Raw genomic sequence first — 139,359 nt, forward strand, 5'->3', positions numbered from 1 at the left:
AAGTCTGTTCTGTATTTCTGTGTCTCTTTTTCTGTTTTGCATATAGGGTTATCGTTATCACCTTTCTAAATTCCATATATATGTGTTAGTATGCTGTAATGTTCTTTATCTTTCTGGCTTACTTCACTCTGTATAATGGGCTCCAGCTTCATCCATCTCATTAGGACTGGTTCAAATGAATTCTTTTTAATGGCTGAGTAATATTCCATGGTGTATATGTACCACAGCTTCCCCATCCATCCATCCGCTGATGGGCATCTAGGTTGCTTCCATGTCCTGGCTATTATAAACAGTGCTGCGATGAACATTGGGGTGCACGTGTCTCTTTCAGATCTGGTTTCCTCAATGTGTATGCCCAGAAGTGGGATTGCTGGGTCATATGGCAGTTCTATTTTCAGTTTTTTAAGAAATCTCCACACTGTTTTCCATAGCGGCTGTACTAGTTTGCATTCCCACCAACAGTGTAAGAGGGTTCCCTTTTCTCCACACCCTCTCCAGCATTTATTGCTTGTAGACTTTTGGATAGCAGCCATTCTGACTGGCGTGTAATGGTACCTCATTGTGGTTTTGATTTGCATTTCTCTAATAATAACCCAGTGTCTTTTTAAAACTGTTTTTTTACTCCTGCCCTGACCTGATTTCTCACTTGCTTCCAGAACTTCTGCTCCAATCCATCCTATGTAAAACACCTATAGGAACCTTCCCAGAACACTGACTTAACAGGTACAGTATGAATGGGAATCTCTTAACTGGAGACACAGACTTCTTGGAGTGGAATTGGAGCCGGTCCAGAGTTTGGCTCTTCCTAGCTCTCTCTTCCATGTTCCTACAGGAACGCCCTACTTGAGTCAAACGTCTGTTACTGCATGCCCCAAACACGGTCTGCTCCCTCCACACCACTGTCTGCTGTTTTCTTAGCCTATTTTCCCATTCTTTAAGGCCTAGCTCGAGTGCCATCTCCCCACTGGGAGAACCATCTCCCATTTCACTTATCCCCAATTTCCCAAAATAAACTGTCTGTATTTTAGCATTTATGGTTCCTGCTTTTTTACTTAAAAATGCTTTATCCACTCCAGCACCACTATCATCAAACTGAAGGCAAAGACTTTGAACTTAGTTTTCATTAACACCTCACACAGTAGGTATTCATTAAGCACTGATTAACTGCAGTAATGACAGGACTTTAGAGAAGGCTGAAGTCATCAAGAGATGGTTTGTGGGGAAGGAGATGCCGGGATGGGTTTCAAAGCATGTAAAGGAGCACAGGGGAACAGGGCTTTCAGGAAAGGAGAGGAAGGTGTGTTGGTGGGACAAGAACATGCAGCTGACCGAAGCAAGGAAGAATACAAGGAAGTCACAGAGAGGCAGAGGGGAGCAGCAGTGCGATGACTTGACTAAGCAGAAGGTTCTTCTGGGAGCAGAACTGGGCTGGGGGGGAGACCTGAGACCTGTCCAAAATGTCACTCTATGTAACAGGAAAGGGTCAAAGGCTAGTCTCAGCTCTAGTCTCTACAGATACCCTCCCTCTCCCCCATCACCATCTCCACTCTCCCTCAAAAACAGGTCTAAACTCTAAACCTAGCCTATTAGACTCAGCTGAGGTCATTTAAATTTCTCGAAGGCCCCATTAACATCTGTAAATGGAACCAATTCCAGAGTATTTACATACAGTTGGGTGGCAATACTTTGGCCACCTCATACAAAGAGTTGACTCATTGGAAAAGACCCTGATGCTGGAAGGGATTGGGGGCAGGAGGAGAAGAGGAGGACAGAGGATGAGATGGTTGGATGGCATCACCGACTTGATTGGCATGAGTTGGCGTGAACTCGGGAGTTGGTGATGGACAGGGAGGCCTGGCGTGCTGCGATTCATGGGGTCGCAAAAAGTCGGACACGACTGAGCGACTGAACTGAACTGAACTGGGCGGCTCTGGGCAAGTGAAGCGATTAGAGCCAAGGTGTCCTCTTTTGTGACAGTGACACCAGCACCTACTTTGCTAGGATTCTTGATAAATGAACGTCTTTGGAGCACTCTGAGCTCCTGGGAGAACAGTTCCACATACACAGAAGGCTTTGTGACGTGCCTGCAACTGCACACCTTGCAAATGTAACCTACGTTCAACCACCTGAACAGGGTTTCCTATGAAGGGGAGTCAGGCCGTTGGAGGAAGTCGGCATCACCCCTCAAGAGGCTGCAGGCTCTAGTGAATAACTGACAGTGCACAAGGCAGCGTCTCGGCTCCAGCCTGTCTTATCACCCTGCGCAATTTGTCTTCACTTAAACAGGCCTCCGGGGGCCTCCTCTAGCCCATACTTCGTAAACTCAACGTACTAACCCTTCGGCCAAATGCAACCTGCTAAGGTTATCCTGTATTTCCTCAACAGCAATATGAGTGAGCAATCACAGCAATAGGCCGCTGTAACTACAGTATCAGGCTGCGTCTCTCAGCTTTGCTGAGTAGTTTACCAACTAATGACTCGTTAAGACATGCGGGGGGTGGGGAGAAGGGTCCCCCAACAGAGCTTTCATTATGCTTCGGCTACTGCAGGGAAAAGTACACTTTTTCCCCCTCTCTCTCTGGATTATTTTTCACTTCAAACATTCAGCCTGCGCGAAGCAGTCACTTCTGGAATACACGGTCAAAATTCTGAAGCTATGTGAGTATGCTCAGCACCACCCACCGCTCCCGGAATTCAGCCCCAATTCGGAGCTTTCCCCTTCGTCGGAAGAGCGCAGGGGTCCCGGAGTCAAGGCCTTGCGCGGCCCCACCCCAGTCTCCCCAGAGCGCCGATGCATGTCAGCCTGAAGCACTTGGCTGTCACTTTCCCTGAGCCCGCGAGGCCCGAACTCACCGCGCAGAGCGCGGGAGCGAGAGGAGACGCCGCGGCTCAGAGAGCACGGGCCGGGCGGCCCCACTGAGGAAGGGGCGCGATCCCGGGGCGCTCGCGGCGCGGGCGAGGCTTGGCGCGGGCTGCCGGGCGGCGCCACCGCACGGCCGGGGGAGGGGACCGAGGGCTGGGGAGAAGGGCGGCTCGAGCGCGAACAGACTCTGCCGCGGATACTCACTCAGCCAGGACTCCAAACTCTCCCCTTCCGCCTCCGCCATATTGCAGCCGCCCGGGCCGGCCCAGCGGCCTCAAACCTCGCGAGAACCTGAGAGAGACGAGTCGGGGCGGGGCCTGCATATAGGGACCTGAGAAGACCGAGTGCCGCCGCCTAGGATCTTGCCAGGCTGCGACGGATAATGCGAGGGCGAGCGTTTCCTTTTTGACTATCCGCCTTAGACCTCGGAGTGATAGACTCTTCAGACCCAGATTAACAGGGTGATGCGCAGATCTAGAACCCTGTAGCTCCTTTCCCCTGTTTTCAGTCACTCGCTCAGGCACGCCGAGGGCGGTCTCCGTGGGGTCCTGCTGGCAGCCAAGATGGCTGCCCCCACGGTGAAGGTTGCGCGAGGGTGGTCGGGCTTGGCTCTCGGCGTGCGGAGGGCTGTCCTGCGGCTTCCAGGGTGAGAGGGTGGCGGGCAGCTGGGAGGCCTCTTGGGTCTTCACGGAGAGACCTTCTGGGAAGGAAAGAGGGGTGCCACAGGCAAGCCTCGCGGGGACCTGGAGAGAGCCTGGGGGGCCGGGGTAACTGAGTACAATCCTCTTTAACCCGCTGCGTGAGTTTGGGTCAATCTGAAAGCTTAGTAGTTGTTCCCTGCCTGAGAAATTCTCACTTGGATCTGAAAGTGTGATCTTTTTAAAGAACTCAGAACTGGGGTTTCCTTTGCTGGGAGGTGGGGGGAGAGGTGCATAGGCGGATTGTCTATCCTGACGTTCAGGAGCCTGTCCTTACTGTTGGCACTTGAGCAGCAGACCTTCCTGGCCTCTTTAGGGGAGGTCCTCCTACCTTTTGGGACAAGAGCCAGAATTACTGCAGCTCAGCTTTGTCTGGCGGTCTGCCCGCTGCTCGCTTGGCGGCGGTTTGGCATACATGCCTATTGTTAAGTCAAGCCTTTTCACTTGAGTCAGCTTTTGCCCTCCTCTTCCTCTCCCCCACTCCCCCCCGCCGCCAGGCTAACCCAAGTGAGGTGGAGCCGCTATGGCCCTGAGTACCAGGATCCTCAGATTGACAAGGAATATTACCGCAAGCCCTTGGCCCAGCTGACTGAGGAGGAGACGTATGAGCGGGAGCTCAGGAAGACTCAGGTTATCAAAGCTGCCCCAGCCACGAAAACAAGCTCCGTATTTGAAGACCCAGTGATCAGGTTAGCAGAAAACAAACTTTTGTTCCACAGAGTGGGACTATACGGGGGAAGGTGGAAGGATCTACAGTAAGGATTCTGTGACAGCCTTGGGAACCTAAACATCTTTTTCTTCTTAAAGTAAATTCACCAACATGATGATGAAAGGAGGAAACAAAGTACTGGCCAGATCCCTCATGACACAGGTAAACAGTACCTCTCTCTGTCATCTTCGTTTTCCCCGTAGTTTTGTGTTTGGCTCTTTCATCTTAACGTAAAAAAGAATGGATTCTGTACCTGTCATTAAAATGAGTTTCTCTGTACTTATGTGTGGGAGTAGAGGCTTTAAGAAGTCCTACAGGAGTCAACCACTGCCATCCCCCAGCCCCACATTACAAATCTTAGCTCATTTTTCTGTCCTAGTCCAGGGTTTTTGTTTCAGAAGTACTAAGGGAATAGCTGGGTAGCTATAGAAGAACAGGATGATGGGAGTAAAGGGCAGGGTCCTAGCCCAGCTGGGTGAACCCTTTAGGGACTCTGGGGCATCTTCTTCCACTGTATCCCTTTGCAGACCCTGGAAGCTGTGAAAAGGAAGCAGTTTGAGAAGTACCATGCTGCTTCTGCAGAGGAACAGGCAACCATCGAACGCAACCCTTACACCATCTTCCATCAAGCACTGAAAAACTGTGAGCCTGTGATTGGGCTGGTACCCATCCTCAAGGGGGGCCATTTCTACCAGGTGAGTGGTCAGGGTGGGAAAGCAGGGCTGCTCATATGTGAAATGGTGGGGGTAGAGTGGGGGTACTTAGAGTTGGGCCAAGATTGATAGCTTTCTTGGGACTGCAGAGTGCCAAGGTCTTCTCATCTCAGTCCCATGGAATAAAGATTACAGGCAGAAGATGGAAGAGAGCCAAAAAAGTATATAAATGACCTCTTTAGCAGGCTCACAGTACTTCCCCCATTGCCCCTCCTGTCCAGCATTCTGTGTTCCAAACTATAAGTTTCTGATGGTGAGGAACTATGTTTATACCTCATCTTTATACATCAGTGTCTAACATAGTGTTTGACTGATGCTTCATCACGGTTTAACTGAACTAGGTGAAGTGAAGTGTTAGTTGCTCAGTTATGTCCGACTCTTTGCCACCCCATGGACTGGGGCTTGCCAGGCTCTTCTGTCCATGGGATTCTCCAGCCAAGCTTGTTGGAGCGGGTTGCCATTTCCTTCTCCAGATCTTCCTGACCCAGGGATCGAACTCGGGTCTGCTGCATTGCAGGCAGAGTCTTTACCATGTGAGCCGCCAGGGAAGCTAGCATTTAATCATAGTTCATTGTCATAAGTGGTTGTTCTTTCCTTTCTTTTTTTTTAAATATATATTTGTTTTGTCTTTCCTTTTTCAGTGTAAACCTCATAAGGGTAGAGACTTTCTTGATGCCTGTGTCCCTAGGGTCTGGCGAGGGACCTGTTTCTAGACGCTCATGATCTGTGTTGGCTAAGTCATGCCAGCTGACAGGGCTTTTCCCAGCGGTGCTTTTATCAACTTGGCTGAACTCCCTTTAGAGGTGAAAGAGGCCAGTGCTAAGGAGTGTTTGTTTGATGAATGCCTGTGTCTGCTGCACTGAGGTCAGCCAGGGGAGAGAGGAGCGCAGAGAGGAGCAGTCAGGTCCTCCTCCTCAGCAGCCTTGCCAGGGCTGGCCCTGAGTGGACGTGTGGCTACTTATCAGAGCTCTGGCAGGAGGGAGGCTGTAGTCCCAGCAAGTTCTCAGACTAACTTGCCCTGTCCCACCTTGCCCAGGTCCCCGTGCCGCTGGCTGACCGGCGTCGCCGCTTCCTGGCCATGAAGTGGATGATAGCTGAGTGCAGGGAGAAGAAGCCCCGGCGGATGCTGATGCCGGAGAAGCTGTCTCAGGAGCTGCTGGAGGCTTTCCACAGCCGGGGCCCTGTGATCAAGAGAAAGCACGACATGCACAAGATGGCCGAGGCCAACCGTGCGCTGGCCCACTACCGCTGGTGGTAGAGTGTGGGCGGGGGGTCCGGGAAGACGGCAGCACGCTCTGCAGAACGCCCGTGGGTTAAGGGCCGGCGGACCTCCTGACAAGGACAAAGCCGCATGTCCGTTGCCTGTTAGTCGTTTCTCTGGGGGCTGGAACTCGCTCTCCCTGTGCCATCTTCTTGGAAAGAGGGGGCATATCAAGTTGGATTTCCTCCTAAGAAACCTAGGGCTCACCCAGCCTTCTCTTCCTTCAGCTTGGGGTGGACCTTTGGGTGATATGAAAAGAAGCAGTTTTAGTATCAGAAAGAGTTTATTAGAAAATTCTCATCCTGAGCTGGTGTAACACATGATATGGTATTACGATTCATTAAAAGCAACTGGAGGAAATACGCTTGGTTCTAAAGTGGTCCTTGTACAGAATGTATAAAAAGCAGTTTCTGGTGTGACTCTGCCTGTCCCCTTTGATATCCCTAAGTGTCCCCACCAATGGCTCTGGGCACCCATTTTACAGATGGGGAAACTGAGGCACCAAGATAGCTATTGCACCGATGGTTCCACAGGGCAGTGCTTGTCAGGAGTTGCCCAGGTCAGAGGTGAGGAGACAGAAAGGCTGGTGGGGCTGCAGGGCAGGTGTGCTTCTGTCTTCCCCAATCCTGGAATCGGAGGGAAGGTGCTCAGGGCAGGACTGCTGCATTAAGTGGGAAACATCTTGGGTGCTCTTGAAAGTCTGTAAGGGAAGAAGTCTTTGGCAGAGGTGAAGACTCCACTGCCAGGTTGGATGGCGGGCAGAAGAAAGGCCGGCGCCCCTGGGGAGGAAGCCTGGAGGCCTAGTCAGAGAGCTCGCTGTAGTAATACTTGTGGGCGGCCGGGGTGGTCTTCCAGCCGGCTGCCCGGAACTCGATGATCTCCAGCAGCAGCAGCTGGGCCAGGGAGCTGAGGCCAGCTGGGAGCAGGAAGCCATCCCGGATGAGGACAAAGAGCTCATCCATGCGCTGCCCGTTCATCTTCTCCAGCTGCTCCCCGACCCGATGCAGCTGCAGCACCAGGCAGTCCACCTGCAGGGGCAGTGGGAGGCGGCCCCGGCACGGGCCCCCCGTCACACAGAGCAGCCATTTACTGAGCACTCATGTGTGCCAGGCTCTGGGCTCGGCCTGTGCACACGTTTCCCCGCTTCATCCTCACACGACCTGGTGGGCACCGTCTCTGCCTCACATGAAAGGAGCAAGCTCAGAGACTTGCCTCAGACCTCTCACCGGGGCCAGGGTGGACACAGGCCCCGTTCCCAAATGCTTCTCAAGCCCACTTCCCCCTGCCCCCCACCCCGGGTTGGTTTCTGGGCCACCAGTATCCACAGCTGCTTTCCTACTGGGAACACAGCCTCTGAACCAGGAGGTCCTAGCTGTGCTGCGCTCTGGATAATCCCAGACCTAGCAGTCTGTCCTGTAACCCTGACGGGCCGTGAACACCCCCACCAGGTTCCTGCCCCACAAGTGAGCCTCCATGGACAGGGGCGGGCATTCTGAATTGAGCCCACCTCCGCAGTCTTTGGTGCCAGGGCCACTCACCTCCTCCTCCTTGCTCAGGCTGTCGGGCTGGGCCAGCCGGAAGAGGCAGTCGTAGACGGGGTTCACCAGGGCCATCATGGGCATGTTGTTCACCTGTGAGGGGACAGCAGGGGCCAGAGCACCGGCTTAGTGGCGCAGGAGATGAGGTGGGCCGCCTCGGCTGCATCGGGTGTGGCTGGCGGGGCCTCACCCTCAGGTAGTCAAAGATGTTGCAGATAAAGGTGACGTAGCAGACCCAGCCCTGCAGGGAGCGGGCTCGAAGCTGCTCCCGAGTCTGGTACTCCTGCTGCAGCCGGTTGAGGAGTCCACGGCGGAAGACACTCTGGCCCGCTTGCTTGCTCTCTGCCTGTGAGCCAGGGAGAGGGAAGGGCAGTCCCGGGGCCCAAGCTTCCCAGGCCAAGGCCCCTGCTGTCCGCCTCCTCTCTTGTCTCTGAGGCCAGCCCTTTGCATCTCTGCCCTGCTGGCCTCTGCCCACTTCAGAAGCACCTTCCTCAAAGCATCTCCCCTTCTCTACCAGCCCCACCCAACCTGAATGATGGCGTAGCACATGCGTCCTGCTTCCTTGCTGAACACACTGTCCTGCAGAGAATGGTCCACAATCACATTGGCCACTTTCTCCAAGTCCACGGCACCTGGATCTAGGGTAAAGACAGGTGGGGAGTCTAGAGCTGCTTAGTTATATATGCCTCCACCTGCTTCTAAAGGATTTGAGGTGTTCATTGACGTGCACTCCCATTATATACTTCCACTGCTGGGAAAGACTGAGGGCAGGAGGAGAAGGGGACGACAGGGGATGAGATGGTTGAATGCCATCACCGACTCGATGGACATGAGTTTGGGTAAACTCCGGGAGTTGGTGATGGGTAGGGAGGCCTGGCATGCTGCAGTTCGTGGGGTCGCAAAGAGTCGGACACGACTGAGCAACTGAACTGAACTGAAAAAGAGGGAATTCCCCGGAGGTCCAGCGTTTAGGACTCTGCTTCCATTGCAGGGAGCACTGGTTCGATCCCTGGTCAGGGAACTAATCCTGCAAGTCATGCAGTGCGGCCAAAAAAAAAAGAGATCAGAAAACAGGAAACATCACCCAGGAGCAGCTGCGGCCATGAGCCACCTGGCGGCCCAGTCAGAGGAAACAGGGTCATGTGACTGAGAAAGAGTCAAAGAGCGCTCAGTTTTTTTAGGACACGTCTTTTCCTGGCACTAGTTTGAAGATGGAACACTGACAACCATTTCATGGAAGAAAGTGTTCTTACAACACACACATGAACCCCTGACAAAAGCGGGCCAGGGAGGGCCTCTCTGCAGGCTTAGCTTGGCACGCTATTAGGCATTGCTAATAGTTCGCTGAGTCAAACTTCTGTCCTGAGTGCTGCGGGAGGGCCTTGGCCCAGGACAGTTAGTGGAGCTCTTCTGCCAAGCAGAACACTCCATCTTCTGTCCCAAGTCAGGCAGCTCCGCATATTTAAGAGAGGGGCTGCAGCAATGCAGAAACCAGGTCCAGGGTAAGGACTTAAGGGGCAGGAACTCACCCTCCTTTCCTGGGTACTTTAAAGACACTTTACAATCTGAGGGGTGACTATGATCTGATTCATACTTCCAAATACTAGCCTAAATGTCTTCCAGTTCCAGAATTATGTTGCCGACTCCTTTTCTCAGAAAGTGAAGGGAGAGGGTGGTACATTCCCGGGCTCAGCCCCTCTCTGGTGCTCTGGAGCTAGGCTCAGGGGGCTCCCCGTGCTCACCTTTGAGAGCTGTCTTCAGCAGCTGCTGGGTCTCTGCATCAAAACACTGGATTTTATACTCCTCTCTACCCGGCTCCCCCATGACTATCCAGCCGCAGCAGCTCTTTACTGGGGTGGGACTAAGGACAGCACCTGGGTGGGGGGAGAGGCGAATAGAGAGGTCTTAGGTGTGGAGCTCAGAGGCAGGGCTCCCAGCCCTATGGGCCCTGGATAGGGCTGGGCAGTCCATGGCATTCAGGTGTTGGCTGGGCGCCCACCAAGCTTGGCTTCTGGTGGAGACTGGGCACCAGCCAGGCACCTGCTGCTCAGTTAAAGAATCCTGAGTCTCTGGGATTACACAAGAGTAAAGAGATGAAGGGTGAATGTGTCTGCCCTCTAGTCTGCCTCAGGGTTATTCTAAGCTGATACCAAAGCTGGGGTGGGGTCCAGTGCACTGAGATGCGGGGGTGGATGCATGGATATCAGACACTTTCCACGCCTGTATAAGACGACCTAGAAGCTACTGGTCCACCACGGCTCCCGGCGAGTGAGAGGGCCGGGGCCCCAGGCTGTGGGCATCTGTCCCAGCAGGGTTCCAAGCCCCTCTCCCCATCCCTCTCTCTTATGTCAGAGTCCTCAGCCCAGAAAGCCCAGCCCCGGGCTGGGGCCGGCCAGAGGGCTGGGTGCCGCCTTGACTCCCCTTGTACCGGCCAGTTTCTCCCCGGGATGGACCGGTTAAACTGGCCTCCCAAGGGGCAGAAACCTGGCTCTGCTCTCTCACGAGGGGGGTAGTGCTGAGAGTCCTGAGCTCCATTTTGAGCCTTCTTCTTAAGGAGGGGAGAGAGGTGACGTGGCCCCCAAAGGTGGTCCCCGCTGGAGTCTCCCCTCCGGACTCGGCGCCTCCCCCCGCCTCACCCCCCCCCCCCCGGCCAAAGGAGCCGATCTTAAGGGTCTCCAGACCTTGGCAGCTTTCCTAAGTCCGGAACGCCCTTCCCGGCGGCTCAGTGGAGCCCGCCGTCCGGTGTCCCGCGAGCTGTAGGGGTGGCGAGAGAGCCGGGGACCCACCTGCCGCGCCGGCGCCGCGCCCGCGTGCCCGAAGGCCGCTCGGCCGACATCGTGCGCGCGCCCCGCGACCGCGGCGCTGCAGGCTGGGCCGCCCGCGCCTCGCCGCCGCTGAGGTCATTTCCTAGCGCTAGGGAGGGGCGGGGCCTCGGGTGGCGGGGCGGGGCCTCGGGTGGCGGGGCGGGGCCTCGGGTGGCGGGGCGGGGCCGCTCACGAGCGCCCCCTGCCGGAGCCCCGACGACGCTGCCCTCGCCAGCTGGCAGCGCCAGCTCAGAGGTTCCCGACGTGGGACGGCGTAGGACACCCGCGACCCTTGCCCCCACCGCCCCCTTCCGCTCCTCACCTCGTTCTCCCCGCACCTGTCCGGGACCACGCCGGCTCGCGGGCGCCGGGTCGGGCCTGCTCTTCGGCCTGCCTGAAGCCCTCGGTCTTGAGCGGTGGCACCCACCCCGCCCCGCCCCACGCCGGGGCTGAGGTTAAAACGGGGTCAGGAGCCGGCCCGGCCAGCGGCGTAGGAGGGGCCTGCGGAGGGCGTGGTCCGCAGCCGGGCGGCAGGCGCGGGGAGCAAGGTGGAAGGGCAGAGCAGACGGCGGGAGGGGCCGGACCTCACAGGCGGTAGGCCCGGCTCGCCGCCCCTCCGCCCCCACCCGAGGTAGAGAAAGCGAGGAAGCCGTCAGGTCTAGATCGAGTTCCACGAAGCCCCCCCCACCCCATTCCAAGTACAAACGGTGTTGGTAAAATAAATTGACAATCAATGAACCAGCCCAAGAGAAAGGGGTCCCTTTGCCCACGAAGCCCCCCCACCCCACTCCAAGTACAAACGGTGTTGGTAAAATAAATTGACAATCAATGAACCAGCCCAAGAGAAAGGGGTCCCTTTGCCAACTTTTGGTGCCCCAGGAGTTGGGAGTGACCCTGACATTGAGCTTCCCCGAGGGTTCAGACGGCAAAGAATCTGCCTGCAATGCAAGAGACCCAGGTTCATTCCCTGGGTGGGAAAAGATCCCCTGGAGAAGGAAACGGCAGCCCACTCCAGTATTCTTGCCTGGAGAATCCCATGGACAGAGGAGCCTGGCGGGCTACAGTCCACTGTCACAAAGACTCAGACATGACTGAGTAAACACATCCACATCCTGACTGATGGATGAGCAAGCACCTGGCTCAGTCCGTCTTGGTCTCGGCTTGGGGAGACGTGTGGGCTCAGCAGCCCAGACAGGGCCAGGTTGGAGGTCAGCCCTGTGCCGCAGGAAGGCATACAGGAGAGACTGGGAAAGAACTGCCTTTTCCTGTAGCTTGGGCAAGAAAGATGTGTTGATGGTGATTTCTGTATCCAGGGCTTGCTTCTCCTGCTCACAGAGCTGCCAAAGTGGTCAATGGATCAAGGAAGAGCACCTCAGCTGCCGAGAAAGAAAACCAATGAGCGGAGAGCTGAAGAGAATAAAGTTTTACTTCCATGGATATAAAAAAAATACATTCGGACAGCGGCGCCCTTGGGCAGCTGCAAGCCTTGACTGCCAGACACCCTCCAGCCACCTGTGGACCTTCACAGTCAGCAACCAAGGGCAGGGAGGCTCCAGGATTCCAGGCACCAGACCAGAGAGGACACGGTAATGGTGAGAAGGGGCCCAGGACCCCGGGAGAGCCGTGACGCCCACCCACGGCTGCTCCTAGCTCCCGCCTTCCTCAGCCATCAGTGCAAAGGCTGGAGCCAGAGTCGATGTGAGGTCAGGGAAGCAGCCCCTGTGCAGGGCTCCCCCTGCACAGCCCATCTCTAGGGCCATGCTCCCCAGCGGGTGGTTATTCTGTGATTATCTTCTCCTTTCGTACCCCTGGCTGTGTCTAGACGTGGGTTCCTGTGCCTGGCAACTGCCAGGGCACCAAGTGTGTCCGCAGCAGGCAGCCTGCTCAACCCCTTCCTGCGGGGATTGCAGAGGATGCACCCAGCGCCATGCTGGACCCAGGCGCTCATGAGAGGGCAGCTGATGTCCACTGGCCCAGCTGTAAGCTTCTACCCACTCAGGAGGGCTAACCCCGGCTCCAGCGAAAGAGGAGTGATCCTGGGAGACTGAGGCAGAGGGCTGCTGCCTTTACCCACACCCCCGCCCCGTCAGCACACCCCCACTGCCGGTGGTGCTGCTGGGATCAGCTTTCTCTTAGAGGTCCAAGGGCTGGGACCAGTCCCGCCCACGGAGAGAACAGCCTGAGCGGTGCCTTTATAGACACGGAGATCTGAGTATGGTGGAGTTTTTATATAAAGAGACCAATTCAGCTGGATTCTTCCCCTAGAACAAGCAGCAGAGCTGCCTGAGGGACACAACGGCTGAATGAAATAGAATGCAGGGAAGGCAGGGCTCCCTTCCTCCAGCTTTGGGAGGAGGGAAGGTGGAGGGGAAAAACTGCTTTCAGCTTTAATGTCTATTAAATAGGTGGTGGGAGTAAGCGTGGGGACCCTGTATGGGGCCCAGCCCAGCCTCACGCTCACCCTGCGTGCCTGCCCAGAGTCAGGAGGGCTCTCTGGGCAGCCGGGGCTCAGCAGGAGGGCAGCTGCTGCCCCCAGTGTCCGCCAGACAGATGAACATCCAGCTCCTCCCGATGGGCCTCCCGATGCTCTCCCCTGGAGAACCCTGGTGCCCTTCTGGTGGAATCCCGACGGCTCTTCGTGCCTGGGACGGCTGGCCTGGAGGGAAGGACCAGGCAGCGCCTCTCTGTGCAACAGGAGACTGTCGATCGAGTATTCTTCCAGGAGGGGAAGACTGCAAGCCACCCTTCCTGCCCTCGCGGCTAGCTGTCTGCCTTCCTCATGTGATGGAATAAGTTACAGAAGAGCTCGTACCAGAAGAACACCAAGCCGGTGGAGAGGGCAGCCTTCAGCAGGCTGGGGGACAGGCCTTTGAAGCAGCCCTGTGCGCCCTCCTCTCTCAGCACCTGCCCGGCGCAGTCCAGGAGGCCCTTGTAGCTTCGCACCTGGGGAGAGGAAGGGTACCCTGGTTGAGGAGCGAGGAGAGGATGGACACGTGGATGTGGGCTCTGTTTTTCTGTCAACACAGGGCCTGGCACATTCAAGCTCCCAGCAGATAGTTGCTGGAAGAAGGAATGAATGCCAAGAAGACGGAAGAAGTGAACCTCATTCTTTCTCTTCCAGCTGGGCTAATTCAGGCTTCGGAGAGGAGGGGCATGGAAATCAGCACCGGACAGAGCTCCTTCCTGCCGGGGAAGTTCCCACTGACGGAGGCTCTTAAGGACCCAGTGAGAGCCCTGGACCCTCTTCCCAGAGGTGCTCTGACCGTGTGCCCCATCACTCCCTGCCCTCCCTGGGCGGGCGATCTGAATCTGGTCCTTGTGAGCTCTGAGCCTGACCGGTGTCACCAGGCTGGTCACCTCCAGTTGACCACAGACGGCTGCTGTGCCTTGCTCAATCCCCAAAGCTCCAGGAACTCCGGACAAGGACGATCAAGAATCAAGTCCAAGCCAGGTGGCCTGGTGTTCAGGGCCTTCCACCATTTGCCCTCAATGTCCCTCCCGGATCTGCCTTTCATCTCCCACTGGTCCACTCACGGCGCCCCCACCTCCAGCCACACCTCTCACACTACATCTCCGCTGGGAGCAGGGCCTGCCTCCTGTGTCCTGGGCTCTCACCAGCTCTCCCTGTCCAAATTCAAACCATCTCTTCAAACCAAGTTGGTAAGTGGAAAGAGGAGGTTACAAAACCTTGTGTACGACCCCATTTTTTGTTAAAATGTCCATGTGTTTTCTTCTGCAAAGAAACAAAACGGCAATGTGGATGGACCTAGAGGGTGTTATGCTTAGTGAAATAAGTCAGAGAAAGACAAATAGTGTATGTTATCACTAATGTGTGGAATCTAAGAAAATAAACTACTGGTGACTACAGGGACATGGGGAGGGGTAGGTGAGGGGTAGGGGATTAAGAGGTACAAACCACTATAAAATAAATTACAAATAAATAAATAAAAAAAAATAAAATAAATTACATGGGACCTCCCTGGAGGTGCAGTAGTTAAGACTCCATGCTTCCACTGCAAGTGGTGCGGGTTTGATCCCTGGTTGGGGAACTGAGATTCCATGCAGAGCCAGGAAATAAAAATTAAATAAATAAGCAACATGGATATACTGGGCAGCACAGGGAAATGTGGCCATTATTTTATAATTTTAAGTGGAATATAAATTATAAAAATATTGAATCACTATGTTATACACCTGAAACTAACACAGAATTGCAAATCAAGTATACGGCAGTAAGAGGAAGAGAGAGGGGGAGAGGAAGGGAGACAGAGAAAACCTGCAGCTAAAGGTTCTGTGTGATCCTCTTGGGGTGGGTGGTCTTGGATTTACCTGTGATTTTATCTTCCTTTTTGTCTAACTTCTCTGAAGTTTTCTACAAAGAAACTGTATTACAATTTGTAAACCCACTTCTTTTTCTCTCCCTGAGTAAGGCATGCACTCTTCCCTTCCTGATTCCCATTCCACACCCTCTCGCTCCTCTGCCGTCTGTCAGGCACGTTTTTTCTTGCTGTGACATCCCAGGGTCCCAGGTTCCAGAGGGAAAGCCTTGAAATCACCCAGCCCTGCCCTCCACCGCCCCACCGCCTACCACCTTGGCCTTTCACAAAATCAGTGCCCCACAAGGAGCAGATGAAAACCTAGTATGTGAAAATCGCAGCAGATTAAGGAATGACTGTTAACATTACGAAATTACCTACAACGAGGCTTCTCTGATGGCAAACCCTTCTAGTGCATTTAAAATATAATTTAGTTGGTCAGATTTAATTCACCCCTACCCTGGGATACCTACAGCATAAAAGCAAAGAACCCCATACACCAGTATGAGCCTCCTTCTCCGTGTTCTGTGATATCTTGGAGACCTTTCTTATGTGAGTAAACTCTTGGTCCCAAAACGAACTGAACACTTTATAAGAACACAGGCCGAGTGTGCCTTCTCCTGGGTCTCTGCGTGGCGCCAGACACGCAGGGCTTTGCCTGTGGCTTCCCGTGTGCTCAGGGGTCCCCGGTGTGAGATAAAAATTCAGATTTCAGGGCAAGACAAGACAAATTTAAACATAAAAATTCTTCTCCGCTCTTCAGCCGCCCTCTCCCTGAACTGTACATCAAGTTATCTGTATTTTGTGTTGACCAGACCTTTCCTATAGGTGGGAATACCTGCCCAAGCATACAGAGCAACATTCTCCCAGCATCGACAAGGCAACTCCTTAAAGATAACATTCTTTCTTGAGCTCGTAAGGGGTCACATGACCCACTATGATGGTGCTTAGATCCGGATTATGCAAAGGGTCAATAACATTTGATGCACAGCCCTCTATCTCAAAAAAACTTCATCAAAACTGTGTCTCAACATCTAGTGGGCAGGACAGTTCTCAGAGCTTTCTGAAATGCTCTTCCCACGTTATAATCCTCAATTTTTCCAATTCTTTCTTAGATCAACTTTTTTTTTTTTTTTAAATACAGAACACTGCATGAATTTGCGTGTCATCCTTGCACAGAGGCCATACTGATCTTCTCTGGATCATTCCAATTTTAGTGCATGTGCTCCCCAAAGCGAGCGCTGATTAAATTTCCATCGACACCAGGGCCAGGTTGGGGGTGAGAAGGCTGGGGGAGCTGAAGCTGCCTGATGGGCAGGTGCCGACCCTCGTTCACACGCCCGGTGAGTGGCCAAGATCAGAGCTGTCTGTGGGGGGTACGGCTCACCTGGCCAAAGGAGGCTCGGGCCTGCTCAAACCCTCCGACCTGCAGCCGTTTCTTAAAGAGGTCCAGCGGGTACGTGAGGGTCTTGCTGATGACGCCAGCTCCGCTGCCACAAAGCAGGTTTTTGAAGTTCCCTGGACCAGAGATGTGGGATGGAGGGGGAAAAGGAGAGAAATGCAATCTAGGGTAAATTTCAAGGTTATACATTCTAATTCTGGGTCATAAAACAAAACCCTACAAGCATCCTCGATCTCAGAAGAATTTAACCCTGGAGGGAGAGAACCAGACGCGGTCCCTTTCATCAAGGATGATGGCAGACTGCAGGTTGGACGGGCTGGTGGCAGAAGGGGTGTGAGCCTGGAACACGCGTCGCCCCAGCGGGAGGCAATCGGGGCCTGCAGGCTCTGCCACGTGACCCAGGCCATGCTCGGGAAGGAACAGGATGCCCATGCCCCTCCCCGGCTCCCCCAAATGAAAACCAAACCAAGCACGTAAACAAAACCACGCTGTCTGCAAGTTGGACCTTGGACAAAAATGAAAACCATGACTGGTGGCCGGAGATAACAGTGGCTAGAGCCGAGAGAAACAAAGTAATCTGTGAGTGAACGGGTTTGTTTTGCTGGCTGCACTAGAGCAGGGGGTTCAGAGGTCTGCAGTGTCCGAGCTGCTGCAGGAAAGCCTTCCTTCCTACCTGACTCAGAAAGAGATGCTATGGCTGGGGAGTGAAGGTGGGGAGGGGAAGCGAGACCCAGATACCCTTTCCCGGAAGGGTGGTCTCACCGTTTTTCTTGCCTTCTGCTGGCAAGGCCCACTCGTAGGCACACTTCAAGGAGCTGTAGATGGAGAACTGGAACCCCGCGTAGGGGAAGATGGCGATCAAGGTGGGGTTCAAGCCTTTGTAGAAGACCAAGGGGCCTTCGCTCCTGTACATGGTCACCACAGCATCTCGCAGGGTTTTATAGACCTGGACACCACACGTGCGACGACAAACGAGGTTATTTCAGGCCAAGAAGCCAGCCCACCAGGTATATTTCCCCGAGCCTAGAAACCAGCTACCAGGGGTGTTACTTCTCCTGCCAGGATGACAAAGAAAATGCTGGACCAAAACTCCAAGGGTGGGATTGCCCAGCGGCTCCCCTTTTGGCTGTTTACACCATGGGCTTCCCAAGGAGTGCACAGAAATATGCAGGACTGCGAAAGGTGTGAAGTCCACCCTTGGATGATCCATTTTATACTTTACAGCATGCGTGCCTGCGTGCTCAGCCGCATCTGACTCTTCTGTGACCCCGTGGACTGTAGCCCACAAGGCTCCTCTGTTCATGGGATTTCCCAGGCAAGAATATGGGAGTGGGGAGCCATTTCCTTCTCCAGGGGATCTTCCTAACCCAGGGATTGAACCCAAGTCTCCTGCATTGGCAGGCGGATTTTGTACCATTGAGCCACCCGGGAAACCCGTGCATATACTTAACCCTTCTTAAACTGTCCACAGGCAATCTTTATGCATGGAGATCGCGGACAGTTTTTTTAAGTATACTTCTGTTCGACATATATTCTCTGTATTTTTTGCAGTGGTCCAGCGGGGCTGACTCTGCCCGCCTGTGGGTACCGCAAGGCACTGCACAGACCAAGGGTGACTGATGGGAAGTCTGCCCTGGGCAGGGAGGCCCTCTTCACACTTGCTCCCAGATGCTGGCAGCTATACTGAAGGCTTCCACCCTCGGAACGTGCACGCAAGGGCTGGGCCTCAGAAGAAGGCCATTTGGTATTGTTCTCTTTCCCCCCCAGGTTCTGTGTCCCCTCAGGAGGCTCTGAGCGCCCTGTCTGCTGCCGAGAGCAGTCACAGTTTCAGGGACAGGCTGAAGGACCTGAAGACCCCCGTCCCCGTCCCCCAGCTTTGTTCCCTCTAAGGAAAAGAGCCCCCACCCTGGCCCCCACCCCTCACCCGCCCATCCCTCAGGCACCCTTTTCTGACCTGGCCACTCACCCTGGGCTCACCCTGAGCTGCAAAGCGGGTGCGCAGCACGTCCACAGGATGCACCGCGAGGGTGGCCACGCAGGCGGACAGGCCGCCGCACAAGAAGTGCACGGAGAAGTCGCGGGCATCGCGCACGCTGGCCCTGTGCACCAGCTCGGTCAGCACTTCAAACGACAAAAACTGCAAGGGTGCGTGACAGCGTCATGGATAAACACCCCCGGACGCCTCCCCTCCACCCCGTGACCAGGCAGGGCCCGACCCAGGGACCAGGAGACCTCTCCTTGAGCAGGGACAGAATTCAAGAAATGTGGAAACCTGTACCCTTTCACACCCTGAACAGAGCCAAACACCCAAGGGTTAAAGAAATAGGCGAGGGGGAGTTTTTATATCAGAAAATTCTACTCAGAAACTAGACTGTGAGTTGTCCAAAGTAACAGACAAGAGTTCACGATTTTAGAATTATCTCTGACATCCCTCAGCAGCTAAGAATTGAAGGGTGTTTTTTTAAGTGGCTGAACAATGAATTGTATATTCAGCTCCTGGCATCATTCTATCATCTTGGATGCAAGTTAAAATAAACAAGCAAATAAGGGAGCAAAAAAAAAAAGGAAAGAAAGAAAACTCTACTCAGGAATTCCCTGGTGGTCCAGTGGTTAGGACTCAGTGCTCTCGCTTGCCATGGCCCTGGGTTCAATCCCTGGTTGGGGAACTAGACTCCTGCAAGCCATAAAGCGAGACCAAACAAAGAAAAACCAAAAGAAAGAAAGGAAAGAAAATTCTATCCATCACTTAGTTTCCTGACAACTGAGAAAAGATGGTCATCATCTGATTCTAGGCCGGGGACCCTTTCAGTGCAGCGAGCTGTGGCCCTAGAGCTGAAATTGCATTGGGAGAATTCCACACATTCCATATTCCATGGTGGAAGCCCCCCTTGGGTTCAGATCCTTCTCCATCCAACTCACGGAAGCTCGGGGTGCTGCGAGCACACGTCACTGTGTGAACCCACCAGCATGCGGCATCCGTGCGCTGGCTCAGGGCTAGAGCTGCAGGGCACGTGACCTGAGCGGCCCCTGTGACGTCACAGGAAGAGCAGGCAGGGACAGCTCTGTTGCTGGCCGCCTGGCTGGAAGTCCTGGCTCGGCCACTCTCCACCTAGCGACTTTGGCTGGGCTAATTACTTATGCTCTCTTGGCCTCCGTCTTCTCATCCCTAAAATGGGGTTGACGACAGAGCCTACCGAAGGGCTGCTGTGAGATGGTGGATGTGACATGCTTTGCCCAGGCCCCCAATTAGCGTGGTGCAGGGTTGGCTATTTCATCACCACCTCTGCACAACTACAGACTACACGTTGGGGGTAAACTGGCACTCAGCTGAACAAATGCGTGACTAACAGACAAGAAGCCTGGATCCTAATCCTAGCCTCGCCACCTACGGGCTGTGTGGCCTCAGGCAGCTTGCTCAACCTCTGTGAGCCACGAAACACCTGCTCCACCTACCTCACAGTGCTGCTGGGAAGTTCAAAGGAAGTACAGATATGAAAATGCTATTTTGAAAAATGAAAAGTGTTTGTACTGCCATCTGCCAAGCCCCTCTGGGCCTGGCATCAAGACAGTCTTCTGGACACAATGCTTCATGTTCTGTGAGTGCTAAGTCCCCAGGCTTGGGTGACATAGGGAAGGGGATGCTTCTGGTCCATGTCTTCAATTTGCCAGGTAGCTTCCCCACCAAGGCGAGTGGGAAGTGTGTGACCACCTCCTGTTGCCCTACCCTGGGCAGCCCGGGTGCCCGCCCCACCACCCCAGGTTCCCCCATTGTGCAACATGACCCCAGGGGCCTGGCTGCTTCCCCTGCCACCTACTTGGACAGCTCCATAGCCTATGGAGAGAAGCTGGGCTGGGATGTGCCCTTTCCAGAACGCTGTTGGGCCCTCCTCTTGCAAAATCTGTCTCCCGGCCTGCAGGATTCCGTGGTATTTTGCATTGGGGTCACTGCGAGACAGGCGCTCAATCTGAAGCTAGGTATCAAAATGGAAATGGTCAGGATGCTGGGGTTGGTGGGGGGTGGGAAGGAGGAATTTCAGAGATGGCAATAAAGCACTTCTTCTTCACAAAACTCCAAGCTCCAGGAACTGCTTTGGCAAAGAGAGTGAATTGGTTCTCTAGCCCATTACATGGATGAAACAGAGGAAAGGGTACCTGGAAGCGGATTTTGATGACGTCCAAGGGGCTGATCAGCACCCGAGTGACAAGTCCGGACACAGACCCAGCCACGGCCACCTCAAGATTGGAGATATTCCTGTCGTCTGCTTTGGGGTCATAGCCCACCATCCCTGCCTCTGGCCCATACAACGTCCATTGGCTTCAAGCTAAACGGGAGAGACAAAGAGTGAACGCTAGAGCAAGTGCTTAGGGTCCCTGCTCACACCCCAGAGCAGCCCTCCCGAAACAACCCCCCACAGCAGAGCCCACATCCCTTTTCTCTCTTTATCCTGCTTTATTCTTCTTTAGAGCAATTACGTACTGGACATTGATTCCATACATCTGTTTCTTGTCTCTCCTCCCCACTAGAATTTGAGCCACGCTTTTGCAAAAGAAAAACAGCAAGATCTACATACGCTCAGTTGGTAAAGAATCCGCCTGCAAAGCAGGAGACCTGAGTTCGATCCCTGGGTTGGGAAGATCCCCTGGAGAAGGGAAAGGCTACCCACTCCAGTATTCTGGCCTGGAAAATTCCATGGACTGTGTAGTCCATGGGGTCACAAAGAGTCGGACACGACTGAGCGATTTTCACTATACCAACATATAAAGAATAGGGGGAAAGTCTGCAAGGACACACACACACCAACAGGTTGGTGAGGTTATCTCTGGGGGGAGGGTTGGCAAGGGAAGAGGGAGGACAGATCTCCTTTTTTCTATATGGATTGAATTCATTACGCCCCTCCCTCCCCGCCTCCCAAGCCCCAGCTAAAACTAAATATAAAATAATTTCCAAAGAGACTTCAGGGCTTCCCTGGTGGCTCACTGGTAAAGAATCTGCCTGCCAATGCAGGAGACATGAGCTCGATCCCTGATCCGGGAAGACTGCACATACCGAGGAACAGCTAGGCTGGCGCACCACAATTTCTGAGCCTGTGCTCTAGAGCCTGGGAGCTGCAACTCCTGAGCCCACGTGCTGCAACGACTGAAGCCTGCAGCCCTAGAGCCCGCGCTCCACAAGAGAAGCCATGGCAGTGAGAAGCCCACACCCGGCAATGAAGAGCAGCCCCTGCTCGCTGCAAGCAGAGAAAGCCCACGTGCAGCAATAAAGACCCAGCACAGCCGAAAATTAAATATATAAACTAAAAAATTATTTTACAAAAAGGAGAGAGAGACTTCAGAATTAACCTAGTTCTTGAATACCTGGTGGCAAGGCTGGTAAAGAATCCACCTGCAATGCGGGAGACCTGGGTTTGATCCCTGGGTTGGGAAAAGCCCCTGGAGAAGGGAAAGGCTACCCACACTGAGCGACTGAGTGACTTTCGCTTTCGCTTTTGAATACTTTTAGGAACAGGAGAGTCAGGGTGCACACAGTGACCCCTTCACCCCGCTATTGTTTCTTTTTCTCCTTTCATCCTTCCTCAGCCCCAAGTCCTCACTTTTCTGAAACTACTAAAATAGCACTCCAATTCCTCCTTAAAATTAACAAGGCACACCTGTGGGGCTCGAGCGGCAATGCATTGTAAAATAATATCTTATTCAAGGTCTAATGGAGGACTTCCCCGGCAGTCCAGTGGTTAGGACTCGGCACATCCACGGGCGGGGCCCAGGTCTGATCCCTGATTGGGAGCTAAGATCCTGCAAGCCTTGCGGCGTGACGAGAAAAAAAAAAAAACAATGGTATGAAACCTCCCAACCACTGCCAGGAATGTGCCTGCCCCTTGAATAACTTTTCCCCAGACCCTCAAAGGAGACCTCGGTTTTCCCATTGAGTTATCTTTGATGCTAACTCAAGCTGCAACTCCCCAGGCACCTGTAAGGAGCAGTTTAAATGTGAAGCAGGTGACTGAGAGGCACTGTCTCTCCACAGGTTACCCAGAGACTGCTTGGGTCACACCGAACAGTGTCAGTTCCCTGCTGTCAGGGAGGGAAGGTGGCATTTCTATAAATAAGTAGCTCTGCATAGCTGGTCATAATCTTAAACCTCAGATCAAGAAGCCTGAGCTCAAATTTCTGATTTGCTCATGTACCGTGGGCAGGTTTATTTAAGCTAGGCTCAGTTTTTCTTCTGGAAAATGGGAATGATAGCGGCCCCACCTAGCGAGATTCCTGGGAGGATCACACAAGATACTATACATGATAAGCTCTGTCAAAAAGGTAAAAGTCTTATACACGTGAAAGGGCTTGCTGAATACAATTCATTAGTGGCCTTACTTTTTCTGCTTGCTCAGAATTTCCTTCTTGTACCAAAAAGCCTTGCTATTTATCTAGAGACAAAATAAACATGAAACATTATAAGCATGATATAATAAAGTATCAGAAGATGGTGGGGGGCTCCTTGGTGTGAATAAGGGCAGGTGTGCGTGTGGGGGGTGGGTGGGTGTCTGCTTTCGCCAACCCGTTTTCACTGCGGGAGCCCCTGGGGTTCAGATATGCCGGAGACCCGCGGTAAGCGCGTGTGCCCCTGAGCCCACGTGCAGAGCAGAGGGTCTCTGCAGATGTCCCCGCGTGTGGACACCGGCGTCCACATATGCTCCAGGGCGTGTGTTTTTACCCCGGGTCCAAGAAAACGCCCACGAGGCGTGCACCCGCGTGTACAGACAGGTGCCCCGGGTGTGTCCAGGGTTTCTCTTCCTGCGTCCCTGAAGATGCTTCTCAGGTCAGACACGTCACGTGTGGGTATGGTCCCCGCCCCCGCGTGAGTACCTGAGCGAGTGGTCGCCCCCAGGGAATGAGAGTGCGGGTTTCCGAGCGGACAGCGAGAGGGCGGAGGCAGAGGTCACTCACCCGGCTGACAGGGCGCGGCTCCGGTCGCTCGTCTCTCCCTCCTCGCGCAGTCTAACAGTAAAAACTTAACTGAGCTCGGCGGTAACTGACGGGCTTCCGGGCCAATCACAGCACAGCTTCCGACAGACGCTAAACCAATGGTTGTACTGGCGTCCCCCGATCAACGCCTATTGCAAGGGGACGCTGGGTAATGTAGTCCTTCGAGACCAAGGCCGGCCCCCTGTGAGGCGCAGAGCCTACTGGGAAATGTAGGCCCTTGGGGCGCGCGTGCGCAAACGTCTCCCCCGCGTCGGAGGGAGGCGGGTCCAGAAGCCGTCCTGAGCCCGTAAAGGTTGCTGCGCGGAGTGGGGCGGCTGGCTAGGGTCAGACTGCTGGCGGGCGGAAGTTTAGGGCGCGGTGAACTTGACCCGCATTCCTCAAAACTTTCTTAGTTCCAGTACCCGGATACTCTAAACTTGGAAAAGATGGCGGGAAGTTTAGCAAAAGCCTGGGGGAAAGAACAGATGAGTTTTTAAGACCAGGACGAGGACGGCAAAAATACAAAGATTTTGTTTGCCCCCTAGGGTTTATTAGGAGTGAAAGGGTTAGTCGCTCAGCTCATTATGAAAATAATATAAAGATACATAGACACAATACAGACAATGTAGAAATGAAGGGGGAAATGACTCATCCTACCACTCTCACCCAAGTAGCATCAGCATTTTGCAGGACAGTCTTTCTTCCCGATTTTCAAACGGTGTTTTTCACATTAGCGCAATAATTTTGATGCACAGTTTAAAAACATTTTTATTGCACAATGTAAAACTGTTGCAGGGAACTTCCCTGGCCGCCCAGTGGTTAAGATTCCACACGCTTCCAATGCAGGGAGCATGCGTGAACTAAGATCTGGCCCCTGGGGAGCAAGCAAGCAAATAAATTCATACATATACAAAAGTAGAGAGAACAGCCCGATGAACCATTATAGAGTCATTACTCAATTTCAACAATTAACCAACTCCTGGTCAGTCTCCTTTTCCTCTATATCTGTATCTTAAGTGGTGCTGTTACTGAATCTAATAATTAATTGATTCCCTAATACCTTCCAAAGGTTATTGATCAATGAGTCTTTTTATTATTATCATTATGAATACATATTTTATGTCTATCATTATGAACACATAGATTTGTGTCTATCAGTCTGAACATTGTATTACTGTTTGTCCTTTTTCAATCCACTGTGATTTCCAACCACAGTAATTATTATCCTAATTGATACTCATATTTTCCCATCGTTGGCCAGTGGGCGCTTATTTAAGTTGGAACCTGAATCTTTTTTTTTTTTTGGAACCTGAATCTTTTTGACATACTGACTAGTATCCTTGTTTTCTGGCATGACAAAGGGTTCTAGGGTCCCCACAATTTTCTGCACAGCTTTATTGAGGTGTAACAGACATACAGTTGACACATTTCCATAGTGAACAATTTTATGTTTTGACCTGTGGTGTACATTACCATGAGAGAGTGAACATACATCCATTGCCTTAAACATTCCTCTTGCCTCTTTACGATCCCTCCGCCTTGCGCTCTCTTCTCCCTTCCCAAGCAATCTCTGATCTGCTTTCTGTTAGTTTGAGTTTTATAGAATTCCATATAAATGGAATTACACATGACGTTCTTTTTGTCTGGCTTTCCCTCATCATAATTATCTAGAGATTCATCCATTTGTGTGTATTATTTTTTAATATTATGATTTAAAAAAAATACTTATTTATTTTTGGTTGCGCTGGGTCACTGTTGCTGCACAAGGGCTTTCCCTAGTTGTGGCAAGAGGTGGCCACTCTCAAGTTGTAGCTCGGGCTTCTCACTGCAGTGGCTTCTCTTGTTGTGGAGCACCAGCTCTAGACTTGGGGGCTCCAGTAGTTGCTACACGTGGGCTCAGTAGCTGTTTTCACGGGCTTAGTTGCCCTGCAGTAAGTGGGATCTTCTGGGACCAGGGGTGGAACCAGTGTCCCTTGCATTGTAAGGTAGAGTCTTAATCACTGTATCAGTAGGGAAGCTGTGTGTTTATTAATTGATGTCCTTTCATTGCTGAGTAGTATTCTATTGTATGGGTATACAATAATTTTTTTTTTTAATCCATTCACCTGTTGATGGACACTTGGGTTGCTTCCAGTTTTTGGTTCTTACAAATGAAGCTGCTATTGATAGGGACAGAGTAGGAGAATGATATAGTTTCGAAATCCTGCTAGGGGATAAAAGACAGAAAGGGAATTTTAAAGGAATTTGGGAGACTGTTGTAAGCTAATAACTTCTCAGGAAAAGAATCCAGTAACCTAGCAAAAAAGAAATGCAAGTAGGCGAAGAGGTTGTCTGAAGAGGCTTTGCAAATAGTTGAGGAAAGAAGAGAAGTGAAAGGCAAGGGAGAAAGGGAAAGATATACTTAACTGAATGCAGAGTTCCAGAGAATAGCTAGGAACAATAAGAAGGCCTTCTTAAATGAACAACGCAAAGAAATAGAGGAAAACAATAAAATAGTAAAGCTTAGAGATGTCTTCAAGAAAATTTGAGATATCAAGGGAACATTTCATGCAAAGATGGGCATAATAAAGGACAGAACTGGTAACGACCTAACCAAAGCAGATGAGATTAAGAAGAGATGGCACGAGTACATGAAAAATTATACAAAAAAGATCTTAATGACCCAGATAACCACGATGATGTGGTCACTCACCTGGAACCAGACATCCTGGAGTGTGAAGTCAAGTGGGCCTTAGGAAACATCACTACAAACAAAACTGGTGGAGGTGATGGAATTCCAGCTGAGCTACTTCAACTCCTAAAAGATGATGCTGTTAAAGTGCTGCACTCAATATGCCAACAAATTTGGAAAACACAGCAGTGGCTACAGGACTGGAGGGGGTCAGTTTTCATTCTAATCCCAAAGAAGAGCAATGCCAAAGAATGTTCAAACTGCTGTACAGTTGCCCTCATTTCACTTGCTAGCAAAGTTATGCTCAAAATCCTTCAAGCTAGGCTTCAGCTGTAGGTGAACTGAGAAGCACAGGCTGGGTTTAGAAAAGGCAGAAGAGTCAGAGGTCAAACTGCCAACATTCATTGGGTCATAGAGAAAGCAAGGGAATTCCAGAACATCTGCTTCTGCTTCATTGACTACGCTAAAGTCTTTAACTGTGTGGATCACAACAAACTGGAAAATTCTTAAAGAGATGGGAATACCAGACCACTTTACCTACCTCCTGAGAAATCTGTATGCAGGTGAAGAAGCAACAGTTAGAACCAGAAATGGAACAATGGATTGTTGAAAACTGGGAAAGGAGTATGTCAAGGTTGTATATTGTCACATTGCTTATTTAACTTATATGCAGAGTATATCATGCAAAATACGGGGCTCAGTGAATCACAAGCTGGACTCAAGATTGCCAGGAGAAATATCAATAACCTCAGATATGCAAATGATGCCACTCTAATGGCAGAAATTGAAGCGGAACTAAATAGTCTCTGAATAAGGGTGAAAGAGGAGAGTGAAAAAGCTGGCTTAAAACTCAACATTCAGAAAACTAAGATCATGGCGTCCGATCCCATCACTTCATGGCAAATAGAAGGGGAAAAAGTGGAAGCAGTGACATATTTTATTTCCTTGAGCTCCAAAATCACTGCAGATGGTGAGTGCAGCCATGATATTAGAAGATGTTTGCTCCTTGGAAGAAAAGTCATGACAAAGTTAGACATCATATTAAAAAGCAGAGATATAGCTTTGCCGACAAAAGTCCATATAGTCAAAGCTATTGTTTTTCCAGTAGTCATGTATGGATGTGAGAGTTGGACCATAAAGAAGGCCAAGTGCCAAGGAATTAATGCTTTTTTTTTTTCCCCCCGCCCCCGAATTAATGCTTTTGAATTGTGGTGATAGAGAAGACTTTTGACGTTCCCTTGGACTGCAAGGAGATCAAACCAGTCAATCCTAAAGGAAGTCAACCCTGAATATTCATTGGAAGGACTGATGCTGAATTTCCAATACTTTGGTCACCTGATTCGAAGAGACCCTCATGCTGAGAAAGATTGAGGACAAGAGGAGGGGGCAGCAGAGGATGAGATGGTTGGATGGCATCACTGACTCAGTGGACATGAATCTGAGCAAACTCTGGGAGATAGTGAAGGGCAGGGGAGCCTGGCGTGCTGCAGTCCATGGGGTCGCAAAGAATCAGAAATGATTTGGCAACTGAACAACAACAACAAACCTAGCAACAATCTACTCTGCCTTGAAGGAAGACCGGGCACATTGAAGCCCCAGACACACTCAAACCATAAAGTTCTGATAGTTAAAACACAACACAATCGGGACTTGCCTTGCGGTCCAGTGGCTGGGACTCCATGCTCCCGGTGCAGGGGACCTGGGTTTGACCCCTGGTCAGGGATCTAGATCCTGCATGCTGCAGCTAAGAATTCTCATGTAACTAAAGATCTGGCATGCCTCAAGGAAAATCGCGGATCCAAGTGCAACAACTAAGACCTGGTACAGCCACATAAATAAATTAAAAAAACCTAGAAACACACAAGGCAAATAGGTATGGGTTGTATATCTTGTTGCATGAAGTCAGGGAGTTAGTAGTCCTTGAAGAGTAGCACTTCTGCAGGTAGCCAAGACAGGAATAGAGGTGAAAGGGGAAAGAAAACTAGGTGAAAGAGGACATTATACCCACACCTGAGAAGATATTTTAGTACATGTTATCATGTGTGTGTGCTCAGTTGCTAAGAGTCGTAGCCCACTCTTTGCAACTCCATGGACCATATGCTAGTAGGCATATGATTTTGATAGTGCCATGACAGTCCTGATTACACCATATAGGGTTAAAGGAGGAACTAATGATGCAGGTCTTGACGTCTACGCAAAAATGAGGAAGAAGTTGGTCTTCTCTCCTCCCCACATTTTCTTTGATTATACAAACGTATCTGAGTGTATTCTGGGGGCTGTGCCCCCTTGCCTGCCGGCTTGTAGCTGTCACAAGCATTCTATGCTAATAAACTCCCTCATTGCAATTTTACCTCTCACCTCTCATCGGATTCATTCTGCACTGAGACAGAACTCTAACTTCAGGAAGTCCTCAGACCAGTTGTGTAATTTCGGTTAAAAGACAGTGGGTTCGAGTCTCCTCCTTGGTCAAGGATTGTGGATTCAAGTCCCCATCTGAGGTGTGACTGGGTTCGAGTCCCACCTGAAGGAGTGTGGTTTAACTATGCATATTCGTTTATATATTTGTATGGACAGCTGTGTTAATTTCCTTTGGGTACAGACCTAGGAGTGGAATGTCCCGACCATATGGTCAATGTATTTAACCTTTTAAGATACTGCTAAACTGCTTCCCAAAGTGGTTGTGTATTTTACTTTCCCCTAGCAGTATGACCATTCTAGTTCCTCCACATCCTTGGTAAGGTCATTTTTAAGACATTTAACCATTTTCCTAAATACAGAGTGCTGTCTCATCACTTTTTTTTAAATCTTTTGGCCACACCCCAAGGCATGTAGGATCTTAGTTCTATTTGCCCTGTCAAAGCTACTAACTTGTCCTAACTACTGGATCAGCAGGGGAGTCCGCAGAATTTCTTAATTTTAATGAAGTCCAATTTATTGATTTGTTTCCTTTTATGGATTTTTTTTTTCCTTCACCATGTGGCCTGCAGGATCTTCTCCTCCAGGGAAGGAACCCCTGCCCCCTGCACTGGAAGCGCCAGGAAAATCCTGGGTCATGTTCTCAGTATCATACTTAAGAATTCCTTGCCTGTCCTAAGGATTTGAATTTTTCTCCTGTGTTTTCCAATGGAAAATTTATAGTTTTAGGTTTTTTAGGTTTTTAAAAAATATTTATTTGTTTATATTTAGGTGTACCAGGTCCTGGTTGCAGCACGTGGGATCTCTAGTTGTGGCATGTGGGATCCAGCTCCCTGACCAGGGATTGAACCCCGGGCCCCCTGCATTGAGATCTCGGAGTCCTAGCCACTGGACCACCAGGGAAGTCCCTAGTTTTATGTTTTACATCTAGGTCTCTGACACATTTGGGGTTAATTTTGGTGTGAGGTGTAAGGGCTTCCTAGGTGGCGCTAGTGGTAAAAAATCTGCGGGCCAATGCAGGAGACGCAAAAGACGTGGGTTCGATCCCTGGGTCGGAAACATCCCCTGGAGAAAGGCATGGCAACCCACTGCAGTATTCTTGCCTGGGAAATCGCATGGACAGAGGAGCCTGGCGGGCCCCATGGAGTCGCAAAGAGTCGGGCACGACTGAGTAACTCAGCACGCATGCACGCCTCCTTCGTTTGGATATTTAATTATTCCAACACCTGGAACACTGGTTTTTGTTGAAAAGTCTATTTTTCCCCCCACTGAATTGCCTTTTGCACCTTTGCTGAAAATCAGTTGATCATAGGGACACAAAATTTTTACTTCTGCTTTTTTCCTCTCAAGGTAAGTGCTACAAGCAGTGTCCTCATGGGAATAAAATATTAAGGTGGCCCACAGTAGGCAGAGCCTGGTACAGAAATGTGACTTTGTTCTTGAAAACGTCCCCCACTATGTCCTCAGGGTCACCTTTGTCATCACTCATTCCCTCTGTCTCCTTGCTTAGAGATTCTTTATTTCCCCCATGAAAGCCCCGCGTGTGTTACATCTTCATTTTCCAGCAGTTTTGTGAACTGGCCACTAACTTCTCTCCAGATAAGCTTGTTGGCTATTGAGATCTTCGGTTCTACTTAGTTCTTCTGGATTAGAACAAGCCCACGTTAAAAAAACAAATTTTTTTTTTCATTTATCTCTGGCTGTGCTGGGTCTTCGTTGCTGTGTGTGGGCTTTCTGTAGTTGGAGCGAGCAGGAGGCTGCTCTCTAGTCTCTAGTTGCGGTGTGCAGGTTTCTCATTGTGGTCATTTCTCTTGTGGCTTCCAGGCTCTAGAGTGTGGTTTTCAGTAGTCGGGATGCACAGGCATGTGGGATCCTCCTAGACCAGGGATGAAACCTGTGTCCCCTGTATCGGTAGGTGAATTCTTTTTTTTTTTTTTGGTAGGTGAATTCTTAACCACTTAACCACCAGGGAAGTCCCAAGCCCACATTTTTTAGAATAGGTTTCCCAATGGTCATTCAACAGATAAAGCCAGCAGGACTTTTGGCTACAGGCTAATTTTAGAGTGAGTTAGATTGAGGGAACCACAGAGCACCAGAACTAAAAAGACTCAGAGCCAGGGGCCAGGGGCCGGAGGTTCTAGGTGATTCACCCAAGGTCCTCCAAGGTCAGATGGCAAATTGGTGGCCAAGTTGAGGTGAGATTAATGGCAGGTACCAGTATTCTCAGGCTTACACCCTGGTTCTAGTTTTTGCATATTGGAAATCTGGTCATTTCATTTTAAGTTTAAATATACTAAGTAAATCAAATCATGTGAAAAGAGAAACCGGAAAAGAATGGTTCCCGTCAGCTTGGGGAAGTGAATCCTTCTTTGACTTCATCATCATTTACCCAAAGTAGACTATTAAAAGTTCCTTTGGACTTCCCCTGCCTCCTCGGAGGGAGTAAACACCTCCTTGACCTTGACCAAATGGAGCTGGTATTTATCAGCTGTCTAAACCGACGATCGTTGTCATCAGAGGAGAAAGAATCTCTCACTGACTGCTGCCCAAGTGGGCTGGTCGGCCATGCCATTCGAAAGAGGCCTGAGAACCAGGAGGTGACTTGCAGTGGCTCTCTGGCAAGGCTCTTTTCTCTGGGCTGCAGTTTCTCCATCTATAAAGATTAAGAGGTTGGGAACTTCCCTGGTGGTGCAGGGGTGAAGAATCCGCCCGCCCATGCCGGGGGACGTGGGTTCAGTCCTTGGGCCAGGGAGATTCCACATGCTGCAGGGCGACTAAGCCCACGCGCCACAACGGCGGAGGCTGTGCTCTCTAGCCCGGATCCGCAACCGCTGAAACCTGCGGGCTCCAGAGCCCACGCTCTGCAACAGGAGATGCCGCCGCCGTGAGAGGCCTGCGTACCGCAACCGAAGAGTAGCCCCCACTCACCGCAACGAGGGGAAGTCCCTGCAGCAGTGAAGACCCAGAGAGGCCATAAATAAAGAAATAATTTTTTTAAAGATTCATCTCTTATTTAAGGGAAAAAAAAAGGTGAAGGGCTTAGATGACAGGGTGTTCCAAGCCTTGCTGCCTCCGCTATCTCTCCACAGGTCTAAAATCATCTGCATTTTTAATAAGCGTCTCAAGTGTTCTTAACTTCAGCTGACACAAACATTATCTGGGATGCTTAATAAAAATGCAGATTACCCTCTCCTTCAGGACATTTTGGGCTTCCCTGGTGGCTCAGCTGGTAAAGAGGCCACCTGCAATGTGGGAGACCAGGGTTCGATCCCTGGGTTGGGAAGATCCCCTGGGGAAGGGAAAGGCTCCCCACTTCAGTATTCTGGCCTGGAGAATTCCATGGACCATATAGTCCACGGGGTTGAGAAGAGTCGGACACGACCGAGCAACCTTCACTTCAGGACATTTGTTCTAATCAAGCAGATCTGCCACGTGGTCTGAGCATTTTGATCGGTGGCCCTCATTTGGAGAGAGACTGACTTGGGGATCTACTTCTTAGCTGACCATCCTAAGTAGCCCTTGTTTTTTCCTCTTTTCTGATGACTCAGAATGAGAGGAAGGGACTCTCACCCATCATTTATTTTCCCCCATTACATATTTTTTGAGGGTCTGCATGGCCAGAGCAGAGGATATAGCAATGAACAAATCAGAATTTCTTCCTTCTTGGAGCTGACTTTTTCACTTGGTGATATATATCCAAGGTTCTCCCATATCTTGACAGCTCTTTTCCTGTTAGAGCTGAATAACAGTCCACTGGATGTCTGGATGTATCACACAGCTTATTTATCCATTCATCTGTTGAAGGACATCTTGTCTGCTCCCATGTTTTAGCAAATATCAATAAAGCTGCTATAATTAAGTGTGTGTAGGTTTTTGTGTGGACATGAGTTTCCATTATCTGTTTACTTATGTACTTATTTTTTAAGCTGTTTGAGAAAATCAACTGTTGGAAGATTCTGGAAGAAGTTCTGACAGGCTTCAGGGGCCAAAGATAGAGACAACTCTAATCCAGTTCCCCTTTTCATCCTTTCAGATTCACTCAGCAAATGATTAAAACACCAGTAAACGAACCAAGAGGAAAAAAAAAAAAAGAGGAGTCACTGTCCAGTAACTTTCAAGAGCTGATTTCTTATGCATTTCAACTTTCTTCTTTTACTCTTCTCAGTAGAGCCAAAGGGCAAGAAGCTATGTGTGCGTGCTCAGTCGTGTCTGATTCTTTGCGACCCTATGCACTGTCGCTCATCAGGTTCCTCTGGCCACGGGATTTTCCAGGCAAGAATACTGAAGTGGGTTGCCATTTCCTCCTCCAGGGGATCTTCCCGGCCCAGGGAGCAAGCCTGCGTCTCCTCCACTGCAGGAAGATTCTTTACTGCTGAGCCGGCGGGGAAGCCCAGCAAGAAGCTACAGGGAGTGTCAATGTCAGTCCGAAGAGAAAGGTGTCCAAGTTTGCTGGAGGGTTTTCCAGGCTTCCAGCTGCCTGGTTCTCAGCATCTGGAGCTCTGTAACCAGATCTTCCACCTTTGTGTTTGACAGCCCTTCACTTGTCACCCACTTCTGAGCTTCACTGAGAAGGTACTTCCCGTCTGCGTGGAGCGGGTCTTCACTCACCACCACACACACACAGAGGAGGAGGCGGTGGGTGCAGCTCTCTCATGAAGGCAGGGCTGGCGGGCCCTACGCTGACCACAGACACATCTTCTTCCTCTACCGCGTCTCATCCCAGCAGACTGAGGGGGTGACTGCTTCTGGGAATCTCAAATCTGAATGTAAAGTTGACAAGAAAAAGATGAACAACCCCATAAACAAATTAGGCCGGAGATTTCAACAGACATTTCACAAAGAAAGATACAAATAGGTAGTAAGCAATCAAAGAAGCACTCAACATCATTAGTCAAAGCAAGTGCAAATTAAAACCATGAAGAGATACCACCACCCAACCAGCAGAATGGCTAAAATTAAAAAGACTGATTAGCAGAAGTGTGGAGCAACTGTGGAATTCTCAGGCATTGCCAGTAGGAGTGTAAAATGGTACAAACACGCGAAGATGGGCCCGGAAGTTTCTTATTAAACTGAACACCTTGTACCTATGACCCAACAATTTTACTTCTGGGTGTTTATTCAAGAAAAAAATGAAAACATGGTTACCATAAAATTTGCATAAAAATGTTCATTGCACCCAAAACTGTAAATAGTTTAGATGTCCATCAACAGAGCACCATACTGTGTCGTGTATCTGTCAATGTGTGAAGTAGCTTCAGACATGTCCGACTCTTTGCGACCCCATGGACAGTAGCCCGCCAGGCTCCTCTGTCCAGGGGATTCTCCAGGCAAGAATCCTGGAGTGGGTTGCTGTTTCCTCCTCCTAGGCCAACCGGAATCTCATGTCTCCTGCAATGGCAGCCGGGGTTCTTTACCACTAGCGCCACCTGGGAAGCCCAGTATATCTACACAATGGACTATTATTTGGTGACAAAAAGGAAAGACCTCGGCAAACACACCATGACATGGATTCTCAAAAACGCCCATGTCTTTTGCTGTGTTTCATCCTGTTCTAGTCCTCCAGTCCTCTTTGGGTAGAATTAGGTCACCAGGTGCTAGGAGGGGAAGAAGGTGAAGTGGTAAGATGGAAGCCACAGTAGCGACCAGAACAGTGTCTCCATATCCTTGCCGTTACTTATTATTGTCTACTTTTCTGATGCCACATGCTTGGGCATATGCAATCTTCCCTTCTTTCCCCCAGCGTCTCTCTGAAACCCTTCTTGACCCGTCTAAGTCTGTGGTCCCTCTCATCTCCTTGCCCCCTCCCCTGTCCTGGGATAGATCATTGTTCAGTATCCTCCGCAGGTCTGGACCAGAGGGCGGTGTTTGATAACTTTCTTATTCTGTCTCTGTCTCCAGCGCTTGGCACAGGTCCATGTTCAAAATGCTCAGTAGATGCTGTGAGAGCAGCAAGGGAAGAAATGAGACTCGGCGGGGCTCTGAGTGAAATGACTTCCCCTTTCCACGACTGCCTCCACCCCCGGAAGGTATTTATAGACAGGTGATGTGGGCGTGGAGGAGGATTAGACGTGTGGGAGAGTCAAACAGAGAAAGACTGTGGGGGCATCTTTGGATGCCTTTCTTTGGCTCACTTTGGGGGGAGAGACACCTGCTTCTGAGGTACCTTAAATTCTGGAGAAAAACAGATGTCAGGAAGTGTGGAGACTGGCCACCTGGTAGACAGTCCTGAACAACAGGATACAGGGTAGTATTCAGAGGCTGGGAAAGCGACGGCTCCACGATAATTGTGCTTTAAATTCATCAAAGTCCAGTGGCTTGAATTCACCAAAGTCCTGTCCAGGTCTGGTCTGGCAGCTGTCTGCACAAACTTCCCAGGGGCACGGACTCTTCCCAGTTCACCATGCCACCCTTCTAGGGTGTGGGCCTCACTGTCTGACCCAGGCCAGCAGGTGGAATTCCAGCAAGATGATGGAGGATGGATGGAAGGAGAAAGGGGTCCTGGGGAGTATGCCGGGAGCTGCCAGGGGAGACTTATTTGTACCCTATTGGTCAGAACGTAGTCACATGGCCACACCTAAATGCTAGAGTGGCGGGGACAAATGGTACTTACTCTGCATAACCGGGTATGGGCTAAAAATCGAGCATTCCTCTTGGGTAGAAGGAAGAGGGAAAAACGGCTTATAGACAGCCTCTCTGCCACTGATGGACAGAGGAAGAGAAACAGGTATTGAGTGAGACTGCTGGCATTGTGCATGGTATTTCATATATGAGTCACTTCTCCCCGAAAACTTAGGAGCAGACACTGTGTGCCCTGCCTTCCTACTGGTGAGGAAGCAAGCTCAGAGGCGTTGGGTAAGTCACCCAAAGTTACACAACTAGTAGAGTCTGAAGCTATGACTACAAACTTTGTCCCGGATTACACGTTGAGTGAAAGTCGCTCAGTCGTGTCCGACTCTTTGCCACCCCATGGACTACACAGTCCATGGAATTCTCCAGGCCAGAATACCAGAGTGGGTAGCCTATCCCTTCTCCGGTGGATCTTCTGGTCCCAGGAATCAACCGGGATCTCCTGCATTGCAGGCGGATTCTTTACCAACTGAGTTACTAGGGAAGCCCGGACTGAATGTTGGCATCCCCCCAAATCATATGCTTAAGCCCTAATCCCCAAGGCGAGGGTATTAGGAGGTGGGGCCTTTGGGCTGGAATCAGATGTAGATGAGGTCATGAGGGTGGGGTTCTCACGGTGAATTAGCATCTTGATTTCCAGAGCCTCTCTGTCTGTGTCTCACTGTCTCTCTCCCCTTGTGGGAGTCTCCATAAAGAACCGAGTCTGTGGGCACCATGATCTTGGACTCCCTGGTCTCTGGCATTTTGTTACAGCAGCCAGAGCTGACTGAGACAGGCTTCAGAGCTTTTCACTTGCTTTCTCCTGCCTCAGGAGTCTCAGAGCAGAGGGTGGAAGGAGAAGGATGTTCAACCACCTTTTTATCCTGTTGAGACCAGCTCCTCAGGCCAGGAAAGGAAGCAAGGGTTGGGAGGGAAAACAGTAACTTATAAAATAAGCATTTGGGGACTTCCCTGGTGGTTCAGTGGGTAAAGAATCTGCCTGCTAATGCAGAGGTCACAGGTTCGATCCCTGGTCCGGGAGGATTCCACATGCCATGGAACAGGTAAGCCTGTGCACCACAACCACTCGCCCTAGAGTCCACAAGCTAAAACTACTGGAGACTCTGCACCCAGAACCTGTGCTCTGAAATAACAGAAGCCGCCGCAAGCAATGAAGAGTAGCCCCTGCTCTCCACAGTTAGAGAAAGCCCACATGCAGCAATGAAGACCAATAAATACATAATATATATATATATATATAAAGAATCCCTCATTGGGTAACTCAGATCCTGTGTGCCACAGGGCACGGCCAAAAATAAAACATAAAATAAAATATTCATTTGTCTTCCCATTTTTAACTCTTAGGGTAAGGGGTGCACATGGCATGCAGGAGGGCAGTATTTTTGCTGGTCTGGTCCTCGCCAGAGCTGGAACAGGGTGACTGTTCACAAGAGGGCTGAGATTCTAAGGGCTCCAGCAAGACCCTCTGGGCGTCTGTTCCCCGTGCATCCCAGCAAAGGGGGCGGATGGGCCGGGGCAGGGCTCCTCAGGCACAAGAATCCTGCTGGAGCTTTGCAAAGATTATTTTTGTTTCTCTTCACATGGCTAATACCCACTTTCCTTCTCCCATGAGGTTCCAGAACCAGCTATTACAGTCAGTGATCTTTCTTTATATTTTTTAATTTTTAAAAGTTTATTGTGGTAAGGACACTTAGCACGAGAGTTCCCCTCTTAGACTTTTATGTGCTTAACACGTCATTGGACAACGTTTTACAGCAGAGTTCCAGGACTTCTTCATGTTGGTGACCTGAAACTTGCTGCCCATTGATCAATAACTCCTCATTTCCCCTTTCCCCAGCCCCTGGTGACCACCATTCCATTCTCTGATTCTATGAATGTGACTACTTTAGATACCTTGTACAAGTGGAATTATCCTTCTGTGACTGGCTTATTTCACTAAAGCATAATGCCCTCAGTGTTAATTCATGTTGTTGCATGTTGCAGAATTTCCTTCTTGTTAAGGCTGAATAGTATTCCCCTGTGTGTGTGTGTGTGTGTGTGAGAGAGAGAGAGAGAGAGAGAGATCTTCTTTATCCATTCATCTGTTTTTTTTTTCCTTGTATAATTTGTCTAACATTTTTTGGAGGGTTTGGTTTTTTTTGTTGTTGTTTTCAGTTGTGCTGGGTTTTCACTGCCGTGTGCAGGCTTCTCTAGCTGTGGTACGTGGGCTTAGTTGCCCTGTGGTATATGGGATCTTAGTTCTCCAACCAGGGATCGAACCCATGTCCCCTGCATTGGAACATGGATTCTTGATCACTGGACCATCAGGGAAGTGCCATCCATTCATCTGTTGGCGGACATTTGGGTTTTTCTACATCTTGGCTATTGTGAACAGTGTTGCAATAAACATCGGAATGCTAATATCCCTTTGAGATCTGGATTTCAGTTATTTGGAATAACCCGAAAGTGGGAGGGCTGGATCATCTGACTGTTCTATTTTTAATTTTTTTGACACACTGTCTTATTTTATTCAAATACCAGTCTGCTCCATGTGGTCCTGGAATACTCAAACAATAAAGCAGATAGAGTCACATGTTAAAGACTGGTCTTCAAACATCACAGTTGATGATGCCACTCTTGCCCAGGATCTTGCCAGCATAAAACCACATCCACAGCTCAGTGGCCACCAAGCCGTTCAGCTGAGCTTCCTGAACTGTGAGCTGTTTGCAGTTACCAGTTTGAGCAATATGGACAGTTTGTTCTAAGCTCTGCTCAGCTGTAGGGACCTCAGCAGGAGGTGGAGGAACCTGCTCAACTGTTTCAAAATACGGCCAGTGGGGCTTTAAGTCACAGCAGCGTCGACCAATGGCAGGGCTTCTCGGCAAGATTATGGACAAACCAGGTCATGGTTCTAGAAAGGAGAGCCCATTGGCCTGAATGGCTGGCTGAATTTTACCTGCCTGGGAGGCTATTTTTAATTTCTTGAGGAACCTATATGCTATTTTCCATAGCGGCTGCACCAATTTACCTTCCCACCAACAGTGTACAAGTTTCCTTTTCTCTGCCTTCTCATCAATACTTGTTTTTCGCCTTTTTTTTTTTTAATAGCCATCCTGACAGATGTGACATTTTGTCCCGAGAAACATAAACGCTCCCGTGGGTTAGTTTTCTCGGGCTCCCAAAGTGTTTATGGTCAGGAAGTGTTTACAAAAAGACTTATATTCTTTATTCAGGACAAAATATTTTGAATTGTGTTCACACAAGATGTTTGAGCAGATTTAAACAAATTTCATTATAGGAGTCGTAAAGCATCTCATCTAAGAGAACACCTTCAGCTCTTTTTTATGTTTTTTTTTTAACATTTATTTATTTGACTGTGCCGAGTCTTAGCTGCAGCACATGGGATCTTCCATCTTCATTTTAGCACGTGGTATCTTTAATTGTGGCTTTCAGGCTCTTACTTGTGGCATGTGGAATCTAGTTCCCCGACCAGGGATCAAACCCAGTCCCCCTACACTGGGAATGCAGAGTCTTAGCCACTGGACCACCAGGGAAGTGAAGTGAAGTAAAAGTCGCTCAGTTGTGTCTGACTCTTTGCGACCCCATGGACTATACAGTCCATGGAATTCTCCAGGCCAGAATACTGAAGTGGGTAGCCATTCCCTTCTCCAGGGGATCTTCCCAACCCAGGGATCAAACTCAGGTCTCCTGCACTGCAGGCAGATTCTTTACGAGCTGAGTCACAAGAGAAGCCCGGATGACCAGGGAAGTCCCCTGCAACTCTTAGCCTCAGTATTTGCTCCCTAAACTAATTTTGTCTGCTTGGCTTTGGTGCAGGGGGCTCTGGAAGTGGTGGAAAAGCCTTCTTGGAGCTTGCCTGCTTGAGGGGTTTAAATGGGAGATTTAAAAAACAGCGTTGTGTGTGAGATCAACTGCCAAACAACTTCAGTTCAGTTCACTTCAGTCGCTCAGTCATGTCCAACTCTTTGCAACCTCATGGACTGCAGCATGCCAGGCCTCCCTGTCTATCACCAGCTCCTGGAGTTTACTCAAACTCATCTCCATTGAGTCAGTGATGCCATCCAACCATCTCATCCTCTGTCATCCCCTTCTCCTCCCACCTTCGATCTTTCCCAGCATCAGGATCTTTTCAAATGAGCCAGTTCTTCACATCAGGTGGCCAAAGTATTGGAGTTTCAGCTTCAGCATCAGTCCTTCCAAAGAATATTCAGGACTAATTTCCTTTAGGATGGAAACTTCAAACCATCCAATAATTCAGTAGGGAAATGAGATCAACACTTGTCTAGAGAAATCGATACCTTCCCATATGTAGACAAACACACCAGTGAGATGAAAGGATGGAAAAGATGGCTGATTTAAAGTATCAGTAAGGGACTTCCCCAGTGGTCCAGTGGCTAAGACTCTGCGCTCCCAATGCAAAGGGCCTGGGTTCCATCCCTGGTCAGGGAACTAGATTCCACATGCCACAACTGAAAGATCCTATGAGCCACACCTAAGACCCTGCGCAGTCCGAGAAACATATAAATATTAAAAAAAGAAAAAGGGAGAGCCTTTCCTGTGCTCTCTCCTGCTTCCTCGTCTTTAAAAAAAAAAAAAAAATCAGTTAAACACTGGGAGTTCCCTGCTGGCCTAGTGGATAGGATTTGCTCTCATTGCAGAGGCCCGAGTTCCGTCCCTGGTCAGGGAACTAATGAGCTCCTGCAAGCCATGCAATGCAGCCAAAATAAAAACAAATAAGTTTAAAAAACAAGACAGTAAAAAAATAAAATGGGCTTTTCAGGTGGCGCTAGTGGTAAAGAGCCTACGTGCCAATGCAGGAGACATAAGAAACGCAAGTTCCATCCCTGGGTCAGGGAGATCCCCTGGAGGAGGGCATGGCAGCCCACTCCAGTATTCCTGCCTGGAGAATCCTGTGGACAGAGGAGCCTGGGGGCTACAGTCCCTAGGGTTGCACAGAGTCGAACACGACTGAAGCGACTTAGTACATGCAAAAAAAAAAAAAAAAAACCACAAAACAGATGAAATATTAATATCTGGGAATAAACAGGACAAGAAATGTACAAAACCTCCAGGAGGAAAACTTTGAAACTTTCCCAGGGGACATGAAACTGCAGAGACACGCTGTGTCCTTGGACAGGAAGGCTCAACGTCATAAAGATGTCAGTTCTTCCGAAGGCAGCTTATAAATCTAACAGGATCCAAATAAAACCACCCAGAGGCATCTTTTTTTTTTCTGGAACTAGACAAGCTGATTCTAAAGTTTATGTTAAAAATGTAAACAAGCAAGAAGAGCTGGGACAAGGCGAGCAGGGAGAGTGATGGGGGAGGAACAACCCCATCAGGGGTCCTAACCTCTGGGGAGCCTCAGGAAGCAGCACCCTGCGCCTCGCAAGGGCTGAGCAACCAGACCCTGTCACACGGAAGCTCAGCAAACAGCCTTACTCTGCTGAGGGCTATGGGGCAGCCTGGATGGGAGGGGAGCTTGGGGGAAAATGGATACATGTATATGTAATCCTGAGTCCCCTTGCTGTTCACCTAGGAGGATCACAACATTGTTAATTGGCTATACCCCGATACAAAATAAGTTTTTGGTTTTTTTAAAACGCATTCTCTCAAATCTGAGAGCTGACAATGGCTCTTTTAATAAATGCTATCTGAGCAACTGGGTAGCTATCTGGCAACCGAGATGGATCCAGGCTCTCACTGATCACAGCCTTCACATGGATCAAAGACTTAAATATTAAAAAAATTAAAATAGTGGATGAATTCCTTGGCCCTCAGTAAGAACAAGAGTTGTGGGTGGGCACAGAGCTGAGCAGGAGTGGGCAGGACCCTGAATGAATTGTCAGGTGTGGGAGCCAGCACTGAGGAGCACACTTCACCGCGTGCAATCCTCACTTTCTATCGACTTGTTTCTTGACCTGAGGCTTAGAAAGGTGACTTGTTTAAGGTTACCGACCTGGTTACTCACTCCCCAGACACAGGAGGTGACCTGTCCGAGGCCACCCCAGCATCTGGGTTCCTCACTGTGGCACCACTGCTCCCGGCTGTAGACAAGAGCCCGGGGAAGCAGGGCCCGGGGCTTGGAGGCGGCGGGTGGGGTGGTGTCACAGGACGGGTCAAGGGGCACGCCTGCGTTTGGGGTTCTGAGACGGTGCTGGGGCCAGCGTTCACTGGGCGCCGGTCAGGAAAGGTTCTCAGAGGGTGCAGGTGTGTAGGGTTGGGGGTAAGCGGACAAGCAGAGAGGAGAGACCTTGGCTTCAGATCAGAGAGAAAGGTGGATGTTGGCAAAGCCAGGGATGCTCAGAAGGGGCTCAGTGGGTCAAAGGGCTGGAGGACTGGACCAGGCTGACTGTAAAAGGCTTTGAACACCAAGGCCATCATCAGTACCAGTCCCATCATACTTACTTTTTTTCCCGGTTACCTTTACCACAGGACCGCCAGAAGTCCCCCATCACACTTTAATGGTCTGTAAGGCATCTACAGATGCGATCCCTCAGGGCAGTCTGGTGACAGGGCTTGTTTTTAAGCAGATGAATGAAGGGATCCGAGGTGAAAGGCTCTGCCCAAGGCCACACAGCCTGGAACAAAGCCCTGGGTCTCATAACTCCGAGCTCACTCTGACCTCTCAGCACACCGGTGGGTCAGGAGGCTGCACTTTGTCCTCTCAGCAACCTGGCAGCCAGGGAAGGTCTTTCGGCAGAAGGGAAAAGGCGTGCTGGGCAGTCTGGGGACCATCGGGATGGACTGGGAAAGAGACAGGATGGGGGTCGGGGGGCCTGGGGGCGGATGGCCCCGGGGGCCAGCTCCTGGAAGCAGGCCGGTCTGCCTCCTGCCTCTCCGGCCGCCACCTCCTCTCCTTTGCTGCTTCCTCATCCAGGCCTCAGGGCTTGGCTTTCCTCAGGAGAGCAGGTATGGTCTTGCCCAGGGCGGGCACTCCAGGGCCACCTCCACACCTCTGACCCAGATCCATCTCCCAAGCGAGAAGGGAACACGTTCTCTGCTCCAGCCGTCTGGTCACAGGCACCTCACACGCAACCGTCTACCCGGCCTCCCCACCGCACCCCTGCTCCGTCTCAAGCGACAGCAACCTCAGCCCCTGCTGCTCAAGAAGGATCCCCATGGTCACCCCTACCTCTCCTCTTTCTCGACCCCTCAACCCGTCCTCCCACAGGTGGCTCAGACCAACCAGCTTCTGTTGGCTCCCCCCGCGGCCCCTCCCGCTCACTAGGACCACTGCTCACCAAGGGGTGTCCTCCGTGGTCCCCGTTCTTCACTGTTCCAGCCCAAAAGGACTGTCTGCGCCCCTGCCTCAAGTCCTTCAGGGTCTGTCCTCGTCCACCCTGACACATCAATGTTCATAGCGGCATCGTTCAGGATAGCTAAACAGTGGACACAGCCTGTACGCCCATCATTGTTGCCGCTGACTCGCTAAGCTGTGCTCCACTCTTTGCGACCCCATTGACTGTAGCCCCGCCAGGCTTCTCTGTCCATGGGATTTCCCTGGCAAGAATACTGGAGTGGGTTGGCATTCCCTTTTCCAGGGGGTCTTCCCGACCCAGGGATCAGACCCTCCTCTCCTGTACAGCAGGTGAATTCTCTACCACTGAGCCCCGTGAGAAGCCACCCATCATTGTAAGAATGGATAAGACAGACGTGGTGTCTCCACACCAGAGCATGTTAATGGCTGTAAGGAATGATACACGCCACCCCAGGGATGATCCCTGGGAACACGACGCTGAGTGAAAGGAGCCCGCCACGAAAGACCAGATATTATATGATGTCACTTATGTAAAATGTCTACAACAGGTAAGTTCACAGAGACAGAAGGCAGATTAGCGGTTGCCAGGCCTGGAGGGGTTGGGGGGAAACGGCAAGGAACTGATGATAGAAACATGGTTTCTTCCGGGGATGATGAAAAAGCTCTGAAGTGGATTGCATCATCTGTGAATACCACTGAACACTGTTGAATGGTCTACTTTATTAAAGGGTTCCCTGCCCCCCTCCCCGTTTTAATTTTTGGCCACATCCTGCTCCATGTGGGATGTCAGTTCCCCCACTGGGGACCAAACCCCCAGCCCCTGCATTGGAAGCCCCCAAATGGTCTACATTAAGTGGGTGACTTGTGGGACTTCCCCAGCAGTCCACTGGTTAGGACTCCAAGCTTCCACGTCAGGGGGCGTGGGTTGGATCCCTGGTCTGGGAACTAAGACCCCACAAACTGCATGGCATGACCAAATAAATAAATAGGTGACTTCCACATAGTGAACTGAATCTCGGGAAAGCTATCCTTGGAAACACAAAAATCCCCAAACCCCAACCTTCCGGAGCTGCCCACTTCCAGCTCCTTCTAGAGCCCTGCTTCATCAGGCCCCACCTGGGGATTTGGGTGGAGGGAGGGGTCTGTAACTCCCCAGCCCTAGTCTAAGAAGCCCCCAAAGAAACACAAGTAAACTCTGTGCTATTCTGTGACAACCGGGCTTAGGGCGAACCTGGAGAATTTGCCTGTCAATTCAGGTTCGCTGGTTCACTTGTTTGGGAAAGCAAGATGTCCTACTTGAAGGTCAGCTCTCAGCGGAATCAGTGTTGAGGAAAGGCAGATACGGGTCCATGCCCTTTCTCCTTCCAACCTGCCCCCTCGAGCTGCAGGCTGCCTGGGAGGGCTGGGCAGGTGCTCTCACTGCCACCCCCTCCACAGTCACATATAAATTGAGCTTCTGTTAGAAGCCCAGGGCACTGGGTAAGAAGTGTCAGGAGGGCTGCTCAGAAGAGAACGGGGCGGAGCCCACTCATCCAGCAGAGCTTTCGGTGGAGCCTCCCTAGAGGCACTCTCTGCCCAGGAATGACAGACCCAGGGTCGGAGGAGGGGGACACAGCCACCAAGAAACTTGTGACCGGACTAGTGCAAAAGCAGTCATTTTCCTATTAATTCTGAAGCCATGAGTCAAGGGGGCAAAAAGAACCTCACAGAGCCTGCAAGTTTTCACTCCAACGGCCCCCTTTTGGATCAGCTTTGGAGACAGCTTGGGTGGACCCTGAGCCCCTTGGCCCCCGGCAGGTCAGCCGCAAGCAAGGCGGTGTGCTGGGCTCCAAGGACACAAGTGGAAACTGCTCAGGTTTGGTGTTCTGTTTTCCCTCTAAACAAGTCCTGCTTCACCTCCTGTTGCCAGTGCTGTGGGTGGCGACAGGCCCAGGGTCACCTGAAGAGCCCCACTGCGCCACCGAGACTCCTTCCACACAGCTCCTTCTGTTCGTCTGTCCTTTGTGGCGGTGGGGGGCAGGACAAGAATCAGGCCAGCCACACTTGGTCCTAAGTGCTAGGTCTGGATCGGTTTTTAAAGTGTGGCCCGTGCCTTCTGTCAGAAACATCAGGCATGCCTGCGGATGCCCTCAATGGCGGAGCTGAGGGTGGGGCCTGGCGACTCACACCAGGAACCTGCTCCCAGGGGTTCTGACCAACATGACGTGGGCATCGGTCCTCCCGGGGCTCACGAGACCCACGTGGCTCCCTAGAGTGAGGCGAGTTGGAAATAAGAACACAAGCATCCCCAGCCCCTGACAGTCTCTAGGTTTTTTACTTTAGGCAAAGCAGTATAAAAAAAGAAAAAATATACAGTGAAGAGTTCATTGTATGTTTATTATTCACAGTTAATCACTACCTACCAAATGCTATCCGCAGAGTTAAAGGATTAAGTACACAGGTCTTTTTAAACACTGATTTTCTTTTAAATATATACACACAAAACTTAGTTCTGCAAGGCTGCATGATATACACCAATTCCAAAATAAAACAATCAAATGGTCCAGGTGCAGAATGCCAGAGATTCCTCGTATTATCAGGGGAGAAGCGCGTGGAGAGTGGCGGATGCTCTGTCCGGGAGGGCAGCACCTCCTGGGCCCCAGGCGCTCCGGGCCAAGTCCGGTCCACGACCAGAGTCCAGCAGAGACGCTGACTGACCACTTCAGGAGCTGAGGGCCGCCACCAACCCCCAGCGGATCTGTCTCTGTTGTGGGGAGGGGGTGGGTGGGGAGAGGATGCTCACGCACATCACCACGAGGGACAGGAAGCCGGCAGGAGGTGGACGGACAGAGCTCTGCCACGGACTCGGCCTTCCTAGTTCCAACCTTCTTTCTGCCTGCCCCTGCGTCACAGAGACACTTCCTTTTCGGGGGGCCAGGTGGAGCAGCCACGAACACAGCCCGCTGTGAATGCAGAAATGAAAAACCACCCAGCTGCTTCCCGAATGCGGCCTGAAGCTCACCTGGGCGGGTCAGGCAGGGGACATACAGGTGAGAGCCATGAACGGATACCCCCAGCTTTCAGAGCCAGAAAGATGAAGCGAAACGCTCATTTTTCCCCCAGTGTAGAACATGGTAGAACCTGATACAGTTTAAACTCCTTGGACTTTCCTGCACTTGAAACTGGCTGGCTCCAGAGACTGGTTACTGTGGGTGTTTGGGACTAAGGAGGGGACAGATAACACCCGAGACTGCAAGGTCAAGGACCCAGCCCCACCTCCCCCCCTCAGCCAGATGCAGTCAGACGTGGGGAGGGCGGTAACCTGGTTCCACTGCGCCCCGGCTCCCTTAACCTCCAGGGGCTACAAATGTTAAAGCTGAACCTTAAGACTCTGGCTGCCCACAGGCAGGAGGACGCCCACAGCCTCCTCTCGCTTGTCTCCTCTTCTCTACCCTGTCCTCCCCTCCCTGGGGGGAAATATTTACACAGAGTAGGAGACAAACTGGCTGACCGTCTTTAACTTATTTTTAAAACAAAACAAACAAGGAAAAAAAAACACCACTCAGAAGCAACCCTCGAAATAAGGCAGAAGGCACTATGAAAGACAGCATGCTCAGGAACACCACTTGAAAGGGAAGTGGATATAGAAAAGACACAGGTCTGGGGCCTGGCTCGCAGGAAGCCTTGGGGGCACCAACCCCTCCTGTCACCCCCACTCACACCCTCCCTCCTCCAGCAGAAGCTGAAGGGCAGGGGCCGCCTGCTCCGATGAGTGTATATAAAACGCAGAACACAGGAGCGGCTGTTCTGTCTTCCCGACTAAAACAGACATTTTGCATAGAGAAAATATCAGCCCACGTGGTTTCTTTTCTTTTATTATTGGCATCAGCTAGGACTATATGTGGCAGTAAATGTCATGCACTGATGGACAGAAGAGGAAAAAGGATGAAAAAAGGACAGAGGAGGAAGAACAGGAGCAGCAGTGAAAATCTGTAATAAAAACTCTTTTCTTAATTTATAGGTAAGTTTTGGCATTGTTATATCCAACTCCCCCTCCCACCCCCCAGAGTTCCAACCAAAGTGACCGGTCACCAGGCGGCCCGGCCAGGTGTTCTGAGCTCCCTCACAGGCTGCTGATAGAGGCAGCTCGTGGGTTTAATTCTTTTGTGTGTGTTTAAAATTTTTCGCTTTCTTTAAATAATCTCTTGACTCTTAGACGTTCCGGTTCACGGGGGTGACGTAATTACGTGGGAACATGCCGGTCTGCCCGTGGCAAGCCCCTTTCCACCAGTTGGGGTCTGAGTTATCCATGACGTGGATAAAGTCTCCCCGACGGAATCCCAGCTCTCCATCCTCTTGGGGGTCAAAGTCAAAGAGGGCTTGGACATATGTCGGCTGCTGCAGAAGAAGGCAGGGAGAAAATACACATTGCACCCTTGACCGTGGCCAGGCCCCTGGAAGCGGACCAATGACGGGGAAACGAATGTGGGCCAGCCTTTTCTCATCTTCTAAAACAACCCCTCACTTCTCCTCCCCCCTCCACAAATTCTTACAGAGTTTACTCTAGGGGGCGTCGAGTAATCTTTCACCAACGAAGGAAACCACCGCAGGGTCTCCATTGCCGTGGGCAACCTCGCCCCCAGCATCCAGCCGCAGGTACTGCTTCGGGAAAGAACTGCAGAAACAGCCCCTGGAGCTTTGCTTACAATCCCAGATGAGGAAATGTTTCAGTTCCCACCACAGTGTCACTTAGGAAAAGTCCAAAGGGTAAAGCTTGTACACAACAGGCTGGTGCTAACCAGTACGTGAGGCAGAGGAATTCAGCCGTGAGTGTGGACCCCGCCCCCTTACAGCTGTGCCTTTCCTCACAGTCTACTTCCAGGCAAAGTGTGTGTGAGGGTGTGTTAAAGACCCCCACCCTAGAGACAGGGTAACTTCAGCAACACACCGCTTCACAGAAGCGGCCTCTGGGAAACGCAAAACTCTGTTTCAAATCCAAATCTTTAACATGAATTAATAATGAGCACAGAAGGCCCTGAAGTAACCCTTTAAAATAAAACACCACCCGCTTGCCTAAGGAGCTATTCTTCATTGCTAAGGGTGACCCCAAGCTCTCCTTCGAGGCTTACCTGCGGCACCTGCTCTATGTCCCGGAGAAATATCTGCTGGTTTCTGGAGACGGATGTAGATCTGTGATAATCTACCAGCTCATTCAAAGAGTTGAACTTGACCACCCAGAGGAAATACTTGCCAGCCCCATCTCGGAGCACCTTGAAGTGCTGTACATCATTTCCAAACCTGGGGAGGGGCAGAGGATGCATGTGAGACCCGGCCGGAGGGCTCTGTCCTGGCTGCCCAGGGGCCCCCTGCCCATCAAGCAGGATCCCTGGAGAACTTGTGTCTCAGCCACGCCCTCCCAGGCTGAGGAGACCATGACTGCAGCACAACTTGACTCCCTGGCGGGTGGAGAGTGCCCGGAGACCCTCCATCAGAATGATGACTGCCAGCGACAACAGAAGAATCCTCGCCGGACAGGGAGCCCTATTAACCTACTTCTGAAGACATTAACAACAACAAAAAAAAGCCCCAACCTACAGAATGCTTCTACGTGCCATGGACTGTGCCAAATGAAAAAAAAAACACCGAAATCCTGTGTGACATCTGAAGACTACAAAAGGTAGGATAGGAAATAAGGTGAGAAAAGGAGGGATTGGATACACTTCCAACAATTCTCCTGTAACCAGGAAGAATTTAAAGTTGTGTTTTCTAATCAGGGATTTCAGTTCTACACATGCGGAAAAGGTCTCAAAAGAAAAGGACATATATGGACAATAAATAAAGGCCCAGGCACCTCCCCACCCCCAAAAGGCTTCTCTACCACCTGGAGAAATGACAAACGCCTCCTTTACAATGGCCCAGAAAAACAGCATGATCTGGTTCAGTGGGAATGGCCCACCACCACCATGCTCTCTGCCTTGAACATCAGCTCAAGCAAGGCCCCACCCATCCTGCTCTCTGCTGAGCTCTCAAGGTCCTCACTGGCATCCGAAGACGCTCTATGAAGACCTGTTAAATGAACAAATGGGAGCCTCGTCCTCCCATTATCGGAGTTAAAGCAAAAACACTTCTTAAAACCAAGCCAGCAGGTGGCAGCACTGAGCTTGAAGGAAGTCACTGAGTACAGGCGCAAAGAGCCTAGAAACTGCACTGAGAGCTCACGAGAAAAACAGCGGACGAGCAGGACGGCTTTATTGAGGAAAGACACTTCTGGGCTCAGGGAAGCCCTCTACTGCTGCGCATCGCACTCGGCTTCTGAAAGGGGCGCAGGGTCCCTGCTGGGGTGAGCGGTAGCAACAGGCGTCTTTCCGCCACAGACGCCCAACACCTTGCAAACTTGAGGCTGTGGATTCCTGAACCTCCTTGGCTCGGGTGCTTGTGCTGCTAAGAGGTGGTTATGACACCTGTTTCAAATTTTATTTCTAAAGCAAGGAATACATGAGCTCTGTTTTATTTGCTAAAATGGGAGCTTTCTGGTGGCCACCTGGCGAGCATGGGCAGGGACCACGGTCATCAGACAACCAAACGTGAACTGCCAGGGGCTTCTGGGTACCATTCAAGGATTAGCTGCCTGTATTCCTCGTCTTCCACGGTTGGGTTTATACTTGGGTCTGTGTAAGACGTAAGGGAGAGGAGGAAACGCAAGTTAATGAGAAGCATGAAAGCTCATCCACCTCAAGGTGCTCCTCGCCCACCAGATCCTCATTTGCATGTGTTTAATCAGGCACATCAGAAAGCCGCTGTTCTGTGCATGTGGGAGTGAGGGGCACACGGGAAATCTCTGTACCTTCCACTCAATTTTGCAGTGAACATAAATTCTGCTCTAAAAAAGTAAAGCCTATTAAGAAGAAAAAAGAAAAGCCATTGCTACAAGAGGAAAAGTGATAATCAGATGGCTTGAGTTTCTCATGATGGAACTAAACCCAAACTATACTGGAAATGTAGCTGAGAACACTGAAAATGTTACCTGAAACCACCTCCCACATCTTCACAGAGAAAAGGAACACAAAATTTTTTCGATTTAAACCTACAGTTAAAAAAAAAAAAGCCCCAACACTTTAACCGCACATTTGGTCCTAAAATGAAACAAGATATTGAGTTGATTTCTGAAACTGAAAAATCTTGATATCATTTGTAAATGGCAAATAAATTGTTTTCCAGTCTTCATTTTAAATGTATGTTAAAGTGATCTGGGTTTTAATCTAATCAGCCCTGCATCATATAAATGATGAGGTGGTCAGTATGGTTCCCGGGGTGGGAGTGGGGCAGGGGCAGGTTTCCTGTGACGTGAACTAGAAACGGAGAGTCAAACACTCATGGGAAGGACAGCTGGAGTCACAGCCTTATGTCGCGGGTGGGGAGTGATTAGCGGAGCATTCTCAAAGTTCCAGTTTATATTCTCCATGATCCCCATGGTGGTATGACTCCCTGCCTTTCTCCCCTGCATACCAGCTCCCTTCCACATTTAAATTTACCCCTGGGAAAAGCAAAAAGCTCCCAAACTCCTGTGGTCCCCTTTTGCTGATGCTGGCAGGCTTCAGCTGACACCTGGAAAAGGTGCACGAGGCAGCTGACGCGGTGAGCAGCTGCCGGCAGAGCCGCGTGTGTGCTGAGCACTGCGGGGTGGTGGGGCCTGGGGAGAACTGACAAGTGTGTTTCCTCTCTGACGCTCAGCTGCTCAGCAACTGAAGACCGTTTCCACATGGGAATTTAAATCCAGTGCTGCAAGAGACAACTTTTAAGAGGAGCCAGAAATGAGGATTTTAATATACAGTGTTGTGATTTATAACAGGCTGTTTAGACAAAACCTCTCCTAGGTTGCCACCTTTGGTGTGTGGAGCCAGACACCTGGCCCCTGGCTTCACAATGTCCATCAGCTGCAGACAGGATTCCAGGCAGTTAAAGCAGGAAATACTTACTTGACGGAGAGGGAGAAATCCCCAGGAGCACTCTCGCTCTCTCGGATAAGAAAGGCCCCATCATGCCGCTGTTTGCTGAGCATTTCTTCTGCCTTGGCTCTGGGGATTTTGCCAAAAAACCACCTAAGGAAGGAAGGCAAGCCAGTCAACATCTGCTTCCCTACAAAGAAACGGGATGTCCAGCCTCCCAAACGTAACAGCACACTCCTCGCCGGGGGAAGGGCCTCCCTCTCAGCCCTCCTGTCAGCACACGTCCGTCCTGGCTTGAGAGGGGTACTGTCTCCCTTCAACCGTCTCCTCCCTTCCCCACTCTCCAGAAAGTGACTCATAAGACACGATCGTGGGCCACTCTTTCTACAGAGGAAGACACTTAAAGATGGGCCTCCTGAGCCAAAGCACAGTGGGCCCCCAGCTGACTCATCAGCAAGGCGCCAGGGGAAAGCCCAGATCTATCGATTTGAGCACAGGATGAACCACTTAGGGTGAGACAGACCTTCCTGCAGCCACTTGATAAGGCAGCAGCCTCTACAGTGGGATGAAGAGAAGGCCCAGAAGCTGGGCTACTTCTAAGCACACGAAGGGGAGAGGCTCGGGCTGGGAGGGAGCAGCCCCTGCGGGCAGCTGTGGCGGACACTCCTCTCAAGGCCTCTCTCTGCCGTCACGGCTCAGAGGTTGGTTTTCAGGAACCACCAGGAATGCTATGGTCTACCCGGTGCAGAGCCAGCTAGCTGCATTTGGAGCAAGTTAGAGTCTCCTCTCCCAGTGCTGATTCACTGGGGTCACAAGAAAAGAGAGTGAAGTCATGGAAAAGGGCAGGAGCAGCTGGGGCGGGCCAGAAGGAAGAGGAGAAGAAATCTCTGAAACAGCTTCAGGCCACAGGCGCCTCACTTGTCACAGGAAAGCCACGATGAATTAGGACGGATGACTGTGAAAACAAGGTTCTCTATTTAAAAAAAGCAATTGACACCAGTTGGAGCTGATAAAGACCTACCTGCTTCATCTGACTGACATGCATTAAATGTGCAAACTAGAATAACAAAGGTACCAAAGAGTCCTTTAAAGCTATAAAATCTAACATATCTATCTTACTTATAAGTGACTACACTGCAAGATGTCTCTGAAATAACTGTCATTACTGTTCAGTCGCTAAGTCGCGTCTGACTCTCTGCAACCCCATGGACTACAGCACGCCAGGCTTTCCTGTCTGCCGCTATCTCCGGGAGTTTGCTCAAGTTCATGTCCATTGAGTTGGTGATGCTATCTAACCACCTCATCCTCTGCCATCCTCTTCTCCTTTTGCCTTCAGTCTGAAATAATACACTCTGCTAAAATTCAAAGAGAAAGATGGGAAGGGTGCATCCAGAAGCTGCCCTTAGTGACTTTAAACAGGCCTGAAATCTGCAGCCTCGTGTCTGCCTCATTGGAGGCGAAGCTGCTGGGGAGCTGGTACCACCTATCTTCCTGTGCCTACAAAGAACTCGAGGGTGAGTCCTCCAGTGCCTGGAAGGAAGGCCACACCAGAGAAATCAGACAGTAACAGAGCAGAATGACGGCCAGCCAGGAAAGGACGGCTCCCAGTGCTGCGACCTCGTAGGTGCCTTCTGGCTCCGTCTGTGCTCTCGGGCGGGCAGCGCACACGCCCTCGGCAGGCCTTGGGCTGAGGGGTAGGTGGGTGAAGCTCCTCAACAGTCACACTCTGTCCTCATAGACTGCCAGCCATCGTCCCACCAGGCAGGCATTTTCCTGTCTTCCTTTTTTTTTAGTTCTACCACTTTATTGCTACCAACCCATCTCCCTCCACCCTCGGGCACACATGCTCAGTCATGTAACCCCATGGACTTCAGCCCGCCAGGCTCCTCTGTCCATGGACTTTTCCAGGCAAGAATACTGGAGTGGGTTGCCATTTCCTTCTCCACTGTCTTCCTTTTTAAGGTGTAAGTAATGGATCTAAATTAAAATAGCTTAGATGTGCGTGAAATAAAAATAAAAAGCAAGACTTTTCTCCCAAACTCCCCAGAGGCAGTGATTGTTGGCAGGCAGGTGTGTGTGTTTAGACCTTCCCCTTATGGCGCACGGCAATACAGATACAGAGGCAGTACTTTTTTGCTCCCAGCTTAAAACTAACTAATTTTTATTTTCAACTTTAAAAAAACACAAAACAAAACGCTGTAGTGATACGAAGTACTGATTGGAATTTTTACAAAGTAAACACACCTTAGTATAAGCACCCAGACTGAAAGACAGAAAATTAGTTGGCGAGTTTGGTGTCTGCTCCTGTTTTCACTAAACACCCGCCAACCCCTACACCAAGAGAAAGGGTGTCTCACAACAGAAGGGGTATTATGCTACGTGATGAGCAGCTGTCACTCTCAGTTAAAGCATTCAATACCATGTACACTTCCTCAGCATTTCACATTGTTTATAACTAACTTCTTTCAATGGTGACGTTTGGGCTTTCCAGGTGGCTCAGTGGTAGAGAATCCACCTGCCAATTCAGGACACACACACAGGAGACTTGGGTTCAATCCCTGGATCGGGAAGATCCCCTGGAGGAGGAAATGGCAACCCACTCCAGTATTCTTGCCTGACAAATTCCATGGACTGAGGAGCCTGCCGGGCTACAGTCCATGGGTCACAAAGAGTTGGACATGACTGAGCATGAACGCAATGAAAGGTGTTATTTATGTGGAACTATATGGCTATGGTCAAATTTTTTAAACTTTTAAAAAAATACAGGTTTATGCTATAATACCATGGGAAGAAGCAGCTTATTTCCAATTCAAGTCTATATTACATCCCACAGGCGTTCATCCACATGCATTTAATGTGAAGAGCATGTATTTGGATCCACCCCAGTATATACAACTCATGCTGCAACACTAATGCCAACAATCATTCCGCCGTCTGTGTTTAATTTGTTAGCTCAAACGCTGTGTTAGGTCACACTCCATTTTAAACTTCCCTCTTCCTCCCTAACAAACCTTAGAAAGGGGGGGAGGGGGAGGGGGAGGGGGAGGGAGGGTGCCCCGCGCTCTCCCACAGCTCTGACCCAGCCCAGACCCCGTGCAGCTGGGCATCCAGTCACAGAGCAGCTCTGCGTGAAACTGGCCTAAGAGGTCAACCACACCCCCCAGTTCAGGGTCGTGGGCTTTTCTTCTGTACTATGGTTTCCTTTTTCAGAGCTTGGATGGATGAGCATTGCCTGCCCTCCAGTCAGAGTCTGGGAAGGAAGCACCACGGGGCCTGAACTCGATGCTTACTGATCAGTTATTATTCCAGAGTTCCCTACAGTGGGGAGACAAGAGCAGGCATGAGAGTGGTTTTTCAACCATCAGGCCAGTAACCGCAGCTATCCAAGGAAGAGGACCTTTTCCTATGTTTTCAACAGTCAGATCTGAAATGCCTAAGTCACCTGAAACAATCTGAAAAACAACAACAAGGATTTAGAGCTGCAGACAATTTATTTAATATTAAATTACAGCCTGATGTTCTGCTGAATTCCCCTTCAGCCTGGAAATATGCAAATGAAAGGGAACTTAGGTTGATTTTGTTATCACTGGATCTACCGCTGAAGTCAGCAAACTTATGTATGACCCTTGGCCTAAATCTGTCTGGGTTTGGTATGACTTTAAATCTGAGACTATTTAAAAAATTTTAAGGGTTATTTAAAAAACTTCAAACAAAGACGAATATGTGACATGACAGAAACTGCACATGGCCCATAAGGCTTAAAATATTTATTATCCGGCCCTTTACAGAAAAGCTTGAGTAGATCCGGGATCTCTTAAGGAAGTACTGCAGGAACAGACGTGCACATTTTTGGCTTTTGTATGGACTGAGAGGTAGGAAGCCCTGTGGGACTCCCAGTGACCACTGCCCAAGTGCTTTTCCTGAGGGGTGTATTCCGTGATGCAGTCTGCAGAGTCCCCAGAGCAACTCCGAACCTGAGTGGCCGCAGAGCGCAGAAGTGTGTTTGGTGCGCGTCCCAGGAGTCAGTGACGACCTGCCTGTCTCCTGGAGTATCTTGGATACCACTACCTGCATCAACATTTTAGTAACCCAGGCAAGGCTACATGTTAAAACCCGCCAATCTAACGTTACAAGGACATTATCAGTCCACTGACAAGGGGCCAGGAATCTCTTCCATGGAACGCCTGAGTATTTAGTACTTTGGCTTTTATTGTCATGGACAAATCGGTCCCAGCCTTTCTGCAAGCATTTGGGTCTCAGTATCAATTCAAAACTACTTAGCTACTCTGTGCAGAAGCAAGGCATGAGTTGCAAGGGACTATAAAAGCAGAAGACAAAAATTCCTCAAGGAATCTAGTATCTTTTTAGGGGAAGTGGGGAGAGATCAAACTCATATAGCTACAAAGATACAAGACAGTCCAAGTTCCAAACAAAAACTAGAAAAATGTCCTTTACAAATTAGACTGATTTTCTTCTTGTGAATCACTCCATGAAACATTTAGTGAGCCATCAGAAGGTGCTGGGTTCTTTTTTTTTTTTTTTTGGTGCTGGGTTCTTTTTGAAGTATAGGCAGTTTCCTTGGAGACCCCGCAGATGCTTCACTACAGACAGTGCTGGATCATACAGGACAGATATTCACAGGCTTCTTCCCATGACCAAACTGAAGGGTAACCCGACCCTCACTCTGCAGGTGATGGCTTCCTGGACGTGATCTCTCAAGAACTTCCTACTAATTTTGCAGACATTTTATTATACCATACATTATTATTATTATACCATAAATTACCAATTTTACCATAAAATACCATAATTATACCAACTACAGAACCTAACTTCCCAGTACCAAGGTCGGTCTCTGCACATCATGAGAACTGCGTAAGAATTTCGTGACCAAAACATGAACCCGACAGATGGTTTGGGGGAAGCTCCTGAGTCATCTGCTTTGTTTGATGGAAGGCAAAGCACCCTCTTAGAGCTGATCTGGTCCATGAGGGAGCACCTGACTCCCTTCACTTGCTGGTGACAGGGGTGCGTCTATGGGGAGAAACTCACATTGCTCTGTAGCTTTCTCCACTGTTAGTCTTTTGTAAAGAGAACCATATCCATCCATCAGGAGCTTGGGATGTACACACACTACTGTACGCAAGACAGACAACCCGTGAGGACTTACAGTATAACACAGGGAACTCTGCTCAATATTCTGTGATAACCTTCATGAGAAATGAATCTAAAAACTAACACAATGCTGTAAATCAACTATACTCCAATAAACTAAAATATTTAAAAAGATGAGAATTATATTCATAAATTAGTGGTTTTAAAATTGAAATACTGGAAGCGTCTCAATTTGCAGGATAGAGAGGAATGAGCTGTACCACGGTCAAGGCCCTTTTGCACTCTGTGGCACCTGGGTAAGATGATGGCAGATCTGTGTGAGACAAGCGGAGGTAAAGATTTTTGCTCCAGTATCTGGGGGAAGAGAAGCGACAGGGACACATCACAACAGTGACAATGAGGGAGAGGGACAAATGGGCTGCCACTCGAGGTGGGGCAGTCATCTAAAAGTTTTCTTTACCATTCTGTTGTTAAAACAAGTAGGTAAGATCTACCATTTCTTTATGTCTCAGCAGCATTCTAATCTGAGCACTGAAAGCCTCAGTTCTCCCTGACATACAAGAAAACGACCGTGTCTGAGGTAGGAGCAGAGATAATACAGGAGGGGGTAAGAGAAGGGTGGGAGGGAAGTGGCCTGTAAGGGCTCCCAGGACCCCACCCTGTCACATAGCAACATAAAAGGTTCTGGAACTAAAAACAAAATTTTTCCCCACTGTTCTCAGCAGCCTGTTGTTTTCTCTGAAGTGGGAACACTCAAATGGAGGCCAGGGCAGTGACTATAGCATACACTGACCGAGGACCAATCACAGGCCCAGTACTGTGCTCTGGGGGTATCAAGACTATTAAGACATGGTCCCATTGGAAAATCAAACATATCAATACCAAACCATGTGACAAGTACCTTTTCTAAAAACTCAAGAAGCACAGAATCTGGCATTTTTTGCAAAACGCAAAACACATCTGGCACCAAAGGTTTCACAGAAGAATAAATATGGACCTGTTTTATCATTTGCAGATCACTGACAATTATCAATGAAAACATAGACCATTATTGACTATTATGCTCTCGTTGTATACTCATAAGAACATGGAAAATCAACGTGCTTTGTTAATTCCCTGGGAAAACATAAGAAAAAGTATGACATCCACCCCGACGATCTCAATTTTAAAAACAGAAACAAGCAAGCGTGTCTGACCCTGAATGGTCAAGCAGAGCCCAACTTACGGATGTGGTTTCATTTCTATGTAGTTCTTGGGAATGAAGCCGTCTTTCCCATTGAGCTCTGCCTTGTACCAGTTCTGATCACATTCTTCATTCAAAACCTGAAAGGAATTCAAACAAGGAGAGAAAACAATCATTTCCTTTTCGCTCTTAAGTGGGAAGCCACGGGGACGATTACAGTGCCTTTTGGGTTTGTTTGTAAAAGGTATTTTTTTGGAGTATGACCACATGGACGCCAAACGTGATTTCCAACAAGCTGAGTTATGGCAACTTAAAAAGAGAAGTTGTCTCTGGAAATGAGAGGTTCAGGCTCCTGAAAATCTAGCATCGAAGTCTCAGCAGAAAAGGAAAGGGAGGGAAAAATAAAAGTTGAGTTTCTGTGAGGAGATTCTGGAGAAGAGCAAGCACTGATCAGAGAATGAAGGGACAGGGAAGGCATAACTGCACAGGCGCGTGGCAACAGAGCGCCCTGCCCGGGGGTCTCCCAGCCCATGTCCACTACGAGACTCCACCCAGGGTTCTCCCCATACTGGCTCTGGGTTACCCCAAGTGTGGGTCAGCCACCGTCACGCTGCCACCTGCAGGCTCCACTATGGGACCGTGTAAGGGAAAAACGTATTTTAATGAAGAAACACAGCAAGGCCTACTTCCCTTATCCTCAAGGGTAGAGTTAGAGAAGGCTCAAAGCACACCAACCAGCCTAATTAGGGGAAAGACCCAGAGACCATACAACTGAGCCACTGCATTCTACAAAGTGAAAACAGACCTAGAAATGTGATGCAATCCAAGGTTACGAGCTAGCGAAGACCACATAGATTTTCAGAACTCAAAGGAAGGTGCTCTCCAATACGGACTTATATGGACAGGTCAGGCCAAGATCCTGTCATCTGTAGAGTATTAAAAGAACCAGAATAGAGCTAGGCACAGTATAAAATCCACCCTCTGAATCCCAGATTTCTAACAAAAGGCAAAGGGTACAAGGCATTTTTAAAAAGCTATTAGCTTAAAAAGAGAAACTGAAATGTGAGCCCAACTTCAAAACAGCTAACACAGGAAAATGCTGATGAGTTGACTAGTACGGTGGTAGTAAATCTATCCCATGTGGCAAAATTCTAAAAGGAAGCTGGTAAAATGCTTTTAAAAATTATTTATTCAGGGGACTTCCCTGCTGACCCAGTGGTTAAGGCTCTGAGCTCCCAATGCAGGGGGCCCGGGTTCAATCCCTGGTCAGGGAACTAGATCCCACATGCTGCAACTAAGACCTGGTGCAGCCAAATAAATGAATAATATAAAAAAAAAATTATTTATTCATAATGCTGAACAATGCTGGACCCCCTGCCAATTTACAACCTGGACTGTTTGGTGTACATGTAGTATTGGCATTGCAAAGTGAGATACAACTTTGGAAAGGATAGATGAGACTGATAGATACCAACAAATAGTGAAGCTGCACTAAAGACGCCTCCCAGCGGATTCACTTCTGAAGGGAGGCTGCACCCGAGGAGTCTCACAAAGCTGCTGCCTACTGGTGATGCTGGCTAACCTGCAGTCCTCAGCCAGCCACTGAGCTGAAGCGGCACAAGACAAGGCAGCAAATCTCACAAGGGCAAACACACGTGACAGAGCACTGAAAAAACCAGCTATGGTAAATCCCACCAGGCTCAGATGCACGTGACAGAGAGCTAAAAAAAACCAGCTATGGTAAATCCCACCAGGCTCAGATGAAAACCTTTTTCATTATTTCCCCTTAAAATGTTTTCAAAAACTGCACTGTGAACAGAGAAGTTACTCTGTTGCTAGGCAAGTATAACGCGCACGCACACCCACACACCAAGGATGGCCGGAGACAGGGCTCCCGAGGCGCTCCCGAGACGACGACATCAGTGTCTGCCTGGCCTTGCGCACCACGGCTAATCCACCCGATCACAGAAGGTTCGAGAGCACGGGCGCTTCAGGCCAGGATTCTTGTGTCTACCAAAAAGAAGGGCCGGAAGAAAAATGTGGTCTAGTAATTATCCTATAAAGCATTACGGCCTGTTTGGACCTAAAGACAGAGTAAGGTAAAAAAGGCCAGTTTTAGTTTGTGACTAAAAGCCCTGCAGCAAAGGTGCTCCACGCCAAGTTTTTGGAACTGTACATTCTTCTTGTCACCTAAGACAGAGGCAAACCTCCCCCTGAAAAAATGCCTACAACCCCAACAACAAAAGAAACTCCAGGGAAACCCCTAGATTTGGAACCACTTTTAGAACTATGGTTTTCTGCAGAACAAAATTAATACTTGTTGTTTAATACGCTCTTCAACCTAGAAGGTGGGGAAATATGGAACTAATATGCTGAGATCATCATCGTTTCTTTGGCTGCCTGGCTTGTGGAAGCCCAGTTCCCCAACCAGGGATGAACCTGGCCTCGGCAGTGAAAGCCCAGGATCCCAACCACTGGACCACCAGGGAACTTCCCAACACTTAGATTATTTTTAACGTAATGTTTGAATATGGGAGGCTAAAATTTTAGTACTCTGGAACATTCTAGTATCCAGAATATCCCTTTGCCAGAAAGCCACGGTACTGCTACGGTGTGCCTCTAAATCTCCATACTCCATAAATTAAACAAAGACTGGTCCTGCAGGAGACAGAGCGCAGGAGAAAGGGCCCTGCTGAGCCAGAGAGTGAGGACCAAGGCTTCCCACCCAGCAGGCCCATCAGCGTTCACACTCAAACCATGAGAGCCCAGGACGGCACCATTTAAGAGCTGAAAATTAAGTTTAAATGCTTGAAACAGTGACAGGCATAAACTGACATAAGTGAGTCTAAAGCAGAGACGAGAAGGGTACCAGGACCAGACGTGTCTGTGCCTACAGAGACCATGCTGAATGTGCTATGGCTTTAGGTGAAGTTCCCACCCTCAAGTGACCTGATCAAGCCGAAGGAGAGTTCTGAGAAGCAGCAGACTGTTCCTCTCACCACTTCCCCGAAACAGGCAACTCACCCTTCACTCATTCATGACCTCGTAACAAAAGAGATGATTGAGTTCAACCACCACATTTTCATTCTGGTTTGAAAATTCCAAGGACTGTTTTTAGCTGTTACCCCACAGCTGCATGTCCTATGCCAACCCCTATATTCCCTCGAGTGATGACTTTGTAGCCATCAAAACACTTTGGTTTAACGGAAGCAGACTGATCAAGAGATGAGATTATGAGAGGAGGAAGAGACAAGTTTTAGTGAAGCTTTCATTTGTTCTTCTGGTTGCAAAAAGACTGAAAGTAAGATTATAGCCGCAATCAGGAAGAAAACTATAGATAAGGAATGGTCTGAGGTTTGCAAAGGAGAATTAAAACTATTGCAGTCTGTTCCATGGAAGGGACACAATGGCTACTTTTGAGCTGTCACTAAAGTTAAATTTCTCAACCTGCAAGCTGATAAACCTGCAAGCTGAAAATTCACTGAACCATACACTTATGATATATAATTTTTCTATATGTATATCATACTTCAACAGAAAGAAATATTTTGGTCAAGAGAACAGTAATATTATAGTCCAATTTACTTGTAAGCAACACACACCAGGACCTTGTTCACCTCCAGTACAAACTTTTCACACCGAAAATACACAGGGGAGCAGAAAAGAACACAGCGAGGCTTCAGACACCCCCTCCATGATAGCCTGACATCACTAACCTGTGAAAAAATTTAATTCTCGGAAATAAGAACTTTCTGCACAAATGGTAACTCAGAGGATTCCACATGTTATACTTCTGTATATATATTTTTTATTAGAGTATAATTGCTTTACAGTGTTGTTAGTTCTGTTGTACAAAGTGAATCAGCTATATGTATACCTGTATTCCCTCCCTCTATAACCTCCCTCCTCCCACCCCTTCTATATTATATAATTTTGGTAACATGATTCACTATTGCCCCCACCCCACCCCCAATCTGAGACTATTCTAAAGGCAATGCAAATTTCCATTTATACTGCCAACTTAAAGGTTTTCAAATAGTTTAAAAAAGAAGAAAGAAAAAAAAAAGCCAAAGATCAAAGATTCAGGTCTCAGACCCCTTAGGATACACCTAATGTGACAGGATTTGACAGTCTCACATGGGTTCAAATTCCAACCTCACCAACAAGGAGCTGTGTGGCCCTGGGCAAACAACCACTTTTAAGATTCTGGTTTCCAATCTATAAAGTGGTGATAATGCCTACCACTGAGAGGGTTAAATGAGAAAATGAACAAGCAGCGGTGGCTCAGTGGAAAAGAATCTGCCTGCAATGCAGGAGACCAGGGTTCAATCCCTAGGTTGGAAAAATCCCCTGGGGGCGGGGGGGCATGGCAACCTACTCCAGTATTCTTGCCTGGAGAATCCCATGGACAGAGGGGCCTGGTGGGCTACAGTCCACGGGGTCGCAGAGAGTCAGACACTGAGCGACTCAGGAGCGGCAATAGCAACCAGCACAGAGCCACCGCCCAGCCACTGTCGTGGACACACTTACTTCATGACAGTTACTTGGCCTTAGTATTAGCAGCATTAGATCTAAAAAGACATGGCAATCCTGGGGAACTGAGTTTTATTTGAATTAGGTATCTCTGATGTAACGCTGTCCATGGGCACCAACAGCACACACATTAACAGAGAACTGGGATTCTTGTTTCACTGTGAAAACAGAGGATGAGACTTCTGTGCTGACTTCAAAAAAGATTCTAAATGCAGAGTTTGAGCATTACAGTAGGTAATTCCCTCCTCTGCTCCTTCCATACCAATCCTGGGTGACAAGAACAGCACTGCATTTTCTATACAAATTACAGAGAAAAGGTGTCTTTTAGGGAAATGGTAAAGTTTGTTTATAGACTGCTGTATTTTGAAATATGGGAGGGAGTATTTTCTTGCCTGAACACATCCAGTCATTTGTAAATACACAAACAAAATAAGGAAACCATGATTTAAAATAGACAAAAAAGCCGTGCAGTTCTAAAACAGCACCCATCAAAGCTTTCAACATTCATTCTAACAGCTTGCACGGGGTTCAACACTTCCTCAGGAAACATTATTCCAAGTTTTGTACTGGTTTGTGAAGCAATGTATAAGAGACAGCATTTGTACAAAAAAGATAGAAATGATTGCATATTTAAGCTCTTTCACCACATAAAAATAAAAATAAAAATACCAGTACAGCTGGTCCCTCCTTTACAGAAATTCTACATAAGGCAGTGAGGTTTCCCAGCTCTTTAAAGATCAACCAACCCCACTCAGGCAACAGTGAAATATTGCCCTGACTTGAAGACAAATGTAAAGAGCTATGGTGATCCTACCACATAATTTCAAACACACACATGCACGAGCACACACGCGTGCACACACACACACACACAGGCTTTTTTAAAGATTATAACCCTAAGAACAACTGTACAGGGCCCTGGCTAGGGTATCAGTACTGGGACAGACATTTAAAATCAGTTCTCTTCAGCCTGTTACATATTTTATTAGAAACTATTAGGATGCTCTTCAGCTTCTCAGACTCCCTTAGTTTGGATGACTGTGTCGGCCTCAAACTACACTGATTCATTCTGAACACTTTAAGTAAGTGCTTTACAATCACCAGCTCCATCTGTTATAGTTTTTGCTCAACATGAAAAACATCTTGGCTACGCTGCTTGCTCTACTGTGTGCCAAATCATGAAAAACACCCACACTGTAGATGAGTTACTCTGAATTTTAATGATGAGATGATCAACTTAAATGTAGTTTAATAATTAAGGCTCCTGGCCCCACAGAAACCTGAGTTGCTCACGCAAGCACACAGAGCAGTCCTCAGTTCTCGGCAGGCCGTCTCCACGATGTAAGACCACAGCTCTGCAAAGACACGCAGGGTGCCGTTTGACCCCGTCAAGGCAGTTGACAGGTAGTGGGCCCCTAAAGACCAGAAAGTTGAGAAGAAATGTATATATAGTTTTAAAACTCTCTCAATTTTGGCAGATTTATGAAAATGTGTGTAAACACCAAATTACGCTGTTTTAGTAAAAGAAAATCTACTCATTTAAAAAAGTATTTATATAATGATACCACATTAAGGGAGTACTTTCGTTTTATAGTGATGAACTCTTTCAACAGAAGTATAATATCTGTGCCATGAAATGTGTTTTTTGTTCCCTTTGAAATGGATATTTCCAGAAGATTCATTTCTTTGGGGATCAAGAAGCTCTAAATTCTTAATTTTTTACATTACTTTCCTTTTAAGAAAGGATTCTATTTACCAAACTAAAGAAATCCAAAGGGCATTTGTTGATCAACTTTACTTTCTGGCCACCAGTGACACAGGCATGTTAAGTTTTGCCCAGAAAACCCTTAAACCTTCCACTGGTAAAAATCACTCATCGCTTGTATAATCCCACTTGAATACAACCAGTTACACGGTGCCTTTTCTCCTGTTGCCCAAGAGAGATCTTGCTACCCTCCCTAAGCAGCTGCTATTAATGGAGATCAGTTCAAAAGAGAAATACTGGTGGATCAAGAGGCCAAGCCTCCCAAAGGTCCAGGTGTTGTAGTTTAAGGCTGACCAGGTGTGACCTCAATCTATATTTGGTGCTCTGAATCACTTCAAACACCACTGCTTTCCTGTTAAGAAGTCTTAAGGAGCCTCCTATGGGTCCAAGTTATTCTCAGTTTGGCGTTCCACTTTTCATAACTTAGCCACCAACTCCTTTCTGTCCCTCTCACACACTTCTCTAAACGAACCCTTCAGTTTGCCAAGCTAGTCAACTCAGCCACCTCTAAACACAGTCCTCCACGTCCACAGTCTCCCGCCTTCCCGCTTCCCCGTATACTCACACCTCACCCACCGCTGTTTCAGTACTGTGCATGCGAATGCTTAGTCCTCTCCTAAACTGCAAAGCACCCTAAGAGCTTGGCTCCACGCCACTCTCACCGGTATTCTCCACAATCCTCAGAATGGCATCTAGCATATTCTGAGGAACTGATTTGTATGTGGGGGGTTTGTTCTAAGTAACGCACATAGGATCAGAGCTGGCTGGGCCTGGGGACAACAGAAAGGGCACCACACATCACACGTTAGCATCAAACGCCTTGTGAAAATAGTATCTCTTAAACAGACCCTCAAAAGAAGACTGACTGTCATGAATCTGTTCCCCCCAAGGAAGAGAGGCAAAATAAAGGAAGTAACAGAATTAGGCAATCCATCTTCTGTAACTTAAGCACCATGTGGAGTACTTCAAAAGGGAGTACCCCTAATCTTTCCCACACTACTACCGCTTCTAACTTTCTCCAAGCTACAATAGTAGAAAGGGTGGGGTGGGTAGGCAGGGAAGGGAAATTTCAGTGTGACTGATGAAAGGGTATGTCCCGGGCGGACTAGGGAGGGAAGGTCTCTACATGTGTCCCGACTGACAGCCCTCAGCAAGGGCCCTTCCTGGACCAGTAAGATGCCTGGTTCAGCATGCGTGTCTGGCTAGTGACTTAACTTTGGCAGGCTGTTAATTTTATCGCTACAACTCCTCCAGCAAAAGGCTTACAAAGGACAGTAATGAAGATCTTCACCTTTTTCCTTCTTCTGAATGGCAGTCAAGATGATGCAGAAAGAAAAACGCCCATACGCTCTTTCTCTCTCACACACACCCATGATTGACTGTGTTAAGAGTTCAGGATCACTCCTGCATTTTTTTTTTAATGAAAGATTTCCTTTATAATGTTCACATATGTAGGAGGATGAACAATTAACAAGACTAACCAAATTACTATCATAAGAGTAATTATAAGAATAACCAAAAGCGGATTATTTTTCTTTCTTTGAGAAATATTTCAGTATTCAACAACAACAACAAAACAAAAAACAAAAAAAAGGACTGGGTACTCTTATCAACCTCTCCAGGTTTGGCTGTCATTAAGAAAGTTGCCCATGACATTTTAACAAAACAGGAAGGTCGTTCACACTTATGTAACCATTACTCCACCCAGATGAATCTGGAGGCAGTGAAACCTAAATGCACAGGCCATACCCCAAAATAAACTCTTTATATACCAAAGCGGTACCAAGAGTTTCCATTCAAAATACCTGTCTTCTGTATCTGGCGACTTGCAGAAGACCTATTACTTTGGTATAGCTGACTGCTCAACAGAAGAATGCAATGCTCTCAAGAGTGTCAGGATTTCAACCACAGAGGTTTGGGGCAGTTGGTGGGGGGGGCGGTGGGGGCATGGTGGACAGAGACAAAGATAAATATGAGGGAGTTGCAAGAAAGAAAATGCTGTGCATTTGAAAAACTCAACAATCCTGCCACAGCCTGCCAGGAATGAGATCGCTAAGCCCTGAGCCAGGTGAACTGAGGACACAATGGCCACCCTTCCCACCCCAGGGAGCGTAGAGTCTGGTGAAGCGCCTGTGGCAACACCATGGGGGGAAGCCAGGAGAGGGGGGATTATGGGTACTACGGCAAGGACTGATTCAACAGAAAATGTCTGAGTTCCAAACACCAAAGGGAAAGACTGAAGTCCAGTGTAGGGGTTACAGGAAAGCTTCCTGGGTGAAGTGTGCTTGGTCACTCAGTCGTGTCCGACTCTTGGTGACCCCATGGACTGTACCCTACCAGGTTCCTCTGTCCATGCAATTCTCCAGGCAAGAATACTTGAGTGGGTTGCTATGTCCTCCTCCAGGGGATGTTCCCAAGCCAGGGATTGAACCCAGGTCTCCCACATTGTGGGCGCCTTCTTTACCATCTGAATCACTAGGGAAGCCCAGGTGAAGTGTGAGGAAGGTTACATTCCCCCAGCCCCAACCTCAGGTTACATCGTTTGCATCTTTAGTTCTGCTCAGCTTGCATTGAACTCTGGATGGAAGGAACCTGGCAGACTTCCCAACTTGCTATTAGGCAAACGGAGGGGTGGACGGTTCCCTTGGTCCACTTGGCAGCCACTGACTAACTGGTTAAGCTTCCCTCAGTTAGTAAAACCTGTACTAATGGTATCAAAACTCCTAATCAGAAATAACCAAAACAATCACAAAACTTCCTGGGTGAAGATCCCTGGGTTGGGAAGATCCCCTACAGAAAGGAATGGCTACCCACTCCAGTATTCTTGCCTGGAGAATTCCATGGACAGAGGCGTCTGGCGGGCAACAGTCCATGAGGTTGCAATGAGTCTGACACGACTGAGCGACTAATACACACACATGGCTAACTCTTTAACGATATATATTTAGCTACTGTCCTTGTTCATTAACGGAAGGCTTTCAACTTTAGGTTAAATCCTACAACCCTCTCCTCAAAAAACACCAAACAAAAGAAAAAAACAAAGCCTCTCAAGCCAGGGTAACACCAATCACCTGTTTTCTAATGACAGGCAAACCTGCTCAGGTTCATCAGCTCTATGCTCTATGATCTAACTTACTTCCTGTTGCTTCAGCAAAAAATAGCAGGAGTTTCCAAAAAAGTCCTTTTCTGCCCCAAACTAATGACAACAGAGTTTATTAAGTTTTACTCAGGCTTATCGATCCAAGATGTGAACTAAATAGGGTTTATTGATTTATAGTCATTGTGGGACCCAAGAGCCACCCCACAGAATCTAACAGAAAAAAAGGCATCAGTCACTGAGCTTAATCACTGGCAACTGCATGAGAATCTATGACTCTGAAAATCTCAAGGCCAGGGATCTTCATACCTAGGGTGCTACCATTCTGAACTGAAAAAACCTAGTTCCAAAAGCATTTTCCATTTCTGAAGCAGCTAATCCAGCTCCATGGCAGGACAGTCCGTAATCCCATGAGACAGAGGGACTGGGCTAGCATGTTAAGTCCCCAACCCACTGCCAGGATGGAGGTGATGCAGGCAATTAAACAGGTAAGTACAAATACTAAACTGAAAATGTAGATTCATGCTGTGTTAAGTGTAGGATTAGGGAGCAGAAAAGACAGGAACCTCCATTAGTCTGGGAGGGAGGGGGAATGTGGTCAGAGAGTAGTATTTGAGGGGACACCCAAAGGACTGCCTATGAGCAGTCAGGCAGAAAGCTCCAGTGAGAAAATTAGGGAGTTCAAAGTGATCAGAAGTCACTGAAGAGTGACCGTCAGATTTGCCTTTTTCAAACATTCCAATGTGAGAATGAAGTGGAGGGAAGACCAGGTGAGACCAACTCTAGCTGCCAGGTGAAAGATGCCAGCACTGCGACTGCAGTGGGAAAGTGCGGTGGAGGGAAGGAGACAGATTCAAGATACCTACAGAGGTGGAATCAAAACAGTTCGGTGGGTAGATGAGACTCAGTGGCCTCCCTCTTGGCCATCGATTCTTTTCTTTCTGTAAAGCACTTTAGAAAAACAGCTATACAGAGCTGCTGGCAAATTTCCTTCTTTTAAAGTCCTCATGAGTAAAGAGCCTAACTGTAAAAGGAAGATGGTACTCCTGACCCTCTCCAGGTCCAGTAGACACTCGCCTTCACCTTCCTGTGCCCTCCACCTGTACGGACCTTCCACAGGCTCTCTGGTTCCCCAGAGAGAAGGCCCACGAAAGGTGGCTTCCTGTCTGGGGGTTCTGTGGACGGTCTCAGACTCCCCAACTAAATGTCTCAGCCCTCTCGACTCAGTCATCTCCTCCTCTGGGTTCTGGTAGCGCCTCCCCCTTCCTTTGCTCTGCGGTCTTCTTTCTACAAGCCTCAAGATGGTAACCCGGTTTCGAGCTCTGGGCACTGCACCATCCCCTGCGGTTTCTAGAGAAACCCTGCCCATACCTTTCTTGTAAATAGTCTCATTAATAAAATCTCCTCAGATTAGCCAATTTAGGTGCGTCATGTGTCTCCTACCAGGACCCTGGCTGAGATTTCCCTCAAATCAGTTCTATCCATCCTTTGGAGCTGATTAAGGAGATATTCCACCACATAAAGGGACAGTTACAGGGCAAACAGATCACAGGAAGTATTCCAAATTCTACTAACTACTTGGGAGAAGAAAACTTAAAAGACTCTTGAGGGCCAACACTCTTAAGCTGCTAAATAACTGTCTACTATTAAAATAGTTACAGGGAACTAAGAAAGGTGATGAAGCAATGAAGACCTAGGATCTGTCATCCGGTCCATGCTAGGCGGTCCTGATGAGTTAGCTGCAGCTGCTGTCCTCTCTGAATTGCACTTTGGTTCATGTCTGAGTGAGTACTACACTGAAAGCTTTGTGCTAGGAAGCTGCAATGGGATCTGAGGGGTGGGGGAAGAGACACAGTCCCTACCTTTGGACGTGTTTACAGCTAAGGGAGCTATGTATGTAAATAATAAGGGAATAAGCAGAAAGTGGGATAAGGGAAATGGCTGATTTTGAGCTGACTACGGAATTCACAGCTACAAGTTTCCAAATGAGCTGCTTGGTTGATGTAGAAAAATTCAGCTCATGTCTGGAGGAACTAGAAAAAGGGCAACTTCAACTAGTGCAGGAATAGAGCAAGAACCTAAAAGCACAGTAACTCAGAGTAGCTAAGAAGGTGTGGTAAACCAAGGCCATCGTCCCTTTTATATTTTATTTGGGGTTCAAAAAAGGAGGGAGTTGCTGTTAAGTCACACTTTACTTGCTATCCTCTCTCTGCCAGGCTACAAACTGCCCTCCTGAGAAATGGAGCAGTCACACATTTAAGCAACAAACGGTAGTAACAGGCACTGTGGATGGCTGGATGTGGCCCCGTGGGGTGGAGTTGCCTCTCAGAGGTGATCTTCAGGGCGATTCCATGCCACTGCCCTTCCTTGCTGTCTCTGCCGCTCTGCTCAAGTGCCACTGGGAAGGCTGAGGAGTTTTATAACCCAGAAACCTGCAAGCCTGGGGTATCATGTGGGCCTGCCTGGGGTAACTAGATCAAACAGTCTATTCCAGTCCTATCACTCAGAGATTTGACAGACTATCCCCTTCCTCTACTTTTTGGATAACTGTATTGGCAAAGACGAAAACAAGTTAATATTCAGTGATGATGACTGGCTGTTCCTGGTGGGAGTATAAAAATGTGTGTGATTTCACTGAAAAGAATTAAGCCTTAAACATCAAAGATCTGAATTTTCATACCTATTAACTCAGTAAAGACCAGCCATTCTTAGGACTCCATTCTAATCAAATAATCAAGATGTACTGCTATATTAAGACTCAGGGAGCAGACAATTATGAGTGTTCATTTTGAGTCAGCATCTGTGCTCAGTCCTGGGGAGACCACAATATGGAAATGATCCTTACTTACAAGGAGCTGACAGCAGGAAAGGGAAGGGAACTGTGTAACTTTAGGCATCATAGGTTATGACAGAAAGTTCAGAGCGCTCTGGATGCGAGCGCACCTTGGGGAGACCTAATCGAATCATGCACAGAGGTGGCAAGGAAAGCTCACCTGGGCAGTAACATTTCAACCGGAAACCCTAAGCACGAGTAGGTCTTAGCCAGGCTTAGGGGTGGGAACGGAGGATACGAGTGAGAGAGAAGAAATATTCCAAGCAGAGGGATGAGCACACGCACAGGCTCTTGAGTGGGAAGGGGTTTAGCATATGGTCTGGAATGGAAATAACAGATTCAAAGGAGTTTTGTGAAAAGTAGAGGCTTGGAGGCTGAGAGACAAAGGGAACTGGCTAAACTGCAGGGCTCTAAAGTAAGGATCCTGGGAGACCAGGGACTGAACCTGCTCTTGAGTGTGATGATTCTGGTTTCTGTGTGGCACAGAGATCTGGGAGGCATGCAAAGTGGCAGCGGGAAGACCACTTAACTAAGGGGCTACTGCAGTAAGCCAGGCCAGAAGAGAGGGACATTCTGACTAGGGTGGGGGATTCTGATTGCCTTGAGAAGACTCTAAGATGAACACTAAGAAACCATACGCATTATTTTCACACTCTTAAATTTACCCCTCCACCCTGTTTACAGGAACAGAGAATATAGTACACAGTAAAGGGTGAGACCAAATTTCAAGCCATATCACTCGCTTCTCAAGGCCACATAATCTAAAACTTAAAGTTTATTCTTCACCATAAATAAAGTGAAAATGTATAAAAGGGATAATCCCTCAGTTGTGCTGAGGTGATGTTTTGATAGCTATTAATATCTAAGTAAACGTCTACACAAAACTTTTTCAAACAACCAATTCAAATAACTATAATGTGCAAACTGTAGACTCTAGGAAAATACTCAATTTGAACTAGTATACTCTAACATATGCTTACTCACATATTAAACTTTCTCTACTCCCCAAAGTGACCCCAAATACAGACATTTTCATTAAGAAAACGGACGTGAGAATTCAGGATATGACAACTTTTTCTGGGTACCTCTCTAACGGAATTGGAGACAAATATAGCTGTTGTTGACAGACAGAGTTACCCCTCCTTTTACTGACAGAAGGGAGACTTGTCTTGTAATTAACTAGCTTTCATGGCCTCCTTCAGGCAGCTGCAAGGCTCAGAAGGCAGGAGGGAGGCCTGGGGGGAGGAGAGGGTGGTGGGGCTGGGGCAGCCGGAGCACAACCACGCAGCTCTGTTCTCAGCCTGTACCATCAAAGGCAGATGAGCCCAGCCCTGCTCCGCCTATTAGTTTTATCTGAGCACCTACACACTGTTTCATGTAGAAAATCAGCACTTTCGTCCCACAGAAACGTCACAACCTGCAGAGAATAGAGGGACTAAGAGGACTAACTAATAGGATGTATTAATGCAAACAACAGGCTTGTCAGGCACTCAATTCCAGATTACAAGAACGACTTCCTGATTTCAGGCAGTATTTAAAGTGGGAAACTAGCGTGCCATCCACAATTCTGGGTCGCTACAGGACTAACAGAACAACGTCGGTGCTACCTGGAAATTCAAGGGGAAACCAGGCATATGGGGTTCCTCTCTTGCCCACAATAATAAGGAGCTTTCCAAACCATAAAAAATGATGATCAACTCAGGTATGACTACTGTTGGTCACTACAGAATGATTACTACTGAGCCTTTCTAACCTCTCGAACCCTCCCTGTAAGGTCAAAGGCTATGAATGGCTATGCATAACAGATCTATAATGATTCAACTATTAAATCTAAATTGAACAGAACCAAAATGCCAGGTGAATTCTCACTGTTGAAGTCACAGTTTGCAGCCCTGGGAGATACAGTAAGGCTGGTTTTAAAATTTGTACTCCCTTTACTGGATGGCCTTCTGTTTTCCCTAGAGTTCCAATGGATTTAACACAATTTCTCTGGCTTTTATATATTTTTAAATTATTACAACTTTTCAAGGATGGTATGTGTAAGAAAATGTCTTGAATACTCATTTCCCTCTTCAGTCTATCACTCTGGGATTTTCCTGACACTTTCTTTGGTTGGACGTGTGGATTCCTAGACTTCAAGGCTTCCTCATTCTTGGTTTTCACAGTAGGGCACCAGTAATACACCCCAAGAAAGGGTGCTGGGTAAGCAAATGATTTCAGTCCTGGCATGTCTGAAACTGCCTTGATTCGTCACTTGTAACTGAAGGCTGGTTCAGTCAGGTGTAGAATTCAGCCGAATTCGAGGCTGAACAGCCTTTCTTTCAGAATTAGGAAGCTACTGTTTTCTGGTATTTGGAGTTGTTCATCCAGAGTTTACTGGTAATCTGATTATCATTTCTTAACAGAGACGTGTTCTTTATTTTCTAGGTGCTTTTAGAACCTGTTCTTCCTCCTGGACAGTCTGAAATTTAACAATAACCTATTTGAGAGTGGATCTGTTTTTATACAAATCGCTGGGTAGACTCAAAGGTCCCTCCTCCTCCAAAACCCACATCCATCACACCTGCGAGAAGTTACGTTCTTTAAAAAAAAAAAGGGCTAGTGTCTTTCCTTTGCACTGTTCTCCTTCTCATTTGACTTCATGGAAGACCTCCAGCAGGCTCGCACGGCATTTCCTGAGTCCATTCACACCCTCCTAGACGACTATCTCATTTTCTCCTTGAGCCTTAACAGCTCCTCCACTATCCTTCCCAGCAATGATCTTTCTATTTCACCAAAATCACAGAAGCAAACAGAAGAGCTCCTTCAAAGCTCCCACCGCCTGTGTACAGCCGCCTGTGCCTGCAGCCCCCGCCCTCTGCCTCCGTTCTGTCCCAACCAGACAGAATCCTACTTCTGGGCTAGACCCTGCGTTTTGCCTGCTCAAGGCCGTTAGTGCAATAATTTCCCCTTCTTTCTTGCGCACCATCAATTTTTTTTTGTCTCTACTGGATCTTTTCTATCAGTAAATAAAAACGCTATTATTTCTCCCAACTCTCAGACTGGGATGAAAACAGACCTCTTTTGATTCTACAGCAAAACTCCCTGGAACAGTTGTTCACATCCCTTGTCTCCAGTTTCTTTCCTCCTGTTCTCTCTCCCATCCCCAACATTTTATTATGGAAGCTTTCAAGCACAGAGCAAAGTTTAAAGAATTTTACAACCAAGACACATTTGCCCACCACCTAAATTATGCCATTAACAGTATGTGCTTCCTCACGTATCTATACCATCTCCATTAACCCATTTTCTTAATGTAACAGAGTTACCATCATCAGCATTCTCCAGATACACATTATCAACTGTTAAATGTCTAAACTATTAGTTTGCAATGTCTTTTTAAAAAAATTTATTTGTTGATCTATTTCCGGCTGTCCTGGGTCTCTGCCGCTGCGCAGGCTTTCCTCTCACTGGGGAGCACGGGCTCTAGGCCGCTCGGGCTTCAGCAGCTGTGGCGTGAGGGCCTGGCAGCTGCGGCTCCTCCCGGACCAGGGGTGGAACTGGTCTCCTGTGTTGGCAGGTGGGCTCTTCAGCACTGAGTCGCGAGGGAGCCCCGTTTTATTTTTTCATGTTTCTCAAAACTGCAGACGTCAGTACTCCTCCTCCTCAACACTTCCGCATCTACACTGTTAACTACAGTTAAACATTAGCTTGCAGTGCTTTCTTCTGGTGTAGCATTTACACAGCCACTGCCACCCCCAGCAAGGCTCCCCATGCCCCACTCCCTGGCCTGACTCACTTTCTCTGAACCCACTCCCGGTATGTTTCTGCTCCCTCCACTGTGACTACTCAGGTCACCAGTGATCAGGATGGCCTGTTACTGAATCCAAAGGTCAGTGCTCCGCCCCCATCTGACCTGGCCCATCAGAAGCCACAACAGAGTCGTCACTTACTCTGCAGCGAACACTTGCTTGGCTTCTAGGATACAACACATCCTAGGTTTTCTTCCTATCGAACTGGCTGTTCTTGTTTGGTCTCCGTTGCTAGCTTTTTATCTCATTAACTGTTAAAGGGCCCCAAGGGCCCCATCCCAGAACCTATTTTCTTCTCTACCAACACTCATTCTCTTAATTTCCTCATATAGTCAGATGGCTTTTATATACCCTAAGTCAACCCCTTCTCTCCACTTCCACAGCTAGAGCTTTGGTCCAAGCTGCCAAGAGCTCTTGCCCAGATTATTACATCGTATCTGCCCAACTGGTCTCACTGCTTTCACTTTGTCCCCTTCAGAATGTTCTCTATTCTGCAAACCGGAATAACATTATTAAAATGTAAGCCATACCTGCTGTCACAGCCAGAAGTCGGCGAAGCAAATGTGACAACTAAGTGTACTGTAGCATCCTGAAACAGAAAAAGGACACTAGGGAAAAGCTAAGGAAATCTGGATAAGGTACCAACTTTAGTTAATCACAATGTGCCCGGAGCAGTTCACTAATTGCTTAAAAAAAAAAACAAACCTAATGCAAGATGCTAAAAACAGGGAAAATTTGGTGTCGGGCATACTTGAACACTTTGTACAAGTTTTCCGTTAATTCTGAAACTGTTCTGAAAAGTAAAGATTAAAAAAAAAAAAAGCTAGACTGTCGATCTGCTTAAAATCCTTCAAAGGTTTCTCTTTTCTCTAACACTCACTGCTCCTTAATTGTGTATTCACATTTAAAACTGAGGCAACACAAAAGCAGTCTAGGGACTTCCCTGGTGGTCCAGTGGCTAAGACTCCACGCTCCCAATGCAGGGGGCCCAGGGTTCCACCCCGGCCAGGGAACTAGGTCCAACATGTTGCAACTGGGAGCTTGCGTGTCACAACTAAAGATCCTGCACGCCTCCACTAAAGATTCCGCATGCCACAGGAACACTGAAGATCCCAAGTGTTGAGGGCTGCAACTACGACCCAACACAGCCAAATAAATATTTAAAAAAACAAAAGCAACCTAGGAACTCTACTGGAAGTGGGTGAGGCTTGACAGACTTTGCTTTATTTAGAGTAAACACAGCTCTGGATGCAGGTAACTAGCAAAGGTACCAGAACACTATCTCCAATGCCACAAAGTTTTTCTGAGACCATTTAATGCAGAAGCACTATTGTCTATTATTCTCAACGACAGTTCTACCTTTGTTGACAACAAATTCTCTCATCATATTGTGACCTCTCTTTGTTGACTGTTCTTTGTATTGCGTAACACAGTAAACACTCAACAAACACTGGAAGGGAGTGGGGAATGAGTATGTTCACAGATGACCTAAGAGGCTATAATGTAACTTAAATTGTGATTAAAAACCACCACCATCACCACCAACAGCAGCAGCAAATCACCTATAATGGGGAAAATAGTTAATAAAATGCATTATGTCTGTAAAACTCTAAACAAATGTTAAACATAAGGATTTAAAAAAAACAAGGTAAAATGCAATTTGCTATCAATTCATCTTAGCGGGCCTAATGGTCTCATTTTTATCTTAAATATTTACTTACCTACAGAGCTATTTTTCCTACTCTATACTTACCTGTGTGGACAATGAATCTTATAACTAACATAAGTGAAAAGACAGAGATGATCAATTCATTTGGCTAACATGGCAAACCTTATCAATCGTTTGGCCAAAGCCCACAGCATTTCCTGCCTGGCATGAGGCAGCACAGCACTGAACATGGAGCCTCCCACTACCTACCCCCGCTCCCCAACTCTCCAGTCTTCCTGCCACTTCCTTCCTTAAACTCCAAATTCCAACAATACTACTGCTACTGCAAGCTGCTTCCCAACTGCCAAGCTGTTTTATGATTTTCAGACTTGGTATATGTGTTTCCTCTGGTTAAGATGGCAAAGTCAAGATTTAAGGATCACTTTCTGTCTGCAATCATGGATCTCTGTATTATTACCACAGCTCTATCATCATACCAGCTTCAATATAGTGTGACTACCTGTCCTTTCTACGAGACTGAGCTATCTGAGGGCAGATGCCTCATCTGTTCACTTTGGTGTCCTCAAGGGCATGTCTTGCAAGAAAAACCTTCGTTGGTGAAAGAGTATGTCCCCAAAATATTTTAGATCTTCCTTAAAAGAAATGATAAGCTATCTCCCAAATGCAAATGAGGAAATGTGATTATTACATAATCAATTTTTATGCCTGGTTTTCTTTTTCTTCAGATAAGCAAATGCTTCAGTAGCTTAAATCTCAAAAATACGGTTTCAACAGATTTCAAGCACTAGTGTGCATCTCTCTCTCTCTCTCTTTTGCTTTCTCTCTCACCCACCTACACACATACATACACACTCACATCTTAGAAAGACAATTCTCGACAACATGGGCCAGTTTTTATGTGTTTGGAACAATTCCTGGTAATTTTAAGTCCTTCACACATAAAAATCAAAGGACCAGATGGGACTTTAGGAGATTTTCCAATCCATTTTCCTATTATAAAACCTAGTAAGTAAATGAAGTCACCAACATGGGCAAGATAATTATCCTATTTTAGAAGGCTTCCACAGAACTATCCTTAAGAATGTACCCAAATGTAATCCCTACCGATGCAATTTAGGTCAAACTCAGCATTAGCTCACACAGGAAAGCAAAATACCATCATTTCCGTGTGTGTGTGCAGAGTAAGGAACGACATGACACAGAAGGAAAGTGGAGTGGAGGGAAAAGAACAGAGAACCAGTGGCAACCGTGCTGTCCCTGCCCTAACCTTGCTCTGGCGCCCTGGCCTGTCTGGGCCTCCTAGAATCCGCCGTAAAATAGGAGTGCTGGGCTGGAATGCTAGGTTCTTTTTTAAAGTAATATCTTAAAAAGGCACAGTGCACTTATTGTGCACCTGCTGTATGACCTTTTATGTATATTAAGGATGACCTTTTCCAGAGAGAGCATTTTTACAGATGACTGCACAGCTAATAAAAAGTGAAACTGTAATTCAATTCAAATTCAGGTCTGCTTGTTCTAAAAGACATTGTGCTAATCTGCCTCCTGGGAAAGGCAAGAAGGGAAAAGAAAGGAAGGAAGAGAACTACAGACTGGCAAAGATGCAAATAACTTTTTCCTGCAGGCAGCATAAGGACAGAAAAATAGGTCAGTACAAACCACTATGGCATGAGCAGTGACAGGTAGACTAAGAAAAATGGGTACCAATACTTGGCTCTTTAAAACTGTCATCACAAATGCCAACTGCTTAATCTACTAGGATATACCGTTCTACTACTTCTTGTGTGTGTGTGTTTGTGTGTGAGTGTCGCTCAGTAGTGCCCGACTCTTTGCAACCCCATGGATTGTGGCCCGCCAGCCTCCTCTGTCCATGGAATTCTCCAGGCAAGAACACTGGAGTGGGTTGCCATTCTCTTCTCCAGAGGATCTTTCCAGCCCAGGGATCGAACCCACTCTTCTGCATTGCAGGCACTTTTTTTTTTTAAACCATCTGAGCCACTAGGGAAGACGTCTCATATATCTATTTGCAAAATATCAGATATCCTGAATGAAGGTATGAGGGAAATGCTGAAGAATCTGAGTAACCAACCTAAAATCCATGGTTTGGGGAAGGGTGAAGAGTAGGCATGCAGGACAACACTCCTCAAATTAGGGGGGGAACCTCCCAATTTAACAGGTTTTATTTTTATCTTTTTTTTTGTTTGTTTATTTTGTAATAGGTTTTAATATCTCTGAAAACATGATTCCAGGAGCAAAATATATTACGCTCGTTACGTACCTATTACTGTAACTAAGCAACTCCACTCATACAGACTATTAAATTAATACTGTAAATTGTAATGTTGCAAATATCACAGGATTCATGTCTTCCCACAACTAGTACTTTCCTCAGCTTATTTTTGGTTTAAACCGAAGTTCCCCAATGAACTGTATAAATATATTTTTCAAGCACTATTGTATTTCCTGGTGTTAGAATCACACCTTTTTTTTTGGTCATAATCCTAATAATACCCATAAGCATTCACTAAGCACTTCAGATTAGTGACAGAGCTTGTCACCCTTAGATCAGTTTAGAGAGGAGAACATTAAAGAAGGGGCACTAACATCCTCAGAGCCTTGGGCTCAGGGCATGGCCGGTACCAGAGTAAAAAGGCCCACCATGTCTCAGCCTTAAAATTAAAAAATCACCACCTCCAGACACACGAAAATTTGATTCACAGATACATGAATATCAATTTCGGTACTGTATCCATAAAAAGAGCAAGATTTTTTTCACCCTCCAACCACTAAATTTCTCCCGTTTGGGGGGAGTGGAGAAATCACCCCTGTTGAGAATATAAGACCCAGCTCATTTACTCTACTAAACTACTCAGAACACACAAAAGTCAGGAAGTACTAACAACCTGGAAGCCAGCTAATATTTTTTAATATATTGATTTTTACCAATAAGCAATAGACAACAGATGTTGAATAACACACGTTACTCTTGTTCTCAGTATTTTAAATGGCTGGATACAGGACAAGAAAAACAGAAACAGAAGTTTTCTTTTGTCAAGTTTATCCCACCCGCCCCACTAGGTGCATGGGCTTTGTCTTGCCTTTAAAGATTCTAGAACTATATACTCTCCCACCCACAGGATCATGCTTTTGCGTTCAAAATTCAGCCAGCTTGCCTCAGCTCCTGTGTGGGCACCTAAGCACAATGGTGTGTGGGCCAATCTTCAAAAGGGCAAAACAGCCCCCCACCTCCAGCCAGAATCACCCAATTACTAATCTGAAAAACACTGACAGCCAAATAAAGTACTCCAGTTAAAAGTGAAAGGCTTTCTCCGTTGGGGAAAAGAGGAAGAAAAGTCAGTGTAGAAGATTAAAAAAAAAAATTTACAATTGTTTGAGCTGGGTAACTGAAAGAAACAGAAGCGAAAATAAATGTGCTGAGTGAGAGTTTATTCTGATGCTATACTTGTCGCAAAGGCTATGTGTCTGCTTTGGGGGGAAGGGAGATTCTTCTTCATTACAGAGATCCCCTGGTTTCTGAAAAAAAAAAAAGAATCAAGAGACCCTTCCTCAAACGTTTTGAGCACCCAAACTGTCTTCTTCATGCCCTAATCCCTAACCAGTAAGGAGTGGGTGCCAGGTCTTCCACTCCTGACCTCTAAAATCAGTCACAGGGGATCCTATCATTTCCACCCATAAAAGCACCTTCCTTCCGCTTTGAAGGTTTCTTTCTGGAAAACCTTTTCCACCTTGTAAAATCATGTGGATTATCTACAGGGTAGTGATGGATCTACTCTTTGATCATTATTTTTCAGAAACCCAAAGTACAAATGCAAAGAATGTTAAATCTACAAAATGTTCTACTGCGTTTTTGTGAAATCACAACTCTAAATTTGTTAAGCTTGTCCTAACAGCAAATCAGACAAAGAACACAAAGATGCAGCTGACCTGTGTACCAGAAAGTCAATATAAAAACCGTGAACCAAAAAGTCAACCTAAGATATTCTTGGTTAATTCTACAATGGCTCTTTCCTGTTTCAGGGACAGTAGGAATGCCTCCATGGACAGCACTGATTACTGCTGGTTCCTTGTCAAGTGTTCTGGTATTGTGCTAAGGCTACATTTTCACTTTTGGAAAAACTTACCTCTCCACAAAGTTCCATTACTGGCTATATTCTACTTCAGTTTAGTCGCTCATTTGTGTCCGACTCTTTGCGACCCCATGGACTGCAGCACGCCAGGCTTCCCATATTCTACTTGGATATATGCAAATGTCTCTAGCCCAAAAGAACCTCTTCAACAGCTAAATCTCTTTCCCTAGAGGTCTCTCAAGCCCTTAAAACTTAACCACAACCAAATGGAACTCAAGATGTTCCAGAAAGTATTCATCTTCCATATTACCTTTCTCAGTTAACAGTACCCATAGCCACCAAGTAGCCTTGGTCAGACTTCTTTCTTATCCATCCCCGAGTATAGTTCCTTCTACTATATAAATGCATGTCCTCTTCAATTAAAGTGTCCATCATCTCTACAAAATCCTGACTTCCCTTTCTTTACCACTCTGCTACAATTTCTCTCTTAAAATGCAACTGATGCTATTTCTGTGGTTACCATCCTTCAAAACTTCCAACCCTTGAAGAATCAAGTCCAGTACTTTTTAGTCCAGCATATGATCTCCCAAATGATACAGTTTCTGCCTAACTCTCCAACTACCTTCGCCCTTTCCCCCACGAGGATCTCACATCCTGTCTGCAGCCGCCTACTGTCTGTCCCAGCTCACCTCCTGTGCCTCCACGTCTCTGCCTGGAATGCCCTTCCCTCCATGTTTGTTCACCTAGTCTTATTTCACACTTCAAAACCCAACGAAATGTCCACTCTGTGAAATCCATCACCACCACTCTCCTTGTAAACATCTCTACTAGTGAATGGAAACTGTACAACCAAAGAGTATAGTATGTGGCCAGATCCTTCACAAAGTAATGCCTGGTTTTACTACATACCTATAGAAGGTAAACACTTGATGCCTGTTTGGTGAATCACCTCTCCTCTAATAACTAACTATATAATGCAACTTACATTTATTAATGTAATAAATTCCCTTATGGCAGAAAGTGAAGAAGAACTAAAGAGCCTCTTGATGAAAGTGAAGGAGGAGAGTGAAAAAGTTGGCTTAAAGCTCAATATTCAGAAAACTAAGATCATGGCATCTGGTCCCATCACTTCACGGCAGATAGATGAGGAAACAGTGGAAACAGTGGCTGACTTTATTTTTCTGGGTTCCAAAACTCACTGCAGATGGTGATTGCAGCCATGAAATTAAAAGACGCTTACTCCTTGGAAGGAAAGTTATGACCAACCTAGACAGCATATTAAAAAGCAGAGACATTACTTTGCCAAGAAAGGTCCATCTAGTCAAGGCTATGGTTTCTCCAGTGGTCATGTATGGATGTGCGAGTTGGGCTATAAAGAAAGCTGAACGCCAAAGAATTGATGCTTTTGAACTGTGGTGTTGAAGACTCTTGAGAGTCCCTTGGACTGCAAGGAGATCCAACCAGTCCATCCTAAAGGAGATCAGTCCTGGGTGTTCACTGGAAGGACTGATGCTGAAGCTGAATCTCCAATACTCTGGCCACCTGATGCAAAGAGCTGACTCACTGGAAAAGACCCTGATGCAGGGAAAGATTGAGGGCAGGAGGAGAAGGGGACGACAAAGGATGAGATGGTTGGATGGCATCATCGAAGCAATGGACATGAGTTTGGGTAAACTCCGGGAGTTGGTGATGGACAGGGAGGCCTGGCGTGTTGCTGTTCATGGGGTCGCAAAGAGTTGGACACGACTGAGCGACTGAACAGCACTGAACATTTATTAAGAATTTATCACATGCCAAAATTTACCACATATTAGGCCATTTCATCCTCACAACAACTCCGTAAGGTGGGTGGGTATTATTCCAGTTTATAAATGAGGAATCTAAGGTGCATTAAAACAGGGCAGAGAACTTGCCCAGGAGCTACAGCTTTAATGGAAGAGATGGGACTGGTACTCAGGTGTGACCGATTGCAGAGTCCATGCTTGTAACCTCTGTGCTTAATTCTCACTATGTTTTACACTGTCCTTAACAGGCCTCCCAAAGAATGTTTTCCATACTATTTTGTCCAAAACTTCAAGAATTAATTATCTAGCTAGGTTTCTATTAGGGTTTTATACTTTCTGCAGCTAAGGGAATAAAGTTACTCTGGATTAAGAATGCTATGGACAATGAACTCAGAATAATATGACTACTCTAAACTGTCTCATAAGTATCTGGCACCCAACCTAAATTCAGTCAACCAGAAAACTTTTTCGAAGTCCATGTAGGAAAAAGAAAATGAACAACTACTTATTTCCTTAGGTCAATCTTCCAACAGAATAACTCCTCCCAATTTTCTGGAAGGCAGGGCAATCTGCAAATACACAGATTCCTTTTATTTGGGAGTTTTGAGCCATATACTCAAACTCCTAATAACAGTCTATGAAGAAAAAGTCAAGATCAAACTAATCTTGTTAAGCCCCTCCTCCTCTGCTCCTGTCCATCTTTATTTTTAGGACATTCTCTGGCAGTTGTAGTATCAAATGATGGCGATACTGAGAATATGTGAGCTTCACAAGCTGGCAGGTGTCGGATGGCGATCCTGCAACAGCTCCATCTGCAGCCCACCCAGACACTTACGTTTAAACTGGGAAAAAGTCCACGAAGCAGGCAGAAGCCAGTGGTTCATCTTACATCAGATCCCCTACTTTCAGCTGTCTCAAAAAAACAAAACCCCAAACCCTCTAAATAAGAATCATTTCAATCTTCCCAGACAGGATCTTGTATCAAAGAAATTCTAAATCCCACTTTAATGACTTCTACTTTGTTGTAACAGCACAGGAAATCCAGCTGTCCTTTACTCAGAGGAATCAGTGTGCGTTTTAAACAGAAGCTGAACACAGTAAAACTTGAAGGGGACAGACATCAGGGACGGGCTCTTTTGGCATGATGTTCCTTTCAACTGAGCGGGGAGTGACTGGCTGGTTTCATCTGAAAGAAACATCTGGTACCATGTATACCAAGGTGGAAAAGCTCAAATCAAAGTATAATGGAAAGGTGGGGGATAGAAAATGATGAGCTGAAAAGAAAAAAAAAAAAAAAAGGCACCATCAGTACCTTTAGTGTTTTTAAAAGATAAAACAGAAAAATTTGCCAGATAAAACCAAAGAACTTAAGTGGGGACAATTAATAACCAGCGGGTACTAAGAGATTGCTCAAGTGCGGCCAAAAGATGAATAAAACCGCCCAAGGACTGGACCTCATTTGATATGCCAAAACCAAAACCACTCGTCCTCCCAAGTCTTCCCACTATCCAACTTGCCGAGTCTATGGAACTACCATTTTCACAATTAATTCTTCTTTCCCTTCATATTTAAGTTGTACCGAGTATTAAATTGTACTCTTCTTTAAAACACCTCTAAATATAATAAGGATGGTCACCTAAATTTATTTAAAATAGTGGGGGAGGAAACTGTAAAATGTCCAGCAGCAGCAGTTAAAGGGTTAAATCAAGCACACTCAGAGGTGGAGAAACTCGGCAGCTGCTACAAACTTTACTAACGTTTATAATAGCACGCGTGGGGTGGACAACGGGTGGTCTCCTAAACCTCCGCTGGGCCTCTAGGAAGCAGCCATGAAGCTTGGGTGGGACTGCCCCTCAACCAAATCTCCCAGAGCAGGTCTGTCTTCTCCATCCCACACTGACCAGCTTAGTCCTGAAACCTGGACCAGTCAACCCAAACTGTAAAACATCTGCTATGAGGCAGGAAGGGCACACTTCCCTTTCCCTGTGATGTTAAAGAGATGTCTTCTGATTTAAAAGGGCAATTTCATATACAGTATCATCTTTAAATGACCAAAAAAAAAAAGATTACTAGGAGAGATAATAACAAACATTATTTCTGGGCAACAGATTGGGCTGGATTTGGGTACTGATCATTAATCATCATATATATTTTTTATTTACAAAACAGACTGCCAGATTAATCACTGTCTTTGAAACTCATGCTCCATTCATACTCTAACCCTCCGTGAGTCCTTTCACCTCAAATGCCATTCTCTCTTTTTTTTCCCAGATCAGTCACTTAGGATCAGGGCTTCTCTTCTTTCCTACTTATAACCCCCAACAACTTCTTTCTCTGAATGCTCGATGCCTTCAACAATTAACAACCATTACAGTAACTAACTCATTTACTGAACACCTACTATAATGCTACAATCCTGGGCACTCTTATGTTATTACATTTAAACATAACTGTTTCTATGAGTCATTTCTATTCAACCAAATATGAAATTCTTGGGGGGGCAGGAACTGTTTTACATTTATGTTGATTTGTCTTATTGCCTAACATATTCTATCACGAAATAAAGCAGAGGTTTTAAATATGGATTATTTATATACATTTGGAAGGGGGAAATACTTTTAACAGAGCCTCAAGGGGTATGACCTTCAAATAGGTTAAGAACCACTGCATCAGAGATTCAACAAATAATTCTTCAATCATAACTAAACACATCACCAATAAGCCCAGAAGATTCCCAGGAAAAACAGCTTGTGATACATACCAGGCTGCCCAAGTGGAAGAACTTGTTTTTAGTCACATTTTGAGTGTATGACAAGGTACTGGAGTGGCATGTGGACAGTCCTCTGATGAAATGGAGTCAAACACAGAACTTCTTGACAACTGGCAGCACTGTTAATGGTCCCTCTCCACCGGACCTGGAGAGGAGTGCCTTTGGTTTCATCCTTCTGTTTATACAAATCAGCTGTTGAACCCGTAGTCATTTTACCCTCGTCAGGAAGCTCTTCCTAAGCCTACCATAATAAGCACAGTACCATAATGGGGGAAGCGACAAATATAAAATTAACACAAGGTGGCAGTACTTCAGAGTCTTATAATCGAGAATTCTCACTTGAATTTTTCTAAATGAATAAGGCTTCCTTGGTGGCTCAGCGGTAAAGAATCCGCCTGCAATGCAGGAGCTGCAGGAGACACGGGTTTGATCCCTGGGTTGGGAAGATCCTCGGAGGAGGAGATGGCAACCCACTCCAGTATTTTTGCCTGGGAAATCCCATGGACAGAGGAACCTGGAAGGCTGCAGTCCATGGGATCGCAAACAGTTATACATGACTGAGCAACTAAACAACAACATTCTTACCATTAGCTACAAATAAAGTAAAAAAAAAAACGTTAACTAATTTAGAAAATCTAGGGCAATGGAATGAGGCATTTGCCACAAAGGGTCATCCTCCCATTTGTCACTGTTTTGAGAGCTAGTGAAATATTAATAGGACTTGCCCAGAGCAGTCCATCTCATGTTCTTCAACATTCAGGCTGCTGCTTGCTGTGGAAGATGCAGAAAGAAGTTCCCTTGTGACAATGAATTCAACACTGCTATTGTTCACAGCTGAACCTCTTCCTATGGTTTAACATCCAACCTTTATCTTCCCCAATAGGTAAACCTAAATGTAGTCTATAAAAAGAGAATCTGAGAAATGTATTATGTGATAATTTTCTACATTTAATGCCAATGTGTCACTAGATGCTCCTCAGAATTCAAAATGGGATGTATCAAAACTATCTTATTTAAATGATTTGAAGCTGGATCAAAGGAGTAGCAGCTTCAAGTTCTAGCAAAACTGAAGGTTTCTTTACATTCTAAGGCCAGAACCAAAAGAGAAATTTAAGATGCCATGAACAACCATATGCAGCTTTACTTAGTTGAAAGATGCTGACAGACCTGATAGAAAAAAACACCAATTTATTCTTTGCTTCTTCTGAGCTCAGCGTAGGGTCACAAAATAAGACTCCTGAGATGAGAACTGTGGGCTGATACAGACTGGGCTGGTCAGAGGCTGACTGACTCCAGCCAACCAGCCTATCTAAGAATGGCACTGGTCAGGACAGTGATGGTGTTTAAGAACTTACTGACCAACCCCCGTTTCCCGCCCCCTGTATATACCCACCACTAGAAAAACAACTCAAAGCATATGTACTCCTTTGCTTTACGGACAGCATAATTCACTCAAAACATCAACCACCATCTTACCAATGAAGAGACACAAACACTTAAAACTAATGAATCCTTAAAACTGAGGCTTAAATGGACTTAACAGAGTCAAAGCTAAAGCCAGGCCCTACTAGAGATGTGAGCTCCTTATTTTATTTTTTTATATCCTAACAACATTCAAGCTCTGGGTTTATCACCAGAATACACACATTCCAAGAGCAAGTCTAAAAAGAGACATTAGTGTCTTGTTGACTGAAACCAACTACTCAGTGCCTAGAAGAACCAAAATGTTAAGTCTACGAACAGATTTTCATCAGCCTGTCAGATCCGCCTGCATCCCCTCTCCTGAAGACTTCTAAGAGCACGCGCACCACTTGCGCGTTCTGACTGTGGGATCTTGCCCGGGCTGGGCCCGTTCTAGGCTGGCTTCAGCGATGTCTGGCACCATGAAGCACACTGCCAGTCCTGGCTGTGTTGCCAACCAGTCAGAAAGCATCCCTGGGAACACAGAGGCACCAGTAAGAGCTCACACAGTTGTGCGTAAGCAAAGTGTTCTGGCAGAGCTTGACAGACAAGAAGAAATTCTTCCCCCAACCCACCTCACTTTTAGCAGCAAAGTAAACTCAAGAGAGGGCTTCCCTTGTAGCTCAGTTGGTAAAGAATCTGCCTACCATACAGGAGAACTGGGTTCAATTTCTTGGTCGGGAAGATCCCCTGGAGAAGGAAATGGCAACCCACTCTAGTATTCTTGCCTGGAGAATCCTATGGACAGAGGAGCCTGGCAGGCTACAGTCCATGTGGTCGCAAAAGTCGGACACAACTTAGCGACTAAACCACTACCAAACTCAAGAGAACATCAGATAAGACCAGCCTCCTCTTCCTGCGGTCCAGCCCCTGCGGAGCAGTTCTCTATGGACTCCGAGGCTGGGAGCTGTGTAAACTATGTAAATTAGAACAAATCATCAGGGTTACTTTGAACCATTCCTATAAATTTTTTTTTCTTGTTTTTCTCATACACTTAAAGAAAAAAGAATTCAAGAGAGAAAGCGAAATGTTTACCATCTCCTTCTATATAGCAACATCTTATGAACCATCTGCTGAAATAAAATGCCATCATGACTATAGATGGAATAAATGTCCAAAAATAAAAATTGGTGGAAATCAGGAATGTATTTTGGATGGTAACAAAAGTAAAACTGGCTAAACAGTGTTTAGATCACACACATAGTAAAGTGTAATTACACCTTACAGAGACACAAAGGAAAAGTAGCTAAGAAGCATAACTCAGGTGGTAGCAAAATAAGGGAATAAAAAATTACAGCAGAAATTCCAGAGTTCCTATTTCTGGTTTATGTCACCTAAATAAATGCAAAAACAGCTGAGGCAATATAAGAACCAAGTCTGACCTCTGACAGGGCAATACTGGGTAACGAAGACAATATCCAACTATGGGCTCAACTTACACTGAATGGGATGAACCTGGTGTGGGTTTCAACGCTTCTTCTGTTCCAACAAACTAAATGACCACGTTGCTGGGCACTCTGCCAGACAGTGACACACAGGAATCTGAGACCGAGGGAAGCAAATATGCCAATGACCAGCACGCAGTGGCACCTCTTTGGGGGCACCTGAGCGGAAGAAAAGCATGGGGAAAGGTTTCTGGAACTCGGGCGGGCTTGCTGTAAGTCACGAGAGAAGGATGGGAGGTGACCAAGGTTATACTGGACAAAAGGAATGGCAGGTCTGAAGACCACAAGGTGTGAAATAGCTCAGGGTTCAGGGAAACGATGCACCTCACTGAAAACTGACCAAATATGGTTTAAATATAGTTACAATGGTTCATCGTCCCATTATTTGACATTTCTGGCAAGTTATGCTCACTAATGAACACTGTAGAGCTTTTAGGGTAAGGATATATAATTGTACAGAACGTCAGTGTAATTTAACACAAAGAAACAACATGACTACAGTAAGAGTAAGACTTTGCCCAAGATATTTATGTCAAACAGAGCTCTGAAAGGGAAACACAGTAATTATGGTTCCGCTGAATTCAGAGAAACGCTGCCTCCGCGCTCTGGATGGGCCTCAGATGCTGCTGTCTGCACATTCAGCTCGAGACCACATTACACATTCAGTGACACAAGGCACTCAAATTAGAAGAGGCGGCGCTGGACTCAACACCACACTGTATGTCACCCCAGTGGCGCCACTCGGCGAGCACGCTTCGTGCCCCGCGCGTTCGACTCCACGGGATGACTACAGGTTCCTGTATCTGCCTCTGTCTGCACGGGCTGGCGGTAGAAAAGGCACAGCACTATGGAGAGAAGGGTCTGGGACACCAAAGGGCCACGGGGAAAGGGAGCAGTGCCGCCAGGGAAGAACTCGTGACGAGAAATCCGGCCCCAGTTCCACTGTCGGTCCACAGCAGCCTCCTACCTTCCCTCCCCCAGCCTGATTCTGCCCAAGGGCCCCACCTCCAAAGACCAGGGTCACCACCAATGGTTTGCAAAGAGAGGGAAGATATGATTCCCAGCATTTCCAAGTGAAACCCAAAATACCCTGAACACAAAAAACACTGTTATTTGGGTGGTGACATTCTACAGCAGGGCTGTCCAAAGAAGTTTCCCACAGCGACGTAAACGTCCTGCAGCTGCACTGCCCAACAGAGCAGCCATTGGCCAGACACAGCTAGCGTGATCTTGAAACACAGCCAATGCAAGCGAAGAAGTGAGTATTTTACCTAATTTCAACAGTCATATAAGGCTACCGGCTATAGCATGGAAGAGTGTGGTCAATATCCAGCATATGGAAGCCAAATACCTGAATGGTCCAACCTTAAAAATGTCAATAAGCGTTACATGAGCAATAACATCTTCCACAAAAACACCAATTTATGAGCTTGCAGAAAACAAGTACAGACTATAAAAAAATCAAAAGGACATATTACACTTTAAGTGTTTGTGTGTGTTTTAATCTATGTTCAGCCAACACAGTCAAGATAAGCCTAAGAAGACACAACCAAACAATGTGGCATCCTGGAGAGAATCCTGGAACAGGAGAAAGGACACTAGGAAAAATGAAGGAAGCCTGAGTAATGTACGCACCTTAGTTAATAACAACATATCATGAACTCCCCTGGTGACCCAGTGGTAAAGAATCTGCCTGCCAGTGAGGGGACACAGGTCTGAGCCCTGGTCCGGAAAGATGCCACACGCCGCAGGGCCGCTGAGCCAGTGGGCCGCAACTACTGAGCCCACGTGCCACCACGACTGAAGTCCATGTGCCTAGAGCCTGTGGTCCGAAACAAAAGCAGCCACGACAATGAAAAGCCTGTTTGCCGCAGCTATGGAACGCCCATGTGCAGCAATGAAGATCCAGTGTAGTCATAAAAAAATACCTACAATGATGGATCAGTATTGGTTCACTAGTTGTTAACAAATGTACTATACCAATATAAGACGCTAGTGAGAAACTGGGTGTGAGATACACGGGATCTTTCTGTGCTGCTCTCTTTGCAAGTTTTTTGGTAAATCTAAAATGTTCTAAAATAAACTTCCTTTAAAAAAAAAAAGTCTATGTTAAAAAAAACCCTAGGTTCATAAAGAGAACTCTGCTCAGTATTACATAACAACTTAAAGGGGAAAAGAATTTTCAGAAGGATACGTGCATAACTGTCGTGCACTTGAAACTACCAAACATTGTTAATCAACTTTGCTCAGTCGCCCAGTTGTGTCCAACTCTCTACGACTCCATGACTGCAGCACACCAGACCGTCCTGTCCCTCACCATCTCCCAAACTTTGCCCAAGTTCATTCATGTCCGTTGCGTTGGTGATGTCATACAGCCATCTCATCCTCTGATGCCCTCTTCTCCTTCTGCCCTTGATCTTTCCCAGCAGTTAACTAGATTCCAATACAAAAAAGTAAAAAAAAAAAAACCAACCAACCAACCAGAAAACTGCTCAGTAAAGAGACTGCAGATGCTGTAGCAGTTTTACTTTTACCTGAATGAGAGAGCCCTGTCGGGGGACCCTGATTACGAGCACAAGGAGCACTGACATTTTATTCTACCCTTCCTGTAAACAGAACACTGCACTGTGGGGCTTCCATCCCTGTATCTGATGAACAACTGAGTAAATGTTTAGCTGGGTAAATGCTTTCATGTCTATGAAGAGGAGTCTTGAACTTCTTTATTTACTCGAGCAATTTTCTTTCAAAGGCTTCATGAAAAGGTATTCAATTTTCCACTTCTTTGACCACAGATTTTTTAAACTTTAGAAACTAACATCTAGATAGCAGATTTCAGATGTATACCATGCTGGACTATAAACTTGTTAAATATAATTTGCATTCATATGGTGTTGGAGAAAATAAAATGTTTAATCCTTTCCATTTCTGAAGTTAACAAAATACTAGTGTAAAAGTTCATGCTATTTTCAATAGCTGGAAAGTTCTAGTTTAAAGTAATCCCCCTTAAAAACACTATTCAGCATATTCTACATACAAATGTGTAATAGAAACCTATTTCCATAAAATATTTCCTTAAAAAGCGGGGTGGTGGTGTCATGGGCATAAAATTGAGATTGATGGTTACAAAACGTGAAGGGTCATAATTAATTGGAAGCTCTTTGCATGGCCATGTTGTTATCAATGTGTCTACTTTTGTAACTGTCAAATACACTGAAAGGCAGTTAACCTTTTAAGTTTACATGTTCTAGGACAACTCCAACAACTCTTCAGAGTTTGGCAGTAAGCTTTGCTGATGTTAGAAACAAAAGGCCTCAGTATGTCAGACACACCTGGATAGACAGAGCAGTTATGAGTGTTTCTAAATTGGCTCAGAAAACTTTTCAATACACCTGTCTTACCAAGTCTGTTTTCATTCAGAACACTGTGCATACCTCTAGCATAGCTCTCAAAACAGTGAATTATTAAATACATCTGTATCTCAAACCCTTTGCACTAAGCACTGTACCCTTAACCTAGGAAAAACTCAAGTTTGTTCATGTGATTCACCAGGACACCGGGGTAAGCAGTCTTAAACATACTGTTGACAAGAGACGTATTAATGCCACAAGTGTTAGTTTTTGCAAAAATCCACCAGTCAATAATGTGTTAAAAATTCATCAAAATTCTACAACTTATCATGACACATACTCAAGGAAAAAAAATACTTAACCGACTAGACCTAAGAGACATCTAGAGAACACTCAAACCAACGGCAGAATATACATTCACCTCAAGCACACAGCAGAACATTCTCCAGGAGAGACCATATGCCAGGCCATAAAACAAGCCTCAATAAATGTAAAAGAACTTTAATCAGTATGCTCTATAAGCACATTGGAATTAAAATAGAAATCAGCAGCAGAAGGAATTCTGGGAAATTCACAAATATGTGGAAATTAAACACCACACTCCTAAATAACCAATAGGTCAAACAAAAAAAAAACTGGAAAATATTTTGAGATTAATGAAAACAAAAAGCACTGCACACCCAGATTTATGGGACGTAACTAAAGCAGCATTTAGAGGGAAATTTGAGGCTATACTCTAAGTATTTATAAATATTTACATTAAAAGGAAAAAGTGTGCCATGGTTCACTTCAGATTGAGGTTGCTATTCTTTTGTTTATAAAACTCAACCCCCTCCCAAAGCAGGAGTAATCAATCATTTTTCATCAGGTTATCAGAGAATATGCAAATGAGAAGTCTACTTCTTTTGCAAAGCCTTTAATATCTAATAAGAAAGGAGAAGAGTGACAGAAAAAACATGCAGAAAACTTACACTGTGACACACAATACCAACACACTAATGCCTACACTTGAAAATAACTTCTACAGCCTTTAAGGCAGCAGCTGCCCAGGTGTGTACACGCCCATCAGCTGCTCCGAGAAGGCAGACAGAGGGCAGCTGGACACAGAGGACGACCTTCCGGGTCACACGCTGGTTCTTTCTCAGCCAGTAGCCTGAATCTGTTGTTCAGTGACTCAGTCATGTCTGACTCTCTGTGACCCCATGGACTGGAGCACGCCAGGTTTCCCTGTCCTTCACTATTTCCCAGAGTTTGCTCAAACTCATGTCCACTGAGTCAGTGACACCATCCAACCATCATCTCGTCCTCTGTAGTCCCCTTCTCCTCCTGCCCTCAATCTTTCCCAGCATTCGGGTCTTTTCCAATGAGTTGGCTCTTTGCATCAGGTAGCCAAAGTACTGGAGACTTTATTGGTCTCCAGGAAAAGACTTGCAGGGGTAAAAGTTTCCACTTCTAGCACTAAGTGAGCCCATTAGCCACAGATTCATTTGGATATCAGATGCAGATAATATTAGCACAGCTTCTGGGAAAATTAACACCAATTTCAGGTTCAAGATCTACTCTGACTCAGCTAAAACATGTGACTTTGATGAAGTCTTAATCATTATTATCTTCTCTGATAGGCTGGCAAAGAAACCTTTCGAACTACTGCTTTTTTCTAAAGAGGTTCAGTACATTTAAACAGAAACCCCATCCTTCCTTCTGAAGATGAAGTACCTGCTTACTTACATTATTACAATTTTGCATATGGCTTCACTGTGCTTCTCAACATACCCAGAAAATAGACAGAAAGCACCTATGGCTATATTCGTTAAATGCTTTTTTTTCCTGAAGGTTACAGAAAAGCAGAACAGTTATTTTCTATGGGAAGAATGCCTGCCTTTTACATCTGCTAATGAGTACAACATCTGTTTATTTAATTTCAAAAAATTATCTGGCTGACAGGATGGATTATGGCCTAACTTTCCTTTATACTTTTCTATTAAACTACTTTGATAAACAATTAAAAAGAATGAAATAAAGACATCTGATTTTTTTCAGTGCACAACAGATAATTAAAACCCACTAATAACTGCAAATCCTTATTTCTTCTCTTAATTTTACTTTTCAAAGCCAAACACTTTTATAGATGTTATAAATAAAACATTAACTTGATTAAAGCTAAATATAGACAGACAAGAAAGGAGACATAGATAACTAAACCTCTGAAAAACTACAATTTGGCTGCATTACTAATCTCAGTCCAGTTTGGAGACAGACCGAAATCAAAATGACGTAAGAAAGAAAGCACATTACACTAGTTTTGTATCAGGTGCAAGGAAAAGATAAGCGAGATGAAACTAGAAATCTGGGCAGCAATACCAGCTTTAGGGCCAATCTTAGTTTTTAATAAGGAAAAGGGCCGAGCAGGCTTTTAGCTTACCGCTGTATATTCTCTATTTTACATCATTCTATGGAGTAGACCTAGACAATGTGGAGATACTTGCATGCCTGCACCAAAAAGAACTAAAACAAATTTAGTCTATGAAACCATATACTGTGATTTCTTCTCCTTTTAAGAAAGCAACAGAGACCCTAAAATGTTTGTTGAGTTATACACTGACATCTGGAAGACTACTGTTGTGTTTTTGCTTTTTTATGGCTTTTCTGATTATGAAACTAATATATACCTATAAAAATCTCCATTATAGAAAAGCATGCTATAGAAAGCGACCGTTCTCAGTCATCCCAACAGAGAAAACATGACCGTTTTCTTTTTTCTTTACATCGCAGTACATGTAAGAACATGAGGATGTTTCAATAAGTCACTCTACTTTTTTCTCAAAAGCTCTCAGCAGAGCCTCCTGGCTCTAAAGCTAAGCATTTGCAGCATCAACTAAACAAAGCCTGGTTTGTCTGTCTTCCCATCTTTTTCCAAACATGAGTGAGGATGGATGATCTCCCTCTAGAAGGGATTCATTTAGCCAGAGAAGTAAAACTGAATTAAAACTACATCTGTAAATACACATCAAATTTCTTAGCCATCAATATTACTTGTTTACTTGACACAGCTATATAAAAGTAAATTAATCACCTGAAAAAACAGTATGAAATAAAATGTGCTTCAGAAAAATTGTATGCTGTTGTGAAGTATCTTAGATGCTGAAGGGATTTTAATCACTTCACAAATCTGGTTCCACAGTCTTATAAAACACTGTCAAACTGTGAAATAATGTTCTATTGTTAAAGGAGGACAGAGAATGAAGCCAACACTAGCTGCACTATTATTGTGTGTATTCTAAGATTACGGGCCATTCTCATTTAACGTGATCTCAAGTAGGTAATCTGTTCAGTCCTTTAGGACAATAGAGCATCAAACAATCAAAAGCCTCCTCTGAGATTATGCACTAAATTTTTAATAGAAACAAGTTAAATATCCAGCAATAGGAAAATATCTAAATCAATTATAGAACAGTAACTACAAATACTAAAAATACTAAATAAACCATTAAAAATAATTAGTAAAACAAATACAGGAAAATGGTAACATATGTTGAATTTTAAGTCCACTATAATCATACCACTATAAAAATGTTTGTACAACGATAAAGCCTAGAAGAGATCTGTGATAGTAAAAATGCTGGAGTGAAGAGTTTACGTAGGCCTTTGAATTTCCTTTTTTAAATGTCTGTTAAAGTAATTTTAAATGTTAAGAAAAATGGAAAAACTGATAATAAAATGCAAATATATTCTTTTTCCTCTAGCAATCCATTTCAAACCATACACATTCATCCAGGAAAATAAAAGACCTATGAAATAATGACACAAAGAAAACATGCATGATCAATATTCTGACTGGAAATACACTGCTCTCTTGTTCTCTGTGAGGTTTACAGTTTCAAGGTCCAAAATACAGTTCCTCTCACTTAAAAAAAAAACAAACTGATGCTTTAAACTGATGCCTTCTGTAGTTTTCAAAAGCAAAGTATTACAAGTCTTTGCCGTTTTGCTAAATGTAGATTTTAAAGCTCTGCTGTTAAAGAAAAAACAAATTAGTTAAAAATCAAAGCCATTGTTAGCATGAAAAAACACTATTTAACCACTAATATTATTACCTGTTTCAATAAAAACATTAGGACAGAAAACATAGGAGCTACTGTTAGAAATGAGACCAAAGGAGGCTCTAAGCTTTCCTACATGATAAGGAAGGGAACATACCAAAGCCTTGTTTGTAAAGCTTCCTTATGATTTCAAAAAGCTGTCTGAGGGGAAAATATACCTCTTCTAGGTACTGAGACCACAGAAAACATTCTCCCACAAGTCCTGCCTGGGGACGCCTATAATAATCAAGACTCCAGGCTCCTCTGTCCATGGGATTCTCTGAACAAGAATATGGAGTGGGTAGCCATTCCCTTCTCCAGGGGATCTTCCCGACTCAGGGATCGAACCCACATCTCCTGCATTGCAAGGGAGATTCTTTAACATTTGAGCCACCAGGGAAGTCCTAATAATGAAGGACACCTTATAGAAAATATAATAAGGAGTTTTTCCAAGGCTGTTTCATCTATCATTTCTAATATTAGCCAACAGCATAATCCCAAAGCCCCACTCAGCCCAAGAAATATACAACAGTGAGGTCCCCAGCAGGACACTAGGCTAAATACTTGCCTCTCTGCTTCCCAGCTTAACCCTAAAAGAGACCAGACTATTAAGAACAAAGAAACGACTTCTTTCACACACTCCTCCATCAATATCACGCTTTCAGCTCAGCTCTGGGACAGTGTACACAGTTCCGAGTTCGAGGTAAGTTTAGGACAAGCACCAGGCCAGTTGTGTGCATCGAGTCATGTGACTTAACAGTTACCTCAACCAGTGGCTGGACAGACACCCTCTTACCAAAGTTGTGTGTATGAGAAACATTAATACAATTAATGGCAGGAAGCACAACTATCTACTTAATGCAAGTCACTGCCTGAAGCACACTAATGCATTAGTTCTTGAATCGTCACTGTGACTCTGGGAAGGCAGATGCCATTGGTCCCATTCTGAGGATGGCAGAGCCCAAGCAGAGCTTCCCAAGCCCACAAGGCGGGACCTGCCGGTGGCAGAGTCAGGATCCGAAGGCGAGTCAGGCCTGGAGCACCTTACCACAGCTGTCTCACTCCACACCCACCAGGAGGCAGAAAAGAGGACATACCTGCCAAAAAGACCAACATTTTCCTCAAAAAAGGCGCTGTTTTCTAGTTGCTCAGTTGTGTCTATCTTTGCAACTCCATGGACTGTAACCCACCAGGCCCCTCGGTCCATGGGATTTTCCAGGCAAGAATACAGGAGTGGGTTGCCATTCCCTCCTCCAGGGGGTCAAACGCACATCTTCTGCACAGCAGGCAGATTCTTTACCACTGAGCCACCTGGGAAGCCCACTTTACAGACACCATAATCAGTTCTTGTAAGGTTTTTTCCCCTAACAGGTAATTCTATGGATTCGAAGATGCCTTTTTTTACATCTTTTAATATCTCTGAAGTGCATCTTAAAAATGATCCTATTTCATAATTGAATTGCAGAAATTTCTTTTCTAGGTGGTATATAGATTCACTGAAATAAATATCCTTATATCTACACTTTTTATAAATATGTGTGTGAATTTTCTTAAGACTGAATTCTTAAAAGTAGAATTGCTGGGTCATTTTATGGTCTAACCCGAATCACCAAGCCACTGTTCAGAAAAACCAACTATATTCACACAAACCTCTACTGGCGGGAGGTGACAAAACCCATATCCCCATACCCTCGCCAAGAGAGGGTGGGTCCGTGTTTATCATCTTTTCTCACCGGACAAGCGAAATGACCGTTCCCCCTACCTCATTTCCTTTTATAATTAACCTCAGCTTACTTTAGGTAGGATGTCCATTAAGTCACTATGCATAAACAGTGCCATGAGACAGCCGTCCGTGCCTGGTAGGTGAGCAGTTCAGGACTGCCGAGAAGTTTCTATTTCTGGTTCACTCACACCTGATGGTTAACAGGGGCGGTAACATACCGTAGGGGGAGTACTGTCACCAGCTGAAGATCAATCCCCAGCTCTGCCTCTTACCTGAGCCCGTTAGTTAGCTTCTGCACCCACGAGATGGCACTAATAATGCCAACATTTCGATGCCCCAAATCAGAAATCACATATAACTTTAAGGCACATATTAAATGCCCCATCAACAGGAGCTCAATGATGAGCTACTTCATTGATGTCAAAAGTCACCTTCAATGATGACTTAACTATAATGGCTCATGGCGGTCAAAACTGAAGACCCCAAAGGAACAATGCGTTTCCTTAGACATTTCTTTCTCCAAACAGGGATGACTGGTCTTCAGCCAGTTCCCCCACCTCCCCGGGCCCGGGTCCCCTCAAAAAGGAACACTGCATAGGAACTGAAAGTTCATTCTTAGCACCTATTTAGAAATAGTCCATTCAGATGGCAGAGGGTGAAATACATACAATGAAAGGCAAACAAACTGTTCTAAGAGAACTCAAACTGTCCTCATTCTTAAGGGTTAAACGCAACATTTTCAGTTTAGTTAACAAGATGGGTAACAATTCTTATCAATAGGCAAAGAAATACTTCAAAAACTATACCAATACTCACATTTTGAAACACTCAAGGAAAAAAAACTACCCTATCTTAGTTTTTAGGTATGATGTTCAAACACCTGAAATGAGACTTGTGTACTCAAATTCAGGACTTACGAGCTGTTGTGAAAACTGTAATTAATCAAACTGTAGTTCATATTCCGGGTTCTCAGAAGCATACTCAATGGACATTCTTTTCTCAGTTACACAGGAGATGCATTCAAATGCCCCCCGCCCCCGGTGACAGGCAGAAATCCCATTATATAATCCCATTATATAATCCCATTATATTTCCTTTTCCTCAAAGCACCCCTGTCCACTCCCAGTCTCCAGGACCTGTGCAGGTCCGTATCTCACAGCCTGATAACTGTGACCCACCAGGCTGGGACTCCAGGCTCTACTCCTAGAAATCATTACATTTACACAGAGGATACTTTCATCAACAGCTAATAACCTTCAGAGGCTTAAGGACAAGATCAAACTCTTACTGAGTTTTTCTTGCTTGGCTCCAATTCTATCTTATTTTCCATTCTGTCACAGACTATCACCTTATTCTAACATTCCTGTCTCAAACACAACAAGACCAGTCCTGCTCCCCCTCCCCCTGCTCAACACAAGGACCAGTGCAAGTCAGGCCTCCTCCAAGCAGCTCTCTCCTCTAAGTTACACTGGCAGTTCAAGTGTGAGACCCAGCTTCAGCATTCTCTCAAACCCCAGACCAGCACTAACAGCTGTGACACATCAGCCTCCAGGGCCACCATTTCCTCACCTGTAAAACACGGAAGTCTCTTCCTGTTCTGAAGATCCTCTAATTTTACACACTCTTGCACACTGTTTCACATACTTACCTTATTTCTCTTATTTTAGAGTTCCTGAAGGGACAAAGTACATCTATTTCTCCCCCAACTCTCAAGGCCACGGACCCCAGAACGTGGCTCATGGAGACGCTATGTAAGCGTGAAACAGGGCCACCAGCACTGAACTCCAAGACCAGCACTGAACTCCAAGACGGAATTTTAAAGCAGTTTAGGAACCTGGAAAGGAGGTTCGTGCCAGACAGAGAAGATCATGAGATGATCTACCGCTGGTATTCTTCAAGAGTCAAAGGTCTGTCTCAACAGAAAATGAGGATCCAGCTCAAGAATGCAATGAGCCCAGGTTTGAGAGCTCAAAACAGTCTCTTAATTCCTATCTGAAGCAGAGGTACAGAAAAGCCACTAGAAGGCAGATGCAACTTCAGATAAGCTCAGCATTCTGTGTACTCTAGCGCAGAGGATTCAGGGCCTCAGTGGAGAACCCCTGGGGCTATCCCAAGGCTGCCCTTCAATGGGGGCGAAATTTAGGTTCCTTTCAGCTATGTAAGGCCTGAAACTGCAGAAGAGCAGCTTCCTCCATTCAGTACGTCCCAGTGCCCTCCCTGGCCCTCCTCAAGAAAAAGTAAGCTTTTTTAAAGAGGGAAATTAACAAAGGCAGATATATTGAAGCCTTAAGGCTTCCAAAAAGCTGTTTTAACTTGTTCTCTTTTCTCAGGGAAGTACAAGTCAGATAGAAATTAAGGAAGTGGTGTGCTGGAGGACAGGCATCAACATCCACCAAAAGTTAACCAGGAACTCTAGCCAGAGGCAGAGGGCTGAGCCTCTTTCTATTTCATTATTTTCAAATAAAATGTATTCAATGCCCATATGTATGTATCCCTCTTATCAACAGAGAGAAAATACATGCTTATTTCAATCGAGGGACTCTGGCCAATGCTTTCCAGCCACTTCTAACCATAATCTGGCTCACAACTAACAACCTAAAGAGTTAGCAAAACAAATCACAGCCACCCAAATGAAGCCAGTTACTCCCTGAATAATCATAAGAAAAGAAAATTATTTTTTAAATAACAGCATTTAAGACAAAGCAGTGTCCCTTCTCTTCACTCAGCTGTTTCACAGAATTATGAGACAAAGGGCAACTACTGTATCGTCACTTTTTTTTGGAGTAAAGCCACAAGATTACTAACAAACAGCTAACGGCTACCATTCAAAAGCAATAATGGCATTATGACTTCATATGCCAGTTATCTGCCAAACTGGAAAGAACCAAACATATGTATTTTCTCTCTCACCAGACACTCTGAAAGTAAATGTGAGCACTCTGATTCACTTTCTCTTCCATCATAAAAATTTCATTAAAAAATTACAGTATCATCCTCATTGTGGGATGGGAAAGGATATTACACTTGTTCAAGAAGTTTGAACAAGTGTCACTGGACAGCAAGGAGAGCAAGCCAATCAATCCCAAAGGAAATCAACCCTGAATATTCACTGGAAGGACTGATGCTGAAGCTCCAATACTTTGGCCACCTGATGTGAAGAGCTGACTGACTGGAAAAGACCCTGATGCTGGGAAAGACTGAAGGCAAGAGGAGAAGGAGGCAACAGAGGATGATATAATTAGATGGCATCACCGACTCAATGGACATGAGTTTGAGCAAACTCCAGGAGATACGGAAGACAAGGAAGCCTGGCGTGCTGCAGTCCATGGGGTCGCAGAGTCAGACACAACTTTAGTGACTGAACAACAAGAAGTTTACCGATTTAAGATGGAGAACTTACAAAATGCTCGTGATCCAAGACTAACTTCAGTGGTAGTACCAACAGGGAAAGTTCTCACCTAAAAATTCTCTAAACAGACCTCAAGCTCAGTTTTGTTTTGATCTGTTGCTTCAGTGCTAAATGTGCATTGCAGCTGGATAGACTTAAAGAAAAAATATGACCTTCTAGGTGCAAGTTTCAAGTTTCTAGGGTAAGCTTAACAAAAAACTCTAATTTGTATTTAAGTAAACAAACAAACAAAACCCAGAAGCTTGACCCCAAAGCATTTTTGTACAAGTGACAAATGTGGCTACTTGTCTTTTTTCTTCCTCTTTGAAGAGTCAATCCTTATGGTTTCAGGAGGTTATCTGCTGAAAATATAATCACCTAGGAAAACATCAATCTCCTCTGTACATCAATGATAGAATAATTTAGGGTCTAAGTTTGGTGATTTCTACCTAAAGAAATTGAAAGAGACGATGTATAGTACTTCACTCAGCTGGTTTTGTCTGCTTTCTGACAATTTTGTGCTTACTTTGAGAATACTGTCAAAAAGCTTGGCATCGCAAAAAGAGCTGAAAAGAACACATGCAGTTTCCTCCTTAAAGGCTCTTTATCACTTTCTATGAAGTAAAACCTACAATTCTAACATGAGGAAAAACTACCGTGCAGCTAACTTCAGAGCACAACTCTATGCCTCTAGTAGTAGTTAGAGCGAGAGAATAACTCTCCTCAGGTCCACAAAACTTAAAAACATGTCACTAGTCCTTTGATAAAGAATCATATTTCTATATTCCCACTTTCTTCTTTATAAAATGCTAATAATTTCATTCAATGGTAATAAACAACTGGTTGGCAAATTCCAACCATGTGATTGAGGTTCAGCAGGAAAAAGTCAAAACTGGAGACACAGTGAAGACTCAAATATTAAGCTCCAGGTTCTTCCCAGGGTTGATGCACTATTCGATAACACCCACCCGTGTAAAAATAAACTACCTGTCCAAAAGGGCAAGCCGCTGGCCATGCTGCCCTGATTAACACGCGCCAGGTGGAAGACGAATCAAAATGAGCTGCAAGCTGTAAAGAAGCTTATTTTTAAACTGTCAGCAGGTTTCTTTCGTGCAATTAAGAGTCTAATATGGAGTCACTGCTCAAGTTTCTTTCAAGAAAATCGAAATCTGACTTGTACAACAGCAAGTTGAACCTTGTTATTTAGAACTCCATTAGCTGTTTCACAAAGAGTAAGAATACACCGAGGTTCTTCAGTAAGTTTTGCCATGTACTTCCAACCACCCCTCTACACTAGGGTAAATTCATTTCTAACCTACTAGGATCACATTCCAGAATGCAAAAATCTTTTGAGTAAGTAAAATAAGACTAATTGACTGCTTTTCACAAATCCTTCTTAAAAAAAAACAAAAAACAACAAAAAAAAACTCTACATGAACTACCAATATCAACAAGCAAGTATAAATACTTGAGGCATTCACACAAAGGCAGTTAAAGATCGTACATCACCCCAACCATCTTAAGTCATATTTGATATTCCACCAGGTGTCTAGCTTTCCAAATCACCCAGCGTGGTAATGTTAAAGTGGGCGACGAAACAAGGACACGCACAGCTTCTTTGTGTGTTATCAGGGCAAAAGAAGGCAGGTGAGCACACGGAGCGGCTGCTGGGCGTCAGCACTCACCTTGAGGATGTCCCCCCTTTTGAAGCTCAGCTCGTCGTCTGCGGTGGCTTTGAAGTCATATTTGGCGATGGCTTCCATTCTGAGCGGGGCTCAGGGCTCAGCAGCCTGGAGCGGGGGGGAAGGGAGTCTTCCCTGCTGAAGCGACCCAGCGCTCTGGGCTCAGCCTCGCCTCTCTTCGGGGACTGGCTCCCGCACGCCGGGACACACAATGCCACCCTGAATCAGGAGAGTGCAGAATGAGAGAAGTGGCCCGATCGAAGGCAGCCCCGCCCTGCCCGTTGGCCTGCTGTCCCAGCCCCCACGCCCCCTGGCTCAGCCGGGCTCAGCCCTCCGCCCTCCCTTCCAGGCAGGAGCCCCGAGCTCCTTCTTCCTCTTTTCAGCCTCAGCCCCCAGGCGACTGACAGGCCTGCCGGCCAATGGCGGCAGCGGCTCGGGCCCTTCCCGATCACACTTCCTCTTTCCTCCCGCTGGGTGTGCAGGAACCGGCTGGAGTCCCGGTGGTCTCCGCCTTTCCTCCCTCGACCCTCACGCTGCTCTCCGCGCACGAAATGCAGTCCACAGAAAGAAAGGCCTGCCCCAGGGGATGGCCCCCTACTCTTCTCAGTGATACAGGCTCCTTCCCTCCTTTCTCCTACCAACCGATCTGGTTTTTTGAAAAAGCTGGGTCCCCTTCTCCACAGTCAAAAGGCAGCAATGTGGGTTTGGTCCCGGGCTGCTTTAACTGTTCTCTGAAACTAAACCTCCGTCTCCCCTAGAAAGTGGGAGCATGACCCTGCGAACTACTTTTTTATTCAGTTGGCTGCTCTCCACTCGGCATCCGCGATGGGCAAGCTCAGGTGACCAGAGAAAGGAGACGAAGCTCAGAATCTCTGGAGGGCGGAGACAGACTCCTGCACAGGGCTCCCCTACCAAGACCCCCCAAGACTTCAGGGGCCCCAACAGCCCTTGAAACAACCGTCCAAGGCTCAGCATTCCAGAGGCAGCCTCCGACTCATTCCTAACTAGCCTAAGGAGCACAGTTAAGTCCTGATACACTTGAAAGCAATCCCTTTTTCAGAATCTGAGCTGCCAGATATCTTGCCTAGGAAATGGTGCCAAAAGGCCGAACAGAAGCCTCACACAGTTACCCTGAGAACAGCTGCTTTTCTCGGAGCCAGGGGCGTACTAAACTGATCCAAACTGAATCTTGCAGGCAAAGACTCTGTAATAACCCTTGGGTCATGTCCAGGTGATGGGGAAGGAACCTGGGCAGTACAATCACTGCAGAGGAGTGAAGAGTTTGGAGCCCTGAATTTGAAACACAACCTTGGCCTTTGCACAACTAAAGGAAAACGAAGCCCCATTCTTGTTTGGCCAGTCACTGTTTTCATACAGGCTAAATAAAAGCAGAAAACAACAATGACCCTGGCAGAATGGGGACAGATTATTTATAGTGACACCCTTTGGTGGATAATTACCATCCAGCAGAGGACTCATTTGAGGGGCACGAGTGATTATCATTCTTTTGTTCTAAAGTTAACAATTGGGGCATTAATCAAGCATAGCTGCAAAAGGACTGAGGCGTAAACCAGCTGGGAATATTAAGATTACAGGGAAATAAGTGTTACCAAGGAGGAAAGACTCAACAGGCAACAAAAGTCCTTCAGTCGAATTCTGAAGGCCAAACATTCCACTGCAGGTAAACTAATAAACTAAACCCATGTTTATTCATTCTGTCAGGCCATACCTAGGATATATTATGCTGTGCTGGCTCTAAGAGGGGAAAGCAAAGAAAGAGTCCCAGCAAATATATATATATATATAAAAATGAACACTAGTCTCAGAGTATTTGTGTGTCCTTAAACACCCTTTACTTACACTCACCATAGTTACTTTTTTATGAAATGAATCCATATACGTAATTTTAAAACTCAGGGTAAATAAAAGGCTTATAAAAAAACAAGTTACCTACCCACCAACCAAAAGCAATCACCCTCAATTTTGGTTATAGCTTTCTCTTTAACTTTACTAACAATATTTCTAAATAACATGCTTCTGCTGCTGTTTCTTAGTTTTTTCCAGCCATCACCTGTCACCTAAAAGACAAGGACTCAACTGTTTCACCCCTGCCAATTTCACCTTGCCCCATCCCTATGGCTTCCCAGGTGGTTCAGTGGTGAAGAATTTGTGCTGAGTAGGAGATATCAGTTCCATCCCTGGGTCAGGAGGATCCCCTAGAGTAGGAAATGGCAACCCACTCTAGTACTCTGGCCTAGAGAATCCCACAGACAGAGGAGCCTAGTGGGCTTCAGTTCACGGGGTCGCAAAGGGTCAGACACGACTGAGCGACTAAACAGCCCATCCCTATAACGCCACACATTTTGGTTTAAGCAGTTGGCAACCCACTCGAGTATTCTTGCCTGGAGAATCACATGAACAGAGGAGCCTGGCAGGCTACAATCCACAGGGTGGCAAAGAGTCGGACACGACTGAGCAACTAACGCTTTTTCATACTATTACACTAGGAAATATTGTTCACTAATGACTTAAATAACGTATGATAACCAGTCTTCCTTTCTGGTACAATCTTTCAGTTTTCCCGGCATTAACAACTTTCTCCTTTTTCTGCCTACTTTCCAGTGTATACATATTTTAAAAAGTTTTTTTACAGCTTCTCCCAAAAAATCTCTGCTACACGCCTATCAAAATTTTCCATACCCTGACCTGACCTGTTATTTTCACTGGTCTCCAGGTCTGATTGTTGGGACTAGGTAGCAATGATGAGAAGCTGAAGGATAATTATGCAGGTCAAAGAAAACTAGAGTTTCTTTCTTTTTTTTTTGGAAGAGTTTCATTTTTGAAAAACAGAAGTCAGACAGAAACCCAAAGCACTGTGGCTCTCAAGGTATTACGAGTCATGGGGCATAAACTTCGTCATTCAGGATTCCAGACAACTGCAGTGTGACCAAACAGCCAGACCATAGAAATCAAGACGGTTTTCAACATATGCTTTCCTGTTACTCAACTTTCTACCTCGGTTTTCTAGAGAAAGCTTAAACAGACTAACACTCCTGAAAACTGCATTTCAAGCAACAATTGCTTTGTAAGATACAGGTGAATAGAAATGAAACCAATCAGTAGCTCTGTGGCTGTGCCAAGTAAAAATTAGTGTCTCACAGAGGAAACGAGAGGTCAGCTCGTTAGGCTAGCCACAGAAAAGCACCCAGACTACAGAAATTCAAAAAGGTGTGTTTCACTAAAGACAGAAACAAATTCTATCACGTATGCCACACTAATTACCTAAAAAGAAAGAAATCTAAAAGTACACACAATGTATAATGATTTTAAGAGTGGACGTTGCTGCTGATTCCCGAAGAAAATGGACTGGGAGTAGAGGAACACTGAAGCCTGATGAGAGTGTGTCTGAACTGGAACCAGCCCACACCCTGCAGGCCATCGCAAGCAATGTTAACACGGCGAGTGCAGTTTGAGTTGTTCATTTAAAGCGATGTGCACTGTCTCCTAAAAGGCAGTCTCCTAAAGGTATCTGTGGGCTTCCCAGGTGGTACAGTGGTAAAGAATCTACCTGCCGATGCAAGAGACTTGGGATCGATCCCTAGGTCAGGAAGATCCCCTGGAGAAGATGGCAATCCATTCCAGTATTCTTACCTGGGAAAACTCAAGGACAGTGGAGCCAGGCAAGCTACAGTCCCTCGGGTTGCAAAAAGTCAGACATGACTGAGCAACACACAGGTATTCATAGGATTTTATTTTCTCTATGCAACTCTCCCCTTCCCAAAATTTACAGAAAATAAAATACAGGACACTGGACCAATACAGCTTAGTGTTAAGCCTGCATGGTTTGTAACGGCAGGCTGACCCCGGGTTCAAGTACTGACCCTGATGCATATCAGCTGTAATTGTGAACAAGCCTTTTAAACAAGCCTCAGTTTTCTCTTCTGTAAAGATGGGGATAATATCACCTACTGATTCACTAAGCATTAAATTAGATAATATAGATAGTATACATACATGAAGCGCTCTGGATAGAGACTGACATTCAGTTCAGTTGCTCAGTCATATCTGACTCTTTGCAACCCAATGGACTGCAGCACACCAGGTTTCCCTGTCCATCACCAACTCCCGGAGCTGACATCTCCATAGAGACTGACATTAAGTCATTCAAAAATAACTTAAAATGGACTCGACTTAAAACACGGCAGCTGTTTAGCTTCATTACTACAAATGGCAAATTAGGGCCTTCACAGCCACGGCCCAGGTTCAAACCCTGGTCAGGGAGCTGATATCTCCCAAGCTGCATGGCATAAAACAAACAAAAACACCACCACACCCCACCCCCCAAAAAAGACGCCAGCAAATTAAACAGTGAGATTTCTTTCACCTACTAATTGTCAAATTTTTAAAGATTTATCCAGTCTCTGCAATACTATTCTCAGACTCTTTATCCAATGCTTATTAATTTAACATTTTGAAGAGTTACTATATACCTAACAATATGCTTGGAACTGGATTCAAATTATTAAAACCGTTACAGTCCACACTCTAGCAGGGAATTAATCAGTTCAGTCTTTTTGGAGAGTAATTTTACAGCATCTATTGATAATTTTGAGACACCTATCCTTCCTTGGACAAGCAATATCATGTTCCAGATTTATATCACTAAAAGTGACACAAATACCGTGTGCAAAATACATCTATCCCTGATCAATATCCATGAAGCTAAGAAATACTTTTCTGTATAAGCACCAAGACATATGATCAAGTCTTTAAAGTACAGAAAAATTATTCCATTTCTATAAAACAATATATATCAGTGTGTTATTAAAAAATTTTAAAGGTTAACAATGATTATCTCTGGAAGTGAGACCACAGAATATTTTTACTTGCTGTACCACATGCCTCAACTGTACTTTCATTGTTTTTACCATAAGCATGTATTGCTATTATAGTTAGAAAGAATAAAACCCAAAACCTTACTGATGCTCTAGAGTTAGACCGGGATTCAGTTATCACTTTACCACTTGTTAACTGGGTGGGCAATCACTGGAGAAGTAACTCACATTCTTTAATTCCTAGTGTCCCTCAGCTGGAAAATGAGGAAAATCACAGCACCTACACCTTATAAAGTCATTTTGCTAATTAAAATACCTGTGAAGGCTGAGTCGCTGGTGTAAATCGCTAAGCGGTATTAACCAGCATCACTGGTCCTGCTTCAAACACTGGTCCACGTGTTTTCAGTAAATCTAGAGTTCCACCTGCACACAGACTCAGGAGAACGCTCTGGGAGGCAAATTAACGGTCCCATTAAATACAGGTTTCCCTGGTGGCTCAGTGGTAAAGAATTGGCCTACAACACAGGAGACGCAACGCAGGAGACATGGGTTCAATCCCTGAGTCAGGAAGGTCCCCTGGAGGAGGAAATGGCAACCCACTCCAGTATTCTTGCCTGGGAAATCCCACTGACAGAGGAGCCTGGTGGACTACAGCCTATGGTGTCACAAAAGAGTTGGATGCAATTAAGCACACTGACCAGTAAATATAAACTTAAACAGCTCCAAATCCAAGTCCTGAAAGTGAAAGTCACTCAGTGGTGTCCGACTCTTTGAGAGCCCATGGCCTATAGTCCATGGAATGCTCCAGGCTAGAATACTGAAGTGGATAGCCCTTCCCTTCTCCAGGGGATCGTCCGGACCCAGGAATCAAACAGGGGTCTCCTGCATTGCAGGTGGATTCTTTACCAGATGAACCAGCAGGGAATCCTAAGAATACAGCAGTGGGTAGCCTACCCCTTCTCCAGCAGATCCTCCCAAGCCAGGAATCGAACCAGGAATCGAACCAGGGCCTCCTGCATTGCAGGCAGATTCTTTATCAGCTGAGCCACCAGGCAAGCCCCAAATCCAAGTCATAACAATGACAAATATTCACACATGTAAAACTGATCACATCTATAGTCACTTATTCTGTTAGGCTTTTAATTGTTTTCTCTCTACATAAAGTGTAATTTTAAGTTGAGTAATTTAAAGTCACATTGCAGTCTCAGGAATTTACAGATGCATCCTGTAACAACAGTTTTGGCCCTTGGACGAGTTACATCAGAATCAGCCCATTCAGGGACTGCTTCACTGTGAGGCACCTTCTGGAGTTCTGCAATGTAGTGTGACCTGAGCCCCGGAACCTAATTTTAAATAAGATTCACAGGTAATGTTTTTTGTTTTGGCCTCGCCACGTCAAGTGAGATCTTAGTTCCCCCACCAGGGATGGAACCCTCGCCCCCCCGAAGCAGAAGTTCAGAGCCTTAACCACTGGACCACAAGGGAAGTCCCACAGGTAACTCTTATGCATGCTAATTAAAGAAGAAAAAAAAAAAACAAGGCTGTACTGTAAGGGGTTCTAGACCAGATTTTAAACTTTGCAGCTCAGACCATGCACTACCATGTCTTTGCATAGAGTGAAAACATATTCACTTGGCACAACTGGGAAAAAGCCAATTTTGACAAACAGAACCAAAGGCTCTCAGTGGAATTCAAGACTGCCAGAAAGTTCCTCTGAATTAAGCAAGTAACTATTAGTTTTTCTCAGGATGGACAGAATGGGTCTCTACTCCATATTACTTCATTTCTCCAAAATCTACTCCTCTTCTGTTCTAAGTAACAATTAGAGCTGTTTCTGCACAACATGCAACACGATAACAGGAATCAAGGAGAAAAGTCTGTAAGTGCCATTGACTAGCAGTATTTCAAACCCAGCAGTCAAAAAAGAAAAAAAACCAAAACAAAACACAAACCTAGCAGTCCCTCCAATCTGTATACACTGGCTGAGTAAGTACACTGCCTCAAGCATTTCAGGGCCTGCTTTTAGTATCAAAGAAAGTTGATTACAAGAATTAACCTTTTTTAATTTTGGGATTCAGAAAATTTTGAACAAAGGAAGGAGTAACAGAACAAAGTTATTTCTTTCTGGGAAAAAAAACAAACCAAAAAAACAAAAAACAAAAAACAAAGAGGGCTGATTATAACAGGTGCAGGAAAAGACACCTGATCTCAGAAGCCTGGTAAGGAACAAATTAGTACTATTACCACCAACAAGCTTTTAATTAATTCATCAATGGTCTAAATAAGTTTTATTCCCTTAACTGTATCAGGCTATCTTAATTCTACTGTAATACAGGGCTATCGTTGGTTTTCGTTTTGAACATTCATCACCCCGACTACAAGCCAATATAAGCCCCAAAGTGACCCAATCTCCTTCAGTAACGTGAGAGGCATAGGAAGAGAAGCGTGAGCAGGCAGAAAACCGTGATCCAAACGCGAAGAAAACAACTAAAACATAAAAACACAAGCAAGCTACACTTACGACCTAGTGACAGTATTGATTACTTATGGCTGAATTCAATCCTTTGAGCCTCCCAGTTCCCAGTGGGGAGAACTTAGGTCTCGCACGGCTCTCTAGCAACCCTTCTGGCTGACTGAAGGAACACAGTGAACGCTCCAAAGTAAAGGATAAACCAAGAAAGAGGGCATCTTCCCGGGAGAGAAACGGGGTCTTAAATGAGGGAGAAAACGAATTATGCCAAAGAGCCCAAAACCTCAAAAAACTGTACCAGAGAGGGGACAATAAGGAGGAAGGGGAAGTAGATAAGAAAAAAACGGGGGGAGGGGGCAAGTGACTTGCATTATACGAGTAAGCATTTAGTGTCCGCAGTGGAAAGAGAGAAATAGAACGAGAAGACAACTGGGTAGCACGGAAGCGAAAGAGACCCTAGAAAGCCAAGGAGACTAATGCTAGTTTCTCTCACATGTCCTCCCCACTTTTTCCGAGAATCAATAGTACCCAAAGAGACTTCGAGGGCACCTGGGCTCCCCTGCAAATTATACTGTTACTGTACCTGAAGCCAACCTAGGCTTAACTCCCTAAAGAAGCTGTAACTCACAGGGTTACCATCAGATACACGGAGAGCGCTGCAAAATGAAAAATACCAGGGATTCCCTCCCCTCTCTCCCCGAAGCATTCCAGTCAACTGCTGCTTGTTTCTCTTGACAAATGTTTTTTCAAAGAGTAGTGCCCCCCCTCCGCCGCCAAAAAAAAAAAAAAAGCAAAACGCGACAGAAACAAAGCCATTTCGACCGGCTCCGGTAGCAAACGTCCTCACTCATAGATTTAATAGGAGTGGTGGGTTTTCTCCCAAAATTCGGCCCCCAAACACCCGGAGATGGTGACGTGGTGGCCGAGCAAGTCGAAGAAGCATCAATTACCACGTTCGCAACCGCCGCGAAACCCCCCGCCTCCCGGTGCCGAGTCAGACTGACTCACGGAATGAGCGCCCGGTGCTCTGGGGCTTCTTCTCCCCGGGCCCCTGCGGCGCAAAACCCTCAAGGAAAAGGCATGAAATTCAATTAGGAACCCACCCACCCCGGCCTCCTGCGCCGCGGTCCGGGGCTCTGTCCAGGGTGAGGGGAGGAACGGTGCCCAGAAAGGAAGCGCCCCAAAAGAGGAAACGTGGAGCCCCGAGCCCGGGGGTTCCGCTCTCCCGACCTCCAGGCCCGGCAGCCCCCGGTTCGCCAGGCCCGGGCCACCCCCCCGAACCCGGGCCAACTCCCGCTACCGAAGGGGGAGGAAGGGGCACCGGGGCAGCCGCGCCGCCGCCGGCCGCGCTCACCGTGGCGCAGCTCCTCGGCTTCTGGCCCGGCTGGCCCCTCCGCAGCGGTGCGAGCGGCCGCCGACCCCGCTGCGGCTCCCAGAGGGCAGTGCCTGTCCCCGCCGCCGTCACCGCCACAGTCCTCGCCGTCGTCGTCGCCGCCGCCGCCGTCCGGTCGCTGAAGCAGCACAGCCGCCTAACTTCCGCTCCTCGTCGGGGTCCCGCGAGAACTTGAGCGCGCGACCCCGCCCCGCCGCACCCCCGCGAGACTTCCCCCGGCGGAAAAGGCCCAGAGCGCAAGCGCCCCACCCCCGCCAGGCCCCCGCAGGTAGACCGGCGACGGGCCAGGGCGCAGGCGCCGGGCCGCCCCGCAGCAGGTGGCACCGGCCGGGCTCCACCCCCCCACCCCGGGTGTTTGTAACCCTTGCGGTGCCAGAGCGGGTAAATTAGCGCTCACTCGGAGAAACGACTCTTCTCCACGTCCTGATCGCTTCCTTTCCCCTTCCACCAAACCGAGGCAATTTGGCTGTGGGGGGAGGGGGGGGGGAGGAAGGAGGAATCTCCAGCGTGAAGCACACAAAATAGAGGACCTAATCTTCAAATATTTGAGAATTTGGTCCAAACAAATTCTCCAGTATGCTTGGGCTTCGCTGGTGGCTCAGCTGGTAAAGAATCCGCTCGCAATGCGGGAGACCAGGGTTCGATCGCTGGGTTGGGAAGATCTCCTGGAGAAGGGGTAAGGCTACTCATTCCAGTATTCTGGCCTGGAGAATGGACTATACAGTCCATGGTGTCGCAAAGAGTCGGACACAACTGAGCGACTTTCACTTCACATCAAACTCTGCAGTATGAGATGAATTAACATATTCGTTCATCTGTTGAATCAAGTGCTTAATACATGCTAAGCGCTCTGCTAACTATAGAAGGTACAACAATGAACAGAAATCCTTGCCCTCAAGGAATCCAGGGTGTAGAGGAGTGGAAGAAAAAGAAACAAATAATACCACAAATACTGTTAGAATTATTTGGAGTAACGCTGAGGAAGTTAAAAAGATGGGAGAGAGGGGTCACTGCTTTGCCCATCTCAGAAAAGCCTTCCCAGAGAAGGTGATGTCTGAGCCGAGTCTTCCAGGATGTGTGGGAGTTCGCTGGAGAAGCCAGGATAAGGGCATTCCAGGCGAAGGGAACACCATGCACATATAAAGGATCGGAGGCGTGAGAGCCCTGTTCCATGCAATGCTAAGGAGTTCAGTTGATAACCGGGGAGTGGCAGAAGATGAGGCTTGGAGGAGTAACTATTATTTTTCAATTCCAAAAGCTCTTTGCAGTTAAAGGAGAGAACAGAGCATCCAATGGTAATGTGCTTCCTGGAAGGCAACAAAATAGCTAGAGGTGAGAATAACCAAACCTCTGATCCTATAGAGAAAACAAGCCCACTGAAATGACAAGAATGAATTGTTCTTTCACTCAGTATTTGTTGAGCATCAGCTGCATGCCAGGCACTGTGCAGAGTGATAGATGAACCCGACAGAGCCTCTGCTTTCAGCAGTGTGTCTTCTAGAAGAGAGTTGCCTAGTCTGCAAGGCAAAACAGTTGGTCCTGAGGGCCACTGAACTACATACAGGACTGCAGAGGAGGGAGCCAGCTACTTGGTGCTCAGGTTGTCAGGGAGGACTTGGTGTTTGAGCTGCAACATGAAAGCAAGGAGGAAAGAGTGATGAAATCAGCCAATATTTCAGATTGACTAGAGTTTAGGATTTAGGGGGAGGAGTAATGAGAAGCAAGGCCAAGATGCACAGTTTAGGCTTCACTGACAAGTAACAACCTCTGAAAGTTTTTAAGCAGGAGATGTCTGACAGGAAAACAGCAAGAGGTATCTATTTACCGCCTGACTTGTACTGAAGTCACAGTGTTTTTACTGTGTATAGTATCCCCATTTCACAAACTGGGAAACTGATGCTTAAAGAGGTTAGAAACTCACCCAAGGAAACCCAAATATAGTAGATTTGAGCTGGAACCTAGACCTGTCTTGTAAAACCCATATTCTGCCCCCCCCCCCACTTTGAAACTGTTCTAGCATGGTGTCAGGAAAAAAATAGAAATGAAAGGGAAGGACTTATTTGCTGAGCAGAGAGGAGGAGGAAGTGAGGGAAGAGTTGCTGTTCTTTGTTTTGAGTGGGCAGAGAAATTTGCCAGTCAGAGGAGGAGCTGACGGGGCAGGAGATGGGGGTCACGGAGCTGACTCGGGGGGTAGGGCATGTACTGGGAAGGGGCAGGTAGAAAGATACTGATACCCGACCTGGGAAGGGTAGAGTTCATCATTCCGAGAAACATGCAGGTAGAAATAACCAGTACATTGTCCAAAAGCTCTATGCATTCATTCTTGCTGTCTACAACATTAGCTGAGCCTCTAACTCTGGAGATAGCAAGATAATCTGTCACAGAGCTCACAGTCTGAAGGGGAAGACACACTGCTGGGAATATAACACCCAGGATGGGCAGCTTTGGGACATAGAGCAGGGGACCTGATCTAGTCCAGGACCACGGAAGACTGAGGACGGAGGTTTCAACTCAGACTTTGGTTAGCCTGAGAGGAAAAGATTGCGCCAGGAGAGGGTACAGCATGTCCAAAGCCCAGACATCAAGAAAGCACTTAAGGAAGCCATTTACACCTGGGATGAAGAAGAATGTGGCTTGTGGGTGAAGCATCTGGAAAGGGGAATACTGGGACTTTCCAGCACTGCTAAAAACTAGGGACTGGAGGGACTTCCCTGGTGGTTCAATGGTTAGAACTCAGAGCTTCCACTGCAGGGGGCACAGGTTCGACCCCTGGTCGGGGAACTAAGATCCCACCTGCCGCTTGATTCTATGGGATACTGAAGCACTGGGTGCACCTTGGTCATCTTTTCATCTTCAGAATACATTCTCACTCTAGCTGCAGAGTGAAAAATCCATTGGAACTAAGTTGTTCATCATCTACAAGACAGTGTCCTAAGACCTGTGCAAGACCCTCATGGATCTGGTCCCTGCCTGCCAGCCTCACTCTCTCAGTCTCCAGCCAACATACACTCTACCCATATTAAACCACTGTGGTTTCCGGAAGATGCCATGATGTTTTGAGTGTCTGTATCTTTGCATTTGCAGTTTCCTCTGCTCAGCTGATCTCTCCCCTTTCTTCAGGCCCCCAAGTCAGTTTTAGGGTTTCTTCCTCAACAATTCCACTGAATCACCAATCTCACTGCAGCATAATGGTCTCTTCAGTTCTCCGCCCTCCCCATCTACTACCAAAGGCTCTGCAAGCTCCCAAACAGGACCACACCTTCTTCGCACATTTGTATTCCCAGTTCACAGCACAGTGCATGGAATGAATTAATGGATGGATGGAGGGATGGATGCATAAATACTGGAGGCTGAGTGGAGATAAACATGTGGTTGTCTTTCTGGGCAATGTGATATTTGAAGTTCAGGAAGTGGGTGAGATCTCAGAAGAGACTAGATACTTAGCAGAATAGAACAAAAAAATATGTGCTTCTTTTTTAAAAATTTTTTTTTTTGCTTCTTTTAAAAAATGATAAATCAGACTCATGATTATGTCTCTGCAAAAACATATGCCTATGGGCCAGATTTGGAAGGGAACACTTTTAAATAAGTAATTGTGCTGAAATGAAGCAATTGTGGATGACAAAAACAAAACAAAACTTCAACATTTGTTACACTGTCTCTTTGATTACAAACCCCTCTCTGCCGACAGACTCAGAAATTTGACAGAATGCTGTCCAAGATCATTCCATGCAGAGGAGAAATCCACACTAGAGGCAGTAATAGGTAGAATATGTGTTTAAGAGCAAAAAGAAATCGGAGCAAGAGGTGCAAGGCACACCCCGGTGTGAAAAGCTGTTGAAACTGTAGCAAAACTTGCTAATTACAAATTAGCCACATCAATCGCTTTGGAATGCACAAATTAATCATCAGAACGTCCCTTTTTTCAGTTGGGGGGTGGTTTGCGGTTATTTTTTTAGGCGTGGAAAAGGAGTTCTCATTTTGGTTTCTGTGAGTTGTCGTGCTGCCCCCTGCCGGTCGTGACTGGACACTGCCCTGGCACTGCCTGAACCCTGGAAGCCCATTGCAGGCACTTCCTCTGAGCTCACTTTTATGAGCCTCTCTTAGTGGGAGAGATGGAAACAACCAGTGACAACCAAAATGGGTCACTGAAATTCTACTCCTACCTGCTCCATTGATCTTGGAAGTTCTCATCTTAGAATTTCCTCTGTTCTAGTTGCGAGCCTTTTCATACTGAAGGGGCTCTTGGACTGCAAGGAGATCAAACCAGTCCATCCTAAAGGAAATCAGTCCTGAATGTTCATTAGAAGGACTGATGCTGAAGCTGAAGCTCCAGTACTTTGGCCACCTGATGGAAAGAGCTGACTCATTAGAAAAGACCCTGATGCTGGGAAAGATTGAAGGCAGGGGAGGCGGGTAACAGAGGACGAGATGGTTGGATGGCATCACCGACTCAATGGACATGAGTTTGAGCAAGATCTGGGAGGTGGTGAAGGACAGGGAAGCCCGGCGTGCTGCAGTCCATGGGGTTGCAAAGAGTCGGACACGACTGAGCAACTGAACGACAGTTGTGAGCCAAGCCTGCATACACTCCTCTCGGGCTTGGAGGGTGGCCTCTGACGTTGAGCCTACCACTGGGACCCCAAGTCCTGTCCCTTCCCTTGTTCGACCTCCTGACTTCGTGTCCATCACCGTAGCTGGTCCAAACACTACTATCCTTCCTGAGGGACTGACCGATCATCCTACCCCTTCCAAGTCACTATCTACACTGCAGTCAGAATGGACTCTCTGAAATACAAATTGAATCAGGTGGTCACAGGGAAGGTAGTTAGCATGACTGCAATGGCCCTCTTGGCTGGCGCCTGCCAGCAACTCTGACCTCAGCCCTTTCAGCTTTTCTATCTTTTCTCTTCTGGATGACTTGCAGCTTCCTGAATGACTCTACAATTCTCCTACCTCCAAGGTTTTGGCATACTGCCCCTTTGGGCTGGAATGCCTCCTCTCCCTGCCTTCCCTGCCATCACTCAGACAAATCCTGAGATTTGGCTCCTATCTTCCAAATCTCAGCTCAGGGCCACCTCCACCAGGGAGCCTCCTGTGAAGCTCTGGTCCCTCCAGTGGGTTCTGATAGCACTCTTGGCAACTCTATCATTCCTATTTTTCATAAGACCATATGTGAGCCATCTACTGATACTTGTCTTTCTCCCTTTTAGGCCAAAGTTCCTGATGTCTGTGTGGATGAAAAATATTGTCTGCCTTACCTGTAAACAAAGGATATTGCAGCCATCAAACCAGCACAATGCAGTGCCCCAAAGGGTGAGCCCTGAGGGACTCAGGATGGAGACAAAGGATGCCCACCGCCAAACCCTCAGGGACTGCAGTCACCCCCAACTTCAGGGCACCTGGAGGTGACTTAGGATGGAGATAAGCAGGATACTGACCCCAGAGAGCTGAGGTGCATTTCAAAGGAATGATTTCAGTGAGCCCAGACTCTTGCATCTTCCCATTCATAGAAAAGCACTAAATTCCTTAATGGGAGATATCTGGTTTTCTTTAATTAACAGGAATCTTTTTGATGTTCTAAACACCTGGTCTTTGCTGAAAGAACTCCTATATATCCTGGGTGCCTGCTTGCCCCTTTGGAGCCAGGTCCTGTCTTCTGCCTCTAGATCAGATAGCAAGTTTTTAAAATGCACAAAGTGTTAGTTGCTCAGTTGAATCCAACTCTTTACAACCCCGTGGACTATAGCCCACTGGGCTCCTCTGTCCATGGGATTCTCCAGGCAAGAATACTGCAATGGGTTGCCATTTCCTTCTCCAGGTGATCTTTCCCACTCAGGGATCAAACCCAGGTCTCCTGCATTGCAGGCAGTTTGTTCTGTCTGAGTCACCAGGGAAGCCCTAAAATTGAGAAAAGGGCCAACAATTCTTTTCTAATGTAGCAGTGCTCACATTTTAATACACAAGAGAATTGCTTGGAGACCTGTTTAAGATGTAAGCTCCAGTGACCCAGAGATAGTCAACTCCTTAGGTCTGGGAAGGGCTCAGAAATATGCATTTTAAATAAGCAGCTGCAGCTATATTCTTGGGCTGGTCATCTTTGGAGCAGACTTTGAGAGAGACAATGATTACTAAGTAATTGAGCCGTGGAGATTCTGGGATCTTCCCACCCCAGTATCCTAGATTACAGGAATCAGGTTGTGAGTTGCCATGGGCAGGAGAGAACTTGGGACTCTTCCCCCAGTGCACTCCCTTGGGTCTGTGTGAGGCTGCCAGAGCTAACACCATGACAGATGGCCCGGACCTAAGTTTAGGTTTCCCCCAAAATGGTAAGATTCCCTACCATCTGGCTGGCCATCTGGAGCCAGCCAATCAACATGCGCCCAGTAAGAAAAAGGGAACCTATCAGGGGAAAGCTGAAAAGCCCGCGAAAGTTTGGACCAATAAAATTGCTTTGCAAACATGTAACCAATCCACTTAAGCCAGCTCCCAACTGCTTATGCTCACCCTAGAAATTTGTGTAACAGCTCGGGCTCGGGGCTCTCTGACCCCGCACCACTGCGTTGGATGCGGCAAGAGCCCTGACTCGAGTCAGCAATAAACTTCCCTTATTGCGAGTTGCATTGTCTTAGAGGCCTTCTCTCTTCCCGCTCGGGGATTCGGACATCGGGCATAACATTTGGGGGCTCGTCTGGGATCCCTTGACCGGGGGAAGAGAACACTTCCAGGACAGAGGGGAAGGATAGATAATAGCGCCGGTGCTCAGGCAGGACAAAAAGCCCAGTGTAAATCCGAGGCCCTGCTGTGAGGCAGGAAGGTATCTGGCACAGGAGAAAGCTTTCTATAAGTGGGGGAACGGACTGGACGTTCCAGCCGGCATAAGACCGAGGCCAGCGGATGCGCTGGAAGGCAGCCGGCTCTACGGGAAGGAGAGTTCCTCTCCTGATCCTGAGTCTGGTGAGCAATGGACGCCATTCGGTAAGGTGAACCTAGTACCAGGGGGCAAGAAAACTCAGGGGACCCGAAAACCCAGCGCTGTGTTGTCGGCCGACGTTTGTCTGTCCGTGTGTTTGTCTTCGGCTCTCCGTGTTTGTGTGTGTGCCAGCATTGTCTCTGGTCTCGTTCTCTTCTGGTGCATCGTTCTTTTCTCTCTCTTCTGACTTATTCTCCTTCTCTTCTTCTTCTCTGATCTGCCCTCAACTCCTTTTCTTTTCGGGAGTTTCAGTGAACAGGCAAACGGTTGTGGGGGCAATTGATGAGTCCCGGCCAGGGCTACACTCTGGCGGACTCTGAAGGCCCTACAATAAGTGAGCCTCAGTAACTAGAGCCCGACCGGGTGAAACTCTCCTTTAACATCCCTAACTGAGGACGTGGCCTAAAATTCTTCGTGTGGGCACGGGTCAGGCACTTAAACGCCATTAGGGCGCCTGCCACTTGAAGACTCCCGTGAGAGGATAAGGGGGTCATGGAATGGGCCAGAAACCCCTAGGGTGCCCGCCCCCAGCAAGAAAACTTCCGTGCAACGAAGCAGGCATATAAATAGTTCCAAAAGCATACCATAAGCCCAACCTCTTGGCCGCCACCACTCCCGGTAGGATTTTTGGTGGTCGTTCTCAGTGACTTCTCTCTCTCTCTCTTCCTTACCATTTATTCTTTGACCATGGGTCAGGGAGAATCCACCCCACTTTCCCTCATGACTGACCATTTTTCGGTTGTCAGGGCCAGGGCCCATAACTTGTCTTTGCTAGTCAAGAAAAGTAAATTAATAACTTTTTGCTCTGCAGAGTGGCCCGCCTTCTGAGTTGGATGGCCTCTGGAAGGCACCTTTCAACCGTCCATCATACAGGCTGTGAAGGAGAAGATTATGGCTTCTGATCCCTGGGGCCATCCGGGTCAGGTCCCCTATGTCATGGTTTGGCAGGATCTAGTGGAAAATCCGCCTAAGTGGTTAAAACCTTTCGTTCACAAACCTCCTAGTTCTTCTAATTCACAGGTCCTGGTGATGGAGACCCCCCCCCCCCAGAGGAAACCAAAAAGAAAGAGGACCCAAAACTATTCTTTCAGGAATCATTTTATCCAAACCTGATAGACCTAGAAACGGAGATGAGGCCTCCACCATATGTGCCCTCCTTGCAATTCCCTCCGAGGAGAGAAGCTCCCACGGGTGAACTGAGAGGACTAAGAGGGCCAACAGGAACCAACCATGAGGGGGGACTGGCATTGGGGACCCGGGGGAGAAGTAGGGGAGATAGGGGTGGGCAAGACCCTGGGGACCCAGAGTTACCTTCATCCACTGTTCAAGCGCTCCCCGTCCAAGTGGGACCAGCTAACCCGGACGGAGAGCGAACCTATCAGTACTGGCCCTTTTCCACGAGTGACCTGTACAACTGGAAGACCCAAAACCCTCCTTTCTCAGAGAAACCCCAAGGCCTCATTGACCTCTTAGATTCCATTTTGTTCACTCACAACCCCACCTGGGACGATTGTCAGCAGCTGTTGCAGGTGCTCTTCACCACAGAAGAACGGGAGCGAATCCTGGCAGAGGCACGGAAACGGGTCCCGGGGGTCGACGGGAGGCCAACCGCTCAGCCTCATCTCGTGGACGAGGGGTTTCCTCTGTTGCGGCCTGACTGGGATTTTGAGCGAGCGGAAGATAGGGAGCGTCTCCGAGTGTACCACCAGACTCTGATGACTGGCCTGCGGGCTGCAGCAAGAAAGCCGACAAATTTGGCAAAGGTAAATTTAGTACTAAAAGAAACTTTGACAAAGTTGGCAATAGAGACTGGCGGGGACTGGGTGACCCTCCTCCCCTTCTCACTCTTTCGGGTGCGTAACACCCCTTATAAGCTGAATCTTACCCCTTTTGAGATTCTGTATGGAAGACCCCCTCCTGTGTGTCCTATTTTCGAAGGAAAATGCCTGCCACCACCTACTTTGGGACAATTCCAGCAAACTCTGATGGCATTAAGTAAGGTGCATAACCATGTTTGGAAATTGATTCGAGAGATACACGAGGGCCAAAACAAGAGGGCTATCCCCTCACATATATTGGCCCAGGTGATTGGTTTGGGTAAAACGACACCAATCTAAAGTATTAGAACCTAGGTGGAAAGGCCCTTATGTTGTTCTCCTTACCACTCCTACCGCTGTCAAGGTCGACGGGATTGGACCCTGGGTTCACTGCAATCACGTGCGGCAACCCACACCGGAAGAACAGGAAAAAGCGCGAGCAGAATGAAAGGCGAGTCCTCACCTGTCAAATCCTTTGAAACTGAAACTCGCCCGCCGGGAGGCCTCCTAATTCTCCTGCTGATGGCAGCTCTCATCGACCCAGGAGCGACCAGTCGCAACCCCCCTCAACCTGCTAAGATCACCTGGAAACTCAACAATGGGCAGACTCAGGAGCTACTCAACGAGACCTCAGGAGTCCACCCTCCAAACACCTGGTGACCAGATCTATATTTTGATCTGAGGAGACTCTTTGGTACCGGGGCGGGATGGGATAAAAAAGGGAGGCATAACTACCAAGTGCAATCTTGTCGGAAGCGAGCACTTGTTAACACACCCCAGGGATGGTCAACTGATGGGTTTTGGGCTTGTCCAGGTAACATAAGAAATAACTGGAAAACCTGTGGGGGCATGGAAAGTTATTATTGCAGGAGCTGGAGTTGCGTAACCTCTTGTGATGGGCCCCAAAAATGGGATGTAGGGAACAGAGATTTGGTCAACTTCACTTTCCAAAACCCCGAAGGCCAGGTGCCTCAGGTACGAGTACAATTTAACCAGGAACGGGCGGAAAAGGAAAACCGTTGGACCTCCGGACTAACTTGGGGCTTCCAACTCCACGTAAGTTGGCCCAGCCCCTACCCAGGTGGGCTTTTAATCATTAAACAGGTTATTGAGCCGGTGCAGGTGCATAGTTTAGGTCCCAATCTGGTCAAAACATCACAGGGGCATAAGGCAACCCCCAAGCCAACCACCTCCAGACCAAGCTCGCAGGGAACATTTAACATCTCCTCTACCCCGAGCCTCGGAGGCAACCTGACAGAGACCCCTGGCCCTCTGGCTGTTACCACTAGCTCAGCAATTCAGGACCTCCTATGGGCCTTAGTGAATGAAGCCTTTACAGTCTTAAACCATACCAACCCTAATGCGACCCAATCCTGCTGGCTTTGTTATAATCTTCACCCACCCTTCTATGAGGCCATAGGCCTCAATGTCTCTTACAACTTATCTTCAGGCCAGAACCCACCCCAATGCCGATGGGAAGAATGCAAGGTTGGCCTCACAATGAATGAGGTTTGGGGACAGGGACTCTGCTTGGGCACAGTGCCACATGATAAAACTCCCCTTTGTGCCCGGACTATTGGTAACCTAAGCTTACATGGCAAAAATTGGATTGTGCCAGAGGTTGGGGGTTGGTGGATTTGTTCACACACTGGGCTAACCCCATGTTTAAATGTGAAGGTAACCAGAGTCAAGAATTCTGTGTCCTGGTTGCTGTAATGCCAAAAATCTTATACCACTCTGAAGAGGTTATGTACTCACATTGGGACCGGGAAATGCTAAGACAAAAGAGAGAGCCAATCAGTGCGATCACCATGGCAACCTTGTTCAGTCTTCGGCTGGCAGGAGCAGGGACAGGAATAGCTTCACTATCTCTGCAAGACCAAGGGTTTTCCTCCCTACCAGCCGCTATAGATGAAGATATAACTCGCATAGAAGAATCAATCAGCCACTTAGAGAAGTCTCTGACTTCCTTGTCTGAGGTGGTCTTGCAGAATAGGAGAGGACTAGACTTGATTTTTCTCCAACAGGGTGGGGTCTGCGCGGCTCTGGGAGAAGAATGTTGTTTCTATGCAGACCATACAGGAGTGGTAAGAGAATCTATGGCAAAAGTGAGAGAAGGACTGGCGCAACGAAAGGGGGAATGGGAGGCCCAACAGGGATGGTTTGAGTCTTGGTTTCAATGCTCCCCCTGGCTGACCACTTTAGTTTCCACTCTCCTGGGCCCACTTATAGTGCTATTATTAATACTCGCATTTGGCCCTTGTATTTTAAACCGGCTAATGTCATTTATTAAAGAACATCTAAACACCATTCAGATTATGGTATTGAGGCAACAATATCAGATGGTAGCCCCGGATGAAGAGAAGGATTCCTCTACAGAAACAACAAGACAGGGGGGAATGTGAGGCTGCCAGGGCTAACACCATAACAGACGGCCCGGACCTAAGTTTAGGTTTCCCCCGAAATGGTAAGATTCCCTACCATCTGGCTGGCCATCTGGAGCCAGCCAATCAACATGCGCCCAGTAAGAAAAAGGGAACCTATCAGGGGAAAGCTGAAAAGCCCGCGAAAGTTTGGACCAATAAAATTGCTTTGCAAACATGTAACCAATCCACTTAAACCAGCTCCCAACTGCTTATGCTCACCCTAGAAATTTGTGTAACAGCTCGGGCTCGGGGCTCTCTGACCCCGCACCACTGCGTTGGATGCGGCAAGAGCCCTGACTCGAGTCAGCAATAAACTTCCCTTATTGCGAGTTGCATTGTCTTAGAGACCTTCTTTCTTCCCGCTCAGGGATTCGGACATCGGGCATAACAGTCTGAAGCTGCCTGAGGCTGTGAAATGCCAGTAAAGCCCATTGGTGTGGTCAAGGTCTTGGGCGGGTAGCACTTCTTAGCACCACATTGTAAATAAATTAAAAATAAAAGCCCAGATAAGCAAATGGACTCTGATCCTCAGAGGTCTCTGTAGGATGCCAGAGGCAGGTTCAAGGAGGCTGGCCCTTCTCTGCTCCTTCTGTTTCAGTTTCCATGTGACTCTTTCGTTAGAATACATTCTGTTCATTAAGGACAGGAAGTCAGTTCCATTTTGGCCTGAGCTAAATTGCCAGTGATGTATCCAAAGGGTGGAAATTTCCCCACTGTTTCTACGCCTGCAAGAAAGATGTATTAGCAATTTTAATACTAGGAAGTTCCTCCAATGTTGATTTTAATTATATTTTTGAAAAATAAATATTCTACATAGGAGACTCTTCCTCTTCTTCTCCTTTAAGCTTTCCCATTTCAAAAAATTTATTTGAGCCTCTGATGTCCTTTTGGTTTTTAATTTTTATTTTTAGAAACTAAGTTTTAATTAGGCAAGTTACCTGCACTTCCTTACATCCCATCGTCCCTCTTTTCCCCTCAGTACTTTTGCTAATCTCCTCTCTCAGGCTCGCACCCCACAATCTCCATCCATACAATAGACAAGTATTACACGAATTCATCCTCCCATGAAATGTGAAAATACTATATTTAAGACTACCTGGCAGGGGGACTTCCCTAGTGGCCCAGTGACTGGGTCTCTGCACTTCCAGTCCAGGGGGCCTGGGTTCGTTCCCTAGTCAGGGAACTGGATCCCGCATGCCGCAACTAAAGACCCCACCTGCCCCAGCTAAGATCAAAGGTCCCGTGCGTCGCGGCTAGGACCTGACACAGCCAAATGAGTAAATATTTATATAAAAAAATAGTAAACTTAAAAAAGACTAGCTGGCAGGGGCTGAGCACTAGTCCGAGGCCAAGAAAAGTCTAAGGCTTTGTGTACGTTATTTCACTTAGTCCCCACAATCACCAGACATGGTAGAGATTATGACTATGCCCATTTTATGGATGGGGAAATTAAGGGTTTCCATATAGAGGGGATAGTCAGCTGTGTCCAATATTGCTATAGAGGATGGGCAAGGTGAAGACAGAGACTCAACCATTGAATTTGGAGAGATGGAGACTGTGGGTGACATTGACAAGAACATTTTCAATAACTGGTAGGGTGAGAGTCTGGGGAGGAGATTAGAGAAAGAATTGGGGGGAAAGACGATGGGGTGTAAGGAAGTGCAGGCAGCAAGTACAGGTGACTCTGTAAGAGTTTTGCTATAGCAGAGCAAAGAGTAGAATTTGGGGAACCCTCCTACGCTGTTGGTAGGAATGTAAATTGGTGCGGCCACTGTTGAAAACAGTATGGAGGTTCCTCAAAAAACTAAAAATAGGGTTGCCATATGATCCAGCAAGCCCACTCTTGGGATTATATACCCAGAGAAAACCATAATTCAAAAAGACACATGCATTCCTTTGTTCATAGCAACACAATTTACAGTAGACAAAGCATGGAAACAGCCTAAATGTCCACTGACAGATGAATGGATAAAAAGATGTGGTACATGTATACAATATACCGTATGATATATTCAGTGGGAGGACTGATGTTAAAGCGGAAGCTCCAATTCTTTGGCCACCTGATGCGAAGAGCCGACTCATTGGAAAAGACTCTGTGGTGCAAATATACATATATATGCATATACACCATGCATGTAAGTCACTTCGGTCATGTCTGACTCTTTGCAATCTTATGGACGATAGCCTACGAGGCTCCTCTGTCAGCCTACGAGGCTCCTCTGTCCATGGGATTCTCCAGTCAAGAATACTGGAGTGGGTTGCCATGCCCTCCTCCAGGGGATCTTTCTGACCCAGGAACTGAGCTTGCGTCTCTTACATCTCCTGCATTGTCAGGCGGGCTCTTTACCCATGAGCCACCTGGGAAGGCTATATATATACACATACATACATATATACACATATATAAAATAATTGAATCACTCTGCTGTATGGCAGAAATTAACATAACATTATAAATCAATTATACTTCAATAAAACAATTTTTTAAAAAAATGAGTGGGATTTGGATGGCCAAGGAAGGGGGTTTAAACATGGGACCTGTTAGGGCATGTGTACTGAAGGGTATTATCTAGTAGAGAGGGAAACTTTAGGACACGGAGAGAGAAGGGAATTGAGGAGCAAAGTCCTTGCAATTCATCCATTTTGGTGGACAGGCAGTCACATAAGTGAAAACAGATGTAGGTCAGTGGGTGGCAGCGGTGGCGGCCAGGGGCAGTCTTCATACTGATGGCTTCTCTTTTCTCGGTCAGATGCGTGAGATCACTACCCGAGCGCAGGAGGCTTGTTTGGATTAGAAGGTATGACACTGAACCTTTGGACTGTGGGGGTTCAAGTGAATTGAGGAAACACTGCAGGTGGTGCTGAGATCCCACTCAGATTTACGATTGTTAACTTAAAAGAGGCCACTCCACCTGGTTGTCTGTTTTAACCAGTTACATTCAGCTGCCTGATTGCAGACACAGGGCAGGTGAAGAGCCTGATTTTGCCAGAATGGGATTTGCCAGGCCAATACCACCAAAGGGATGAGGGGTCAGGGTATTGAGGGTGCATGCAAGGTACCAGATAAAGTGGGAGGCTTGCAGTCCAAGCCAGGCAAGAAAGAAAGGGGGAAGGGGAATGTGTTTGTTGGGGACCGAGTTCAGTTTGGGAAGATAAGAAAGTTTTGGAGATGGATGGTGATGATGTTTGGACAAAGACATGAATGTCCTTAATGCTACTGAACTGTACATTTTAAATGGTTAAAAATGATAAATTTTATGTTATGGATATGTTACCACAATAAAATTTTTTTTTAAATGTTTAATATCCCTGGTAGTCCAGTGGTTAGGACTTGGCACTTTCACTGCCATGGCCAGGGTTCCACTCCTGGTTGAAAAACTAAGATCCTGCAAGCTGTGTGGTGCAGCCAAAAAAAAAATACTCTTTTGATCAGTCAGTTCAGTTCAGTTGCTCAGTCGTGTCTGACTCTGTGACTGAGTGGACTGCAGCATGCCAGGCTTCCCTGTCCATTACCAACTCCCAGAGCTTGCTCAAACTCATGTCCATCGAGTGGGTAATGCCATCCAACCATCTCGTCCTCTGTCATCCCCTTCTCCTCCCGCCTTCAATCCTTCCCAACATCAGGGTCTTTTCCAGTGAGTCAGTTTGTTGCATCAGGTGGCCGAAGTACTGGAGCTTCAGCTTCAGCATCAGTCCTTTCAATGAATATTCAGGACTGATTCCTTTAGGCTGAACAGGTTGGATCTCCTTTCAGTCCAAGGGACTCTCAAGAGTCTTCTCCAACATCACAGTTCAAAAGCATCAGTTCTTTGGTGCTCAACTTTCTTTATAGTCCAACTCTCACATCCATACATGACTACTGGAAAAACCACAGCACTGACTAGATGGACCTTTGTTGGCAAAGTAATGTCTCTGCTTTTTAATATGCTGTTGAGGTTGGTCATAACTTTTCTTCCAAGGAGCAAGCGTCTTTTAATTTCATGGCTGCATTCACCATCTACAGTGATTTTGGAGCCCCCCAAGATAAAGTCTGTCACTGTTTCCATTGTTTCCCCATCTATTTGCCATGAAGTGATGGGACCAGATGCCATGATCTTAGTTTTCTGAATGTTGGGTTTTAAGCCAACTTTTTCACTCTCCTCGTTCACTTTCATCTAGAGGCTCTTTAGTTTTTCTTTGCTTTCTGCCATAAGGGTGGTGTCATCTGCATATCTGAGGTTATTGATATTTCTCCTGGCAATCTTGATTACAGCTTGTGCTTCATCCAGCCCAGCATTTCTCATGATGTACTCTGCATATAAGTTAAATAACCAGGGTGACAATATATAGCCTTGACATACTCCTTTCCTAATTTGGAACCAGTCTGTTGTTCCATGTCCAGTTCTAACTGTTGCTTCCTGACCTGCATACAGATTTCTCAAGAGGCCGGTCAGGTGGTCTGAGTATTCCCATCTCTTTAAGAGTGACTTTCACTCACCACTATAAGGTAAGAGAGGTGCTTCCAGCACAGTCTTTCTGTGACTGTAATCTCCAGTAGGTGAAATCACCTGTTTGTGACAATTTCCTCCTTGAGGGAAAAAATAGGGAAAATAGGGGCTTCCCTAGTGGTCCAGTGGTTGGGACTCTGCTCTTCCACTTCAGGGAGTGCCGATTCAATCCCTGGTAGGGGGACTAAGATCCTCCATGCCACACAGTATGGAAAAAAAATAAAATAAAATAAAGTATATTTTAAAAATGAGGGGACGGCAGTGGAGGAGGAGGGAAAAAAAATGAGGAAAATAATACCTCACCAAACAGTTGTCATGAAAACGAAACAAAATAAGATAATGCGTCATCAAACTGATGCAAAATGTTTCTGAGTCATAAACTTTTAGACACACATCCAGGTTTCCCTGTGTGCATTTTATCGACCCCATATGGATCCACTTCCCATCGTTATAAAAACATATCGGGCCTTATCTCTTAGCTATCTTTTCCTGAGTGGACACACCTATACTCCCAACCGTCAGATGATCTCAACACGTGTAGATGATCACCATTATTTTTCCTATAAAGTTTTAAGGTCCCTCCAGAAAGAAAATGTTCACAGGCACTCTGTGACCAGGCAGACTGCACCTGTGGCAGGTGGACATCTCATTCCAACACAGGGTGATCCCTGCCATGGCAGGGAGGTTGGCACATGTAAACACATTCAGAGTTCTCACGTTTTACTTGAAAGAGTTGTTGTTTAGTCCCTTAGTCATGTCTGGCTCTTCTAAGACGCCATGGACTGTAGCCCGCCAAGGTCCTCTGTCCATGAGATTTTCCAAGCAAGAATCCTGGAGTGGGTTGCCATTTCCTTCTCCAGGTATCTCCTTCCCCACCCAGGTATCGAACCTGTGTCTCCTGCATCGAAGGCAGATTCTTTACCACTGAGCCACCAGGGAAGCCCTATGTGAACTCATTCATCATGGTTTTGATTAGCAAGCGGAATGACTTGCTCATGTTGTCAGCCCTATTTGTCATCATCAACCACAGGGCAGTTAGTGAGCGAAAGAACCAAGAGGCTTCTGTTGCCACAAAGGAGTCCAACATTTCTAGGGTGATTCTTCCATAGGCTGGAAAATTGGGCGACTCCCCGTGATCACCACTAGAGGTCACTTTAGGGAAGCGCTACCTTGAGGCTGCAGAACTCACCGCAAAGGAATGCTGGCGTTTGGCTCCAAAAATGGATTCAACCTCGCTTCTGTTGGGACTCGCTGCTCCCGAGTGCCAGGAAATGCCGTTTGCCAGGTCCCAACGATGAAACGTGGAGGAAATATCCAGTTGCACCCTTTGCAATGGAAACCCCAATTCCCTGGAACCTGAACAGAAATCACGAAGGAACAAGACTACCCACCCCCTCGCTCTCCCTAACCCCTAAATCTTTAACCACACGTTTCAATTCTTTGTGGTTATGGGAGAACACAAGTCATATTTCCCCATTTACTGAATAAACCCCAACACTGCATTTTCCCTGCCTTCTGTGAAACATGTTTGGTCTCTGCTAGCCTAATCTTTTGGTTTTATGACCAAAGTGCAGAGTGTTATGGAATTTATTCTCACTTTCTCAAACTTTTTCAGATTCCGATAGCTCAGCAACCAGGTTTCTGGTGTCCTCCCATCTGGCAAGGATCCTCAGCATCTGAACATTTTGTCTTAGGAGCCTCAGTGAAATAATGTGTGGAGTGTGTTTAAATCAGAGCCTAGTCCTCCGTAAGCTCTTAAGAAAAGTGAGCTTGTGATAATTATTACTGTTATTATGGGACTTGGACTATGACATTAAGATAATTGTCAAGACTAAGGGAAACAAGACTGGTTGCAGGAACTCAGTGGCATCTCAAGGCCCCTCCCAAGGTGGCCAGACAACTTAAACCAGGTTGTCCCCGGGAACAATCCTCCTTGGGCACTTTGGCTATAGACGCCATTTATTGCCAGTGTTTTATATGACCATATAGCTGAGGGTTTAATTGGCAGCTAGCAGAATGTCAACGGCATTACTCCTTTAACCTTTGTTGTTGTTCAGTTGCTAAGGTGTGTCCGACTCCTTGCAACCCCATGGAGTGTAGCATTCCAGGCTCCTCTGTCCTCCACTATCTTCTGGCGTTTACTCAAATTCATGTCCACTGAGTCAATGGTGCTAACCATCTCATCCTCTGCCACCCCCTTTTCCTTTTGCTTTCAATCTTTTCCAACATCAGAGTCTTGACCAGTGAGTTGACTCTTTGCATCAGGTGGCCAAAGTATTGGAGTTTCAGCTTCAGCAACAGTCCTTCCAATGAATATTCAGGGTTGATTTCCTTTAGGATTGACTGGTGTGGTCTCCTTGCAGTCCAAGGGATTCTCAAGAGTCTTCTCCAGCACTGCAATTCAAAAACATCAATTCTTCAGCGTTCAGCCTTCTTTACGGTCCAACTCTCACAGCTGTACATGACTACTGAAAAAACTATAGCTTTGACTATACAGACTTTTGTCGGCAAAGTGATGACCCCGTTTTGTTAATAGCAATACAGTTAGGAAGAGAACGAACTTATCCTGAGTTCCATCTATGTTTCAGGGCTCTGTGTGAGGCACTCGGCCCAATTTATCTCATCTAACTAAACTTCAGGGTCCTCAGCCATAATAATGGTAGGATGTTGTGAGAAATAGTTGGTAATGTACCTTTACTTGCTTGCTTTCCTTATTTTTAATAGATTTTTTTGATGTGGACCCTTTAACAAGTCTTTATTGAGTGTGTTACAATATAGTTTCTGTTTAATGTTTGGTTTTTTGGCTGCAAGGCATGTGGGATCTCAGTATCAACCCCCGCCCCCCCAGCAGAGATTGAACCCACACCACTTGTATTGGAAGGCAGAGCCTTAACCACTGGACCACCAGGGAAGTTCCTCTTTTTTTTTTTTTATTATCTCTATTTTTGGCCCTGCAACTTTCAGGATCTTAGTTCCGCCACCAGATTTTAACCCTAGGCCCTTAGCAGTGAAAGCACCAAATCCTAACCATTGGACCGCCAGGGAATTCTCAAGACTACTTGCTTTCTTCCTAAGGCTTGTTTTAGTTGAAAACAGGATAGGATTGCTTATACATCAATTATAATGCTTTTAACTTTTCAAACTCTTCCTTTTCCTCCTCCTTCTACTTCTTTTTTGTCTATCTGTTTCATGAGACTTTACCTAGTCACAAAACCCCGAGAAGTTTACTCAGGCTATCTCTGTTCTTCTGCTTCTGAGTTCCAAAATAATAAAGCAGCTTGTTTCACAGTCTTGCCAGAAGCCTTTTTAGGTCTAGGAATCAAACTCCATCCTTCAGTCTTTGGCTCGGCTCAAGAAATCAAATCTCCACCCTCTCCCAAATTAACGTGAGCATTTAAGCTTTAGGAAAATTAAATCTCCACAAGCATCATCATGAGTTCAGAGCAATATAAATACCAGGGCTGCCTACAGACCAGAAGGGAGTGTCATCTTCACTCGCTCTGAGATTTAGGAATGTCAGATGGGCAAAATCTTCTGCTTTATATAGCTGAGCTTATAGACATGCCGGCCTGAGATGAACCAGGCAAGCAGCTCCAAAGGTTTGAAGGATGTGTGGGCAGAGAAAAGTGGAGTGAAAGATGCTGTCAGAGGTCTTTCCTGATATTTTGAACCAAGAAAGTTCTGGCCCGGATTAGAGACTGAGAAAAGAGAGCCCACAGTCACAGGAGTAAATGAGGGGTTAGAAACTGGATGGAAATGGAAGATGAAAGAACTTGGATGGGCTTTCATTTAATATATTTTTTTTTTTGCTTTCATTTAATATTTAAAAAAACTTCATTTATTTGGCTGTGCTCGGTCTTAATTGTGGCACTCGGGATCTTCATTGCATCATGCAGGATCTTTAGTTGCAGCATGTGGGGTCTATTTCCCTGATTAGGGATCGAACCTGGGCCCCCTGCACTGAGAACATGAAGTCTCAGCTACTGGACCACCAGGGAAGTCCCTCAGTTAGTCTCAAAGGGACAAAGGCTAATGAATGTTTCAAGTACATGGAAGATGATCACCACTACTTTCCTTAATGACTGAATGCCGGATAAATTCCAGCTTGGTGAATTCAGATTAGATCCAAGTGAAAACATTCTGACGTAAACTTAAGTACGGGAATGGGTTACCGAGGTCCCAAAACCTTTCAGTTTGGTGATTCAGCACCCTTTTGATTGACAGAAGATTGGTGGCAAGTGGGTGACCTCTCTCGGCTCCATATTTATGCACGGTTACCCTGTTAACGGTAGGGTAACAAATAGCCCTGTTTATCTACTAAACAGGTGCGTCTCGGGACTTGAGCAGGTTTAAATTTCCCCAGTGGATCCTGGATAAATATAAGATACGTGTACTTTACAGAATAGAAACTGGTCTCCAGGAGGCCAGCGGGAGAATTCAGGAAGGGACCCTTGGCTTCTGATCATTGTCTCTGCTAACCTGTCCTCCGGCCCCTCCAGCAGCTGAAGGCAAAACTATGTGACCCGGAGTATCCCTGTCCGGGAGGAGAGCAGAGGCCCTAAACCCTCAGGGAATGTCGGCAATGCGGGCTTGGCACACAGGGAATGTGGGGAATGAGTCCACAGTCCAGAGTTCAGATCTCACAGTTTGGCTTTGCCCTGCCCTTACAGCGTCTGCCTCACATGAGGGGCTCTGCTTGGGGAGCTGTGAATCCTGCTTCTGAATCATATTGCTTTTCTGAGCCCGTGGGTCTTATTATAGCTAAGAAGACTTCACCCAGTCTGGCTCAGGCTGCAGAGAACTAAATATGCTTTCAAAATACTCCCTCACTTGGGGTCCAACACGAACACACAGGCAGCTGTCTTTACTACATCAATGTCTTCTGCCCTTCAAAACTCATTTCCCTCTGAAGTTGATTTTTTTAAGAAATGGAAGTATAGTTGATCTACGATGGTCTGTTAGTTTCAGGTGTAGAACAAAATGATTCATTTATATATATATATACGTATATATATTCTTTTTTGGATTCTTGTAATATCTTATTACAAGATATTGAGTACAGTTCCTTGTGCTATACAGTAGGTCCCTGTTAGTTACCTTTTTGTTTTTGGCATGTGAGATCATAGTTCCCTGACTAGGGATCGAACCTACTTCTCATTAGAAGTGTGGAGTCTTAAGCACTGGTCTGCCAGGGAAGTCCTATTTTATTTTAAGTAGTAGGTATCTGTTAATTCCAAACTCCTAATTTATCTCTTTCCCCTTTGGCAACCATAACTTTGATTTCTAAGTCTGTGAGTCTATTTCAAACAAATTTTTTCAATATTGAAAATCTCTGGGAAGATTCTCAGGAAACTAGCATTTTAGTTGCCTCACGGAGGGGAACTGTGAGATGAGGGATGGGAGGAAGACCCATTTTTCATCCTTCTTTGTTTCTTCTGAATTATTCATGTGCATGAATAGGTATATTCCAAAATAAATATGATAATTTTTTTAACATAAGGTTTATAAAACTGTGTGGAATTTCATTTAACTCCTTTTTTATTTTCTTTTAAAAAAATATTTATGTTTTATTGAAGGATAATTGCTTTACAATATTATGCTGGTTTCTGCCATACGTCAGCATGGATCAGCCATAGGTATACACACATCCCCTCCCTCTCACGTCCCACCCCTTCCCACTCCTCTAGGTTGTTCCAGAGCCCCGGGTTGAGTTTCCTGAGACATACAGAAATTCAAAACTATGGAACACTTTACAAATCTGCGTGTCATCCTTGCACAGGGGCCGTGCTAATATTCTTTGCATCGTTCCAATTTTATTATGTGTGCCGCCAAAGCACACCACTTAACTCCTTTTCTTCCAAATCAGAATTCTACCCCCGTCTTACTCAGCTCCCCTTTTCACAAGGACCACATCTGCCTTTGACTAAACACTCACCGTGGCCTAGGCGTTGGGGTCAGCATCTTCTGTTCGTGATCTCACTTTCTCATTTAACAAGCCAGGAAATTCCCTGGCGGTCCAGTGGTTGGGATTCCTTGCTCTCCCTGCCAAGGGCCCGGGTTCAGTCCCTGGTGGGGGAACTAAAATCCCACAAGCTGCATGGCATGACCAACCAAACAACAAACAAAAACGTAAGTCAGTGAGAAGGTTCTCTAGTCACCCAAATTCTACAGGTGAAGAAACTGAGGCTTTGAGAGAGAGGTCCCATAGCTGGTAAGTATCAGATCTGCTATTCAAACTTGGGTTTATTTGACTGGGCCCCAGTTAAGAATCTGCCTGGAATGTGGGAGACACTGGGTTCGATCCCTGGGTCAGGAAGATCCCATGGGGAAGGGAATGGCAACCCATTCCAGGATTCTTGCCTGGAGAATTCCATAGACAGAGGAGGCCGGTGGGCTACAGTCTATGGGGTCCCAAAGAGTCGGACACAACTGAGTGACTAACACTTTCACTTTTTTTGTTTGTTTGTCTGTGTTTTTAAAGAGGGCTATGTTGTTACTTTTAAAATCTTTATGTATTTATTTATGGCTGCGCTGGGTCTTCTTTGCTGGCACAGGCTTTCTCTAGTTGCGGCAAGGGGGCTCCTCATGGTGGTGGCTGCTCCCGTTTCAGAGTACGGGCTCTAGATGCACGGGCTTCAGTAGTTGTGGCTCATTCACTTAGTTGCCCCTTGGCATATGGAATCTTCCCCAATCAGGGATCAAACTCACATCCCCTGCATGGGCAGCTGGATTCTTAGCCACTGGACCACCAGGGAAGCCCTGGGCCCCACTCGTTACCCTCACAGCCTGCTGCCTCCGTAGCTGAAAGAACACTGATGTGTCAGCTGCCAAACTTATTAGGAACTTTCTCACAAACTCCTTTGTCAAACAATCCCTTAAAAGCCACAAAAGTGATGAAACAGATTTAATGCACATTCTTCGGCCAAACGAAAGCTGGATTCTCAATTCGTGTGTCTTTGCATGTTGGGGGCACTGATTATTATGCAGAATGAATGACTCATGGGCTTATCAAAGTATGAAGCCTCTGATCCCCCCACAAGCAAATCCTGAGCCAGGACCCTCTCAGTGGGACACATCTCAGGCAGCATTCAAATGGAAAAGGGGACACTTCTGGTTTGAGTTTGAAGAAACCACCAGTACGTTTACCAGTGCTATATCTGGCTGAAGCTGAAAAGCTCCTGGGCTCAGAGCAAAGCTGTGAGAATCTTAAAGGCCCCGTGAAAGAAGAAGTCCCCGCATAACTGGTAGTTTCTATGGACACAGAAGAAAAGACGGGATTGCAATGAAAAATAGCTAAGCAGCCAGCAATTCGAGATGAGGCCACAGAAGGCCAGGTGAACCAACAGCTGATAATATATCACACACTCTCATGAAGCCCCTATAAACCAAAGATAGCGAAGAAGTTTTACAAAGAGCCATCAATTATTCCAAGTTTTTGTGTTGTAATCAAGACAAGGATCTGGTCATCACCCTTAAATAAACTTGCCTTCCTTCATGTAGCTTACACCGTTAGGGAGAGGATTTATAAAATACTTTATATACTTTTGCAGCATAAAAGCATCTTCACAGGGAATTCCCCAGTGGTCCAGTGGTTAAGACTGTGCTTCCATTGCAGATATTCAATCCTTTGGTCGGGAACTAAGATTCCAAAAGTCAGATTCTGCAAGCCACGCATCTTCACATGCATTATCTTATCTAATCCAGGATCTTCATGTACACCATCTCATTTGATCAAGCGTGGGTCCTTGTCCATCTCCAGGCCAAGTACCTCTCTCTCCACCCCCACCCCCCAAGCAACCACCTTTGGTGGGCTGCCTTTGAATAACAGACCCTGGGAAACAGCAGCAAGGAAGGTTCTTGGTCTAAAGATTCTGTCCAAGGTCAAGTGTTTTGGGACATATGTTGTTTAGTCACTAAGTTGTGTCCAACTCTTTTGCAACCCCATAGACTGTAGCCCACCAGGCTCCTCTGTCCATGGGATTTCCCAGGCAAGAATACTGGAGTGGGTTGCCATTTCCTTTTCCAGGGGATCGTCCCAAACCAGGGATCAAACCCTAGTCTCCTGAGGCTCCTGCATTGGCAGGCAGATTCTTTACCACTGAGCCACCAGGGAAGCCTTTGGGACATATATTTGATTTTAAATAATGAGGATCACAATGATTCGGTGTTAGCACCAATACAACATTTAAGGGAGATTCTCCCACCTTCCTTCTCAAAGTTTGTATTCATGATGCTCTTGAAATTAATCATTTGCAAGTGGGAGCAACCCCTGGAGTGAGCCATGTGGCCGCGAAGCACAGGGGATAAAGACAGCCTGAGCCCTGGGAAACTCTCCTTTCTCAGTGCTCACCCATCTCTGCCTGCCAGATCCTAGCATGGTGCCACCTCCAGGTTATGCCCGACTGATTGCCACCTTTCCAGTGCTGTGACCCTGGGAGTCTGACTCCCAAGTAATAACTAAGACTTCTAGACAAAATCAGAGCTAGCAATGTTCTGTGGCTGAAGGAGTCTTTCCATGAGAAACGGAAACTTCTCTTAGAGGAGTGTTTTTGTTTCTTTGTTTTTTTTTTTACTTATATTTATTTTTGGCTGCACTGGGTCTTCATGGCTGAGCTCAGACTTTCTTTAGAGTGGGGGCTGCTCTCTAGCTGCGGTGAATGAATGGGTTTCTCATCGCAGTGGCCTCTTATTGCCAGGCACAAGCCCTAGAGTTTGGGCTCAGTAGTTTGTGGCGCACGGGCTTAGTTGTCCTGCAGCATGTGGGATCTTCCCAGACCAGAGATCAAACTCGTGTCCCCAGCATTGGCAGGCAGATTCTTAATCACTGGACCACCAGGGAAGTCCTAGAGCAGTGTTTTAAACTTAAATTTTTTTTTTTACAAAAAATTTCCCCCAAGAGGGAAAAAGTAAACTGAATTTCTCCTTCGTGAAGGAAATTAAATACTAAGAAATAAGATTGTGTTGGGTAGAGTTGAGTTCTGGAAGACCACAAACTCTTACAAAATCTTGTTTTTTTCATCTTCCAAGAACTGATTTTTTTCCCCCTTTAGGAGCAATATTTCTTTCAGTGAGAATTCATTTGTTAGGGGAAATTCAAATGTTTATCTTTTAGGAACATAATTTCTCCCCCAGACAACCTCTTAAACATCATTCTTGAGAATTATGAGGTCTATCAAGCAATTGATATTACAACGCTGAATAGAAAAATAGAAAACTGTGTGTTTTTTCTTATTGAGTTTTTTTCTCCTCTTTTTTCCCCCAAATCAGGTAAATGTGGTCTTTATCACTTTTTCAGCTTCTAAATCTTCGACTACACATGAATAACTTGAGCCAAATTGTTCTGCAACTATGGAATAGCCTGGATTCGCCTAGCTGTTTATCAAGGATAAAGAAAACAAAGACAGCTACATACTGTACCTTGAAGTTAAGCCAGGATTTTCCCTTCCAGTCTAGAAGCTGAAAGGGCACGTTTGAATAGACTGGGATCCGGAGGGTGCAGGGTGCAGGCCCCAGGAATCTGTGCCCACACCACGTGTCCCCTCCACTCGTAAACTGGGCTTAAGCGCTCAGACTGTGCGCAGGGTGTGTTGAATGACAAGCTCAGGACTTATTTTCAGTCCTCGACCCACAGCCCATTTATTACGTGATCCTAAGCAAAACCACTTGGTCCGGTTGTCCTACTTTTCGCCCTCTAGGCTATGGATATGATAAGATGTTAATCACCTCTGTAGGCAGTTTCACAGGGATGTCCTAGGTCATCAGTAAAAAAACGCTCTGTTGTTGTTCCATCGCTAAGTTGTGTCCGACCCTTTGTGACCCCCTGGACTGCAGCACGCCAAGCTGCCCTGTCCTTCACTATCTCCCAGGAGTTTGCTCAAATTCATGTCCGTTGAGTCAGTGATGCTTTCTAACCATCTTATCCTCTGACGCGCTCTCCTTTTGTCTTCAATGTTTCCCAGCAGCAGGATCTTTTCCAATGAATCGGCGCTTCACATCAGGTGCCCAAAGTATTAGAGCTTCAGCTTCAGCATCAGTCCTTCCAATGAATATTCAGGGTTGATTTCCTTTAGGGATGGACTGGTTTGATCTCCTTGCTCTCCAAGGGACTCTCAAGAGTCTTCTCCAGCACCACAATTCAAAAACTTCAATTCTTTAGCACTCAGCCTTCTTTATGGTCCAACTCTCACCCAAAGGAAAGGTGGCAAGTGGATTCAAGGGTTTATTATGAGAACAGCAAACAGACCTGAACTTCAGTCCAATAAAGACATTCAGGCAATACTAAAGTTCATTTGGTAGAACGAACAGCGCGGTCACCACACCCACGATAAAATCAAAACAAAACCAAGGCAACAACCTGCGTTCGTTGGTGGTTGCACCTTCGATGACCTGCTCAGGCTGTCTTCTCCTGAGCCCTGGAGTGCCTCCCCAGGGACACCTGCTTTCTGAGTTGCCAACGATGGTGCAGTCCTTACTGCGCCAGCGGGCCCCTGAGGCTGACCCTCTCAGATGGGCAATGAGGCAGTGATAACTGAGGGGTGTGACACCACTAATCTGACAAAGGATTGTCCAGAGCTCAGCAGAGACACCTGAAGGGGTAGTCCCAGGTGTTGCCCTCAGGCAAATCCACCCTGCTCCTTCTTTTTTTATTTTTAATGTTTTATTTAGTGATTTATTCTGGCTGAACTGGGTCTTAGTGGTGGTACGTGGTATGAGGCTTCTTAGTTGTGGCATGCAGAGTCTCAGTTGTGGCATGTAGGATCTAGTCCTCTGACCAGGGATTGAACTGCACTGGGAGTGAGGAGTCTTAACTACTGGGCCACCAGGGAGGTCCCTGTCCTGATCTTTCTCTAAGGTTGGTGGGTCTTGCGAGTCCCATAACTAATTTGCTTCCATCTACACATCCTGACCCTGGAAGTGGGACAAGCTCCCTGGGGAGAAATGTCCATTACTGTGAGTGGATGAGCCTCGGTCCTAAGCGGCTGACAGGTGGTTTGAGCCTGAGCTGAAGGGCTGGGAAAGACCTCAGTGGCACTTGATCCCTAAATGACTAATTTTTTGGAAAAAAAGGATATTCTACTTTCGGACATTGACAGCACCTCCAGACACTAACCAGTCACCTCATCAGTTTCTGCCCCTGATCCGAAAGGACAATAAATGAGGCGGTGCAGGTGGATGGATCCAAACCCATCTCTCCTCTTAGAAAATGAAGTGGCATAAACCTCGTTCGGGAAGGACCTTACAGAGGAATCTGAAACTGGTAATAGTTTTTCCTCTGGAGGCATTTTTTTTTAAACATTTATTTTTATTTATTTGGCTGCATAGAGTCTTAGTTGTGGCATGTGGGATCTAGTTCCCCGACCAGGGATCAAACCCAGCCCCCCTGTATCAGGAGCGCAGAGTCTTAGCCACTGTACCACCAGGGAATTCCCTGGAGGCATTTTCTGTCATTCTCAGGCCAACCGCTCACTTCTGGGGTCACCTGGAAGTGATCAGATCCTAGGGTCAGGCAGGTATCAGTTGCATTAAGACCCTCAAGACTGATATCATCCCCTGGTGGTCCAGTGACTAAGACTCTGTGTTCCCAATGCAGGGGGCCTGGGTTTGATCCCTGGTCAGGGAACTAGATCCCACATGCTGCAACTAAGACCCAGGGCAGTCAAATAAATATTTTTTTTAACATATGCTTTTTTAAAAGACTGATATCGTTTAAGCCAAACTGACCATTTGGTTCAACGTATTTATTCACTACAGGAGGCTGTATATCGAAGCATTTAAGAGCCTGGTTTCTGTACCACATGACCCAGCCATCTCACTCCTAGGTGTCTATCTACCAACGAAATACACACCCACACAAAGACACACATCCACACAAAAACACACACCCACACGTGTTCATAGCAGCACTATTCACAACAGACAAAGATTGGAAACAGCTCCAACGGCCACCAGCTGATGAATGGGTAAACAAAATGTGGTCTATCCACATGCTAAAGAATTACTGAATAACGAAAAGGAATGGAGTGCTGGTATACATCACACCATGGATGAACCTCGAAAACACTGCGCTGAGTGAAATAAGCCAGTCACAAAAGATCGCGGGCTGGGACTACCCTGGTGGCCCAGTGATTAAGAATCCACCTGCCAAACAAACAAACAAACAAACAAAAAAAGAAAAAAAAGAAGAATCCACCTGCCAGGGGACACGGGTTCACCCCTTGGTCTGGAAAGATTCCACATGTTGGGGAGCAACTAAGTGCCTGGCCACAACTACCGAAGCCTGCAAGCCCTAAAGCCTGTGCTTCAGAGAGTAGGGGCTACCAGAGAGTAGCCTCTGGTGACCGCAACAAGAGAAAATCTGCGCACAGCAATGACGACCTAGTGGAACCTAAAATAAACTAAATAAAAATTTAAAAAGGTCCCAGGCTGTATAATTCCAGTTACATGAAATGTCCAGAATAAACAAAGCCATAAAGACAGGAAGTAGACTAGGTTTACTGAGACTGGGGGAGGAGGTTGGGGACAAATGGAACTGAGTGTTAGGGGTGATGGGGTGTCTTTTTGGGGTGCTGAAAATGTTCTCTAATTGGTGTGGTGATGCGGCACAACTCTGTGAACATACTAAAAGCCATTGGATGAAACCCTTTGAATGAGTGAATTGTGTATGACACATGAATTTTATCTCAATAAAACTGTTTGAAAAAAAAAAAAGAACTTGGCCTCTAGAGCCAGACTGCCTGGCTTGAATCCTTCTTGATCATTTATTAGGTCGTGATCTGGTGGTAAGCTACTTGGACCCTCTGGGCCTCAGTTTTCTGAGCTCTGAAATGGGAATGATAGTATTTCTATCCTCATAGGGTTATTATGAGTTATGTGGAGCAGACAGTGCATAGTACACAGTAAATCCTACACAAGGGTTAACAATATTAACCTTGGGTTAACCTAAGGGTTAACTATTATGATATTATTATCAGTCACATGTGTCTCCCAGGACATCCCCTAGCTGGTTATGAGACTCAAGATGCTGTTAGAGGATGCTTAGAAAGCATGAAGTCAGAAGCAGGTGCATATTCTTGTAGATACTTCATCAGACCTTGGAAAGCCCTTCATTCGCTTATTTGTCAAAGTCATGAATGTGTGCCAGGCACTGTTCTAAGTGCTGGGAAAGCAGAAGTGACCAAAATAGATTCAATTTCCTGTTCTGATGAGGCTTGTATCCTCATGGAGGAGACAGACCATGAACAAATAAACAAGAAAATATAGAAGATAGAGATCAGTACTCAAAAAAAATTTTTAAGGAACTTCTCTGATGGTCCAGTAGTTAAGACTGCATTTCCAACGCAGGGGGGTAGGGTTGGATCCCTGGTCCAGGAACTAAGATCTCACATGCCTCAAAGTATGGCCAATAAGTAAAAATAAATAAGTCATTTTAAAACTTTTTTTTTTTTAATTGAAAAACTAGTGGGATCTTGACTAGAGGCATGTTAGATTGGGAGTCAGAATCATCCACCCAAGCTGCTCCCAGATTCCTGGCTCATATTAATAGAAACTGTCTGAAATAATAGATGCTTACTATTTCTGAAATAACAAGTTTAGGGGAATTCCCTGGTGCTCCAGTGGTTCGGACTTTGTGCTCTCACTGCCGAGGGCCTGGGTTCAGTCCTTGGTCAGGGAACTAAAATCCCACAAGCTATGCAGCAGCGTGACAAAAATAAAAAATCCACCAAACTTGAGGGCAATTTGTTACACAGCAATAGCTAGCTAATACATCACAGTGAGGACTTGAGATTTTAGTCTTAAGTATGATGGGAAGCCGTGCAAGGATTTCAAGCAGGAAAGTGACGTGATGAGTGTTATGCTATGAGAAGATCCCTCGGGCCACTGTGCAGATTGGATTGGTGGGGTGAGTGGTTGCTGAAGAAAACAGGGTCCTAAATAGGAGTTGTTGTAGCAGTACAGCAGGTGTTGATAGTGGCCTGGACCAGAGTGGTGTGGTTGGAATGAGAGAAGTGGACGAATTTAGGATGGTAGTTTGGTGTTAGAACCCATAGAGTTTGCTGATAGTCAAATACAGAAAGTGAGGAAAGGGAAGGGATGAGAGACAACAGGTTTTAGCTGGAGCAGCTGGGTATTGCTCGTGCCACTTACTGTACAACGGGGACGTGGAAGAAAGGAGTGGGTAAAGGAAAGAGTCTGTGAACTTGGCTTTGGATGCTTTAAATCTGAGATGCCTGTGGGGCTGCCCTGGTGGTCCTGAGGCTAGGGGTTCACCTTCCAATGTAGGGGGTGTGGGTTTGATCCCTGGTTGGGGAGCTAAGATCCCACATGCCTTGCAGCCAAAAAAACAGATCGTAAACAACAGAAGCAATACTGTAACACAGTCAGTTAAGACTTGAAAAATGGTCCACAGCAAAAATCTTTTAAAAAAATAAATTTGAGATGCCTATTAGACATCCAAGTGGAGCTGTCAAGCAAGTGAATCTGGGGTGAAGAGGAGAGATTAAGGCTGATATAAGTGTGGGACTCGCCAGCACATACATGGTATTTAGGATGACAAGACTGAATTTGACCACGTGATGTGACTTACGTGAGACTCGAGCAGAGAAGAGAGGAGGTCCTCCCTACTCTGATACCTGGGGTGCTGAACCGAGGAGGAGACGGTAAGGGGGACTGAGAAGGAGTGACCTGTGATGTGGGAGGTGAACCAGAGTGGCCCAGAGGCCAGTAGAAAAATGTATTCTTCCGAGAGGGAGCAGCGCACCAAGAGGAGCTGTTTATGTTTCAGGAAGCACGTCTGTTATCCTCTGCAGTCCTAACTGCTCACTGACAAAGAGCGCTCCTCTGCAGGATGTTTTACTGTTTCTGTAAAGCGCTCCATCCTGTTTGATTATTGTGCCCTGCTCTGTAGATAAGCCAGTGTTCTCCTGCACTGGGAGGAAGCTGGCTGCCTCCTCCCGTTGGCATATCCCAGAGTAGAGGACCCCCGTGACAGCTATGTAAATATTGTTCAGGTATCAGCAGGCGTTTCCTTGGTCCTTTTAGATCTAGACA

General features: G+C 46.7%; 5 protein-coding genes and 2 non-coding genes across 18 annotated transcripts in view; 1 reads left to right on the forward strand and 6 right to left on the reverse strand.

The window, feature by feature from the left end:
• Nucleotides 1-3,232, reverse strand: part of GGA3 (golgi associated, gamma adaptin ear containing, ARF binding protein 3) — a 14,966-nt gene extending 11,734 nt beyond the window's left edge. For 6 of the 7 annotated variants that reach the window (XR_006268064.1, XR_006268067.1, XR_006268066.1 and 3 more), the window contains exon 1: nucleotides 3,068-3,232. Coding sequence is in view for 3 of the 7 variants with exons in the window: in XM_043460515.1 (XP_043316450.1) it covers nucleotides 3,068-3,107 (40 nt within the window). In the remaining 4 variants the exon portion in view is untranslated. The remainder of the gene's footprint in view (nucleotides 1-3,067) is intronic. The other variant, XM_043460537.1, reaches the window with a different exon arrangement.
• Nucleotides 3,233-3,296: 64 nt separating this feature from the next.
• Nucleotides 3,297-6,606, forward strand: MRPS7 (mitochondrial ribosomal protein S7). Its single transcript, XM_043460647.1, has 5 exons — nucleotides 3,297-3,509; nucleotides 4,059-4,250; nucleotides 4,369-4,432; nucleotides 4,798-4,965; nucleotides 6,020-6,606. The coding sequence occupies exons 1-5, from the start codon at nucleotides 3,427-3,429 to the stop codon at nucleotides 6,239-6,241; spliced, it is 729 nt and encodes a 242-aa protein (XP_043316582.1). The 5' UTR covers nucleotides 3,297-3,426; the 3' UTR covers nucleotides 6,242-6,606.
• Nucleotides 6,509-11,034, reverse strand: MIF4GD (MIF4G domain containing). 4 transcript variants are annotated; one of them, XM_043460633.1, is made up of 6 exons: nucleotides 10,909-11,034; nucleotides 9,525-9,656; nucleotides 8,311-8,420; nucleotides 7,973-8,128; nucleotides 7,783-7,875; nucleotides 6,509-7,272 (listed from the first exon to the last, which is right to left on the reverse strand). In XM_043460633.1, exons 2-6 carry the CDS (start codon nucleotides 9,604-9,606, stop codon nucleotides 7,045-7,047), a joined length of 669 nt encoding a protein of 222 aa, XP_043316568.1. In that variant the 5' UTR covers nucleotides 9,607-9,656; nucleotides 10,909-11,034; the 3' UTR covers nucleotides 6,509-7,044. The 4 variants fall into 4 exon arrangements, with proteins under 4 accessions (XP_043316568.1, XP_043316553.1, XP_043316544.1 ...); XM_043460618.1 differs by lacking the exon at nucleotides 10,909-11,034 and adding an exon at nucleotides 10,569-10,692 and having other exon boundaries at nucleotides 6,509-6,944; XM_043460609.1 differs by lacking the exon at nucleotides 10,909-11,034 and adding an exon at nucleotides 10,569-10,692.
• Nucleotides 11,035-11,994: 960 nt separating this feature from the next.
• SLC25A19 (solute carrier family 25 member 19) lies at nucleotides 11,995-23,329 on the reverse strand. Of its 3 annotated transcripts, none has more exons than XM_043460580.1 (8): nucleotides 23,244-23,329; nucleotides 22,671-22,723; nucleotides 20,457-20,626; nucleotides 20,120-20,275; nucleotides 18,271-18,441; nucleotides 17,067-17,250; nucleotides 16,290-16,420; nucleotides 11,995-13,529 (listed from the first exon to the last, which is right to left on the reverse strand). In XM_043460580.1, exons 3-8 carry the CDS (start codon nucleotides 20,586-20,588, stop codon nucleotides 13,347-13,349), a joined length of 957 nt encoding a protein of 318 aa, XP_043316515.1. In that variant the 5' UTR covers nucleotides 20,589-20,626; nucleotides 22,671-22,723; nucleotides 23,244-23,329; the 3' UTR covers nucleotides 11,995-13,346. The 3 variants fall into 3 exon arrangements, with proteins under 3 accessions (XP_043316515.1, XP_043316524.1, XP_043316531.1); XM_043460589.1 differs by lacking the exon at nucleotides 23,244-23,329 and adding an exon at nucleotides 23,011-23,184; XM_043460596.1 differs by lacking the exon at nucleotides 22,671-22,723 and having other exon boundaries at nucleotides 23,244-23,310.
• Nucleotides 16,037-16,144, reverse strand: LOC122425210. Its single transcript, XR_006264762.1, has one exon. It is a non-coding gene; the product is annotated as a U6 spliceosomal RNA (small nuclear RNA).
• A 21,256-nt stretch (nucleotides 23,330-44,585) lies between the features above and the next one.
• GRB2 (growth factor receptor bound protein 2) lies at nucleotides 44,586-108,771 on the reverse strand. Its single transcript, XM_043460674.1, has 6 exons — nucleotides 108,570-108,771; nucleotides 99,914-100,129; nucleotides 56,501-56,598; nucleotides 50,191-50,313; nucleotides 47,344-47,512; nucleotides 44,586-46,612 (listed from the first exon to the last, which is right to left on the reverse strand). The coding sequence occupies exons 2-6, from the start codon at nucleotides 99,989-99,991 to the stop codon at nucleotides 46,427-46,429; spliced, it is 654 nt and encodes a 217-aa protein (XP_043316609.1). The 5' UTR covers nucleotides 99,992-100,129; nucleotides 108,570-108,771; the 3' UTR covers nucleotides 44,586-46,426.
• A 21,274-nt stretch (nucleotides 108,772-130,045) lies between these two features.
• On the reverse strand, nucleotides 130,046-130,148 carry LOC122425175. The gene has a single exon (XR_006264732.1). It is a non-coding gene; the product is annotated as a U6 spliceosomal RNA (small nuclear RNA).
• Nucleotides 130,149-139,359: the final 9,211 nt, after the last annotated feature.

The sequence above is a fragment of the Cervus canadensis genome, chromosome 1, assembly GCF_019320065.1.
Source record: "Cervus canadensis isolate Bull #8, Minnesota chromosome 1, ASM1932006v1, whole genome shotgun sequence".
NCBI lineage: Eukaryota > Metazoa > Chordata > Mammalia > Artiodactyla > Cervidae > Cervus > Cervus canadensis.

What these genes read in the sequence shown, in the direction of transcription:
- GRB2 (XM_043460674.1), bottom strand. Translation starts at nt 99,991, where the DNA reads ATGGAAGCCATCGCCAAATATGACTTCAAAGCCACCGCAGACGACGAG. An exon ending in ATAGAAATGAAACCACATCC is followed by an intron (nt 50,314 to 56,500) that starts GTAAGTTGGGCT and finishes TTCCTTCCTTAG; the next exon opens with GTGGTTTTTTGGCAAAATCC. An exon ending in ACATAGAGCAGGTGCCGCAG is followed by an intron (nt 46,613 to 47,343) that starts GTAAGCCTCGAA and finishes CTTCTTCTGCAG; the next exon opens with CAGCCGACATATGTCCAAGC.
- SLC25A19 (XM_043460580.1), bottom strand. Translation starts at nt 20,588, where the DNA reads ATGGTGGGCTATGACCCCAAAGCAGACGACAGGAATATCTCCAATCTT. An exon ending in TCATCAAAATCCGCTTCCAG is followed by an intron (nt 20,276 to 20,456) that starts GTACCCTTTCCT and finishes TTTGATACCTAG; the next exon opens with CTTCAGATTGAGCGCCTGTC. An exon ending in AGCAGAAGGCAAGAAAAACG is followed by an intron (nt 16,421 to 17,066) that starts GTGAGACCACCC and finishes TCTCTGGTCCAG; the next exon opens with GGAACTTCAAAAACCTGCTT.
- MIF4GD (XM_043460609.1), bottom strand. Translation starts at nt 10,686, where the DNA reads ATGACCTCAGCGGCGGCGAGGCGCGGGCGGCCCAGCCTGCAGCGCCGC. An exon ending in ACATCTTTGACTACCTGAGG is followed by an intron (nt 7,876 to 7,972) that starts GTGAGGCCCCGC and finishes GTCCCCTCACAG; the next exon opens with GTGAACAACATGCCCATGAT. An exon ending in GCCTGAGCAAGGAGGAGGAG is followed by an intron (nt 7,273 to 7,782) that starts GTGAGTGGCCCT and finishes CTGCCCCTGCAG; the next exon opens with GTGGACTGCCTGGTGCTGCA.
- MRPS7 (XM_043460647.1), top strand. Translation starts at nt 3,427, where the DNA reads ATGGCTGCCCCCACGGTGAAGGTTGCGCGAGGGTGGTCGGGCTTGGCT. An exon ending in GCTGTCCTGCGGCTTCCAGG is followed by an intron (nt 3,510 to 4,058) that starts GTGAGAGGGTGG and finishes CCCCGCCGCCAG; the next exon opens with GCTAACCCAAGTGAGGTGGA. An exon ending in TTTGAAGACCCAGTGATCAG is followed by an intron (nt 4,251 to 4,368) that starts GTTAGCAGAAAA and finishes TTCTTCTTAAAG; the next exon opens with TAAATTCACCAACATGATGA.